General features: G+C 35.8%; 1 protein-coding gene across 1 annotated transcript; it reads right to left on the reverse strand.

The window, feature by feature from the left end:
• Positions 1-49,575: 49,575 nt before the first annotated feature.
• Positions 49,576-97,259, reverse strand: ANKRD50 (ankyrin repeat domain containing 50). Its single transcript, XM_024246267.3, has 5 exons — positions 96,940-97,259; positions 94,478-95,752; positions 63,714-63,943; positions 54,040-57,590; positions 49,576-52,567 (listed from the first exon to the last, which is right to left on the reverse strand). Exons 2-4 carry the CDS (start codon positions 94,987-94,989, stop codon positions 54,043-54,045), a joined length of 4,290 nt encoding a protein of 1,429 aa, XP_024102035.2. The 5' UTR covers positions 94,990-95,752; positions 96,940-97,259; the 3' UTR covers positions 49,576-52,567; positions 54,040-54,042.
• Between the last annotated feature and the right edge of the window lie 46,920 nt (positions 97,260-144,179).

Consider the following 144,179-nt stretch of genomic DNA (forward strand, 5'->3'; position numbering starts at 1 on the left):
AATTGTGATGTTAGGGTGTCAATTTTAGATCTTTCCTGCTTTCTCTTGTGGGCATTTAGTGCTATAAATTTCCCTCTACACTCTGCTCTGAATGTGTCCCAGAGATTCTGGTATGTTGTGTCTTTGTTCTCACTGGCTTCAAAGAACATCTTTATTTCTGCCTTCATTTTGTTATGTACCCAGTAGTCATTCAGGAGCACGTTGTTCAGTTTCCATGTAGTTGAGTGGTTTTGAGTAAGTTTCTTAATCCTAAGTTCTAGTTTGATTGCACTGTGGTCTGAGAGACAGTTTGTTATCATTTCTGTTCTTTTACATTTGCTGAGGAGTGCTTTACTTCCAACTATGTGGTCAATTTTGGAATAGGTGTGGTGTGGTGCTGGAAAGAATGTATATTCTGTTGATTTGGGGTGGAGAGTTCTGTAGATGTCAATTAGGTCCACTTGGTGCAGAGCTGAGTTCAATTCCTGGATATCCTTGTTAACTTTCTGTCTTGTTGATCTGTCTAATGTTGACAGTGGGGTGTTAAAGTGTCCCATTATTATTGTGTGGGAGTCTAAGTCTCTTTGTAGGTCACTAAGGACTTGCTTTATGAATCTGCATCCTCCTGTATTGGGTGCATATATATTTAGGATAGTTAGTTCTTCTTGTTGAATTGATCCCTTTACCATTATGTAATGGTCTTTTTGTCTCTTTCGATTTTTGTTGGTTTAAAGTCTGTTTTATCTGAGACTAGGATTGCAATCCCTGCCTTTTTTTTTTTCCATTTGCTTGGTAGATCTTCCTCCATCCTTTTATTTTGAGCCTATGTGTGTCTCTGCACATGAGATGGGTTTCCTGAATACAGCGCAATGATGGGTCCTGACTTTATCCAATTTACCAGTCTGTGCCTTTTAATTGGAGCATTTAGCCCATTTACATTTAAGGTTAGTATTGTTATGTGTGAATTTGATCCTGTCATTATGATGTTAGCTGGTTATTTTGCTCATTAGTTGATGCACTTTCTTCCTAGCCTTGATGGTCTTTACAATTTGGCATGTTTTTGCAGTGGCTGGTACCGGTTGTTCCTTTCCATGTTTAGTGCTTCCTTCAGGAGCTCTTTTAGGGCAGGCCTGGTGTTGACAAAATCTCTCAGCATTTGCTTGTCTGTAAAGTATTTTATTTCTCCTTTACTTATGAAGCTTAGTTTGGCTGGATATGAAATTCTGGGTTGAAAATTCTTTTCTTTAAGAATGTTGAATATTGGCCCCCACTCTCTTCTGGCTTGTAGAGTTTCTGCCGAGAGATCAGCTCTTAGTCTGATGGGCTTCCCTTTGTGGGTAACCCAACCTTTCTCTCTGGCTGCCCTTAACATTTTTTCCTTCATTTCAACTTTGGTGAATCTGACAATTATGTGTCTTGGAGTTGCTCTTCTCGAGGAGTATCTTTGTGGTGTTCTCTGTATTTCCTGAATTTGAATGTTGGCCTGCCTTGCTAGATTGGGGAAGTTCTCCTGGATAATATCCTGCAGAGTGTTTTCCAACTTCGTTCCATTCTCCCCATCACTTTCAGGTACACAAATTAGACATAGATTTGGTGTTTTCATATAGTCCCATATTTCTTAGAGGCTTTGTTCATTTCTTTCTATTCTTTTTTCTCTAAACTTCTCTTCACACTTCATTTCATTCATTTTGTCTTCCATCACTGATACCCTTTCTTCCAGTTGATCGCATCGATTACTGAGGCTTGTGCATTTGTCACGTAGTTCTCATGCCGTGGTTTTCAGCTCCATCAGGTCCTTTTAGGACTTCTCTGCATTGATTATTCTAGTTATCCATTCATCTAATTTTTTTTCAAAGTTTTTAACTTCTTTGCCATTGGTTCGAACTTCCTCCTTTAGCTTGGAGTAGTTTAATCTTCTGAAGCCTTCCTCTCTCAACTCGTCAAAGTCATTCTCCATCCAGCTTTGTTCCATTGCTGGTGAGGAGCTGTGTTCCTTTGGAGGAGGAGAGGCACTCTGATTTTTAGAGTTTTTGATTTTTCTGCTCTGCTTTTTCCCCATCTTTGTGGTTTTATCTACCTTTGGTCTTTTATGATGGTGACGTACAGATGGGTTTTTTGTGTGGATGTCCTTTCTGTTTGTTATTTTTCCTTCTAACAGTCAGGACCCTCAGCTGCAGGTCTGTTGGGGTTTACTGGAGGTCAATTCCAGATCCTGTTTGCCTGAGTGTCAGCAGCGGTGGCTGCAGAACAGCGGATATTGGTGAACCACAAATGCTGCTACGTGATTGTTCCTCTGGAAGTTTTGTCTCAGAGGAGTACCCGGCTGTGTGAGGTGTCAGTCCGCCCCTACTGGGGGATGCCTCCCAGTTAGGCTACTCAGGGGTCAGGGACCCACTTGAGAAGGCAGTCTGCCCGTTCTCAGATCTCAAGCTGCATGCTAGAACCACTGCTCTCTTCAAAGCTGTCAGAGAGGGACATTTAAGTCTGCTGAGGTTACTGCTGTCTTTTGTTTGCCTGTGACCTACCCCCAGAGGTGGAGCCTACAGAGGCAGGCAGGCCTCCTTGAGCTGTGGTGGGCTCCACCCAGTTCGAGCTTCCCGCTGCTTTGTTTACCTACTCAAGCCTGAGCAATGGTGGGGGCCCCTCCCCCAGCCTCACTGCCACCTTGCAGTTTGATCTCAGACTGCTGTGCTAGCAATAAGTGAGGCTCCGTGGGCGTAGGACCCTCCGAGCTAGGTGCGGGATACAGTCTCCTGGTGTGCCGTTTGTGAAGCCCGTTGGAAAAGCGCAGTATTAGGGTGGAAGTGACCTGATTTTCCAGGTGCCGTCTGTCATCCCTTTCTTTGACTAGGAAAGGGAATTCCCTGACCCCTTGCACTTCCTGGGTGAGGCAATGCCTTGCCCTGCTTCAGCTCACGCATGGTGCACTGCACCCACTGTCCTGCACCCACTGTCCAGCACTCCCCTGTGAGATGAAACTGGTACCTCACCTGGAAATGCAGAAATCACCCGTCTTCTGTGTCACTCTCGCTGGGAGCTGTAGACTAGAGCTATTCCTATTTGGCCATCTTGGCTCCATCCCTGAAAAAGAAATTTAAATGGTGTTTCACATCAGTCTGTTATACGGTTTGGCTGTGTCCCCACCCAAATATCAACTTGAATTGTAATTCTCATAATCCCCATGTGTCATGGGAGGGACCCAGTGGGAGGTAATTGAATCATGAGGGTGGTTACCCCCATGCCATTTTTATGATAGTGAGGGAGTTCTCATGAGTTTTATAAGGGACGTTTCCCCCTTCACTCAGCACTTCTCCTTCCTGCTGCCATGTGAAGAAGGACATATTTGCTTCCCCTTCTGCCATGATTGTAAGTTTCTGAGGCCTCCACAGCCCTGTGGAACTGTGAGTCAGTTAAACCTCTTTCCTTTAAAAATTACCCAGTCTCTGGCAGTTCTTAATAGCAGCGTGAGAACAGACTAATGCAGTCTAAAAGGTGATGCTACTTGACTCTTCTCAACAAATAATAAGGTAAAAAGAATTAAAAACCATAATGCTTCCTTCCAACCATACTCCACCCATTTCAGTTATATCACCCTTGATCCACACTGCTTCAGTTTGAGGCCCTTGAAGATTGATGGCTGATGAAGCACCTCTTGGCAAATTTACATTCTTTGTGTTCCCTGAAGAGATGGCAGAGAGGATCCCTAGCATGATCCCAGATTTCTCACTTTCTCTGGAGCCTTCACAAGTTACGCCTCGTGTTTCTCTTATTTTTACTGCACATAAGCCCTTCCTTGCAAGATGAGGCTCATATAAGCCCACCCCCAAAAAACACTTCTTAGGAATCTTAAGAAAAAATTAATATAAGGTGGGTTTGAAGTATTTTCATTCATCTTCTTCACTTTTCCCAGATTCCAAAGGTACATATTATTCCACCTTAGATATTGCCATCACTTCTAATTGCTCCACTCCCCAAATTCCTCACTCAAACAGCCCAATCCCAATTCACATCTTCCTTTTCTACTTGCTTGTCCAACCATGTCTACTATGAGCATGAATGTAAATTGAGTCCTCCCGCTTTTTGATCTCACAGTCAAATCTTCCATTTCTTGAATCCTACCTCCCTTACCAGGCTTAGCTTTCTTCAATCCCAGCCACAGCCATCCCCCAAACATTTTCTGTGTGTATTCTAATATATTCAACCTGGGCTTAATATATTCTCTCTTCCTAAAATGACATCCTGTACACCATTTGTATCTGTTGAAGTCTACTCTACCTTTTCAACTCTATAATGACTTTACACAATGCTTTTTATTAAAAAAAGTCTTTTCTTCTCATTAATCTTTCCCTTCCTCAAACTCTAACATCACTTAATTTGAATTTCTTGCTCACCATATTCTATCTTAAATATAATTGCTCTGTTTTGATGAAATGGTTTGTGAGCTCTTGCAGAACATGGGAAGAATCTTTCTTCTATGTCTTCAACATAGCTAGCTCAGGGTTTTGAAAGTAGCAGTTGCTCTATAAATTGCAATTAAATTATTTCAGGTTTTTTATTGATAACGCAGAAATCCTTGTCTTATGTATATAAATGACAAATGCAAGGTCATTTAGAATAAAGTTATTTTGTTTATACTTCTCTGTGACCTACCTAAAAGCTGTGTGAATCATCATTATTAGAAACAAAAAGGAGATAGCTGTATTATTTAACATTATTTTAGTAGCTCACAGTATAAGCTATGTTTACAATTCTGTTAGTTTCCCATCCTCTTTCAGTTAATATCACCATTGGTACATCACTGTGTAGTAGGCACCATGAAAACAACAGATTTATTTCCTAGTATGTTTATAACATAAATGAAGGTATATTAAATGATTCAATAAAATACCTGGTCTGAGAAGTCACTATATCATAAAGATAAATATTATAGACATCACTGAAATCACAACCTCTTACATGAAGTAGTAATTTTTGTAATACGTGTATGCACCCATCAGTAGAGAGATACCACTGAATGTGACCCAAGGCAATTCCTGGGTACATTCCTTCACTTTCTTATCTAATTTGTTCATTTTCTTTTAATCATTCTTCCTTCTATTTATTTTCTTATTCTTGCACCCCTTATTTCTTTTCCATCCTAAAGCTTGGATTGAGCAGGAATACATATGGGTGACTTCAATTTCCCCTCAGGGTGTTTGGAGAGACAGGTCACTGGCTCCAGTTTAGAAGGTGCCATTGTCAGAGTCATCATTCTTTCTTCTTCTTGGTAACTCCCTGTGAGTTTTCAATAAGTTGTCTCAGCTATTAAAGTTTAAACTTAATCAAAAAGTTCGATAAATGGACTATTCTAGATTACTTCAGCATTCTGATTAACTGCAAAGAAAAGGATTCTTGCCGTTCTCTATATGTTTCTATTTTTACAATTAAGAATGCATTGGCCTACTTTGTTGCCTTAGGAAGTAGAATATATTGAAAATAACAGATTCTTTTTAAAGAGGATTTAACATAGCCTAGGATCAACAATTAGAGGATAGACATAAACATCATATAATAAAGAGAATAGTGGAATGGAAACATTGTTTTTGAGGCTTGTTTAATTTTTTTCCTATTGAATAGGTACTGACACCAAACTGTGCTTCTAGAAATTTTGGTGGAATTTTGTAAAATAAAATCTTGACATAAGCCTATTTTTTTGTGTGCTACTTCATTTTTTCAGCTTTTTGAGGAAAAACATAGTTAATTCAATGTTCCAGTCATATGGATTAAATTTAATCAGAATTTCACCATGCTGAAACAAAAACTCTTGAAACGGTACACATAAACTCAGTCATCTTCTTTCTTTTGAGGCCACAGACTTTAAAGTCAGTGGTTAAATAACCAATCCATGAAAAAATGACAATTTTCTTTTGCCAACATTATTTTAATTGTAAGTTCCAGTTTCTTCAGCATTTTATTTGCTGATACATGGCTAGCTTACACAGCACCTTGGTTTGCTGTTCCAAGTAATGTATTGGTTTTTCTTCTTTCCTATAATTAAATTCAAGTAAATGTTTTCCCCAACGTACAACTCATAATTAGCAGTTAAGTGCATGAAATTTTTCATTAGCTTTGTTTCTATATTATTAAAATTTTAATATAAAAAGTTGGGTTAGCATACCCATTTTGTGAAAGTCTAATTTATCAGATGACACTTAATAAAAACTCAAATATTTTTATAAGTAGTTATGTATATCTTTCTCTTTGTCCCTATAAAATAATTTCAGCTTTAGGAACAGGAATTCCAATCCTAGTATTATTTTACATAAATACAACTTACATTTTCCATTTTTTTTGCCTCTATTTGCTAAATGTAGACACATTTCTATTTATTTATACAAACAGTGATTACAGCATTGAGTTTCTCTTTACTTGGTCCCACTGTGTATTTCTTTGGTGTAAATATCCTTTACTAAGGAGGAATACTTCCCCCACTTTGCAAGTAAAACAAATCACTCATCACAAAATGATGTAAAAATATAGTTTAAGTTTTTGTTAGCCTGTGTGATAAAGTGTCATAAGCCCACAATGGCTGAGGCTAATGAGAGAGAATGATGACTTTCTGAATAAAATATATTTTCTCATTTGCTGCTGATTCAGATTGATTATTCATTACCATCATTGAAAGATAGAAAACACACAAGCATAGGCTGATATATATAATCAATCATCTGATATGCTGAATAATTAATCATCTGATATGCTGGTTATCAAATCAAATTAATGCACCTCACCTATAGAGTTACTGGTTAAAAAGTTTGGAAAATGGTTGAAATTAGTGCCAATTTTGTAACCTTGTTATTCTCCTTATCCCCCACAATTACACCTGTCGTATGTAATTCTGAAGCACAGTTACTTGGACCACATCATGTGAAAAAGTGCATTAGAAACCACACTTCTGTATTGAAATCTTCGTCTGCTCTTCTAGTGAAAAATGGTCAACTATCAGCAATTTCCTATGACCCAACCAAGTATTTTCCCCTCTTGTCATATTAACATAAAGCTGGCTTTCCATTGGCTTGCAGAATTCAGTGTTGTGGTGAAATAACATTTTGAAGTTTAGCTAACTGGTCATTTTCTATATTTTATGTTATCCTGTGACCCTTTGACATTAGGGCAATGTCTGAGCATGTTTCTGCCACTGTAACAGAATACCACAGACTGGGTAATTTATAAAGAAAAGAAATTTATTTCTCACACTTCTGGAGGCTGGGAAGTCCAAGAGCGTGGGTCTGACATCTGGCAAGAGTCATTATCCCATGATAGAAGGGCAGATGGCAAAAGCCAGCACATGAGACAGGGAGAGGAAATCAGGTTGAACTTGCCCTTTTATCGAGAGTCCACTCCCATGATAATTAACCATTTCCCACAATAACAGCATTAATATATTCACAAAGGCAGATCCCTCATTATCTAATCACTTCTTAAAGGTCCCACCTCTAACAGTGTTACAATGGCAATTAAATTTCAATATGTACTTTGGAGGAGACATTTAAACCATAGCATTATGCCTCTGTCTCCCTCAAATTTATGCCTTCTCATTTACAAAATACTTTTTATCTATACCAATAGCCCCTAAAATCTTAACTAATTTAAGCATCAACTCTAAAGTCCATATTTTTATGTAATTCAAATATGGATGAGACTCAAGGCATAATTCATCTTGAGGCAAATTCCTCCAGCTGTGAGCCTGTGAAATTAAAACAAGTAATTTACTTCCAAAATACAATGGTGGAACAGCTATAGGAAAGACATTCTCATTCCAAAATGGAAAAACAGATAAGAATAAAGGGGTAACTGGTCCCAAGAAAGTCTAAAACCCAACAGGAAAAACAACATTAGGTATTAAAGCTGAAGAATCATCTTTTTTACTCCATCTCTCACATGCTGGGCACACTGGGGCTAGGGTTGGGTCCCCAAGGTCTCAGGCAGCCCTACCCCTATGGCTTTGCTGGGTTTAGTCCACCCAGCACCTCTCATTGGTTGGAGTCCCCTGCCTGCAGCTTCTCCAGGCTAGCATTGTATGCTGGTATCTTCTATGGTTCTGAGTTCCTACGGGTAGCCCAGCTTCCATTGCCCTACCAGGCACTGCCCTAGTAGTAGCTCTCTGCAGTGGCTCCATCCCTGTGGCAAGTTTCTGCTCAGAACCCCAGGCAATTCCTAACATCCTTTGAAATCTAGATGGAGATAACCATGCCCCCACAGCTCTTGCATTCTGTATGCCTGCAGAATTAGCACCACACAGATGCTGGCAAGGCTCGTCACTTATACCTTCCAGAGCAGTGGATCAAGCCACACCTGAGTCCACTTGAGCCATGGATGGCATAGCCAAAAGACACTGAGTGGAAATGTGGGGAACAGAGACTTAAGGCAGCACTGGGAAGTGAGTCTGTGTAGGGTACCCTGGCCCATCTCCCAAAATCATTGTGCCTTCCTAGTGCTCTGAGCTGTGATGGGAGGGGCAGTCTTGAAGACCTCTGAAATGCCTTTAAGGACATTTCTCTCATTGTTCTGATGAATAGGATCTGGCTGTCTTCTATCCATATTAATATCTTTAGCAATGAGGCACTTGGCTGCACCCTTGGTATTCTCTCCCTAATGTACCTTTTTACTGCTTATGTGGCCAGGCTGTGAATTTTCCAAATCTTTTTATTCTACTTCCCTTCTAATGATAAATTCTTCCTTTAAGTCATTTCTTTTATCTCCATCTCACTGAATACAATTGAAGGTATCCAGAAATCAGCCTGAATGCTTTGTTTCTTAGATATTACTTCTTCCATATATCCTAATTCATTGCTCTTGAGTTCTGTATTCCTTAAAGCCCTCAGGCATGGAAGCAGTTCCACTAAGGTCTTTGCCACTTTAAAACAAGAATGACCTTTAGTCTAGTTTCCAAAATCTTATTCCTCATTTCTGTCTAAGACTTCATCAGCATGACCTTTTCTGTGCATATTTCTATTAATATTCTGGTCACAATCATTTAAGCAATCTCTAAGAAGATTCAGATTTTTCATACAGCTCTCTTCTGAGCCCTCACCAGAATCACCCTTAATGTTCCATTCACAGCAATCTGGCTTTTTTTTTTTAGCCTGCTCCTCTAAATTCTTCCAGCTTCTAGTCATTACCCAATACCAAAGCCATTCCACATTTTTAGATATTTGTTACAGAAACAAATACCTCCCAATATCAATTTTCTATCTTAGTTTGTTTTCTGCTGCTGTATCAGAATACTACAGACTCGATAATTTACAAAGAAAGGAAATCATCTCTCACAGTTCTTGAGGCTGAGAAGTCCAAGAGCATTATACCAGCATCTGACAAGGACCATCACATGGGGGAATGGTGGAAAGCAGAAACAAGCATATGAGACAGAAAGAGGAAATCAGGCCATAATCATCTTTTTATTAGGAGCCCACTTCCATGATAACTAACCTACTTCTATAATAAGGACATTAATCTATACATGAAGGTGGAACTCTCATAATCTAATCACCTTGTAAAGGTCCCACCACTCAACACTATTACAATGGCAATTAAATTTCAATACAAATTTTGGAGGGAACATTCAAACCATAGCAGGCAGCTAAATCATGCAGCATCCATTGACTCCTAGAAAAAAAATGTACTCACAGAAACAGAAGTTTTTGAGGATCAAAAGCCCCTATTTCTTATTAGGAAAATGTAGCCCACAAAGAAACTCAAGGCACAGATATTTTATGACTCAAGTGAAATTTTTCTGCTTCTGTCCCCTCCTCCCTTCTCTTCTCTCATCCCAAGATAAAAAGCAACCCCAAAAGATGGGAGAAGAAGACAGTGGGAAGAAAATCTATGAGTAAATAGATATTGTAAGCTATTGGGATGGGGCATCCACACTCTGCTGAGAGAAGTCTTGAGGGAAGATGACAGAAGGACTCTTGATCTGTTGTGGAAAACAAGAGTAGAGAGAACACTTGCCTCATTTTTCCTAATAGAGATGAAGAAAGGGAAAGTTCCTCAAGGTAGCAATGGCTTCAAAATAGAACTTTCTTATACCAGGAATAGATAATTCCTCCTTTCCTGAGTAAATAGGAAGAGGTAAAGAGCTGAGCTATATGAAGCTTGCTGTGCTTTGGATGTTTGCCCCTATGAAATTTCATGCTAAAATTTATTCTCCAGTGTGGCATTGTTGGGATCAGAGGCCTAGTGGGAAGTGTATGGGTCATGAGGGTGAAACCTTCCTGAATAGATTAGTGTCTTCCTTTGGGGTCAAGCGAATTCTCACTCTATCAGTTCTCATAAAAGCTGGTTGTTAAAAAAAGAGCCTGACACCTCCCCACTTTCTCTCTTGCTTCCTCTCTTGCCTCCTCTCTTGCCATGTGATCTCTGCTTATGCTGACTCTCCTTTGCTTTCCACCATGAGAGGATGCAGTTGAGGCCCTCACCAGAAGCTGAGCAGATGCCACCTCCATGCCTCTTGTACAGCCTGTAGAACTATGAGTAGAATAAACCTCTGTTCTTTATAAATTACTCAGCATCAAGTATTCTTTTATAGCAACACAAAATAGACTAAGACAAGGCCCCACTGGGTTTCTGTAGTCTCAGGATGGACAAGAATAATAAAGTGATACTTGTGCATGGAAGAAAGGCCCAGGCATTAACTGGGTCATAACATGACCCATGGAGCCTTGCAGTCAAGATTTTAAAAGTCACAACAGCAATCAGCATGGGTCAACACACAAAGGCCAGAAAAGGCTGCAACACAGAAGGCTGCTGCAGGAGATGCAGAGTGGCCACCCAAGACAGAAGCCATTCTTAACTACTTGGCACTCTGTAAGCTCCTTGAAACACAGAGACAATCCCAGAGAAAGGGGAGTGAGTATTTTTGGGGTGAGTAGAGGGATGGTCACCAAGTGAAATTAGAGTTCATGTTAGAAGTGCCAGTTGGAGAGAAATAAAGAAAAATCTATTTGTTGGACCTTTGAGTTTTCAGGCTAAACTGGAAGAGTTATGACAAAAATAAAAACTGTATGCAGCAGAAATACATTTCGAACTGAGAGAGGATTAAATCATTTAACCATCCCTTTCCAAACCTTGCATTAAAAACAGTAAGCCATTCTAGGTCTCTCTTTGAGTAAAAAATTTTATTTTACAGCCCATCTTCCAGTTTTAGCCACATTAGAAGCTAGTGAAATAGGTTCCGTCTTTGGCTTTTGATAAGCACATTTCATTTCTCACTACTTTAGTAAGTACCATAAAGTACTGTCGCTCAAGATTCCTGATTTTTACCCTCCTTTCCTACTCTTATTTTCTGACTTTTCTCAGAGTATTTTGATTAGCCTGTAACTCATTCTTGACTCTCTTTGTCCTGATTTCCTCTTGTGTTATAACCAATAGATAAAATCCATTTCCCCTCACATTTTCACCAGAGCTCTTCTCAATCTTTCATCAACCCGTTTTCCCCCAAACAGCATGCTTATGTATGTTAGCATTGAATCTCATATTTACCTGTTAACATTTTTACTTTAAATTTGTGTCACATTATATTTCCTAAACCATAATTTCCATCCTACACATTTTTCTGTAATGCAACTTTTCCACATACTTATCAAGTGGTAGAGTGTATGTCTGTGTACTTCTTAAATCCTGAACTTATTTTAACTAATAGAATATCATAGAAGTGACACAATTCCAGTTCTGGGGGCAGTCCTTTACTGACATGGTAGCTTCTGATTCTTGCTCTTTAGAAGCTAGCTGCCACAAGAAGTGAGACTATCATTCTGTGATAGTCCTAGCTATATGGGGAAGCCATGGAGGACAAAACATCATGAAGACTGACCAAGAGGTCAAGGAGGACTGAGGCTCCAGACATGTGAGCAAAACATTCATCTTGAGTATCTTCCTATGAAATCATTAGATGGTATGAGAGGCCCTAAGAGAGAACTGCCCCATTGAGTACAGGCAAACTATAGAACCATAAGAGATGATATGTTATTGTTTTGTAGTCATGTATTTTTACTTAATTACAGAATACAGTATACGTGTGTGTATATCACATTAAATTATAAACCGTAAATCATATTTTCTTATATAGCAAATGGTACATATAACAATATGTGTAATGGTGTTATGGGTATGTTAGATGCTCAATAAATGTATGTCAGATGAATTATATTTATATCTTATAGATATCAATTAAATGAGATATGTTTTCCAAATATGAAGTATATTACTTGTCCTTCAAGGGCTAAATCTCTTTGCACTATAGCAAAGCTATTCAAAACTCTCCTCATTTATGAACTTTCTACTATGTTTCTAGTTAGCAGGGTGCCTAAATGAATTGACCCAGATATTCATTTGGCAGCTTTAATAAATTGTGGTGAATTAGTAAGTAAGCCTTTAAATCATCCTGGTTCTGCCACAATGTGAAGACTCACTGTTTGTAATTTCTCAGAATATTGTAACCAACTTTTATCGAACATATGTCTACTTTGATGACATTTTAAAAATAAAACTATTAATTGGGCATAGTGAACATCAGATCTTCCTCAGTTCTAGGGAGTCAGGTGGTGGGGGATGAAGAATGAAGCATTGGTTACAATAAGCCAGTTACCAGGAAGTGAAATAATTAACACAAAAGTATTTATCTTTCAGTTCTTCCTCTGTGACTAGACTCTTGTGTCCTTCACTACACCTTGCTCTTTATTTCTCATCCTGCTATCATAGATAATAACTTGTAGCAGAATTGGACCCATGATGACCAGTGAAGAGTTTGGGTTCCATTGTTCCTTTTATCTTCGCCATATACCTAGCAAGACACTTCAGAGGTAAAGAAAATAGAAGTGGGTTCATGAGAATCAATTTAAAGAGAGGAAAAATAAAAAAATAAATAAATAAAATAAAAGATTGTCCACACGGTTTTTAACAAGAAATCCATGAACATCCAAGTAAGTGACATTTCTGTCACCAACACACTTGGGTCTGAAAATTTACTTGCCATATACAAACCTACATAATTAAAAAAGAACTAGTTTTACAAATCATCGAATTGCTAGTATATGCTAACAAAAGATCATTCCAGCCTTCCCAGTATTAAGAGAGCAGAAATAATCAATGAATGTGAGTAAATCAATGAAATTGTAACTAAGCATTTTCAGTTTTATTAGAAGACTAAATGAGTGTTTTATCTAACATTTATAATATAATATATTGACATATTTTCAATATCTATATATTTTGATCAAATTGGTTATAATTCCAAAGAAATTTTAAAATACAGATTATTTTATTGATCTAATATTTGTTTTTTTTCTTTTTTTCTGAGATGGAGTCTCACTCTGTTGCCCAGGCTGGAGTGCAGTGGTGGGATCTCAACTCAGTGCAACCTCCACCTCCCACGTTCAAGCAATTCTCCTGCCTCAGCCTCCCAAGTAGCTGGGATTACAGACGCCCACCACCACACCCAGCTATTTTTAGCATTTTTAGTACAAACGGGGTTTCACCCTGTTGGCCAGGCTAGTCTTGAACTCCTGACCCCGAGTGATCTGCCCGCCTTGGCCTCCCAAACTGCTGGGATTACAGGAATGAGCCACCATGCCTGGCCATATTTGTATTTTTCTAAAGTATGACATTCAAGATTATCTACCTGTTTCAAATTAATAATTCCATAATAGAACATGCCAGAAGTAGAAGACATTTGAGCACCAAAAGTTATAATGCTTTGATATATGAAACATTTATTACAGAAATTCAATTATTGTTTGATTCTATGGTTTTATATTTAATAAAAAGACGACTCTGATCTTAACTTCATCTCTAATCTCTTTAGAGATTATATGCACACACATTTTGTTTTTATCATATTTCTTCATACTGCTTCACTTCATGTAAGCCCACTTTTATTAAAGATGTTTAAATACAATCATGAGAGGTTTTGATTTTCAGAAACCAAAGTACAAAAATTCAGTTTAACCAAGTGTGATAAAGTGTTATTTCTGTCTGGAACTTTTTAACAGCCTGGCTCTTACAGTAATATACCATAAAAGAAACAATTTCTTCCATTGCATTGAAAGTGCTGCTTCTGTATAGTAGATCACTACCTTAGTGCTAATGTTTTTTAAAAAAGAAATCCTAAATGAATTTCTTTTAAATGTTCTGAAATAATTTCTTTTTCTTCTAAGGAGAGACACAGAGGGTTTTGTTTCTTTTGTTATTGTATTGTTTTATTGTATTAACTAAGTGTCCTAGGAGGAGCATAAAAAGCAGGTGTTGGCTCTACTAAATAAATGCTTGAAAGAACTGGAATTCGAAAAAGTTAAAGGACTTCTCCGATATGTTGTCACAGAATAAAAATTAGAGACATGAAGCCAGCTCCTGGTTGTTCTGTACCACACCCAGTATTAAACTTCACCTCTCTAAGAAGGATTAGTAGTTGACCACCTCTTAAGATACTAATATTCTGCCATACTATGTTAAGAATTCTAACAGAATTCTTATCAACCTACAAAATGACACCTACTTAGGTGACATCTCTCATGCCTCGATATAGAGAAATTTGTGCCTCAGTATACATTAAAGGTTGACTGTAACCTCAGTTTTTGAAAATCTATGATCTTTTGCAGTCTATATTTGTGGCAAGGGCTATATTGCCTGGTTGTACTAGAAACACATAAAAATCAAGAAAATATTCAAAATGTTAAGCAGATAATAATTTTTCTCACATAAAACTATTTTTGCATGTCTTCATAGGTATATAATTGTTCATGCATATACTTATTTTTATCAGGTGTTGCCTAGCAGCAAATAAACCCCTGCATATCTAAATTAGAGCACAGAAATAACTGAGCAAGCCTGGGGGATAGTGAAATTTCATTTTCAACATAATTAGCTCTGTAATTGTAAGGCTCAGCTTAGTAGATGTATTTGGAAATGTAATTAATTATGATTGATTTAAACACTGTTTAAAATGCATATTTTTTATGTTCTAAAAGCTGAATTATGTAGGGAAAGATTCAATTTTGAAATTGAGAGTGTTTATAAACACTACAGTTTTTTAAAAGTTAATGTAGTAAAGTTAGCTGCAATTGCCTAAATGTAATTTTTAGATGAAAATATTATACAGCATAAATTAATATAAATTACAAGAAATTTAAAAATCTGTTTTATGTCAAATCAACTAATAATAGAAACATTACTACTTAAATAATCAAAATATTTGTAGAACAATACATTCTAATAATATTTATAGTCCAAGGAATATGAAAAAACTATAAATCTATCCCTAGAGCTATTTTTAAAAATTATTTTTATGGTAGTTAAAAATACACAACATAAAATTTACCATATTAACGATTTCTAAATATACAGTCCAGTAGTGTTAAGTATATGCACATTGTTGTGCAACTAATCTCAAGAACCTTTTCATCTTGTAGAACCTAAACTCTGTACCCGCTAAACAAAAACTCCCCATTCTCTTCTCCCAGTCCCTGTCAAACACCAATTTTACTTTCTATTTCTATGAATCTAACTATTCTAGATACCTCATATAAGTGAAATTGTAAAGTTTTTGTCTTTTTGTGACTAGCTTATTTCACTTAGCATATTGCGCTCAAGGTTCATCCATGTTGTAGCATGTATCAGAATTTTCTTCCTTTTTAAGTCTCAATAATATTATCTTGTATGTATTCACTACATTTTGTTTATCCATTCATCCTTCAATAGACACTTGGTTGATTCCACTTTTAGCTATTGTAAATAGTCCTGATATGAATTTGGGTGTGCAAATATCTCTTTGAGATCCTGCTTTCAATTCTTTTGGATATATATCCAGAAGTAAAATTGTTAATCATATGGTAATTCTAGTTTTAATCTTCCGAGAAACTGCCATACTGTTTTCCATAGCAGCTATACTGTCTTACATTCCTACCAAAAATGCACAAGGGTTCCAATTTCTGCATATCCTTGCCAACGTTTATTTTCTGGGTTTTTTTTTTTTTTTTTTGTCTTGTTTTGTTTTCTTTTGTTTGGTGGTAGCCATTCTAATGGGTATGAGGTGATACTTCATTGCGGTTTTGATCTGCATTTTCCTAATGATTAGCAATGTTTAGCATCTTTTTATGTATTTGTTGGCCAGTTGTATACAATCTTTGGAGAACTGTCGACTCAGATTGTTTGTCTAGAGACAGATATTTTGACAAAAGGAATGCTAAAAAGGAATCCTAAATGAATTTCTTTTAAAAATCCTGAGATAACTTATTTTTCTTCTAAGGAGATGCACAGAAGGGTTTTGTTTGTTTTTTTGTGGTATTGTTTTATTGTATTACCTGAGTGTCCTAAGAAGAGCATAAAGAGCAGGTGTTGGCTCTACTAAATGCTTGAAAGAACTGGAGTTCAAAAAAATTAAAAGAGTTCTTTGATATATTGTCACAGAATAAAAATTAGAGACATGAAGACAGAATGATAATTAGAGACAACATATCTGTCTCTAGACAAAGGACCTGAATAGACATTTAGGTCTAAATACATTCACTGAATTTTCTAAACAAAAGACAGAAGAAATTCTTAAAAAAAAAAAAAAGTCAAGGTTCATAAAGTTCCATATCAGAATAGAAGTAATTTGCAAGATAGTACTCAAAAAATTTTGTTTTGCCTTGACTTTTGTTTGTCTTAAGGCCTAATGGGTCAAAAAGAGAAAAGAAAAAGAATCGTGCATTTTTCTTTCAATTAAATTTGCTGAGAGTAAAGCCTGTCCTAGAGTTGAGGAAATGAGGGAATTCTGACTTCCTCAGCCAGGAATGACTTACGTAGGTGAGTAGGCAGAAAGTAGTGATACCATAGTCTGGAATACTTTTGAAACTTGGCAGAGGGCCCCACTAACCCTGAGGCTGTGGTTCTTTGAAGACCAGCAGAAGTTGCAGGAAGTCATGAGTCATCACAATCTCAAGGCTTGAATGGCTCATTGGCCTTAACTCTTTCTGCAGAGTAATCTCCATGTTGCTCTTTATCTCATCAGCCTGATAATTTCCTAGGCTTTTGTCACAGTCACTTGAACAAGATACTGCCTTATCCTTCTCCATTTACTAGAAAAATTAGTCCCAATCCTCCTCTGCCCTCAGTTTCCCTTGCCAAGGTTTCTCAATTCAAGCACAACTAATCATTTATCTCTCCCATTCTAAGGTGTATTGACTTCCTCCAGTTTTGTTTTACCCTTTTCCTGGGAACTGCACCCCTTTTGCATTAGGATGCTGTTCTCCTCTTCCCCTTCGACCTTGAAGTTCTAACGGGAACTGACAATAATACTTTACCTGCCTTGATAGAGTTGACTTATTCAAGGGTGGGCCAATCTAGATACTCCCCTTTGAAGACTGAAAAGACCGAAAATCCCTCTGTAGTGGTAATATTATGAGATTTGAAGACCTTAACCTATGAAAGAAGCTGATCTTCAATAAAACAATAACCTTACATCTAGAGAGAACAAAAGAGAGACAGTCAGGAGGATGTCCAGTTCCCGGCTTCAGTTGCCCCTCAGGCTAAGCTGCATTCTGTGGTTCCATGGTTAGGCAATCCAGCCTTTCCATAAAGTCCTCTCTCTTGGGAATAATTGAATGGATTTCTATCATCTGCAAACGGAAGACTCATGATTAATATATTTATTTCCTTCGCCATTGAATAACCCTCCTTTTATGCGATCTTAGATCTGGCCTGGTGAGGCGTTTGCTTCTCTTTGGCTGGTTAGCATGACTTTTTGATGAGGCTTTACTGAAACCATCTGAAGCAAATACATTACTGTTGTCCTACAGAAATGCTTTGTAGGAGGCAGGGTTTCAAAGTTATTTCAAGACTGAATAACATTTTTTTCCAGAGGTATTTTTAACTAAACTGGACCTGTATCATCCAGCTTAAAAGGTTTAATACCTATATGTACTCACATCTTCTGATGAAGGATCTATCATATCAACCTGCTCTCTCAGCCAAAAAGCAAGTCTATTTTAGATTCTGTATAAATGGGCCTGTCTCTCCTCTTCTTCCAGGACCTGCAGAGTTGATTTGAATTTAGACTCTCCATCAAAAAGAACTTATATTCAGATTAGCTTGGGACATTAAGGATAAAGATAAGAGAGCAGTCTTAATGTGGTGCTTTCAGCACTGTAGGATTGCAGTGGGTTTGGGCACAAGAACCATTTTGGCTTCATTATTAATTTTAGGGTGAACACATATCTATGAGTGGCAGAACAGAGTACAGCAGAATTCTGTAAATAAGTAATATACAAAAGTAAATTAGAATGTGGAGTTTGTAATAAATCTACAATCAGGTACTTTCAGGAGCTCATTTTACAGACCATAACCTGACTGCCTAGCCCATGACCTGATTCTGATTAAGGAGATACTCAAATATTCTGTGAGAAATACAGCTCTGCACATGTTAGAAAACCCTTTGTGTTCTTTGCTCCCATTAAGAATAATCCAAAACAGATCGAGAAAAAAACCAGGGAAACACCTCTAGTCATGAACTAATCATTACTTTACACCTCAGTGTGTTCATACCTGCTTTAGGCAAATCTCCATGAGAATTTTAAATGTTTTGATTGCTCAATAACCATTGGCAAAAGCAAGGGGGTCTCTTGAGCCGCCATAGCAGGCCCTCCCAAGTGTGAATTACCAAAACCTGCTTGTTTGCCAGCAGCTGCTATCTTCTGATCTCCAAAGCTACATTTGCTTGGAGCTCAGCCTTTGTTTAGATCAATTAAATTGCTCTAGGTGAAATGCATGTTTCTCCCTTTACTGTACTTTTCTCTCTTACTTCTCTGCAATGTATTTACTTTAAAGAGAAACATATGGACGTGAAAAAGCATGTTTGGGGGATTAGAAACAAAGCTTTATGGTTCTAAAACTTTCCTGTCACTCTTCTATTCATGAATGGGAAATGATACTGGAACCTTCTTTTGGGGGAATACATGTTCTCAAAACACATGTGTCAGTTACCAGTGGAAACATATACTGTCCAATAGTAAAGGAGATGCATGGCTGTTTTGGAAAAAAAGAGTAGGTTTAAAGATCTTGGCTGTTACTATTAAGACTTATTTTCTTCAGGGAACATTGGCCTTTTTCAGGCACGTTAAAATTAGGGTTTTGAAAATGTTTATGGTGCATTGTGTCGTATGAAGAGTGGGCTTGGACCTCAAGCTTAACCTGGAAGAAAAGATAGAGGTGACAGGTAAACTGTAGGAATCCAAATGATCAATTGTAGTTCTCCAAAAGGCCAATAAAATACTGAATTGTAGAACAAAAATAGGACTCTGGAAACACAAAGCCATATTGCCATAGCCCAGGGTCATAGGGAGGCAAATCTGAACAAAATACAGATTATCAAAAACTATCATTAATCAATTATATTCACTTTTAATATTTGAATATAATTTTTAAGTTTTCTCTCCTCATTGTAGCCGTCTTGTTTTCTTCTTTGTAAATGTTTGAGATTTCATGTCTCCTGGGTATTGAGAAGATGCTGGAATTTATGACTATTCAAATTTACTTTTGAACATTTTTATTTTATTAAAATCTAGAAATAATTTTCAATCAAGTCTCCAGTATTAACAATCACCAGTATTTAAAATCTAGATATAGCATCTCTCTTTTTATGCTTGGGAAGATATTTCATATAATCATATGAACGGCTGAAAGAATAGGAATCATTATTTCTCTTTTACAGATGAGTAGAACAGTAGCCCAGGAAGGAATGTGGAACAAAGAACAGCAAAGTGTAGATTACTTTCTAGGTCTCCTGGGTGCTAACTCAGTGATCTTTCTAATACATCACATGCTATTTTTAAAAAAAAGTCTCCAAAGTTTAATTACAAAGGAATGGCCCCTACAGAAACCTATGAAATTAAATTTTTCTTTGTTTTGCTCTTGTACATGTACTGCAAAAATTAACAATGATGCAAAGATAATTTGCCAGGAATAAACCACACATGTAGGTGTGAGAGATTTTCCAGCTTAGCATTTGAATCCTTAGTGAATGGAATTTATGTTTCATACTAATAGAAAGCACAGCACTATTAATCCTCAAGATTCACTGAAAGACAGCTAACTAAACCTTATTTATCTTTGCTAATTGATGGATCCCTGTGAAAAGGTATGAACACAGTTTATTGTTGTGGTTTTAATGAATGAAAACGCCTTCAGTTGTGGATTGGTTTGGCAGTCAGCGTTTTGTTTAGACTGTTTATTTTCTGTAAGGATATTGAATTTGTATCAAAGCCTTACTCCAAAATCTGTTTATACATAACAGCTTATCATATTTTCATCTTATATCTTTCCTGATATTCTGATATGGTTTGGATTTCTGTCCTTGCCCAAATCTCTTGTTGAATTGTAATCTGCAGTGTTGGAGAAGGGGCCTGGTGGGAGGTAATTAGATCATGCCAGCGGATTTCTCTCTTGCGGTTCTCCTGATAGTGAGTTCTCATGAGATCTGGTTGTCTAAAAGTGTGTAGTACCATGTGAAGACAGCCTGCTTCCCCTTCGCCTTCCGTCATATAATTGTAAGTTTCCTGAGGCCTCCCCAGCTATGCTTCCTGCACAGCCTGCCAAATGATGAGCCAATTAAACCCCTTTTCTTTATAAATTACTCAGACTCAGGTATTTCTTTATAGCAGTGTGAGAACAGACTAATACATTTTCAAAGATAACCAAACCCTGTGGCAACTCTTCCACTCCCCACACATTCAAAACCATATCAACAACGTGCCAGAATCTCATTTTCTGAAACTGTTGAAAAATCCTCCTGGAGGTTTATCTGACTATTTAAGCTCTCTGCCTAAAATGCTCAGAAAACAAGAAGAAACTCAGGTGACCCTGATCATCTTGTCCTTTTTCTTTTCTTTTTTACATCCACTGATGTATCTTCAGGTTTGATAACTTTTCCCTATCTCGTAATTAAAAGACGACAATTAAGATATAAGAATTTAGAGGTCATTTCATTCTAAATCCTCCCTATGGGTAGACCTTTTTCATCAAAATCACATATATTTTAATTTTTTTAATTTTCTGAGGATTGTCACCCTTAAATTTTTCCTACCACAAATCATTCATTATAACTAAATAATTATAAATTTAAGTTGTGCCTATTCTTTTTTATATGTAAGGTACAAAACAACCATGTAACAGTTTCCTTATTGATTGTATGAATTCACAGGCAATATTGTCACCCTTTATATTTTATTATTTTGTTCCCTACATTTTGCAATCTCAGTTTACTGGACTCATCCATAGATGCCTAAATTGTCACCTGATTCTTCAGCTTTTCCTTCAACTTAGCATTCAGTAATGACAAATAAAAAAATCTTGGCTCTGTCTTTTTACTTACTTTGTTGTCAATGACTAAGTCATTTAACCTCTCTAAAATTATTTTCTTAATTCATAAAATATAGGTAATAAAACTTATTTTATAAAATGTACATTTTAAATGCAAAATAATTGTATATAATGATCTTAGCACAATGTCTGGAATCTAAACTGCTGGTAAACTGTATCCTCTTCACAGATCCCTAGGCTGAAGAGGACGAGGGCAGAGAGGAGGATCTATAATTTACAAGATATTTCTCCTTAAAAAAGAAAAGAAAAAAATAAAATCTCTAAATTAGCCTTTACCAAAATTCATGGATTCCCCAGGAAAGGCATTTCTTGCACTCTGGTCAGTTCACAGTGCTGCCGGTCTTTTGACTATCCACTGTGGCTGTGTTTGCAGGGGCTGGCTCTGTTTCTGGCTTTGCCTATTGGCTTCATCCTAAATAGGCTATTTCTTTACAAACACATCCCTTGATTGCTTTACGCCCATGTGTTCTGCCTGCTGTTCTCATTTCCCCAACTCCTGAGCTGATGTTACTATTCTTCAAATTGAGGGCACCCTGAGGATGGAAACCTGCAGGGCAGCAGAATGAATTTAATCCCACTGTTAGATTCCATTCTAAACTACTCAGCATGCAAAGAGCAACTCCTCACAGAATGTGTTGCTCCTGAGAGTGAAAGGGTAATGAACTGTAAAACCAGATGGCTCAATCCCCCAAAGCTATTACAGGGTTAACTTTCCTCTTGCCTGGGATCAGCAAGGGTACCAACTCCTGCTGATTGTCTCTCCAAATCCCCAGGATAACTAACTCTGTGTCCTAAAAGACGTTTCCTTTTTGGGGAGAAAATATTAACATTTGTTAAGATGATCAAGAAAAAGTGAAATTCTCAATTTCTTGTTGTAAAAAACTGATAGACACTGTTTAATTTTCCTCCCAGTAATTCTAAGAGTTGATATTTTAAACTGGGAAGGTAGATGAAAGTTTTTGCCTGTGGCTTGAAGAGAATACACCCAGTTAAAATGGATTTTATTCAAGAGAGAGGCAAAAAAGAATGCTGGTAAGGATGTGGAGAAAAAAACTCTCATTCACTCTTGGTGGGAATGGAAATTAGTACAATCACTATGGAGAACAGTATGGAGATCCTCAAACTAAAACTAGAACTCTCATTGCTACGTATATACCCAAAAGAAAGGAAACCAGTATATCAGCACTCCCATGTTGTTGTAGCACTTTTACAATAGCCAACATTTGGAAGCAACCTAAGTGTCCACGTACAGATGAAAAGATACAGAACATGTGGTACATACACACAATGGAGTACTATTCAGCCATAAAAAAAAGCATGAGATCCTGTCATTTGCAACAACATGGATGGAACTGGAGATCATTATACTAAGTGAAATAAGCCAGGCACAGAAAGACAAACTTTGTGTGTTCTCGCTCATTTTGGGGAACTAAAAATTAAAACAATTGAACTCATGCAGATAGACAGCAGAAGAATGGTTATCAGAGGCTGGGAAGGATAGTGAGCGAGGAAGAGAATGAGGATGGTTAATGGGAACAAAAAGTACTGTTAGAATGAATAAGATCTGTTATTTGACAGCACAACAGTGACTGCTGTCAACAATAATTTATTGTACATTTTATAATAACTAAAAGAGTATTAAAAAGTAGACTGTTCATAACATAAACAAAGGATAAATGCTTGAGGTGATGGATTTGGTTACATTTTCAACAACATGCTCTGTAAGAAGCTTCATACCAATGTTTCTCTCTTTCTTATGACCGTTCCACCTATAACTTGATTGAAAGAATTCACCATCGGTGCAGGCATATGTCCCACATAAAGGCTAATAGAAACTGCATATGCATGCACATCAAGGAAAGGCTTTTCCCATTAAAACAAAACAAAACAAAACAAAAACACTAAAGCTGTGGTCCTTTTTTTTTTCTATGCATTCTATTTTTTTAAAAAATACTGTTGAGAGACAATTACAGGGGCCATTTGTGATGTTATTGGTCAACATGGTTCTAAGGACATATTTTTTTTTCTCAGAACTTGGTGAAAAGTGCTTTCATCCAATAAAGGCAAGAGATGATGATGAGAAAGCTGGCTTTGTTCATTTCGTCAATATGCAATTTTTGTTGTCCTTTGGCTCTTTTTCATATTGTAATGCTGTGATGAATCAAACACAGCTACAAATCTTGCAATATTATTTCCATTATAGATTGTCCTCAAGGATAACCATTTCACTTATAACATTAAATTTCAGGATAATTTTTCAGAAATGTATTTGGGGGCCAAATGCCAGCCCTTTGAAGAAGTGTGTAAATGTGTCTCATTTTTTAGTCTTGACTTTCAGCTATAAGTTTCTGACAAAGACTCTCTTTGGCCAAACTGTAGTCAGGCTCCTCTGAGCCCTCTTCTCAACTAGGCTTCAACCTCAGGTTTTCCTGTTATCCTGGGGTCCAGTTATAGCAAGAATCCTGCTAAGTTAGTTTAGAGAGAATCTCTCCACCCTTGATATTTGATCACTCTTGGTATCTATTAATAATCAGCTTCCTCATGCCCTACCCTCAATACCTGACCATTCTGGCCTGCCTTCAGCAAGAGTCCTGTTAGGTCAGTTTCACCAGAATCCCTGCTGCCCTTCATGTCTCCTTTTAGTAATTTTTTGTCTACCAACAACTCTCCAACCTGCTCTTTTGTTATAAATCTCCCACTAGTTTTTGCTGTATTCATAATTGAGCCTGATTTCTTTCCGATATTTTGATAGCTTTTATACCTATTGCAATGGTTCTGTAATAAAGTCTTCCTTACCATCTTGTCAGAACTGTCAGAACAAGATTTTTTTTTTTTGACAGTTCATTAGTTTTAATAAGTCTCAGTAATTGTATGCATGGGAATTCTCAAATCACAGATACCTACTGGATGAGCTAACTTGTAGCTTCATTTTTCTAAGGAGAATATTTCAGAATATTTACTAATCTTTGAAGATAAAGTTTATTGCAGATGCTAATCTGACTTTTAATGTGCTTTCATCTTTTTCTTATTTATCTCTGCCTCACCTCTATTACTAACATGATATTCTTCAGGAATAAATGTTCTACTTCTAGCCTCTAAATCAAAGCATACAGTTTCGTACAATAAAATCAATTCTGACTACTCAGGGAAAAAGATAAAGTTGTCTGCATCAAAAATCTATTTAGAGTTTTGATGAAATAAACTTTTTCCAAAAAATCCATAAGCCACCAATTAGCATTTTATGAAGGAATATGCTATGCATTAAAACTATTTAACTAGTTTGAACATTTAGATGGCCAATTATAGTCTTAGTCACAATATCAGAAAAAGCAGAATTTGTATGAGTAAAGAGTTAAATCAGAACTACTCTTAATCATAATAATCAACTCCTCAAATAACTATAAAAGTTATTAATGAATAAATAAGAGACATATTTGATTCAAGTCAGTTAATTTAAAATAGTTTGCCTGATTTAGCAAGCCATGTGGAAATCAAAGAGAAAAAGAAAAGGGCAACTAAAATTTATTTAGTGCTTCAACAGGTGTTTCATAATGTTAACTCCTTTAATCTTCACAACCTTGCAGTGAGTGTATTATCTTAATTTTAAATAAAGGAAACAAGATGTGAGCGGTTACGTAATTTGCCTAAGGTCAAAGTGCTAGGAAATGGTAAATACCAGATTTGAAATTAAGCCTGACTAAAAAAGGTCACACCTTCGCTAAGTCCTGCAGTTCAGGCAGGAAATAAGTTTTGCATCCTTACCTAGTCCATGGGATTGCAACCATGGCATGCTAAGGTGACACTGTAATGAGTCATCATGGCATGACTCCAGCCAATGTACAAATTGGCAGATGGGACCTACTTGCATTCAGAAAAAAATGACTAAAAGGGCCCCTAATGAATAAATAATATTTCAAAATTTGAGCTGGAAAAGAAGTTCAAAGAAACAAATTTGTCAGTTTCATTGACTTATTTTAAATTGAGAATACATTCACTTGGGAAATAAATAGAAGGTATCCAGTGAAAAGTCTACCTCCATCTTTGCCATGTGAGCTGAGAGTTTCTATTCCCCTCTTTCCATATATAAACCGTGTGATTAGCTTTTTATGTGCCCTTCCAGTGGTTGTTTCATGCAGACATTCTGTCACCTTTCTTATGCAAAAGGAAGCATAAGATACATACTGTTCTACACCAAGTTTTTTTTCTCACATAACACAATATCTTGGAGAGTTTTATTAATCTTTACTAAAGATTGGTACATAAATAGCTACCTCATTCTTTTTTTTTTTTTACAGTTGCAGAATGTTTCATTAAATAGGCAATAATTTATTTAATCAGTCTCTACTAATGGGCATGGTTTTCAAATTTCTTGCCATTATCATTTTCATTTTTCTGCTATACTTTCATTATTGTTGGTCAATTATCTTTTAATTATTCAAATAATGCTTCAATGAATAAAGTTGTATATACATAATTTCAAACAGGTATAGGCATATCTGTAGGTAAACTACCAAAATGGGATTGCTGGGTCAAAGAGTAAATGAATTTATAATTTTCCAATATCATAAGTAAATCACTTTTTATAGGGATTGTGGCAGTTTCTACTCCTATCTGCAATGTGTTAGCATGCCTATTTCTCATAGACTTTATTAAAAAGAGAGATTTTTTTAAAATCAAGTTTTGAGATTTTTGCCATTCTAATAGATTAAAAAATGCTATTTTAGTGTATTTATTACACTACATGTTGTACTCAGTTATTGTTTGTATATGTAAGAATGATTGAAAATATATATTTTTTACTTTACTGCATTATTGAAACCTCTCATTACTTATCAGGTAGTTTTTCAGGTGATTCACTTGGGCTCTTCTAAGTATACAATGACATTGTCTGCACTCAGTAATAACTTAACCTTCTTCATTGCAAACTCCACTGGTTTTTTTTGTTGTTGTTTCTAATTACATCGACTACTAATTCAGAATCTATGTAATAAGATTTCATATAACTGTAAAAAAAAGAGAAAGAGTACATATAAACACTTGTGAAACACTAGTCTATGATTTTGTTACAGTATTGCTCCAATGTCAGTTTCCAAGTTTTAGTAAATGTATTGAAGTAACGTAACATGTTATCATTGGAAGAATCCGGGTAAAGAATATACATAGGAACTCTGAACCATTTACGCAAGTAAAATAAAAGGTTTTCTTGCATTTGATAGACTTCTTGCTCTAATTCTGATGCTTATTTCTTTATAGAAATTTAGGCTTTTTAGATATTTAGATATGCTTATAGAGGGCAATAGTAGAAAACCCAATAATATTGTTTAGTCTACACACATTCAAATTTATAACATGTCTTATGTGTTGTGGTTGTATTTCATACAGCATGGTGATCTTTCTCCACTTGAAAAATTAGATAAAAAATTACTCACAACTGGAAAATATGCTGCTGTTTCCTGTGCTGATCCCTGATGGGAAAACAGAAGCGCCTCTGTTCTCTGTGTGACAGGTTGAAGAAGGAATATTGATCCAGTCTCCTCTGAAATAATGCATCTTCACTGTGGATTCCCTTATAGGGAAGAAAGAATGTTAGCAAAATCGATGTGAAAGTAGAAACATAAAATCTTAGGGGTTGAGGTGGGGATGGAAAATCATTCAACATGGATTAAGAAGATCTGCCATATGAATGAGACTAAGTTTTCTGAGTCATTCTCTTAAAGGAGGAAGTTGAACTAGATGACCCAATGCAGTACTTATAAGCATCACTGATTTTCAGAAATGCTGGGAAGCTGCTAAGGTGATTCAGATGACAAGCCATGTTTGAAAACCCACTGACTCAAGACAAATTTTATGTCTAAGTTATTATTTGAAATAGGATCAGAACATCATCCATTGCAGGGATAACTGTTATTCCCAACAAATAACCAATTGACTGAAAAAGTGAGAGTTCTTAAACCAACCCAGATATGCATTTCAGACCTTAGAAGAATAGTTATTCTTGTTTAAAAATTACTTTTCACCCATTGGAAATTTTGGATAACCTTCAAGTCTTCACTATTAAGCACTCCATTGAGAATATATTTGACTTAAATACATCCTAAATAACAACTTTAAGTGAAATGAGTCAAACTTTTCTTTCATATGTTATGAGCTACTCTACTTATTTAACATTTGAATAGGATCACCATAAAAAAGGGGAAATACTTCAGAAAAAGGCTGTATCTGACTTTATAAATGATCATACAATTCTTACATAGTTGAGGTTTTATTTTAATTCTCTCTAGCTCTTCATTGCTTAAATTTCAAAATTGACTTAGCAGGTTTTCTTTCTCTTAAAAAATATTTTTACAATTGCTTAGGTAGAATCTTTCACCTATATGGAGCTAACTGCTGTTAAGTCCCGACTCTCACTTCAACCACTATAACTTCGTGCTTTAGCTTCAGACTTTTTATCTTTAATACTAATGTTTACCCTTAACAGATTGATGTATTTTTAAAACAGAAACCAAGAACCGCTTCTTCAACTCTTCCTAAAAGGCACCTTTCATTAAAAATAGGTGTAGGCAGGGTGAATAAGGGACCTTGCCCATACTTGCCTATCTTCTCTCATTAAGGTTCTAGGGTGTCACTCTTGGTTCAGGTCCCACATTTGTACTCTCATCACTGCCCTGTGGGGAGGGCTGAGACAAACAATGACAGAATTTGGCTTCTGTTCTCCAAGGAAGTACCTGTGAGCATAGGCAGAGAAGTTATCTATATCATATATAGTAAGTCTTGATGGGGAAAATATTTTAAAGCTTGATGACCACAGTGTTCGTCCCTCTTAGAAGTCTATGAAAGGCCCTGCTGCTATGCTAGTAATTAACACCAAAGAAGAGCTCCTTGAAGGCAGCGTCATAGATAAATGCTCTCTCACTAAGGCAATGTCAGAGGTTAAGTCCTTAATAACGAGGCAATGGAGTAAAGTTGAACTCTTGGTTGAATCTTAAACTGAGCTCTGCGTGATCTCTACATGCTCCCACACCTTCTTCACAAATAAATGCATATAAGTTTTCAAGTTCCACCACATAGATGGAGGCAAAAAATGTACATGCTGTTCTTGATGTTATAAGCCAGCCCGATCCACACCAGCAACAAATAACAATCAGGGTTTTAGGATAACTCCATTGCTGGTACCAGCACTTTCACCTGGCTTTCTCTGAATCTGCAAAAGCCAAATTTCTTAGCTCTGTGACCCTAATATTATCTTTATCCTCCAGTTCTTTTGACCTTTAGTTCTAATGTTTTGGACATTGGCTTTCTCTTCTACTTTTGACTTAAATCAGACATTCATCTGTCAGTATTCCTTTACTCATCTTAACTCACACTCTTACTTTGTTGGGAGACAATTCTCCAGGGGTCTCATGTTTTTGACCATCCTGTGACACCTTCCATTCTCTACTACATTTTCAAAGATATTTGTGTAAGAAGGAAACAACAGACACTGGAGTCTACTTGAGGGTGGAGGGCGGGAGGAGGGAGAGGAGCAGAAAAGATAACTATTGGGTACTGGGCTTAATACCTGGGTGATGAAATAATCTGTACAACAAACCCCCATGACATGTGTTTACCTATGTAACAAACCTTCATATGGACCACCAAACCTGAAAGTAAAAAAAATAAGGAAATATAAAAATATAGGCAGGGTGCGGTGGCTCATGCCTGTAATCCCAGCACTTTGGGAGGTCAAGGTTGGCGGATCACAAGGTCAGCAGATTGAGACCATCCCAGCTAACATGGTGAAACCCTGTCTCTACTAAAAATACAAAAAAAAAAAAATTTAGCCAGGCGTGGTGGCAGGCGCTTGTAGTCCCAGCTACTCGGGAGGTTGAGGCAGGAGAATGGTGTGAATCTGGGAGGCAGAGCTTGCAGTAAGCTGAGATTGTGCCACTGCACTCCAGCCTGGGTGACAGAGCGAGACTCCAACTTAAAAAAATATATATATATTTTATATTATATATATATTTATATATAATATGTATTTATATATGTTTATATATATTATATATAATATGTATTTATATGTTTATATATATTAACATATTTATATGTTTATATATATTAACATATTTATATGTTTATATATAAAATAAATAAAAATTAATATAAAATATAAACATATAATACTTAAAACCCCAAAGATATTGTGTAGTAAATAGCCTTGCAGGTATAATACCTACTTCCAGCGCAGAGGACGATTTCTTTATTGTCTGAGTTAATAAAGACAATAGCTCTCCCCAGGGCAAAATTTGAGCAAGTCTGTTAGCAGCCCCTTTAGAAGACTGAGGGTTTCTTAGTCTCTGGGTTCCTCAGCACAGCCTCTGTGGATGCAGCATTCTCCTGTGCCTGCCTCTAAATCATCCGAGTGGGGCTTAGGGTGAAACAAAAACCAGTGCAAAGATGGAGCTCATGCTGCCTGCTGTGCTATGAGTAATAAAGTCCTTTGTCTCTGACTCAGAAGTCTTATGTCTTCTGCTGGCATCTATGAGATAGTAGCTGGCTAACTTGTGAGCTTCTAAGTAGAGCAAAATCCCACACCATTTGCAGCACTTGACATGCCTCAGTTCATATAACTAGTATAGCTGGCATTGTTTCTTTGGAGTTTTCCTAGAATTTATTTCCCTTTTCTAATGGTATTCTGGTTCCCTCTTGAGAATTACATGTTCCCCATTGGATACTATCTTCAGGAATTTAATTAGATGTTCTGTCCTCTCCTAGCTAAGACAAGGAGGCATGATGCAGGCTGAACTCATTGGAACTTAAACAAAGACAATGAAAACAATTGACATTGATTCATCCCCAGCAGCGACTCCCTAAACAAGTATTATCTGCTATTTCTGTACATCCTTTTCCTAGAATCTATAGATAACTTGAACTCTGTCTATGTTCAGGTCAGGTTCCTCACATTTCCCATGAATTGTGTGAGATTCAAATATCCCCAAAATACATTTCTTTTGGTTGAAGTTGGCTTTTGTTTCTTTCTGCCAAAGAACTCTAACATAATCAGCCAGCATTCTGGGCAGTCTGCATCTCACTCTCCACAAGGTCATATTTGTTTTTGTGTTGTGGCCGCCTGCCTTTTCATAAAGCATGGTTATGTCCCTCTACATATGGGGATTAGAAACAAGACACTACTGAACACATAAATAAAAACAGTAAAACACCCTACATTTCTAGATTTTGTCCATCTCTGGTTAGAAACCTATTTCAAAGGATTCATTCATTCATTAAAGACTTACTTCCTGAGCATCTCCTTTATGCCAAGAACTGCAAGATGTTAACAAAAGAGAAATGGCCTCTGCTGTCATTGAGCACACATTCTAATTCTATTCTGTATCACATTTCTACTCTCTCTTTAAAAAAAGAGACTGTTAAAATATAAATTCCTTGGGGGCAGAAATTGGGCTTTTTAAAGTCACTTTCTAACATGGAAATTAGTGGATATTAAGTACTCAATAAGCATTCAATAAGCATTTATTGACTAAATAAATGACATTTCCAATGGAAAGTTGAAGTGAATTATTGGTCACAAACAGAATTGTCCAAGACAAACATTAAAAGCATTAAACCTAAGATGATGAAACAATAAATAGGTTTCTTCTTGTATTTAAGTGAGGCCAGTCTAATAGTTTTCACAATTAGTATGCATTTGGCAAATAAATTCTCAATGTTCAAGGAACACTAAAAATCATTCTTGATTAATTAAGAATTTAACTGGAAAATAAGCATGATTACAATTAAATAGAAAAAAGTAAAAAGTGTGAGAAATATAAATAAAAAACATATAAGAAATGTGTGAATAAAGTTTATTTTACAGTTTAATGAATAATAATGATTTTTTTTGCACAAATCAAGAGATATTGTCCAGAACCTTAGAGTAAAATTATAGACTTTATTGATTGTTTATCTCGTTTTTTGTTTGTTTATTTGTATTTGCAGAAAGAGAGTCTCACTATGTTGCCCTTCTGGTCTCAAACTCCTGGCCTCCAGAGATCCCCCAGTCTTGGCCTCCCAAAGTGCTGGGGTTACAAGTGTAAGCCACCACACCTGGCTTCACTGATTATTTTTTGTCACCTATCTTGCTTTCCTTTGTAGGGCCTCTATTTTTGTTCTAAGATTATGCTTTCTTTTATTTTTCATCCTTGTATAGCTCTTCTTTTGTTTTCCCAATTTTATTTTATGTATTTATTTTTGAGACGGAGTCTCGCTCTGTCGCCCAGGCTAGAGTGCAGTGGCGCAATCTCGGCTCACTGCAATTGTAAGCTCCGCCTCCCAGGTTCACGCCATTCTCCCGCCTCAGCCTCCCGAGTAGCTGAGACCACAGGTGCCCACCAGTACACCCAGCTAATTTTTTGTATTTTTAGTAGAGACAGGGTTTCACCGTGTTAGCCAGGATGGTCTTGATCTCCTGACCTCGTGATCCGCCTGCTTTGGCCTCCCAAAGTGCTGGGATTACAGGTGTGAGCCACCACACCTGGCCTATTTTATTTTTAATGAGCTAGTTTTCCCACTCATCTGTTTTTAATTCAGCTTCTAGCATAATTTATATCAAAGGAGTCATTACCAGGTCTCAAATCAAATACCTATTATTATTATTATTGCACCAGTAGCATGTATGGTGAATGCTCAGAGGAAGGGTTGTGATTTGAAGCATGGCTGACAGCCCACACTTGTTCTTTTTGCATACCTGAAACCTTCTTTTTCTCCATGCTTGTTGGGTAATTAGAGGACAAAGGGATAGGTCTTTTTGACTTCAGTGACAGCGACTAAATTCTTCTTAAAAGAATCAACTGAATTCAACTTAATTATCTCCAATAAAAAGAGGTCAGGGCAGAGTATCGGCTAAAAGCAATTAAGCAGTCAACCCACAAATGTTCAAATAAATAAGTGATGAATAATTGGTTGGTTTCCTATTATATTCAATACAAACTGAGTGAGTAGAACAGATGGGAAAGCAGGAATAAGAAAATATAAACTATTTTGTACTAAGAGTTGGGATCCTGTTTGAGAACGATTAAGCCAAGAGTATGTTTTAACAAGTGGCCTAAAATAGCAGGATTTAAATGTTTCTCACTACCACACAGCTGTTTCTGAATGAAAAGAAAGTGGAATTCAAAGATTAGTAATTGAACACATACTATGTACAAGACAATCCAAAAGATATCAAGATAAGTAAGACTCATTTTCTATCTAAATGAAGATTACAGTGGGAGAAAAATGATACAATCTGTTTAGCATAAAACAGAAAAAAAATGAAATATAAAAATAAATTACAACAGTCATTAAAAATAAATAATCTCTGTCTGGGAGAGTAGAACAAAGGTCAATGTGGGCAGAGAAATATAGCTGTGAACGAGCATAGAGTGTTCCAGCAATAGTAAACACTTCGATGGGGATGTGAGCAGAGGGTTTGGTGCCTGTGCAGTGGTAGTGAAGCGGCAGAGAAAATGGAGGAAGAAGCAACTAACTGGAAAGGTAGGTGAAAGATAGCCTGTAGGAAGCTCTGTGTGCCATGCATGAACTGGCATTCTGTTAGAAATGAGAGATCCTAAAAGTTTAGAGGTAGGATTATGCTGTAATAGAGTGATGTTTTGAAAAGATAACTGGTGGCTACATGAAGGAAAAACTGCAGAGCAGATGCACTGGACTGAAGAGCACAGAAGAGGCTGTGACATGGTCAGAGCTCTGCTGGAATATAGTTTAGCTGCCATCAGCTTGAAGAGTTGGAGAAGGCAGAGCACTAGAGAGGAGTACGAGTTAAGGGGGAGTCCCAGGAGACCAGGAGAGGCTCTAAACAAGGATGGAGGAAATGGGCAGAAGTACAGAATGGGAAGGTGAGAAATGGGGTAGAGTTAGAGCCCATAGGCTCCTAGGCTACAAACGTGTACAGCATGTTACTGTAAAGAATACCATAGGCAATTGTGATACAATGGCAAGTATTTGTGTATCTAAACATAGAACATGTACAGTAAAAATACAGTATAAAAGATCAAAAAGCAGACCCCCAATCCCTATATAGGTCATGAATAGACTTTGCAGCAGTGGAAGTTGTTCTGGGTGAGTCAGTGAGTGAGTGGTGAGTGAATGGGAAGGTCTAGGACATTTCTGTATACGACTGTAGACTTTATAAACACTGTACACGGAGGCTACGCTAAATTTATTTTAAAAATTGGTATTTCTTCAATCATAAATTAATATTACCATACTGTAATTTTTTTAAAGTTTATTTTTAAATTTTTAAGGATTTTGACTCTTTTGTAATAACAGCTTAAAGCACAAATGTAGAGCTGTAAAAATATTTTCTTTATATCCTTATGCTATAAGCTTTTTTCTATTTTAAAATTTTTTTAACTTTTTAGATTTTTTCTGTTACAAACTAAGTCACAAACACACATAACTAACCAAGCCGTACACTGGGTCAGGATCACCAATATCACTACCTTCCACCCCAACATCTTGCCCCACTGTAAGGTCTGTCATCGCCTATGATAATGATGCCTTCTAGAACACCTCATTTAGGACCTGCTTGAGGCTGTTTTACAGCTAATTTAAAAAAATTAAGTGTAAGGTATACACTAGAAAAGAATGATAAAAAGTACAGTGTAGTACATAACCAGTAATATAGTCATTTACTATCAAATATTATCCACTGTACATAATTGTATGTATTAACTTTTGTATGACTGGCAGTGCAGTAGGTTTATTTACCACAAAGCATCACACAAACATGTGAGCAAATGCTTTGCTCTTAACGTTATGATGTCACTAGGTGACAGAAAATTTTCAGCTCCATTAAATGATTTGGGACCACAGTCGTATATGCAATCCGTAGTTGACTGAAGCGTCAAGATGCGGAGCGTGACTGTACCTAGATGTGAGAGGTGAGAGAAGCAAGGCAGTTCTGGAATGCATTCCTTACCTAGTTTTTAACAGCATAAATTTGCAAAAGAATGTGGAGGCAGGCATTTTATTGTCAAAAACTTTTTGAAAGAAACACTAGTTTTTGTAAAGTTAAATAGTTAATATTTTTCCTGAAGGACCTCTCAGAGTCTTTAATATGACAACATGCATTATAATTTTCTAAGAGAGTAGAATAACTTGTGGCAATTACTAAGCCTAGTGTAACATAAACATTTATTTTAGATTTATTGACACAATTTGGAAACAAAGTTCAGTAAATGTTACTTTGGAGTTTTAAGCCTAAGTGCCTGGGAGAGTAAGGTGTACAGTGGAAGCTCTTTTATTGATTCAACTAGGATGTATATTTGGTTTTCTAATCAAAATATTTGGTTGGTTAATTATTTAAAATTTTAGTCACAAAACAAAAACGTGCATCTCTTCACCAATTTCATAAGAACAAAGCTTTTCTACTAAGAAGAGTTCCCAGATGCAGTTCCTTGTCCTCTTTCATGCTTATGCCTCCCTCATACAGTATCATCTACAATATTAAATTTCAGTTTCTTTAAAGTAGAATGAAACACTGTTAATTCTCAGAGGAGTCCAGGAGATAACTCACGGTTGGATAGGGAAATTGATGGTTTTCAGTTTGGATATACTGAATTTTAGAATTTTTAGAATTGCACGTAGAGATTTTTAGCTGGTATTTGGAAATGCATAAATTGCCTTTCCCTGTGAGAATTAATGGCAATTACAATACTTGGTTTAACTCTATGTATGTATGTGTATAAGAGTGTCTGTTTTTTCTTTATCTCCCTACAGAAGTATGTTAATAAAGATAGTCACCAAATCTAATAAAATTACATGGTTTAATTTATTGTAACCGCTATCATCACAATAAACATTACTTTCTTCAGATATAAAGTTTACATTTAGATAAAAAATTACACAGATGCGTTGGTTCTTGTCTCCAAGAATGACAGGGAAACCCCAACAAGTACTGCGCTAATGACAACACATACTTCTTGTTGAAAACCACAGTTATGAGGAGTTAGATATGTAGATGTGTCCATAATATTCACAGATTTTAAAATTTTGGCAGTGAGCAGTGGCTGAAACCTAAAATCCCAGCACTTTGGGAGGCTGAAGCAGGAGAATCACTTGAGGTTAGGAGTTCAAGGACAGCCTGGGCAACATAGCAGACCCCATCTCTACTAAAAATAAAATAAAATTAGCCAGGCATTGAGAGGTGATAATGTGCTGGCCACCCTCGCTCGCTCTGGGGGCCTCCTTGGCCTCCGCATCTGCTCTGGCTGTGCTTGAGGAGCACTTCAGCCCGTCGCTGCGCTGTGGGGGCCCCTCTCTGGGGCTGGCCGAGGCTGGAGCCAGCTCCCTCTGCTCGTGGAGAGGTGCGGAGGGAGAGACACGGGCAGGAGCTGGGGCTGCACCTGGCGCTCGCAGGCCTGCATGGGTTCTGGGTGGGTGCAGGCTCTGTGGCCACGCATGGCCGGCTGGGGCCTGCTGGGCTTGATGGGGGGGGATGAGCTCCCTCTAGGCTGCCAGAGTGCCTGGGCTAGGTGCCACAAAGTCCCGCGGCAAGTGCTGGTGAGAGGTGAAGCCGGCTGGGCTTCAGGTGAGAGGTGAAGCCAGCTGGGCTTCTGGGAGGGGTGGGGACTTGGGGAACTTTTCTGTCTAGCTAAAGGATTGTAAATGTACCAATCAGCACTCTGTGTCTAGCTAAAGGTTTGTAAATGCACCAATCAGCGCTCTGTGTCTAGCTAATCTACTGGGGACTTGGAGAACTTTTCTGTCTAGCTAAAGGATTGTAAACGCATTAATCAGCACTCTGTGTCTAGCTAAAGGTTTGTAACGCACCAATCAGCACTCTGTCAAAACGGACCAATCAGCTATCTGTAAAATGGACCAATCAGCAGGATGTGGGTGGGACCAGACAAGGGAATAAAAGCAGGCCACTTGGCCAGCAGTGGCAACCCGCCGGGGTTCCCTTCCACGCTTTATTCTTTTGCTTTTCCCAATAAATCTTGCTGCTGCTCACTCTGTGCTGCTGTAACACTCACCGCGAAGGTTTGCAGCTTCACTCCTGAAGCCACCGAGACCACAAACCCACCGGGAGGGACGGGAGGAACGAACAACTCTGGCCGCACCACCTTTATGAACTGTAACACTCACTGCGAAGATCTGCAGCTTCACTCTTGAGGCCAGTGAGACCACGAGCCCACCGGAAGGAACGAACAATTCCAGATACGCCGCCTTTAAGAGCTGTAACACTCACCGCAAAGGTCTGCAGCTTCACTCCTGAAGTCAGTGAGACCAGGAACCCGCCAGAAGGAAGAAACTCTGGACACATCTGAACATCTGAAGGAACAAACTCTGGACACACCATCTTTAAGAACTGTAACACTCACCGTGAGGGCCCACGGCTTCCGTCTTGAAGTCAGCGAGACCAAGAACCCACCAAATCCGGACGCACTTACACCACTGCATTCCAGCCTGGGCAACAGAGAGACAACTTGTCTCTAAAAAAACAAAAAATAGGAAAAAAAAAGAACATTGTATTCATTAACACACTTCCCTTGGATTATTTTTTAAAATATTAAGGTAGGCCACAGCCAGACATCATAAGAATTACAACATGAAAGTAAGTGGCCTAGCATGAAATTCCTAATACCAGGGGAGACCCCCTAAGTGTGGTTTTGCCCCAGACTAATGTAAGGAAAGAGCTCTGAGCTCTTCTAATAATGCAACACCCTGCTCCCTGTGTACCCCACAAACCACCGTGTATATGCCTCTTATGAAGAGAAGGATATGCTGGGGTGCTGTGTCCCATTAATGACCTTGATCTTGGGTACATTCATGTTATACTTATTGACTGATTTAATAACAAAGCTAAGTGAAAGTAATTCTTGTCAGTCTTTTAGCCACACTTAGACTTTGTGACCTAGTCTAGCTCAGTGGCTTAGGACTTGGAGCAATTTATGTATTTGCACATTACTTTAAGTATTTTGGGTAAGCTCACAACTTCTCCTTGAAGTTTTTTTTTTTCCTAAAAAGATAGATGTTGCTGTTTTACACATGGTACATTGTTAAAGAGCACATTTAAATATGAGCATTTTTATAGTGGTTACAACAATTAAGTTTGTAGTGGTGAGTAAAGATAACTGAATGGGATCTTTAGGAAATTTTTAATTAGGTTGCAGCAAACAAGTTATTAAGGAATTAAGAATTTTAACCTAATACAACAAGAAAGCCTAACACAATATTCCATTTGCCAAAATGGCATATTCACCAAGCATAAAGCATTTTTGTATTTAGTAGAATCTTTGGTCTAGAGAATTCTTTGACCTAGCATTTGGGAATTTTATGATACATAAGGACAGAGCTACTTTTCTTTTATAGCAAGATAGTATAACATAGGGATTTGTGACATCGGTTCTAAAGCTAGACTGCTGGTTCAATCTTGGCTTTTGGGCTCACTCACTATGTGCACTTCGGCAAATCACTGAAACCTCAGTACAGACCTGGGGTGTCTCATTTGTAAAATGATGAGGATAATAATATTTGCCCTATGGGACTACTATGAAGCTTAAATGAGTAGATAAACTTTCAGACCAAGTTACAAGTAAAAATAATTATAACTTTAATATGTAAAACATACTAAATTCTCCCAGAAGCAGAAACACAGGCAATTAAATCCTTTTCTGCTCATTAGAAGTAGTTTATAAGCAGGAGAAAACAGAATCAGGAAAGCAGAAATTCAAGACAGTGTAATCCCACCTAGGGGTGAGGAGTATGGCCAGGCAGTGAAACCCTAGCTGTCAGTTAACAAGGCTTCATACTGACGGACAATGCTGTGAATCAATGAGACAGAAGCAATCAGGCAAGTTATCAAGGAAGATTAGACATTTAGATAAGTAATAGATTCAAAATCAGATGAAAATTACGATGCTTTTGGTGAAAAAATAATTGTAAGATTCATGGGACCCCAAGAGTCAGATCAGAGTAACCAGGAGAAAAAGTGAAAGAAAAAAGTTCATAAGGTAAATTACTGCCATTCAAGATGCAGTGTGAATCTTATTTCTCAGGGAGATTTTTTTTCCTAACCACCAATCTAAAGCAGTAAGATATCATGACAGGTCGGATTATCAAATTAGACACATAAATCAGAGATCTTACCCAGTATCAAGTTAAAAAAATTCCAAAGATGAAAATAATCAAGAAGGATCAGGAAGCAGCAAGCTAGGAGAGGATCTTAAAACAACACCCCAGGCCCTTTCTTTCTGCGTTGTACACACTCTGGTTCAGGATAACAGGTGAGTTTTTTAAGTGAGGGATGTGGTCATCTAAGTTGCAACTGCATTTTATTGTATACTAATACAAAGTTAGTACTTATATGACATTTTTCAGGGAGCTATGCACCTTAAATCCAGTAATATCAAGCTTGTTTATCTCAAGCACTCCTCGCTCAGGGACATCCTGCTGAAAGTATTCTATAGAAGACTCTCTAGCTAGAAAATACTACTTGTTTATTTACCTGGTGGTCTATCATTAGCATATGTCCAAGATTAGACTGATCCCGTGTGTCTTCTTTCTTTCCTGCGATGATTCTGCTGCCTAACTCCTTCCTTTCCAAGAAGTTACCATGTGATATAGTTTGGCTCTGTGTCCCCACCCAAATCTCATCTCAAATTGTAATCCCTGTGTGTCAAGGGAGGGACCTGGTGGGAAATGTTTGAATCATGCGCAAGGTTTCTCCCATGCTGTTCTCATAATAGTAAGTTCTCATGAGATCTGATGGTTTTATAAAGGGCTCTTTCCCCTTAGCTGTCTTCTGTTCTCTCCTGCTGCCATGTAAAGAAGGTCCTTGCTTCCCCTTTGCCTTCCGCCATGATTGTAAGTTTGCTAAGATTTCCCCAGCCATATGGAACTGTGAGTCAATTAAACCTCTTTCCTTTATAAATTACCCAGTCTCAGGTAGTTCTTTATAGCAACGTGAAAATGGACGAATACACCATGTTTTAGTTTTCTACTTGGCCCACTGCATTTGTGTATTTGTTCATTTTCTATCCCTACTCCCTGCCTACCATCATCACTAAAAGGTAAGTTCTATATAAGTATTGCTGTTTTCTCAGCCCAAAACAAAAAATAGGGGCTCAATAATTACTTATCATCTTCATAGAACAGTGGTTAGTTTTTTTTGGGGGGGGGGTGGGGGAGAGTCTCGCTCTGCAGCCCAGGCTGGGGTGCAGTGGTGCAATCTCGGCTCACTGCAAGCTCCGCCTCCCGGGTTCATGCCATTCTCTTGCCACAGCCTCCTGAGTAGCTGGGACTACAGGCGCCCACCACCATGCCCGGCTAATTTTTTGTATTTTTAGTAGAGACGGGGTTTCACCGTGTTAGCCAGGATGGTCTCGATCTCCTGACTTCGTGATCCACCTGCCTCAGCCTCCCAAAGTGCTGGGATTACAGGTGTGAGCCACCGCGCCTGGCAAACAGTGGTTAGTTTTTAAGGATGAATTGAATTTTGGCATGTTAAGAAGGTGAAGATGGCATTCTAAGTCACAACAAACTGTGTACAAAAGATGCAAATAATAAAAGCATTTGAGTGGACTCCATCTGCTGGAATAGCTACAATTTTACTTTCTCTTAATCATGGCCTTTTGAGATTTCAAGACCCATCCCAAATAGCTATGAGTACCAAGTTTGTTCTTCTGTACCACAATAACTATCCTTTAAAACGTTGATGTTAAACTGAACTTTTGACTATACAATCTTAAGTCCATTTAAGATATTTAACACATTCTTAATTACAACAGTTTTAAAAGTTTAATGGAGCTATATATTATGTATATAGAGACCTTCTACATAGATGATTATGTCATATGTTTATTTAACACACTATTATTTAACAGATGAAAGACCAAATGCCAATTACTGTATGGAAGGTGAAGTTGAATGGATATTGCCTCCCAGATACAATATTAAAGCTAGGGTAATTTTGAAATAAAAAATGTTTACTCCATCCAAATTATCTCTAAATTAAAATATACAACACCATCTTGAAAGGCAATAGAGTATAGAATTTAAGAGCATAGGTTCTGGTGCTCCTTTTGGTAGTAGATACACTACAAGAGAGCGCAGGTTCTAGAATCAGACTGATTTAATTCAATCTCCACTTCACCATTTGCCTTTTAAAGTTGAATTAGTTCGCTCAACTCTCTATGCCCATTCAACATTCATTCAGGATGAAAAATTCTTCACAAACTAGAAATAGAAATACACTCTACATAATTAAGGGTATCTATAAAAGATCTACAACTAATGGTGAAAGACTACTTTCCCCCTAAATTTGGAAATAAGACAAAAATATCCATTCCCAAAACATATTCACCGTTATACTCAGGGATCTAGACAATGTAGTAAGGCTATGAAAAGGAGTAAAAGGCATGTAGATTGGAAAAGAAAACACACAAGTGCTTTTATTCACAGATTACATAATCACCTATGTAGACAATCTCTAAGAAATTACTGCATATCTATACACATATACACAAATTGTATTTCTGTATAATAGCAACAAAAATTGGAAAATAAAATTAAAAATACCATTTGCAAAAGCATCAGATAAAAACTTGAAATACTTAAGAATAAACTTAAAAAATATGTTCAAGAACTATACACTGACAACTATAAAACATTGCTGAGAGAAATAGAGATATATTGTTTTCATGGATCAGAAGATACAACATTCTTAAGAAGTCAAGTCTCCGCAGTTTATCTGTAGATTCAGTGAAATCTCAATCAAGATCCAAGGAGGCTATTTTTTTGTGTGGATATTAACAAAATGCCTGACAATTTACATAGAAGTGTAATGAATAGGAAAACCAAAATTGCTTTGAAAAAAAAATGTTGAAGGCTCATCTACTTGATATAAAAACTTACTGGAAAAGTAATCAAGATAGTGTGGTATGGACATAAGGATAGACATATAGACCAATGAAACAGAATATTGTCCATAAACAGATTTACATGTATGTGTTCAACTGATTTCCAACAAAAATGCCAAAGTAATTCAATGGGAAAAGGATAGTCTTTTTATCAAATGATCATTATATCTAAAATATATAATGATATTGTCATATTTACTAATAAGAAAATAGAATTTTGACCTAATTGAAAAATGGACAAAATGTTCAAACAGACTCTTTATCAAGTGTATAGATGGCAAATAAGCATGTGAAAAGAGGCTCAGCATCATTACAAAGTAGGAAGAAAAACAATTAAAAATCACAATAAGATTCAATTACATATTCACTAGAATGGTTAAAATTAAAAAAAGACTGAGAAGGAACTTTTGAACCAAACAAAGTTGTGTAGACTCATTTCTCCAGCCTCCTCTCCACTAAGAATGACTGTAAACTATTTACATCAGGTAAGATGCAGCCAAAGCAGAACTTTGAGATATGGTAAGAGGAAGGCAAACTAGTTTAGCAGCCTATGACTACAGAAACAACACAGAAGCAGGATGTCTTATGACCCCGACCCAACTGACAGAGGTGACCCATGTCTTGCTTTTACCAACCCCAACCTAGTAAGAGACAGCAGGTGGGCACCACCAGCAAGGGAGATTCATCCCCAGCTCCACTAACAAGAAGCAATCTGAAGAAGAGCTCTCCAAAAACAAAGCAAAGCAAGCAGAAAGAAGAAAATAATGAAAATAATAAATAGTAAAGATAAAAACAGAAATCAATGAAGTTGAAAGTAACAAATGAGGAAGTCAATAAAATAATGCTGTATCAGATATTCTGAAGGTCCTATTATAATCATTAAAAATTTGAATTCATGATTAAAAATCTCCTAAAGAAAATATTGTCAAGCCCAGATGGTTTAGCTGAAGAATGCTACCAATCATTCAAAGAGGAATTAACATCAATTTTATATGATCTCCTGAAGAAAATATGAGAGGAGGGAACACAGCTCAACTCATTTCATAAGGACATTAGTACCTTGATACCAAAACCAAAGATAGTACAAACAAAGAAAACTACATAACAATGTATCTCATGAACTTAGATGAAATTCCTCAACAAAAGATTAGCAAACCAAGTCTAACAATGTATTAAAAAATGTACATCATGACAAAGTGGGATTCATTCTAGATATACAAAGCACTGGACAAAACCCAACACCCATTCATAAAAAAACTCTTCAGTAAATTAGAAGGAGAGGGATATTACCTCAACCTGATGAAGAACATCTATAGAAAACCTACAGTCAACATCATACTTAATGGTGAAAGACTAAATATTTTTCCCTGAAAATTGGGAATTTTTAGACAAGAATGTCCATCCCCATTGCTCTTATTTAATGTGGCACTGTAACAATTAGCCACTGCAGTGAGGTAAGAAAAAAAGATGAAAGACATACAGAGAGAAAAGGAATAAATAATGTGACTCCTATTTTCAGATGGAATGATTGTCTACACAGAAAATCCCCAAAAATCTAGCAAAAAATAAAATGGAAACATTTAATGTTTAAAATCAAAACAAAAAATACTAAAAATGACTGTGAAAATTTAATTAAAACAAATTTAAAATTGCTACAACAAAAGTTAAATATTTAGATATACATATAACATTACAGGATCCATATATAAAAAATTATAAAATGGTAATAAAAGGAATCAAAGACCTAAATAAATGGAGATACATATTGTATTCCTGGGTTGAGAACATCAACAAAATCTTTACTATGTTAGTTCTCTTTAAGTTGATCTACATGTTTATGCAATTTCTATCAAAATCTCAGAAAAGTTTTGAATAAACTTAGAAAAGCCTATTTTAAAGGCACATGACCTAGAACAGCTGAAACAATCTTGGAAACAAAATGGAAAGTTTCACCCCTGCTCCATATTAAAGCTTACTGCATAGCTACTCTATCAAGACAGGGTGGTACTGATAGAGGGATAGACACACAGATCAATGGAACAAAATAGAGAACTCAGAAATAGACCCACAAAAATACGCTCAACTGATTTTTGACAAAGGTGCAAAAACAAATTAGTGAAGGATTGACTTTTCACCAAATGGTGCTAGAGCAATTGAACACCCATCATATTTCATATTTTAGCAAAAATATGAACTCAGCCTAAACCTCATACCTTATACAAAAAGTAATTCAAAATGGATCATGGACTTAAATGTAAGGTGTAAAAACTGTAAAACATTTGGAAAAAAAGGGTAAAAATCTTTGGGGTCCTGGACTAGGCAAAGAGTTCTTATATATGACACAAAAAACATAAGCCATTATAGAAAAAATGATAAATTGAACCACATCTTTTTGCTCTGCGAAAGACTAGGTGAAGTAAATAAAAAGACGAGAGACAAAATAAAAAGACAAAACAGAAAATATTTGCAAACTATGCATTTGATGAACAACTAGTATCTATAATATATAAAGAACTTTCAAAACTTAACAGTATAAACAAACCAACAAAACAACCCAATTGCAAAGTGAAAAAGATACAAACATTTCACTGAGGAGCATACATAGATGGCAAATAGACTTATGAAGAAGTGTTCAATACCATTAATCATTAGGAAAATACAAATTAAAACTATAACAAGATATCACTATACACTTATGAGAATGGCAGAAATAGAATATTATGACAGCACTAAATGCTGGCAAGGATATGAAGAAACTGGAGCACTTACAGATTGCCAGTGAAAATATAAAGTGGTACAGCCACTCGTGAAAAGTTCATTTCTTATTTTCTTTTCTTTCTCCCTTCCCTTCCCTTCTCTTCCCTTCCATTCCCTTCCCTTCCCTTTCCTTCCCTTCCCTTCCCTTTCTCCCTCCCCTCCCCTCCCCTTCCTTTCCTTTCCTTCTCTTTCTTTCTCTATTTTTTTTTTTTTTCGAGATCGAGTCTTCTTCTGTCGCCCACGCTGGAGTGCAATGGTGCAATCTCGGCTTGCTGCAACCTCTGCCTCCCGGGTTCAAGTAATTGTCCTGCCTCAGCCTCCTGAGTAGCTGGGATTACAGGCATGTGCCACCAAGCCCGGCTAATTTTTGTATTTATATTTTCGCCATGTTGGCCAGGGCAGGAGGTGTCAAAATCTTGACCTCAAGTGATCCACCCTCCTTGGCCTCCCAAATTGCTGGGATTACAGGTGTGAGCCACTGTGCCCAGCCACATTTCTTGTTTTCTTAAATAGTCAGTATCCTGTTCCATTAAAGTAGCTCAATAGGCCAGGTGTAGTGGCTCATGTCTGTAATCCTAGCACTTTGGGAGGCGAGGAAGGAGGATCACTTGAGTGCAAGAGTTCAAGAGCAGCCCAGGCAACATAGCGAGCCCTATCTCTCTTAAAAAAAAAAAAAAAAAAAAAAAAAAGTCCGAAAAAAGAAAAACAGTAAAAGCAAAATTGAAAAGTTCATTTCTTATAAAACTAAACATGCAATTATCATGTGACCCAATATTTACACTCTTGAACGTTTGTCCCAGAAAAGTAACTTACGTTCACATAAAAACTTACATGCAAATGTTGATAGCAGCTTTATTTATAATAGCTCAAAACTGGAAACAGATCACATGTCCATCAATGGTGACAACCATTGATTTCATTTAATAGATTTATCTTTTAAGAGATGTCATATAAGTGAAATGATACAATAAATAGGCGATTGTGCCTGGCTTATTTTACTTAGCGTCATGCTTTTGGGATGCATCCATGTTGTAGCATGTATGAGTAGCATGGCTTTTCAATCCTGAGTAGTATTCTGCATTCCACTGTAAGCTTATACCACAATTTGTTCATCCATTCACAAGTTCATAGCTGTGATACATACATACTGTGGAATACTACTCAGCAACATAAAAATACACCACCATTGATACACAAAACTTGGGTAAATCTCAAGGGAGTTCAGGGTAAAAAAGTCAATCTCAAAAGGTTACATACTCTGTTATTCCACTTATGTAACTTTTTTAAATGATAAAATTATAAAAATAGAGACTAGATTAGTGGTTGCCAGGAGAAAGGAATGAAGGGGTTGGGTAGGAAGGTGGGTGAGGTTATAAAAAGGGCAACAAGAAGGCTCCTTGTAGTTAAGGAACTGTTTTTATTTCGACTATTGTGTAGAGACAGGAACCTACATATGTGATAACATTTAATAGAACTATGTATTAGTTATACAAACACACACACACTTCACAAATGAGTACAAGTAAAACTGGGGAAATCTAAATAAGATGAGTGGATATTCTCAATGTTAACATACTGGCTATGATGTTCTATAGTTTTGCAAGTTGTCACCATGGGAGAAAACTAGATAAAGGGTATATAGGATCTATGGGATCTCTTTGTATTATTTCTTATGATTGCATGTGAATCTATGATCATCTAAATTAAAATTTCAACTAAAAAGACTGACAATATCAAGTGTGTGTGAAAATGTGGAGAAACAAAAAATCTCGGGCATTCCTGGTGAGAATGCAAGATGGTACACCCATTTTTGAAAAGGTTTTGTTAGTTTCTTATGAATTTTAACTATACACCTAGCAACTCAGGAATCCCCCTCCTAGATATTACTCAAGACAAATGAAATCACATATTGATATAAATATCTAAACGCAAATGCTTACAGAAGCTTCTTTCATACTAGCCAACAACTGGAAACAACTCAAATGCTATGAACTTGTGAATGGATAAACAAATTGTGGTATAAGCTTACAGTGGAATACAGAATACTACTCAGGATTAAAAAGCTATGCTACTCATACATACTAAAAGATGGATGCATTCCAAAAGCATTATGCTAAGTAAAATAAGCCAGGCATAATCAACTACTTATTATATCATTTCACTTATATGACATCTCTAAAAAAATAAAACTATTAAGAAATGAAACCAATGGTTGTCAGAGGCTGGGGATAAGAGGAGAAAATTGATTAGGTTGGCACAAAAAGTAACTGCGGTTTTTTTTTTTACTTTTACTGGAAAGAACTGCAATTACTTTTGCACCAACCTAATGAGAACCATTACTTAAGGTAAAGAGGATCTAAATCAATGAAGGATTTAACAACTTCATTGATTGGAAGAGTAAAGATATTAATAGAAACAAATCAATTCACCCAACACCACATTTATCTGTAGATTCAGTGCAATCCTAATCAAAATTTCAGATTAAAAAAATAATTAAGAAGACTATTATAAAGTTTTATGGAAAGCAGAAGGCCAAAAGAAAAAAAAAAGCCAAGGCAACCTTGAGGGAAAAAGTGGGAGAATTTATACTATCAGATATTAAACTTATTATAAAGCTACAGTGATTAAGTGGATATAATATTGGCTCAAGGAAGGACAAAAAGACTGACCTATATAAGAGTACCTGATTTATAACAAAGTTACCACTAAAATACAGTGACAGATAACTGCTCAATAAATAATGCTGGATTAACTTGATAATTAAGAAAAGTATAACTATTTGAACAGAAAAGAATATCATCATGACCTTGGGATAGGCAATTTTTATACAATAGGACACAAAAAGCATAACTACTAAAAAATACCAGATTAAATAAGAATCTTTGTTTATAAAAATGCGTCATTATGAGAGTGAAATGGCAAAGCACAGAATCTAAGAAGACATTTGCATTGCATACGCTATAAAATGACTTAAATCCAAAATATAAAAGAATTTCCACAAGCCAAGAAACTCAAGGGGAAAAAAATGTGCAAACTTCTCGACAAGATAGGATATCCAAATGGACAAAAATCATATGTAACAGTGGCTGATTCATTAGTCATCTGGGAAATGCAAATTCAAACCTCAATGTAATGCTAGTATAGAACCAAACAGAATTAAGAGAAGAAAAAGAGGAAAATGAAATACCAAATGTTGGTAAAGATGTAGAGCAATAGAGAGTAAAAATTAATAAAACCACTTGAGAAAACTGCTGGGCACTAGCTATTAAAGCTCATCATACACATACCCTAAAATCCAGTAATTTTGTTCATATTATTAAAAAGAAATGTATGCACACGGATACCAAATATATGTACAAAACTATTAATTGCAGTATTCTTAAGACCCCCAAACCGGAAAGAATCCAAATGTCCATAGTAGTAAAATGTATTTTAAAAAGTATGGTATATCCACCCAGTGGAATACTGTGCAACAATTCAAAAAGGACAAACAAAACAGTATAAATGAATTTCACAAACATAATGTTAAGGGAAAGAAACAAGCACAGAAAGGACATATTGTTTGATTCAATTTATGTAAAGTTAAAAAGAAACAGTTAATACTAATGGTAATCAAAGTCAGAAGAGTGGTTTTATTTCTTGGGGGTAATGTCTGGAAATGGCAAGGTAGGTTTCTGAGATTATAGTTATAGCCAACATCTTGATCCAGGTGATAAATAGATTTGTTCAATTTGTAAAAATTTATAGCACAGCAACTTAGGATTTGTGTATTTTCCTAAATATCCATGTTAGAGTTCAACGTAAGTTTACAAATGAAATGGGAGTAACAGACATACCCGTTAAAATGTAACATCAATTCTACCAGGATATACCATTATCAGTGTTCACACATATAGAACAATAATGAGTAAAAAATATAGGCACAGAGGGGTCTTCTAAACATTACAAATATATTCTTCTAATACAGCCCTCAGAACTTAGCTAAATTTTGCCAGTGTGGCAATAATGGTGTGAATTTAAGAGTAGAAATGTAAACATGCAGTAAATTTCAAATAATTTTATTGTAAAATTGGCTAATTATAATTTTACTATAACAGCAAGACTGGTAAGCAGAGGCTATATCTTGAAAATAAGATTAGCACAAATATTTGCACAATAAATGAATTTTTCCCAGAAATTCTACAACATAATCCTCAGGGTGTATCTCATCACTACTACATTCAGCTCTTCCTATCTGTGGATTCCGCATCTACAGATTCTCCCAATCACGGATGGAAAATACAATATTGGAGAGATGCAGAATCTGTAAATACAAGAGGCCAACTGTGGGACTTGAGCATACAAAGATTTTAGTACCCACCTGGGTTCCTGGAACCAATCCACCCAGGATACAGTGGGACGACTGTAGTTGTAATCCTTCCAACTGCTAGGGCAAAGGAGTGAAAACATTAATTATCACCAAGTTCTCACAGTGTATTTCCTTGGACCATTAGCTAGAAAACTCCATGTAAGTTTATTTAGCTACCGGTCTGTTTTTAAATTCTTCTATGTATACCATACATTTGTGTTTAAACACATTGTTATATTATTAATTTTTTAGAATAAGATTTATATTAATTCAACAAATTTATAAAAAATATAACTGCAGAACACTACAATTTTCATGAAATTACAGAACAGAAGATATCTTGTTGGACTTTTTAGAAACCTCTCTTTGGAGTAATAGGATAGTCATTCATTAGTAAACATAGGGAGATTGTTTCCAGGACTCCTCTTGGATACCAAAATCCTCAGACACTCCTGTCCCTTACGAAATGGCACAGCACTTATATATAACCTACGCATATGCTCTGTATACTTTAAATCATCTCTAGATTACTTACAATACCTAATACAATGCCTACACGTCACTTCATTCAGGTGGACGCAGGTAGTACTTGGCACATAGCAAATTTGTTTTTCAGAACTTTAGAATTTTTTTTCTGAATATTTTATCTGAGATTGGTTGCATCCAGGGATGTGGAACCCACAGATTCAAAAAGCCATTTGTGTGTGTGTATACATACAGCATGTGTATGCTGTGTTCTGGTGGGCAAAGAGGTCATGAAGAAGTGACGCAAGTTTACTGAGTGAAGAAACACAAATTTTATTTAGAAAATGAATGACCATGTTTGCAATAAACTCCCAAAATATCCACCATAAGATGGCCATAATATTCTGATGATCAAGGAGCACACATATACAAAATTTATTGGATTACTGCAATTCTCAGAGGCACAAAACCTGACATGGTGTGATATAGTATATAATCAGTCACAGGGGGGAGAAAGAACATTAAGTCCTTAAAAAGGCTTAGGAAGACATAAACACTAAATCTTTCTGTTTTTCTACCTTCCTTTGGACAGTGTTATATTTCACTTTCTTCTTTGCAAAATGTTTCCAAATTCATTCGCTCAGGATTTATTTAAGATAACTTAAAACAACTAACAGTTGTTTATACTATATGCATATCATGCATGTTCTACTGGTTCAAGGACAAAATTAAAACAAGATCTTCTCTGTAAAGCAAATATATTTATTATGCACTTTCATATACATAGGGATTTTTTGAGTAATATCATACAAGGGATAAAATAAAACTTTTACAATGTGAAATTCAACGTACATTTTAGGCTATTTACATACCTCAAACCAAGGGAAAAATAAAAAGAAAGCATTTGCTTGCAACTACATTTGCTGAGAAGTGTAAATGGAGGACATTAAGCAAAACAAATATTTGCATAGCCAAAACAATATTGAGAAAAGTATTCCAGTGAGGGTGGGGGTGAAAACAAAGAACAAAAATTATTGGCTGTACTTTGCAGTATGCACTGATTTCAGGTCATTTTTCCTTCCAAAACCTTTCTTAGAAACATTCAGACTTTTATTTCATTACTGTATTTTTATCACTTTCCTTATTATAAACTCATGATATTTAGGGAATAGACACAGACGGAATGTTATAAAAATGTTATAAGCACATGCCATCATAGTTGTGTAGTGGCAACAGCTGATTTATAAAATTTAAAGATTTTAATTTCAAAAATATCTATTGAGTTTTATATTTGGAGGACAATTTTTACTTTTTAATGAAGCAGAAGCCATTTTCATTTATAGTATTAAATCCCCCACAGAAACAAATAAGCAAGGCAGGGCATCTCCAGCACCCATCCTATCATCCTTATCCTAACTCAAAGTCATTTATGTTCTATTCCAAAACATAATTTATATAAAAACATCCCGAGGAATACTTACTTTTGAAAATCGTATTTTTCCAATAGGTTCTCTTCCTACCAATTGCTTCAAGTGTATATAGTATGGATATGAAAACAGTTAGCTCTTTGAAAAACATAAATCCCTTATGCAATGTCATATCTTCGCCCTTAGGACACAAGGTGCAATTTTGTAAAAACAATAAAATTAAATAAATACAATTTCAATAATTCAAAGTTAATAGAAAAACTGGCAGCTTTCAGGGTTCTCTTTCTAAAGAAAAATACATGTAATAGAAATTAGAGCTTCATCCTCTACAGTAATGTAAATGTACTGTATTTGAGATATGAGTAAAGTTGGTTCTAATAATATTATGTGTTCATATTTATTAATAGACTCATTAACACTTTTAAGGCTACTTTGCAAGAGTCCTATTAAGTGTATTTAATAAATGTCCCATAGGGACAAGAATTCAATACTTGAAACATTCACATTTGAGTTATTAATATTGCCATGTCACCTTAATATCAATTGAACTTATCAACTTATCTCGTAGTCCTCACTATGACTTATAGATGACAGACAAAATGAGTTTTGCTGACTTTAAAAAATAAAAGCAAGAAAAGCCTTACAATAAGATTCAAGTGAAACATTTATCATAATTATACATTTACATTTCCACGAACAATGTATCACATGTGTCCTTCATATATGAAGATGACATTACTGACCTTTGTTATTAGGACATATTCTAAAGATTTTGTTCTAGAAGTAGCAATGGTTTTGTGCTGAATCTCCAAATTCTCTTTCCTCATTCCTCCTTATCAACAATACATGAAAAGAACAGAATTTCTGGGTTCTATAAGATTAACAGGCCCATTCTAAGATCAAATCCACAACCTTGGCTTCTAAACTGTTATGACAACTTTTCCAGACATATAAACGACCCATCTAAGCTACAGCTCCACTGATCTAAGAGTAAGGAAACTAAGACTGTGGGTCACATGCTCATTTCAACCAATTTTACCTTCCTTGTCATGAATTTCTCTCTTAACCCTGGCATCCAGCCCTCCTGCATGCAATTGTACAAAGAAGAAAACAGGAAAGAGTATGAGGATAGAAAAGTGCAAATCCATCACTATCAAGTAACAATAAAAAGTACACATGTGCTATGATTGACAGGTGAGTGGTGTCATCTGTGAAGGACAGCACATTTTATATTCATCCAGAATATTCATCCAACCAAACCATTAAAATTAATCCAATTGATTTTGAGTGGGGCTATTTTGGTCATGCAGCAATTTACAAAATAGAAACCACTAAGAGAGAAGCCAGCAAAATTAATTTATTTAGCCAGGAGGAAGAGGTCAGTTTAGTCAATGAATTATTCAGGGATCAAAAATCTACCCTTAGATAGACAGGTGCATTTCCCTCTGCACACACATGTGACTGAGGCATGGCTTTGTCCCTGAGAATTTTCATGCCTCAGGAATGATAGTCTGTCTTCTTAGAGGTGGAATGACAAAGTGAATGGAAGGTGAAATTGTATCCCAGTGGATGAAATAGGACTTTGTTCTGCCTACAGACCGGTTGGTTGATTGTTCTGACATGTTTAGCGAGAGATGAGAAGAATCCTACTGGGAAAATCCAGATTTAAACTACTTAAAGCAGCTCCCTAAACTACTATAGAATATTTTTTTTTTAACTGCCAAGAAATCATTTTTTCATTTCAATGTGATATTTATACAGAAACTGATTTTTATCCAATGCTGAAGGTGTAGTGAACATAGAACAGTTGCAAGATTTGTTTTATTGAGCAACATCTTTAAAGATACAAGAAACAGGCCATACACTACAATGCAATGTGACTGAAACAGTATGTTTAAGTTTCTTTTGCCACAAAAAGAAAAAAAAATAAATACAAGGAACACTGCCTTTTCATATATATTTGATTATGGCACATGCACTTTTTTTAATCAAATCTTAACTTAAAATACTCAAATTTTCTTTTCAGCTTTTATCAGGGAACTGCAGTATGTATCTGCATTTTTAAAAAGTGCTTATTCCTGTGTAGTGAATACAAAGCACACAAAATGAAATTTTTTAAGCACAGAGGGTTACATTGAGAAGGCAGCCTTACTATTTAGGCACATTACAGTAATTAAGGTAACTGTACTGCAGAGATCACATTCTTCATTTTTATTGTTTTTTCAGCAAATCAACAGGCATATGCTTCCATTCAGTAGCTGAAGAACCACTCCATCACAATGTCTTCTGTTTCACAGAATACGAAACTAATGCAAAAGTTAAAAAAAATAATTAATTTCTACATTGTATTATATAGCTACATATCATTTTAAAACTTTATATAATACATTTACCTCTATATATCTTTATCTATATATTTACCATGCAAAGCACAAAGCAGACTTAACTATTATTTAACTTATAAGCCACTTTTTAAATTCCACAAAATGTTTACCTTAATTCTGGTGTTTCATTTTTAATATGTATTTATACTTTGCCTTTTAAACAGATATCATGAGAGTTGAAAGGGTGCACCATCAGAACTAATTATTCTAAAAACAAATTGCATTTGAGGACTGAATTAACTACTTTATTCAAATTATTTTTGAATGACATTTGACTGGTCACCCCTAGATTCACATTGAAGGCTGTTTATTATTAGAAGATATGAGGAATTTATCTATAATAGTGTTTCACCTATTATATCCCTAAAATATATTTACAAAGACAGAAGCAGCAAAAAGGAAAGAGTATATATAATTTTGTTAGAGGAAGAAAAATCATTAAGCAAAGTGGGATAAATACAGCTGCAGTGTAAGCTAGGAAAGACCCCTAATAAAATCTTCAGATTTATCTCCAATATAGGAAATGTGCTTCTGAAAAACTATCTAAAATATAAAACTTACATACCTATTTTCCCACTAACATCCCCTATATCATTAATGAAGTATCCTTTGTCACAGGGAGGAGAAAAAAATATTTTTATTTAACAAATATGACTATTTTATCTAGGTATAAAGTGCCCTAAATACCAATATTGCAAAAACATCTATTTACCATTTTTCATGTCTATGCCTTATGTGTGAAAACATTACTTGGAAGAGTCTCAAGAGATCTGTCATCATAAAACTACCTTCTACTAAGTTTTTGACTTCTTTCTGAGTGAAAAGGAATGAAATTAATATTTACTATCTACTATGTGCTACAGACATTATTGCACTCAAACCAAAAAGATGAGTTTGAAACAGCCTCTCCCTCTGACACCACCAAAATTCTTTTAAAAGGAGGACACAACTGAATAGGAAAGAATTCTTAATCTGGAATCCATAAGTAGTATATTCATTCATTCATTAGTACATTCACTTATTCAACAAATTTTTACTGGGAAACTACCAAAGGTCCAAGCACTATTCCAAGTACATGAAATACAGTAGTGAACAGATAGAAAACCCTACCCTCATAAAGGTTGTATTTTTACTTCAGAGGAGAAAAATAATAAAGAAAACATCTGAAGTATTTTGAATAGTAAGTGCTTTGGATAACATACTGCAGGCAACGGGGAAAGGAGTGCTAGAGGCAGGAGAATTCTGATGTAAAGGGGTGATGAGGCAGGTCTGGCCCAGATGACATCTGAGTAGAGATTAACTGAGGGAATTGGCCTTGTGATCAGGGAAAAGAGCATTCCAAGTAGAGGGAACTATACTTTTGTTTTTTACTCTTTATGTTGACAAAATATTACCTTTTATAATGGTGTTTCCTTTTTATAGTTGAAGCTAGGGTCAGAACCTTCAATCTGAAGCTTCAGAGCTTGTTTAAGGCTTAATTCTGTCTCTGAGGAAGGGTATCCCTCCAACACTTCCTGATGCCCTCTATCTTGCATTGTTCGTGGGACTGAAACCCTACCAAGAAAAACCTGGTTGCTCTGAAGATGATAATTTGGATTTGTCATTATTCCATTTCTCTTCTTCTGTTCCCCACTTTGTTGGTGAATAAGAAACTGCTGTTGAGATCGACCAATTTCCTGCTGAGCTGAAGGTATCACAATTTTGCATTGAGATTCTGCTGGCATTTGTTTAGGTGGTGCAGCAGTCCCGGATTTGGCTATAGGTCCTCTTCTATCAAACTGAGTCATTTCATATTCTAAAACCTTTGGCTGTGAAGAATTACTTTGTTTCACTTTTTTCCCAGCTGATCCAGACTTGGCAGAATTTTCTGATTTCCCCCCTTTATTTGCTTTAGTTGACTTCAAACTGGGCTTTACTTGACTCCACTCAAATTCACTACTTGGTGAATTATGACTCTGTCCTAAGGACTGTGTTGTGGAAGATGGGGAAACAATTGACTGTCGACTTCTACTGCGTGGCAATGAATGCTGCTGAATTTGTTCTGTAAATGACAAGTTATGAAAGCTATCAATTGGCACTGTTTGAGCCGTTGCTGTAGATGAAGTAGTTCTCAAAGATGAATTTTTTGAGCTTTTCAGCGAATTATTTGACAGTGATGACTTCTGCCGGTCAACTGTAGAATCTGGAGATTCTGAAGGAGAACTAAAAGCATGAGCAGGCCCATTAGGTAAACCACGTAACGAAGGCTGCATATCCCCTCCACCAGTACTACCAGAGCTATTTGATTTAATTGTTAATGACTGCATTTTTGAAGACACTGACTGTAGAGGTTTTTGCTCCATTGTGTGAACAGGAGATGGGGAACAGCCATTCAAACTAGATGCACCATATTTTTCTAATAATTTAATTATCTGAGAATGTCCATTTTTGGCTGCAACACGCATAGCAGTGCGTCCAAATTGATCAGCATGGTTTGGATCAGCACCATGCTCTAATAAGACCTGCACAACATCAATGTGCCCTTCCTGGGCTGCAATACAGAGTGCAGTTGCACCTTGGTTACATGTATGGTCAACTACAGCACCATGCTCAATCAGAAGCTGAACCACTTTTACATGGCCCTGCCAGGCTGCAGACTGCAAAGCAGAGCGCTTTTCATTGTCTCCAGCATTGACGTCAGCATGATATGCTATCAGGACTTGCACCATTTCCATATGGCCTTGCCAACAAGACACATGAAGTGCTGTCCTTCCTTCAGCATCACTTGCTTCTACGTTTGCACCATTTTCTAAAAAATATTCGGCCATTGTAAGCTGATTTTCTAAGGCCAAGATATAAAGTGTGGGCCGACCATCAGCATCTTTGCAGTTAACATCAGCACCATGGCTAAAAAGCAATTCAACAATGTCCCTGTGCCCTTCTAATGCAGCAACCCGCAGTGCGTTTCTTCCATCATAACCTCTTTGATCAATGTTCGATTTGTTTTCCAGTAATATTTGAACACAATCATAATGACCCTCTTGTGAAGCTAATATGAAAGGGATTCGTCCATCATTGTCAATCTCATTTGTTCTAGCACCTTGTTCAATAAGTGCTTCACATATTAATCTGTGCCCTTCAAAAGCTGCCATGTGCAAAGGTGTCCATCCAGCATCATCTCTGTGATTTTCATCTAACCCTCTATCCAGTAGAGTACGTACCACCTCAACATTTCCTTGTGCTGAAGCTATACTGAGGACTGTCCTACCTTCACTATCAATACTATCCACAGCTGCACCCCAAAACAAAAGTGTATTTACAACTGATGCATGACCCATAGAAGCTGCTGCTAAGAGGGGTGTACGACCATTGTTATCTGTGTGATCTACATCTGCCCCCCCTTCTAGAAGCAAGTCAACCACATCAACATGTCCTTCATAGGCAGCTACCAGCAGTGGAGTCATGCCATCTTTATCACAATGATCTACTTCAGCACCTCGATCAATTAAAAGGCTAACAACTGATGCGTGCCCTTTACTTGCAGGCACACAAAGTGCAGCTACAGAGAGTGCAGTCCTGCCATCAACATCCTCATGATTTACTTCTGCTCCATGGTCCAGCAGGTGTTCCACAATCTCTCTATGTCCCATGTATGCTGCTGCTATCAAAGCAGTTCTACCTTCATTATCAGCTTTGTTCACCTCAGCGCCATGTTGTAGCAAATTCAGTACAATATCCTCGTGTCCTCCCCATGCTGCTGCTCTCAAAGCTGTTCGGCTATCAGCATCTGCACAATCCACTTTTACGCCAGCATAAAGTAGTGCAGAAACTACCTCAGTATGGCCACCCCAAGCAGCAGATCTTAATGCTGTCCAACCATCTTGATCAGTATGATTAATATTTGCTCCACACCCAATCAAACAATTAACCACCTTGGTATGTCCTTGTCTAGCCGCTAGGGTAAGTGGTGTATGTCCATGAGCATCTTCTATCTCTAAATCTGCTCCCCTAGAGACAAGTAAATTGACTACATCAAGACTGCCACTATATGCGGCATTAGCCAATAATGTTCTCCCATTTGAATCACACTGATTTACTGAGGCTCCATTATCTAATAATGTCCGAATGGAATCCTCTCTTTCTAAGGCCTGTCGAACTATGCATGATGTGCGATCGTCTTCACTGTTGACATGAGCCCCAGCTTTAACCAATAACTGTAGCACTTCTTGTTCCTTTGGTATTAAAGTAGAAAGGGAATCTCTGACAGGTGTACCATTCCATATCATCCACAGAGCTAACTCCGCTGTCTCTAACTGTAAGTTTGAGTTAATTAAGTGCAATGCAAATTCTTGTGCTTCCAATGGTGTTAAATTCTTGGCTTGACAGGTATAACTCATAGCCAACATTCTGTGTCCTTCTGCTGCATTACATAAATACTTCTGAGTACAGTGTTTCACATCCAGAAGCCACTCTGCAAAACTATAATGAAACAGTATTTTTGTATTTCCTAGTCCATCAACAAGAAGTTTGGAGAGGACATCTAACTTGCGTTGAAAATCTTCCAAAGTTAACGACATGTTTTTGGTCCATACTGCGTGGTATAATTCCGTTATGGTCAAAGGTCGGCAGGCTGCAAGAATCACATTCAAAATAGGCTGAACCTTTGCAAACTGTTTTCTTACAAAAAGTCTTTGGCACAGCCAGAGATATAAACCATTTAGAGTTCCTGGGATGTCACGAATTTCTCTTAACATAATAAAATTTTCTACAACTCCATCTAAAACTCGTTCTAGGTAAAGAAAGCATCCACTGCTTTTAATGTGCAGTTGATTTAACATCTCTGCAGTTTCTTTTGTGAGGTGTTGTCGCAAAGCTTCTTCTTGATCTAAACGATGAAGAATGTACTGCTGAACATCCTTGACAATATATGCCTTCCGAAGGTCATCTAAACTTATTTTTCGAAAACCTAAAGAAGAGATAAAAAAGTAGATGTCATCAGTTGAAAAGGATTATAGAAGTTACCATATCTTCAAAGAGAATGTCTTCAACATATAATAAACAAATCAATTAATAAATTAATACTAATAAGCAGATCAATTAATACCTATTAGTATGTAAATCAGTTTTCTTTTCTTTCTGCAAAAACACACTGATGGCAGAAAAATTTCATTTTCCTACCTACAAATTGAACTACTTATTCCTTTAGTAGCTTGGTGCCTCTCTCAACTCCACTGTAATAGATACTAATTAAGAAGCAGACAGTCTTACATAACCATAAAAGTACCCAGTTAACATCATCTGAACTCCCAAGTGATCAGGAAAAAAAAGTTGCAGGAGACATAACAAGTAAGGTTTCTTTTTACAAAATCTTTTCCATATAAATAATTTATATATTTTCACCTATACACTTGAATATACTCTAGCCTTAATTATGTGACTGAATATTTACATCCAATTAGAATATCCAGTAATTGTCTTTAAACTACATTACTGTACATTTTATCAAATTAAAATAACTAAATCTCAGACCATCAATAAATAGCTTGAACCAATTAAGATCCAACTTTTTGGCTAAATTATGGTCAAAAAACTTCAGCACTGTAAAATAAATAATAAGATTTAAACCAACCTAAAAACATACTAGCTATAGCTATTTTAAACACATTTTAAGTTCTTTAAAGGAAGGCATAATTTCACTATCTAAAGGCAGATGACATCATGATATACAGATACGAACTTATTAGACAATTGTGTATTCATCTTACAGAACAAAAAACTGCTAAGTGAATGAACTTACCAAGTCTCTAACATGACCAGATTTGCATTTTGAAGGAATATTCTAACATCTAAAGAAGAACTGGAGCAAGTCAAGACTAAAGGAAAAACGATTTTTAAAGACGCTGTGATACACTCTAGATGAAAATCACTATGAGCCTGAACAGCCATGGTGGTGGCAGCAGTTGCAGCAGCAGCAAAAATAACGTGATGGACTTGGGAATTTTTAATAAGAGCTAGATTATATAGTGTTTGGTGAATGTGGAGGAGTAAAGAGAGAAGGACGAGTCAAAGCTGACATTAACTTGTGGCTCTGCCAACAGGACTGAAAAAGAGACCACTGAAGGACAAATAATAGGTTTGGAGAAAAAGCTGATGAACTCAATTTTGTAATACTAAGCTTTAAGTATGTAGACAAAATGGACAGTTATTGAAAAATTAAAAACAACCTACCAAGAATAAAATATGAATAACAGTTGTCCTAATATAGCCCTTTGTATATAGATTTATATAGCCCTGAATCTATATAAAAATAGAATCTAATTTTACATATATATGTATACACACACAATTGATTATTAAATCCTCAACAGAAATAATTTCAAAAGATAAATTTCAATTGTGAAAAAGTCACTGCTCATCTAAGGAGGGTTTAAAACATACCTAGAAATTTACAGCAATCTATATTTACCAGTGATGTGAGATGATTTGCCTCCAAATCTTTTTCTGTGTGTCCATTTGCTTTTGGCTTTATCAATTCACTTTAAAATTTAAGTTAGATAAGGGAAATACCTAGTACACTGCTAATAAAATAAGTTACTTAAGAAATAATACTATTTTACATTATATAGGGTTTTAAAGTTTCTGAAGCAATGTAATACTTTACATTACTTTAATGTAATACTTTATATTACATTACTTGATTTACATGAAAGATCATATAATACATTATGAATAAATATCTAAAATTTAAACCTAATTAACTAAGATGTCATGATTGGAACTTGAGATTATTAAGACAGAAACTCCACAGTAACAGGTAGGGTTCTACAGAAAGGAATAAAGGAGAGCAACATTTATTGAGAGTCAACTAAGGCAGCAGTTTAAGTACGCATTATATATAAAACTTTCTTGTCTGTTAAGCCTGGGAGATAAATATTTCTATTTTAAAAAATGAGGAACCTAAAGCTCAGAAAGGTTAAATAAATTGCTCACAGTAACACAGCTAGAAAGTGATAAATTTTGATTGTTTTGTTTGACTTTGAAGTTTGCTCTTTTCATTAAGATAGGAACAGGAATAGAAAGCTGTGAAAGAAAACTCAAGTGTTTGACAGGGGAATAAAGAGGAGGGAGTAGGGACATAGGATTAATTCTATAAGAAAGTATAGAATTTCATAAAGAAAACTTACAGAGAATTTATAATTTAAAGAATAAATCTCCCCCCAATCTAAATATTTAATAATATGGATTTTAGATAGAAGAAATTATGTTTATTACCAATGATAGTTATAATAGTTATCTGTTCATTAAAACAGAACTAAGAATATCTATTAATCAACAACTTAAATATCTTGAGTTACGGTACTGAAAATAATTACTTTTAAAAATTATAACTTCTGACTAATACACATGTAATCCTCTTATTATGAACACACACAATATATAGCTATCAAAGCACTTTTAAACATAAGATAGGGCTGAAAAATAATCAAAACTTCTAGGGGAATAAAAACATGACTTACTGAAATGATGGACCACCTACCTCCCTATTTCTTTTCTATTCTTACTTGAATAGAAGTATTTTTCTATTCTTTTCTATTCTTACTTGAACTTTTCTATTCTTACTTGAAACATTTCTATTATTTTCTATTCTTGCTTCAATTATTTCTCAGGGTACCGCATTACGCAGTACTGGTGAAAACAGAGTGAAAGAGAAGACCTGTGCCAATATTTATAAATTGATGCTTACTGAAATTACTTATTATCATGAAGGACATATGAGGATAAGCAATACGAAAATAAAACCTAAAAATATAACAAGAAGTTTAAGCAAATGCCAGCATATTAATATACAAATAAAATATGTAGGCATTAAAATAGTCATTAAAAAGACAATATGGTGACACTGAAAGGTTTGTCAATGTTAAATTTAAAAAGCAGAAAATCAAATTGATATATAGCATGATCTCAACTAGGAAGGGAAACATATACAGAATTTAACACAACGTGTTAATAATAATTAAGCACTCTTATTATTATCTGGTATAATATTTGTGTATGTTGTCATTTAAAATATGTTCTAAATGGAGCCTGTATTACTTTCATAATCAGATAAAATAAACACATAAATAATCTTTTAAAAATCTGGGAGGGTTAATTTTTTGTGCACAAAATGTTTTGAAATAGGCTGCTATTTCTTTCAGTCCCATAACAAGGCCTAACAACGATCAGCCTATGAGAATACCCTAGTTGTAGTCAAAATTCTGCTTAGTGCCAAAGTCATTTTCATTAGATTAATCTGAAGCCATTAATGAAAATGCTACTGGTCAGTATAGTGAATACATCAGAAAAGTTATAAAAACTGTCTTTCCAAAGGCTTAATCCTCAGATATGAGTAGGTGAAGCCAATTTAGACATAGTAAAGATCTTAATGTTACTGGCTATGATGATACACTTCCAACTTTAATTTCAAATGCATACAACTCAAAACACATACATTTCAACTTAAAACATAAGCAAAGACCAGAAAGATATGTGTAGGACATATAGAAGGAAAACTGGAAAATCTAAGGAGAAACTTGAATAAATGCACAGATATGCTATGTTTATGAGTAGAAAGAAAACATATTTTAAACAGCAAATTCTTTCTTATTTAAATTGCAATTTTATCAAAATCTTAATAAGTTTTTGGTTTATATCACTGACAGTTATAATTTAAAATATGCTATTACAACCTAGAGGAACACAGGTAAAAATATATAATTTAAAATAATAATAATGATGGCAGAGAGCTGGGAAGTAATTGTGCAAGAAAATTACAAAAATTAAGCCGACATTTTATCTGCATAATAATGCTGACAGATAGTTTAGAAGAGCAGATGAATAGTTTAGAAATAGAGTAATAGTACACAGACATATCTATATGTACACACACCCAAACTTAATGTATGATGAAAAAAAATCACCAAGTAATTGTAAAGGAAGTCAATAAATTGCTGAGAAAATTTATAGTTTTACTTATTCAAGTTAGAGCTTTATTTCATACCTTTCAATAAAAAATAGTGTATATGGGCAAAATCATTAAAGGTAAAACTAAGAATACAGAATAGTAAAGGACAATATATTAGAGGTTACATATAATATACTTCAAAATAATTATTACAATTTTAAAAAGCTGAAGAAAATAGCTGCAAAGAATTAAAAAAATATCAAATAAAAGCCCTGAAAATCAGTAAGAAAATAACTTTGACTTCCCAATAAAAACATAAAGGTCAGATAGCAGAATTTCATGGAAAAAAGGCAAATTGATGAAATAGGCATAATTTCTTGTTTACAACAGTAAACAAGAAGTACAAATAAACATAATAGAGTATTTTTCACATACCACATTGACAAATTAAAGAAAGACATAATTCAATACTGGTACAAGTAAAAAGAAACCACCCAACACTTTCAGGTAGGAATATAATGATATATATCCTTTTGGAAAGCAATTTGACAATATGTATTAATAACTAGCAATATCCTTAAATTTTTACCTCAAAATTCCACATCCACCATGAACAGAGAGGTGGTCACATGTTTATATACAGCCCAACAATTTAAATAATTAATATCCCAAAAAAAGAAGTAAAATTAACTGGAGTTCAAAATGTACATACTCTATAATCCAGCAATTACAAGTCTAGATTTACAACGTAAACCTTCAGCACATGTGCACAAGAATACGTGAACAAATATGTTCATGAAGCATTTTTTGTAACAGCAAAAAACTGAAAATGATCTAAATGTCCATGAACAGGATAATGGAAAAATAAAAAGAGATTTATTGATGGGAAGGAGTACTATCTACCAATTAAAACCAATGAAATGGATTTATAATGAATATGGCTCAAAAATATTGTTGGCTAAAAAAAGAGAATCAAATAATAAGAATAATAGCAATTATATATTTCTGAAGCACTTACTATGTATTAGGCATTGTCCTAAGTGCTTCATATGTAATTTGTCATTTAACCTTACAAAAATCCTATAAGAAAAGTAATATTATAATCCCCATTTCATAGATAAGGAAACAGAGGCACAGAGAATATAAATTGTGTAAAGTCACATGGCTAGTGAGTGGTAAAAGCTCAGATGGCGTACGGAGTGTTTCATTTCTGTAAACTATAAACATACATAATATAAAATATGAGCTGAAAGCATATAAAATAAGTCAATAATACTGGTTTTCTCTAATGAGGAAAAGAAAGCAACGGTGACACAGACCAAAAGGGGCTTCTACTGTATCTATGCCTGACATACTAAATGCTATGTTAAGTGTTAGCTACTGTCATTTAAATTACTAAACTTTTACCAACTATATTTTTATCAATAACAACAAGAAAGAATGCCATATGTGGAAACCAAAAGTGCTGCCTTTAGTAACAAGGGAATTGAAGAGAGACAACCTGATAGAAGGAATAAAGCCGCTTACAGAAAATTATTTTAACAAACTAACAAGAGTTCAACATACTGTAAAATGTACAGAAGTACTCAAAAGTTATATGGCTAATTAACCATTAATTTAATTAATATCTCTCCAATTACACTATATATCCTGTGATAGGTAATTGTTTTACACTTCTTTTATTTCCCACAAGACAAAGAGGAGTGTGTTAATCTAATAGGAGTAACCACAACTTTATTATGGTAGTAAATAAAGAAAAGTAAAAAAAGTAAGAGAAAGAAAAAAAAAACTCTGACAGTGTGCTTTTATATATTATATAGACTGTAATCTCAAACATCAGAAAAAAGTTTAAATTGATCATGATACAACAACATAATAAATGCAGCTCCAAGATGTATAGCAGCAAATATGGCAGAGATACTCCTGTTACTAAAGCACTTAGGAAAAGAATCTTGAAAAAAAGGTAATGTTTAAATGATCTTAAAAACATGCTAAGGCTTTTTTATATAAATTTCAAAAGGCACAGTTGAGAATAGCTGATGGAGCAAATGCAACATGCAGATCTTCAACTGCATACTTTTTCCTCTAAGAAACTAGTTCATTAATGAAAAGCATTTGAGGATGGCAATAAGTAATTATGCTTACCAGTAAACATTTTAGTAACAGCCTTACTCTGCTTTCGGGCAGAACAGAGAAGCAATAGCCACGGTGGAAAGAACTCATGGTGACCAGCTAAAAGTGCTGCAACAGTCCCAGATAAGCTGGTAGACGTTTGTTCACCTTCAGTAATGTTACACCCTTCATCAACAGAATCAACAAGCAGGTATAGGCTTTGCTGGGGAGGCTTCATTCCCAGAAGAGGGAGTAGAACACACCTGTAAAACACATACACATGAGCATTTTGAATGTTAAGTGGCTATGATGTTAAGATTTATTATTCAAACATTAGAGTATTAATTATAAATTAATAATAAAATAAGGTATTAGAACAAAAAATATTATACAAGTTTCAATTCCTTACTTTAGGTACAACACTGGTCCCAAATAGTTTGTATTTCCAATTACAGCATGTTGAACAATCAAGAGTATGTGGGTGTGTGGGTGTGTATAATTCAGCATAATTAACAAAGGCATTCAGAACTGAAGAAAACTATATTTCAATATTCCCTTTCTGATTGTTTTGAGTCAGTGATAAAAAGTGTGATTTCCTTATGACAAAGCTAAAATGTGTTGCAGAGTGGAAAACAAAACAAACTCTGGGGATCACCTTAATAAAAAGCAAAATATCAAGAATTCTGTAGCAGAAGTATTTTATCACCATTTTTCCCACAAAATTACTGCAGTTTATACAAGCTCGTCTTCCACAAATTTTATTTTAAAAGACTGTACAAAGATGAACTATATTCTAGGTCCCATTTGACATATTTTCAAACTTCAAAGTAAAGAATGAAGTATTAGGCTTTACTCCATTAATTAATGTATTTCCTATGCATGTAACTTATATTGCAGTTGAATATAACTTTTTTATAAATACAACAATGCTCATTCATTTTCAACAAATATTTACTTGATGTGTGCTGTGGGGTCAATAAGGTGCTGAGCAGATACAACAGTGAAGAGGACATAATCCATCCAGTTATGCACACCAGAAACTTACAAATAATGTGTTCTAAAAGTGTGTTTTCTTAGTCTTTCAATATAATAGCTACCAAGATCTAATTTATCACCATGCAAGAATCAATATTTCTTTTTAAAAAATCTCAAATATCCTGTAACATCATCACTGTAGGCCAACCTACCTCAATTATTCATCTCTTTTACCTGGGCTACCCTAACAATCTACATGCCTCCAACAGCTTGCCTCCTGTGAGTTTCTACTGCAGCCAGGGTCACTTCAAATGTTATTCCAGCCAGACTAGCCTTCTTTCAATGACTTCATGAGACACAATTACACATGGGCCTTTTCATTTGCAGTTTCCTCTGCCTGGCATGCACTTCCCATCTCTCTTCATGTAGTTTATCTTCAATTTTAAGTTGAGAGTAACCTTCTTAAGGTCAAATCCCTATTACATGCTTCCATAACGTCAAATACAGTAGTTCTTTTCCACTCCACTAACAAATTTGCAATTTTATATTTAATTATGTAGTGTCTTTTTAAAATTTCTCTTTAGCTGTAAGCATCAAGAGAAGAGAGACTAAATTGGTTTTACTCATCAGTATACCCCTAGAACCTAGCATAGTGCCCACAGTAGAACCTGAAGACGACATTGTTGCAAGCTAGAATGGAAAATGAATTAACTTCAATGTACTGTTCTCAGTGCTGTAAGAAAAAGCAGTAAAATTACTAACAAGATAAGAAGAAATGACCAACTCAAGTGCAGTAGGTAGGGAAGGAAGAGAATGTCAGAATAATATTCATGTATTAGGTGCTCAAGATGAACTAAGTTTTGAGGAACCAATCATACTGCTACAGGAGGGTAGAGGGAAGGTGGAGTAATCCTGGCAAGGAACATGCTGAGTTTGGGAAAACCTACTCTATTGTATCTTACACATATATTTTGTCCATTATGAACACAAAGATGGCTGATGAAAAATCAGTAACGTAGTCATATAGTACAATATATAGAGAACACGATATACTAGAATAATGTACATAATAAGTACCACTTCAGATATAGCACACAGGAAGCCATCTTAAGTTACTTTTGACAGGGAAAGTGTGGGGGCGACGTCAGGGAAATCGGGAATTGAGGTTGGTAAGGTAATGAGCCAGGAGAAGGAGTTTAGTCAGGAGAAATAGCTGGGGATAGGGGAGGACATACAGGAAAGAAAATCTAGTTGAGGCAACAGCACATGCAAAAGCTTAAAGAAGAGAAAAACCAGTGAAGTATGGAAGAAAGAATTATGAGAAGCATGAAAATGAGTAAATGCTGGGTATTATAAATTGTGGGCTTTGCTCTAAGGGTATTAAGGAGCCACTGAAATATTTTAAGCAGGAAATTGATATGTTTATATTGGAGTTTAGAAAGGTAACTCTGGTATATGTGAAGGAAAATCTGATGTAGGGTAAGTCTAGAAGGAAAGAGTGAGATATGAGGCCAATGCTTAGAACTTAGAAAAAAAATATCCATCCAGAACTACCACTATGACCAAGGCCATCACTGCCAACTTTAATTCAGTACTCTATATGCTTTAAGTACTTCACACATACATTAACTCATCTGATTCTCACCTTAATTCTTTAAGGTGGGTACTATTATAATACTAATTTCCAGGAAAGGTAATCAAGGCACAAGAGGATCAGTCACTTGTTACTTTATAAGTGGTAAGAAAGGGATTCAAGTCCAAGGTCTGGTTCCAGAACCTACACAAGGGGGACCATCCATCCTGGTTTGCCTGGGACATTCCCAATTTCAAGTACTGTGTCTCAGGACCCAGCCCCGCCTCTTCCCAATCTCCTTCTCCCCTAGTCCTGGGCACATCATAGTGGGGGTCACCCTAGTCTCCACTCTTACCCACTATGGTCCACTGACTAGCCATAACCAATACGAGAAAGTAAATTATAAATTAGTAGCAGTGAGGATAGCAAAAAGTAGACAGATGTGAAAGAAATTTGGTGAGTAATATTAATAGGATTTAGTGATTATCTCCTTTCTTTTGCCTATTCCAGGATATTTGCTCTTCTTTACCTAGTTTCTTATAGTGGAAATTGAAGTCATTTTTCATACTTTCCTTCTCTTCTAATATAATCCTTTAATGCTGTTAATTTCCCTCTAAGCATTTTCAGTATCATCCACTTAAAAATAATTTCCTTTTGATTTCTTCTTTAAAACATCCGTTATTTAGAAGTGAGTTATATAGCTTTCAAATAATTGAGAATGTCCCAGTTATCTTTATCTGTATTATCACAGTTTAATACAACTGTATCAGATAACATGTTTTGTGTAACTTCCATAACTTCAAATTGATTGTGACTTATTTTATGGCCCAGAGTATATCTATCCTAGCAAATGCTGTGTATGCACTTAAAAAGAATGCATATACTGTTGTTGCTGGGCAGACTGTTCTGTAATTGACAATTAGGTTCATTCGGTAACAGTATTGTCCAAGGGTCCTATGTACTTACTGATTTTTGGTTTATTTACTCTATCAGTTGTTAAAAAGGGAGTGTTAAAATATTTGAATATAAGTGTCTACTTCTTAAAATAGTGTTAATTTTGCTTCCTATATTTTGAAGTTCTGTTTTAAAGGCTACAAATGTTATGACTATTATATCTTCTTAAGTAACTGGCCCCTGTATCATTAGGAAAGGACTCTATATCTAGTAATAGTCTTTTCTCCAAAATCTACTTTGTCTGATATTAACGTAGGCACACCACCTTTCTTTTAATTAGGGTTAGCATGGCATATACTTTTTTATTTTTTTATATTTAAGCTATTTGCCTCTTTATATGTGAAGTGAAATTTTTATAGGCAACATAAAATTAAATCTTGTATTTTTACCCAGTCAAATTCTATCCTTTAATTAAGATATTTATCACTTACACTTAATGTAGTTGTTACTAGGGTACAGTTTAAATCTATCATGTTTTTGTCCACATAATTTTGTAGCACACATGTATGTCAGTAGGATATATTACTAGGAATAGAATTGTTAGATTAAAGGACACCTTTATGTATATTTTGATAGATATTGCCAAAGTGATGCTGTCCTTATAAATTTTATATATATATACACACATATATACATATATACACACACACATAACGTACATATATACTCATATATGTAATGTGTGTGTACATATTTATCACACACATATATATGTATATATTTATACACACACAGGCAACAGTTGTGTAACAGTAGGTGTTTTCCTAGCCCCTCCATAATAGTGATTAATGTTATTTACTTTTTCTACAGCTAGGTGAAAAATGGCATCCTCATTATAGTTAAAAAAACTATATAATACATATATTAATATTAAATACTATACAATATATAATAGTTGTACATATTTTGGGGGTACAAAATATGTGATATTTTGATACCTACATGCAATGTGTAATGATCAAATCAGGGTAATCGTGGTACCTATCACCTCAAACATTTATATCTTCTGTGTATTAAGAATATTACCATTCTTCTTTTCTAGCTATTTTGAAATGTAATAAATTATTGTTAACTAGTATTATTGAATACTAGAACATATCCCTTCGATTTATGTACCCCATTCATGCTTTTAATTTATATTCCTTACCATAAGGGCAATTATATTCACATGTGCCTAGGAATCATATTTCTTTTTCTTTAAATTGTGTTTTCATACACTTTACCCATTTCCCTAAACACTGCTAATTTTTCTCTTATTGGCACTCTTTAAGTGTTAAGAAATTGAGATAGTGCCACTCCACTCCAGCCTGGGTGACAGGGTGAGACTCTGTCTCAAAAAAAGAAAAAAAAAAAAAAAGAAATTGTTGTATGTAATACAATTTTTTTCCACCATTTGTCATTTTTCTTTTGACTTTTTGAAAGGTTTTTTTTTGGACATGTACAATTTCTTTTTTTTTTTTTTACTTTTATATAGATAACACATCAGTCTTTTTTTTTTTTCCGTTTATAGCTTCTAAGTTTTTCTAAGTTTTATGTCACATTTCTGAGGGGATTCCCCAGTTCAGTGATAAGAAAAGGTTTTTGCTATGTTCCATCTCATTCTGTTGTTTCACCAACTGTTTTCCAAGCACTTATATCTCTGCTTCATGCAACTGTTTAACTCGGGCAATCACTCATTAATTGTTTTCATTTAAGGCAATATATTTGGTCAAAGATTCCTTTTGTTCCATGAAAACATTTTTTATGGTGTTTCTTATGCCCTGTTTTTCACATTCCTTCCCCATTTGTTCTTGAGATATATTTTATGTATCCTGTGATAGCTCTTTTTGAGTAAATTCTTTCTGGATCAGCAATTAAAAGTTAAGTGTATGCAGTGTCTAGGCTGGCAAGAAGTCTCCTTATGCATCAGAGTTATAGGTATAAACAATTTCTTTGACCTTTGACTTCTCCCCAGCAAATTAAGATCAAAAACTATGGGGATGTACACAACCCGTAGAGTTTACTACACCCAATACCTTTTACTACACCCAATACTACACTCAATACCTTCCTCCTGCACATACATGGCTCATCTCTGTGACTCATTTTGCCCTCCCCTCTTCATTCTTTCTATATGCTTATCTGGGTCCAGGAAACTTCTAGCATAAGTCTATAACTTATCTCCCTGGGATCAAATTAGAGCTTTTGTCCTCTTGATATTCATCAGAATATGCACTTATTTCAACGAATAATGGTCTGCCAGCTTTGCATCTCAATTTGATATTAACTTTCACATTAGATTGAGGTTTGGGATTATAGCTCTCTCATAGTTTCAAAATACATAGAGCTTTTCATTCACTTTCTTGCCTTGAAGTTATTTCCCAGTACAATGTAAAATGGTCTTAGTCATGTTAAAAGTAGATAGGATTCATTCCTAAGTCCTCCTTTTCGTTTTAGCACATTGTCTTCCTTTCTGTTTTAACACTAAGCTTTTTTTTTGTTTTGTTTTTTCCCATTCAGGACCTATTTCTAACACTGAGCTTTTTTCTCTGCCAAGAAAGCTCCCTTCCCCAGGCAGTACTTCTTATCCTTCAGGTTTCAACACAAGTTTTACTCCTGAAAGAAGCCTTCTCTGACCACCATATCTAAAGCAGCCCTCATCACCATTACTGTTCCTGCAATTGTTTTTTTGTAGCATTTATCACATTCTTAGATTAACTTGTTGTGTTACTTCGGTACTGCTTTTGTTACAAGGCTGAGAGTGAAGCTCCTGCACACCTCCACATCTCCTCGCCCACAGTGTAGGCTCCAGGAGGGCAGGAAATATGCCTATCTTGAGCACTGTTAAGTTTCCCAGCACTCAAAACCACTCTTAGCACATCATAAACACTCAATAAATTTGCTCCATGAATGAATGATACTTGATGGAAAAAGTTTTGTTACTTTAAAACAAAGGATTAAAAATTTACTAAACTCAGAATTCCCATATTAAGTTCCCTTTCAATTATTTCAAAAGCACCTATTTGGGGATATCTACATCAAGTGACACACAGATTCACATTTTTCTGTTAGGTTACATTTTATCATTTGTAAAATGAAAATCCCACCAAAGTATGTGTACACAACACATAAATAATTTAGACAATCTAAAACAGATTTTTCTGTATTTGTGAATATTTATATACATGTATATTATTATTATTCCAAATGAGATAATGTAATGAGTTATCACAATCATACAAAGATAACACCGTATTTAAAAGCAACGGTATTATACAGGGTTTGACTTTGTATGTGTATCTTAACTAAATGTCTTACATTTCTTACCTTCATTAATATTGAGCCAATATTTATTACATTCTTAATTTTTTATTAATTCAATTTAAAATCGAGTTAGTTTTTCCCCCATTTTCAATTGTCTTGAAAATGAGGAATGCCAAGATCATCCTTCTGTAGCTAGCCTTTTATTGATTAATTTTTTTTAAAAAAGTGACAGATAAAATTATATGTATTTACCATGTATAACATGATGTTTTGAAGTAGATATACATTGAGGAAGGCCTAATTCTAACTAATTAACATATGTATTACTTCACATAGTTATCATTTTTGTGGTGACACTCTTGATTTCCTGGCAGAAAGGCAGCTGAAACTCTGAAATGAAAGACATCCATTGTTCTTTTTCTTTGATACAATGAATTTACTTACTGCCTTTTTCTTAGGAGATTAATAAGCTTTTAAAGCTACTATAAATAAATTATAAGGAATATACTATTAGATAATAGATGGATAAACAAATTGAACATGTAAAAAGTGTCTTTAGAGTTAAAATTGTTTCTATGAAACATCAGGTTTCAGCTCGCTTTCTTCCTCACTTGTTCAGACACAGAGTATTAGGAAGAGTGTCCCTCCTAGCCTTTTAACAAAACACCTCAGACAAGCTGGAGGGAGAAAAATTGTGAATGACAGACAGAATGTGGAGCCCCTGGGGCCACTGATAAAGAGCGTTCACACTCTCTTGCTGCCTTTTCTCTACTGACCCCTTAGGGGTTTAAAAAATACAGCAACCACCCTGGCTGGGAAAGGTATGGAATGAAGCTCCGCCCCCAGACTAGGCTCTTCTCCCATATGACCCCTATGGAAAATCCTTAATAAGGAGTGGGTGGGGAGGAATAGAATAAGCATTACTTGTCCTTGAGGCACAAGTGGAACCCACTGCAGCCTACAGCAATGGGATGGGCAGGATCAGAAGACCTCACCCCAGACTGAGGGGTATAATATAATCTTAATCAGAAAAACAGAAAATGTCCCCATTCTCTGCCCTCACTGCTGAGAGAGTTGCAGAAGAGAAGAATTTGAGAGCTGAAGGTAGAGAAGATATTGAGAAAATCCACCTGGAAAATCAGCCCCTGCCCTAAATACAACATATTATTAGAAGATTTGAGGTCAGAGGTGCACTGAGGGTACCCACAGCAACAACAAATATCAAACTTTGTGACTCCTAACTAGTTTAACTCACCTCTCCTCCACATTAAAGCATCCTGCAGAAAACAAAAACTAGGCCCATTTCCAGGTAAAGACTATTTACAATTATTTTCCAGTTGTTTGACATACGGTATGTGGCTTCAAAAAATAATTATAAAATACTAAAATAACGGAAATAATTCTGAAAGAGAAAAATAAAGTTGAAGGACTCAAACTACCCAATTTTAAGATTTACTATTAAAGCTAGTGCAATCAAGACAGTATGCTATGTATTTGTTAAAGACAGATACATAAAAATTCTGGAAACAGAGCAGCATAAATGTAGGAACATGATTTTTCACAAAGTTGTAGAGGTAATTCAATTGAGAAAGGCAGGTTTTTTTTTGTTTTTGTTTTTGTTTTTTTCCAACAAATGATGCTGAACAAACAATGATAGCTGGATGCCCAAATGCAAAAAAGATGAACTTCAATACATATCTCTCACCCCGTCACACAAAAATTTACTCAACACAGATCATAAACTAAGTGTAAAACATAAAACTATAAAACTTTTAGGAGAAAATCTTTGTAATACTGAGTTAGGTAAAGAGTTTTTAGACACTTCACCAAAAGCGGGATCCATAGAAGGAAAAAAAAAAATTGAAAACTTGACTTTATCAAAATTAGCTATAGCTATTAGATACTGTTAAGATAATGAAAAGAAAAGCTGAAGACTGGGAGAAAATATTTGTAAAGCAAATTTCTGACTAAGGCTCATATTAAGAATACATATATTACTCTCGAAACACTAAGAAAACAAAAATTGTTTTTAAATGGGCAGAAGATTGAAATAGACACTCTAAAGAGGAAGAGAGAAGGGCGTCAAATAAACATAAAAACATGCTCAACATCATCAGTCATTAGAGAAGTTCAAATTAAAACCACAGTGTGATACCACTAGATACCTATTAGAATTGTGCAAATAAGTAAAAACCCTGACAACACCAAGTGCTGGTGCAGAGCAATGGCACAGCCATTTCCAATGGTACAACCACTTCGGAAAAGTCTGACAGGTTTCTAAAAAAGTTAGATACACCTACTGCATGTCCTAGCAATCCCACTTCTAAGTATTTACCAAAATGAACTGAAAATGTATGGCCACATGAAAATCTGTAAATAAATGACATAAATGTTTACAGCAGCTTTATTTATAATCCCCCAAATTAGAAACAGTGTACAGGATCTTCTACTGGTGAAGGGATAAACTAACTGTGGCATATCCATACAACAGAGTATCACTCAGTCATAAGAGAAAAAACAAAAAAGAAAAAAAAACTACTATTGATCCACACAACAGCATGGGTGAATCCTAAATGAATTTTCTAAGTTAAAGAGCCCAGTTCCAAAAGGCTGCACATACTACTGCATTTATGTGACACATGGAAAAAGTAAAACTATTGTAGGAATAAAATTTACATCAGTGGTTGCCATAGGTCGGAGTGGGGGAAGGAGTTTACTAAAAAGGACAGCAAGTAGGAATTGTTGGGGTGATGGAACTGCTCTATATCACAACTAGGTGGATCCATGACTCCATGCATCTATCAAAATTATAAAACTGTACTCTACAAACAGTAAATTTTACTGTATGAAAAATGAAAATAACGCAAAATTATTACTTGTTAACGTTTCTTTGAAATTCAAAAGACATAGCTTGGTACTACCAGGGAGTCAGAATATTCAGAACTCAGAAGACTAACTATGTCCTCCATATGTGTAATATTGAGCAAGTCATTGTTAATGAGTTGTCCTCTTTCCAGTTGGTACTCTGAGGTTCTTCTGAACAGACCAATGCTCTTAGATCAGATCATTAACACTGAAGTCAGCGAAGCCCATCTAGACCTACCAGAATGCTGAATCAAACCATAGGATTCTGTTTTCCAGGATCTGACCAACAATTGGTGCCTTATCAATTTCTCTAACCTCATAAGCCCTGCACTTGGTTCTTTAAACAGATCCTCCCTTTGGCCTTAGAACTTTCATATATGCTGGAATTTCCACCACTCCTCACTTCAAGGTTTTTATTATCCTTTAGAGATCAGCTCAAATATCACTAATTCAGAGAGGTCTTCCCTGACTACATTTCTCACCCGACAACCCAAAGTAGGTAAAGTTCTCCATGTATACACTCCTACAACATCCATGAAAGCCCTTATAACAAGTGTAATTCATCAAGTAACTAACGAATTGGCAGTTTAGCATCCACTTTCAAAAACTTTGGGAGAGAAGGAACCACCTACATATTATTCACCACTGCATTTCCAGCAGCTAGCACAGAACTTCACACAAAGTGGATGATTTATAAATATTTATGGAATGAATGAATGAATGGGTTTACTTCATTATTGATATACAGAACAGTGCTTATTCATTCCAGTGTCACGTCTTTAAGATGAAACAAAAACAACAGTTCACTGTTGGCTTGCACTCAGCTCCTAGGTGCTTGTGATGGTTCATTTTATGTGCCAACTTGACTGGGCCACAGGGTGCCCAGACATTTGGTCAAATATTAATGCAGGTATGTCTGTGAGGGTGTTTCTGGATGAAATTGACATCTGAATGGGTAGACCGAGTAAAGCAGATTGTCCTTCCCGATGTGGGTGGTGGCCTTCATCCAATCAAAGATTGAATACAACAAAAGGCTAACCCTTCCACCTGACTGCACGAGGTGCAGCAGTCCTTTTCTGCCTTTGGACCTGAAAAATCAGCTCTTCTTGGGTCTTCAGACTGCTGGCTTTCATACTGGAATTTACACCATTAGCTCTCCTGATTCTCAGGCCTCCAGGCTCCACTGAAATGAAACTAGTGGCTCTCCTGGCTTTGCAGCTTGTTGACTACAGGTCTTAGGATTTCTTAGCCCCAAAATTGTGTGAGCCAATTCCTTACAATAAATCTCTTTTAATACATATATGGCTCTGTTTGTCTGGAGAATCATAATACAGGGCTTACTACGAAAATTTCCCTTCATATAGGTTACTTTATTGAATTTATTCTTACATAATTTGTGTTTTTTAAAATGTGTATTCTATATCTTATACTTGTACCTACAAAACATTTATATCTTCCCATCCACTTTTGCAGTATTAGTCTATTCTTACCATACTCCAAAGTACTAGATTAAAGGCTGTATGATTTTTTTGGTTTGGGCTCTAGAAAGAAGCAAATTAAGCTGCTACCAAAGGAAATGATAAAGTTACACAAAAACAAACAAAAAATTCGTGTGTCATTAAGAAAGGAGTATCTCTCAAATGCAGGGACATTTGGAATATGCCAAAATGTGGCAAAAACTGTTACTGTCACTCAGGAGTAACAATGAGTACTCAACATCTTTGACTTCTGCAAGACTAGAGAAATATCCATATGTCATCTCTGAGATCCCAGCTTCCAGAAAAATGGCAACACACAATTACCTCATTTCCTATACTCTTGATAACTGATCTTTTCTTAAGATTAAGCTGCATTATATAAATTACCAGCTAACCTTTGAGGAGAGGGAGCAAATCTTCTGAGAAAAGTCTTTTTTAATATTTGTAACAGATTTATTTTCATGTAAAAGCATTTCCCCAAAAATGTACGTTTCCAGCTAATAAGCTAGAAAAAATAGATATTGGTAATTAAAAATAGGAAAATACAATAAACAGTACAATAAAATAATCAGTCATTTAAAATAAATAGCATTACCTTTACAAATTAAAGTGTTACCTTAAAAAATTTTAAGAAGACCATGCATGGTTTACTACAATTAACTGCTGTAGGCTTTAACATCTCCCCACTCTTGGGATGCTGTTAAATAATTCTTACAATTTTTGATAAAAATTATACTACTAGAACACTCTATTGTAAGTTTGGGGTGAACAGTACAGTTATATTTCTTTAAGTCCACTGACGTGTGTGAGAGATGGCAAGACCAAGTATAGAAAGAAGGAAGAAAGAATCAACTGGGGCTCATGTACCCCAAACAAATTTGTGAGTATTTTTCAGAGATACATTGTCTGACTCACTTATACTTTCTATTAAATAGTATAGGCATACATTAACTCAATAAATATAATGTATTCTCTTTGGTATGGCCTTAACAGTAAATGGTAGAGGAGTATCAGGAGGAACAATCAAATAGGACTGAGAGAGAAAGGAAGAAAGGACTAGGATAGAAAGAAATAGAGGAAGAGGCTCTATGGTTTGAATTGTAAATGGAGTGGCAATTCCCCACTTTCACTTATGATTCAAAATACTATGTTATTCTGCACTTCTTTTGTTATCCATTGGTTTTAAAAAGGAGAATAGTACTTACATTTTTAACTCTCTGAAGATACTAAAGTTCAATAAATTATTTTTTTGGGGTTATGATCAGTGTAACATTAGTAAAACAAAGTTTGTAGCAAGGATTTCCCTTTTCTGCTCTAAACAGTACACTTAAAACATTCTGATGTCTCATGTAATTCTCTCCCCCTGGCCCTTTTTGAGTCTCCTACAAACAGTACAATATGAATGAAAAATACACTTTTCTCTAGGAAAAACTGTGTGCCTCTAGTGAAAGGTCCTAAAATTAGGGCAGAAGAGATGCAACAGCATCTCTTGTTGGATCCAACAGCAATCCAAAATTACTGATCACTGATTTCTACTTGAAAGCAGTACACAAGTTGAGCATTCCTATTCCAAAAATCTGAAATACAAATCCAAAATGCTCCGAAGTCTGAAACTTTTTGAGCACTGACATGATAACACAAGTGGAAAATTCCACACCTGACGTCATGGGACAAGCCGAAGTCAAAATGCAGGCACACCACACACAGTTTATTTGTGTTCCCAAGGGAAAAATAAAAAATTACCTTCAGGCTATATGTATAAAGTACAGATGACACATAAATGAATTTCATGTTTAGACTTAGGTCGCATCCCCAAGATTTCTCATTACGTATATGAGAATATTTCAAAATCAAACAAAATATATGTCCAAAATCTGAAACATTCTGATCCCATATATTTTGGATAAGGTATACTCAACTTGTATTAATTCAGGCTGCTCTGCTTTCGGAAGTGGATAATGAACTAAAACTCTCAAGTACTAAACACTCAATATATAGACACTGAAATATATGGTTGGAAAGTGACTTAACTGGTAAATATATCAAAGCAATTTGGCTTTCTGGAGGGAGGTAACGGTTAGGGGGATATAATGCATTTGTCTTTTAAATTAAATACATATGTAATGTATGTTGATTAATTTTCTTCTTCAGGAAGTCAAGCTAAACATAAAAAAACCATCCTGCTAGGTTTAAATGTTTGAGTCCCTCCCAAAATTCACATTAAAATCCTAACCCCCTAACCCTCTTACACCTAACCCCCAGGTGTAAGAGGCAGGGCCTGTAAGGAGGCAATTAAGTCATGAGGGCAGAAACTTCATGAATGGTATTAATGTTCTATAAGAGACCCCAGAGAGCTAGTTCATCCCTTTTATACCATGTGATGACACAATACAGCAAGAAGGTGCCATCTATGAACAAAGAAACAGGACTTGACCAGACTTCAAATCTGCCCATATCTTGGGCTTGGACTTTCCAGCATCCAGAACCAAAGAACCAAAAGAAATAAATGCTGTTACTTATAAGCTACCTAGTCTATTGCATTTTGTTTTAGTAGCCTGCATGGACTAAGACACAAACCGACATTTATGCCTAGAGTACGTAGAAGCACGATCTCTATGGATTTACCCATTTATCCCTCACCCAAATCTTGTAAATTAGATACTATTATCACTTCCATTTCACAGATGAAGAAACAAAGGTTTTGAGGGTAAGTAGCTTGCTAAGTGAGACAAGTAGTAAACGGCAGAAGAAGAAATAGAATTCTCTTCATTTCAAAGTTCCTCTTCTTAATTATTGTGTTAAATTGCTCCTGAAAATATCAAAGAGTATAAGATAAGAGCGTGAGGTCCAATATTAAACAAGGAAGTTCTTAAAACCTGGCTAAACCAGGCAAGTGATGTTAACTTTTTAGCAATTAAATTAGCTGAAAATATTTTTGTGGAAGAAATAATATTGTAACTTTTAAGGTCTTCTAACTGGATATGCTACTTTTCAAATTTCACTTTCCTGAGGGTATTAAACATTCCTGTTTGTTTGCTACAAATTCTTTACTAAAAATCACTTATCTCAATACTGAAATTCCAGAAAAATCAATAGATGGCAGGTGTTTGAAATAATTTTTCTGAAATTATTATATAATTAATATCAAGGGTCTAATTACCTACAGCTCCTGAATTCACTAAATCTGGATCTGTAGTTAATTACCTATGATGTATCAGAATACTTTTTATGTATATCTGAAGCCTGCTCTCACAAGTTTCATTTTATTCAGTTACCCCTTATACTACGCGAAATGCAGAATTATGATTTTTAAACAAAAATATCATCCAATTTAATGGTTTTCAATTGTAAGTATCCGTATATTTTTTCTACATTTATTACCAGTTACCTTGATATTTATGGGATTTAAAAAATTAAATTATATATAACATTAGCAGTTTATCCATTCTGAATTCTGAAGCCTGAAATCTCATTACTACCTAGAAGGTAAACTCTAAATGTATGTTTTGATGATAAATTTCAATAAATAGTAATGAGATTTGTTTTGATGCTAAATTTCACCTAGAAACTAAACTTTCTAAAATAGTTGGGGAGTATATGCTGACACATCTGCCTATCACTTTATTAACCAAATGATTAAAGTCTTGCAAAAAGCCAGGTATTAAAAATATGTTTTTATATAGGATGAGAAGTAGAAAAAATAATGCACTAACAATTCTTACCCAATATATCTCGTCTTATTTTGGGAAAACAAACCTAGACCTTCTTTTCTTAGGAGCAAAATTACCCATCCAATAAAGTAAAGCAAGTGGAACAGGAAACAACAACAACAACAAAAAAACAGGCAATACAATTAATACTTCCAATCGGGGAACAAATATTATCTATGCATTTACTAGGATAAAAAACTAGTAAGTAAAATTGATAATTAAAATTAGTCCAGGAGTTTGGCCCAAATGTAGAATACAATTTGTCTCTGAATTTTGGACTAAGGTGTAGTGATTTCACGCTTTTATAAACTGTCTCCCCTTTGTTAAAACATAGCAGGGAAATATGGAATTGAAAATAAAAAGAAAAATATAGCCAGTCAAGAATAAGGTAAACATTTCAAAGTATCAGAAATGAAAAAGAAGCATAACAAGATAAAATCTCTAGCTTGCCAAGAAAGTATGCAAGGCCACCTAGAGATTTGCTGATGGAAGTAAAGGGAATACAAGTTCTCCCACTTCTAGCAACAGGACTCAGGCTCACTGTTTGGAACTAGGAGCTGGGGCTAGGGCATGCCTTATTAATAATGAAAGAAAGATGAAACAAAAAGCACTGCTGACTACCACCCAAGGCTATGGCTTTTAAGAAGCAGCAGGGAGCACATAAAGTTAGTCTCAATGGAGACAGGAACTGAATCTAAAAAGATCATGGGTCAGTGACTGAATTTACAAAATCGTTAGTATCAGCTTGGAGTAGGAACTTCATATCTCAATTTTTAGCCCTCATTCAAGATCATACTGGGGATGGGGAATGGTGGAGGCAATCAATAACAATTAGAGCAGGAAGAACAAAGAGGTAGAAATGGTAATAGAGAAGAAATCCAAAAAACAGAGTGAAAAAAATTACAAAACTTACAATGCCCAGAAAGAGAGCAACAAAATCAATGATCAGAATATGAATTCATACCCAAATTAATTTATAAAACTGTCAAAAAATTAAAAGAAAATGTATAGGTATAAAGTCAATTTTTTAAAAAAGAAATTATTTAACAAAGGTACATATCCAATAAAATTGGAAAGAGCCAGAGAAATCTTGTTTATAGAAACTTCTACTGCCAGATAAAATGTAGTAGGTGGCAGCAGCCCAAAACTTCCATTGCAAGAACTAGAAAAAAAAATGAATAAATTACAAAATTTATATTTTTCAAGATATGAGAGGGCTTGTTGAAGCAAGAAGATAAGAGGAATTAGAATTTCAGAGGATAGGAGCTCTTCTAAAGTGAGCAAAAGAATGACCTGCTAATTTCTTCTCAGGGGTTATTTGCTAATTTGGGAGGCCTATAATGATTTTAGTTACAGACTAAGAATCAGGTTCGGCTCACCCTCAGGGACTCTACCAGGAGAACCAAACCAGCAAAGCTTTCAAGGGGTCAGTTATATTCCTCTAAGCAAAGTGCAAACATGTGGTGTCCTGAACACGAGGCTGAATCTCCTCAATGCACGTTTACTTAAATTCCGGGCCATGCTTAAAAAGCTGGGCAACTTGGCCAACTGCAACTAAAAGCCAACATGAAATCTCTTGTCGTATCTTGGAAACAAAATTCTGCTAAAGGGAAGGTGCTTACTTTAAGCATGTAAATCAGGAGATTTGCAAGAATTTGAAGGTATAAGGGGCAGGAAGCTAAAGAGCTAAACATAATTTCTTATGTTGGGGGAAAGAACTGAATTACCAAGGGTCTTTCAGAGCTGAAAAGACTCTTCTGACTCTCCAACCAAAAGCTTAAGAGACCCACATAAAAATAATAGAAATAAACCAAGGGTCTTAGTAATATTATAAAAAAGTACCAGCCCCACTTAATGCCTGACTGCATCAGCCCCTCACCCTATCTGTCCAAGGTTTTCTTGTTGTTGTTATTTTGTTTTAATTAGCCTTTTCTGATAAAAGATATCACCTGGAAATCTATAATCATTTAACACACTATCAGACATAAAATAAAAAATTATTAAACAGAAAAAAGGATTATAGATTGATAATCTGGAGAAAAAAGAGATAATAGATGCAGACGAATAATGCAAATATTTTTGCTAGTATAAACTAAAATAACCATGACTAATATGTTAAAGAAAGTAGATGGATAAAAATAGATAAAGAATTATAATTTTAAAATGTAACCTATAAAAATAATGAAATAAAATTCCATTCTAGAACTAAAAAAAATATATTTGACATTAGGAACCCTGAATGTATTCAACACGACCCTCATTAGAACAGAAGACAGGATTAGAAATTCAAAACAAGTTGATAGAAAATACCCAAAATGAAGGACAGAGAAAAGAAAGAGAAAACAGAAAAAATGAAAAAGATGTGTGGAACACAGTTAAAAGGTACAACATACATACAATTGTGGTCCCCAAAGGGAAAGAATGAAGAGGCACTATACTATCTGAAGAAGTAATAGATTAAGGCTTTTCCAAACTTATGAAAAGCATCAATCCACAGATTTAAGAAACTCAATAAATATAAAATAGAAAAAATACCAAGAAACCACATTTTGGCATGTCATGCCAGAAATCCAAAGACAGAAACCCTTAAAAGGAGCCAGAGAAGAAAGGCATTATCTCCAAAGCAGCAAAAATAACGCTTCAAGAAGCTTTTCAACAAAAACTAAAAAGGTTTGAACAAAATGAAAAACAATGCCATTGTTTTAAGTTTTTTTGTCCTGGAGAATATAGTTATTGTTTTATCAAAATGTTATTTATATTAACACGTAGTGAATTATTAAACATATGAATATATATATTTAAAATGTATCAGTTTAAATTTCAAATATAGCAAACACATTTATAGATATAACTGACATAAAAATTATTTGAGGATCTCAATAATTTTTCACACCCCACATCCAATATGTCATATCAATCTTGAAACATAAATTAGGGTACACTTTTCACTTGCACTGATACTTCACCAAATCAAATTCAAGCACCACTGTCTCTCACTTCAATTACTGCACTGGTACTTACGGGTTTCCTTAGAAGGATAAAGCTGCTATTTATTAAAAAGGAGAAGACTAAGGGAGCAGCAAGATGTGGGATGGAAGTGAGAAGTCTAATTTTGAACATGTTCAACATTAGAATTCTAAGCAAAGAAGTTGAGTAAGCAGTTAGATTTATAGGTCTAGATTCAGAGAAGAGATCATGGCTGCATAAATAATATTGGGTCCACTGAGATACAGTTTATAATTAAGGCCATTAATGAGCTTTATGTAAGAAGCAGATACAAACAAAGAAAAGCCAAGATTTTAACCCTGATGTATTTCAAAATCAAAGGTTGGTGCTATGGTTGAGTGTTCCTGCCAAAACTCATGTTGGAAGCTTAATTCTCAGTACAGCAATGTTGGGAGGTGGTCAGTTTAAGAGGTGAATAGGTTATTAAGGTAGATTAATATGTTTCTCTTTAGATTAGATCTCCAGGGAATTGATTAGTTCCCAAGAAAGCAGGTAAGTTATAAAGTGAGGTTGCCTGTAGTGTGAGGTCTCTTTGCATGTGCCCGCTTCCCCTTCCACTTCTCTGCCATGCTGTCACATAGCACAAGGCCCTCATCAGAAGCCAAGCAGATACCAGCACCATGCTCTTGGATTTTCCAGCAACCAGAATTATGAGCCAAACAAACCTCTTTTCTTTAAAAATTATCCAGCCTCAGGTATTCTGTTATAGGAACAATAAATAGACTAATATGGGTGGTGAGATATGAAGAAAAAGTTGCTGGTATAAGAGGAGAGAAGCAAGTGAGAAAGTGAAGAAAGTGTTGCTAGAAGTGGGGTGGGGTGGAGGATGGGCAGCAGGAGATAAGTTATGTCAGGTATTTCTGCTGCGTTGAAGATTGAGAATTGGATTTAGCAACATGGAGGTCTTGGAATACTTGTAGAGTGGAAAATACAGCTTGATTACACTCTAATAGGATCATAAATGCATGAAAGAAACAATAGTAAATATAGATAGAATTTTTTGAAGCATTTGCTGTAAAAGGGAACAGTGAAGTTGAGTAGTAGTTGAAGAATGATATAGGCTGGGGGAGCGTTTTAAAAAGGGTACTAGTACAGGATATTTGAATAATGATGGGAAAGGGTAAAGTGCTTAAATATGTCATTGAGTAGGTGAGATGGGGTGGGATCTGGTAAATAAGTGAATGGAAAAGGAGCACAGATGGTTTAACCATAGTTAGAGTATAGATCCATACTCTACAACCATAGTTAATGTAAGGCAGACTATGTAGATATAAATGCAGGAGGGTTAGTACAGATCTTCTAGTAAATGTGTAGATGTTCTCTTCTAAATATATATACGTGTATGTGTATATATATGCTATTTATTTTTATTTACTTTATTACATATATATGCTATTTTATTTTATTTACTTTTTATTATACAGGAAGCCAAGTTAACAGCTAAGAGTAAGGGTTGGGAGGTGGGCAGGGAGATATTAGAGGTTGAGAAGAGAGAAGTGTGAAATGGTCAAGTAGGTGAGCAAGGGAATGGATAGTTAGTGTTTCTCAGAGTGTGGTATGGGGACCCTGGAAGACTCTGAGAACTTTCTAAGGGGTCTGTGAGGTCAAAATTATTTTGAAAGAAATATTAATACAATATTTGCTTATTTCACTCTCATTTTCTTCTGAAGATATGGTGGAGCTTCCAGGGGCTACACGATGTGAGGTATTGTAAGAGACTGAATGCACAAACAGTCCAATTGGGATTTTTGTTAGGATTGTATTGAATCTATAGGTTATTTTGTGGGAATGGCCTGTTTACAATATTGAATCCTCTAATCCATAAAAATGATATACTCCTCCATTTACTTAATTTTTTTCAGTTTTTCTTAATGTTTTGGTTTCCAGTGTACAGATTGAACACATCTGTGATTAGATTTATCACCAAGTATTCAGCTTGTTTTGTGTTATTGTAAAAGACAGTTGTCTGTAAATGAATTAAAAGAAGTTTGAAAACTGTTGCTATAGAATAAAAAATGTACAAAACTAGAGGTCGTAACAATTACGTGTGTATACCTATATATCTCCCCTTATGGTCAAACTACATAGGTTCTATAAAAAGTAAATTCACAAGAAGGGTCATCTATGGGGTGTGTGTGAGTAGAGTAGATCTGAATTAGAAAGGATACCCAGGGCTTTAAGTGTGGATTATTTGTTCGTTAAAACAAGACAGAAAAATCAGATTCAGAAGCAGATATGACCAAAAAAAAAAAAAAATGGGTAGGTAAATGTATGTTTGCTTTCCTGTTTACTTTCCCGTATCACTGAAATGCTTCCGGGGACGAAAACAATCTATTATTTCCCCAACAAATTGCTTTCTTATAAGGATTTCTTATCCTCTGGGGCCATTAATTTTTCCCTTTGAATTCCTGTGACTTTGTGACCTGTGTCACTTTAAGCAGCAATTTAACCAACATATCCATTGACATTGAATTCAAGTTTTTTCTCCTTTCCAAATAAATATTAATTTTAAGTCACAGTCTCAGAAAGAATGACAGCTATTCCACAGATCAAACTATGGATTTATGGAAAAGAGGAAAAAGGTGACCTCATATGACCCTCATCAAATAACATAAATCTAATGCTATTCAAAAGATTTTCTATTTGATAAAAATTAATTTCAACATAAATTTCAAAAGATACAAATACAATAACCAAAATAGGGTTTAAAAGAAATCTTTTTCATCTATAACTATATAATCTACATATATAAATTGTTCTACAAAAAAAAAACACCATGGACTACTTAAAAACTGAACATGGCTAAAGCAATAAAAATTACCAGTGTGAACAAAATTATAATGTTTTAAATTAAAATATAAATAGTTATTCATTAATTCAAGAAATAATTACTAAGTTCCTACTGTATTATAAGCCCTGGATACAAAGAGGACAAGAAAAGCAAATACTCTGTTATGCCAATAGATGGGCAGACAGTCAAAAGAAACAAATGCACAAAATAGTTCCAGATCATTACAGATACTGAAAATTAAGAATAAAGACAGCTAAATGGGGTGATGTGATTTAAGACAATGATTGGCTAGGGGACTTCTAAAGATTCAGTGAATAAGGAAAGCTCTCTGAGAAGGCAGTGTTAAAGATGGTACCTAAATGAAAATAGGGCAAATAGCCATACAAGAATCTGCTGGCTGGAACATGGCTTATTTCAGAAGATAATAAGGGCAATGTCGATGAAGAGCAATGTGCAAGAATAAAGTAGTACAGGATAAGGTCAAAGTCTAGGCAAGGGTAGACCATGTAGAGCTTAGGTTTTATTCTAAACATAGTAAGAAGCCACTGGAAGGTTTTAAGCAGGAAAGTAACATGATCTGATAATTTGGCTTTCTGAAAATATGAGAAACAACAATAACAACAAGAAGAGCAGTTAGGAGTCTAGTGCAGTAATAGTCCAGGCAACAGAAAATGGGAGTAGTAGTGATCGAGATAGAGAGAAGCGGAGGTATTTGTTTTATTTTGGAGACAGAACCAAAATATCTGGTGGATTGAATGTAGATGACAAATGAAACTGAGGAATCAATGGTGACTCCTATATTTCTGATAAAAATTAATGACTTCCCATTTTAAATATTTAACTTTTGTATCGTTAGCTATTTTCACAATAGTGGTATATCATAAATACTCCAAAACTCTGTGGCTTAAAGTAACAATCACTTTAGCTTTCTTCTGCATCTCTGCTCTTGGTGATTTACTCTAGGGTTGGAGACAAGTTGCAGGTTGGGTCCCATCTGCTCCACAGCCCTCTCATGTTCCTTGGATCAGCAGGCTAGCAAGATCTTGTCCTTCTCATTGTGGTGGCAGAAGCACAAGAAGACAAGCTCAACTTTAAGCTTCTGTCTGGGTCATGTGTGTTAATCCACTGGCCAAGGCAAACCTTAATGGCTGAGCCAGAATTAAAAGATAGAGAAATACACTTTTTTGTGTGGGTTTCGAGATGGAGTTTTGCTCTTGTTGCCCAGGCTGGAGTGCAATGGCGTGATCTCAGCTCACTGCAACCCACGCTTCCCGGTTCAAGCAATTCTCCTGCCTCAGCCTCCCAAGTAGGTGGGATTACAAGCATGCACCACCATGCTCGGCTAATTTTATATTGTTAGTAGAGACGGGGTTTCTCCATGTTGGTCAGGCTGGTCTTGAACTCCTGACCTCAGGTGATCTGCCCGCCTCGGCCTCCCAAATGCTGGGATTACAGGCGTGAGCCACCACGCCCCACCAAGAAGTGCACTTTTCCTCTAGTGAAAGGACCTGCAATCTTCTATGACAAAGACCACTAGTAGATGGAGGTACAAAGAATAGAGACAAAAATAGAGACAAATGAGAGAACCATAAAAGGCTACCAGTTTCTGGAAAGCTCCAAATCATTCTTCAAGATAACCACGAGGAATATGTAATTCTTAATACTTAGCTTTATTAAGCAATTACATAAACATTTTCAAATTATATTTTATCATTAAAGACTATACTTAGCTAAACATGTGTATAGTAGAAAGAAAATGGCATTAGAAATATTTCTGAGATTAGGTTAGCATAATAAATACAGGTTTGAAATTTAAAACAACGAAAATTATACGGTCAAAGACACTAGTAAAACAACTAGAGGGTAAAGACAGGCAACTAACTGGAACACACTTCAAAGTGATTTGTTCATTTGTTTGTTTGTTTATAGAGATGGGGTCTCACTGTGTTGCCAGGCTGGTCTCGAACTCCTAGGTTCAAGTGATCCTTCCACCTCAGCCTCCCACATGTGTGAGCAACCACACCCAGCCAAAGAGATTTTTAAAAACAAAAAAATAAGTATCTAATTACCTTATTTCATAAAAATCAAACCATTTTACTTCACAAAATTAAAATTAAAAAAGGCAAAATTGCTAAAAACAAGACCTAAAAGCAAACTGCAAAAAAATCAAATCCTCAACATATATCAAACAAAAGCTTCATATGTCTACTGTTCATATAAAGGTTTTACTAAATGCTAAGAAAAAGAATGTTCTCACTTGTCCATATTCCCTAGAAGCTTTAATATGTCTCACAGACTTAAAAATAATTCTTGAAAGAATGAATGAGCATAATGCGCTCTGTGAGGTTATAGAGATACATGTTAGATGAGGCATAACCAAATTATTAAAAGTTTCCAAAGCTAAGCAGAGAAATTTGAATTTGTTATGTGGGTTATCACAGGCTCAGAGGAATGTCCTAAAGAAAACACTGTTTTACTATGGTTAATTAGGCAACTGTGAGAAAAATGAATGAAGTAAGTAGATCAACTGGAATGGGTGAATAAAAATTGTAGATTAGGGTAAATGAATTCAAGGACTATCCCAAGAAAAAGGTTAAATATTTTAGACTAGAATATTATAACAGAAGACAGTCAAAGAAAACTCTAGAATCCAGCCTAGGACAGTGCTTCTCAAAGTACTCTAATGCACACAGGATTCACTTAGGGATCTCATTAAAAGGCAAATTCTGATTCCCTAGACCCAAGAGTCTGCATTTCTAACAAGCTCCCAGGTGATGCTAATATTGATGATCCTAAGATCACATTGTTTAGTAGAAAATGGCCTATGAACTAAGAATAATTATAGAACCTAGATAAGGAGTCAGTTTTCCCAGATTTGTAGATAATAATCAAGCTTCCTATTATATGCTTTATCATCCTGTTTCTTCCTTCTTAGCACTTATCAAAGGTGTGTTCTTAACATGTATTCTTGTGACTGTTTGTTCAATGTATGTTACCTCACTTAACTTAGTGTTCTGCTTGGCTCAACACTTTAGCCCTAATACTTAGTACATATCTAACACATAGTTGACACTGAATACTTGATTAAGAAATAAATGAATCATCAATGAATAGAAATGCTTCAAGAGAAGCTAGTTTAAACATAGGTTAGTGACGGACTACCAAGTGAAAGGATACATATTGATCAGAATGATAAGGCTGTTGACGCAGATTTGATTGCTAATAAGATAGCAATCAAATCTGCGTCAACAGCTTTATCTATGCATTGGTAGCCGTGTAAGTAAATAAAATAATTGAAGGCATATGTGTAAAGAGAGAAGATCTAAGCTTGTGGGGCAAACACCCAGAGAGGACCCAGAGGAAGGTCCACCAAAGAATGGAGTAAGTGCCAGATTCTGAAAGAAAAAAGTGCAAATACTGAAAAAAAATACCTAAAATACATAATTTAAAGGCTAAAGGCAAATTGAGCAGTAAGTTCACAGGCAATCATGCATAAATATCTTTCTGTAAATGTGTAGAAATGAACGTTAGATTTCAGCAAGCTAGGAAGAAACTGATAGGGAAGAGGAAGGGAAACTGATAGGGAAGAGGAAGCAGCGCTTGCACATACAAACTCTAGACAGTATGAGAGCAAATTCTGGGAGTGATAAAAAAATACAGCATTTTTTTCAGGGAATAGAAAACATATTTGTCCTTGAAAATGACTATAGGAGCCAGGCTGGCACATGTAAATACATGAACTGGTCCTGGTATAGAATAATAGAGCATGGTGAAGACTGAACCAAATTAAGAGCATGCAGGGCTCATATAAAGACAGCAGCTGACTCAAGTCTGTAAGATTACTGCCTCAAAGGAATGAGAACCAAGTACTGTCAACATTTCCAGGTTTTTTTTTTTTTTTTTCAAGAAAAAGCAAAAATCTGGATATGTATATGAAATTTGCTGCATTGGGGTAAAAAAAAACCATACTCAACTTGTAGAGCACCACTTCACTCTCTCTGGTCTAAAAGGAATCTGAGTTATCAAACAATAAATTAGATTGCAGAACAGAACTAAGAATGTGGCTGACTTCAAAGTTCTAAGTATGCAAACAGGAGCAATATGTTATGTCATTAGAGCAGAAGTGATTAGAGGTTGAGGACTGGTTCAGCAAATGATAAAGAGTACCAGGAACCAAAGGAAGCAGTACTTAGACAGAAATATAAAAGGAACAGACAAGCTAGGGTAAAAAGAAAAGATTTTCAGAAGGGAAAAGTGGGAATATTTGAATAAACAGAAGTTTGTATCTTAAAGTAGAAAGGACATAGTTAAAAGTTGGAAACAATAGATCATTCAGTGAAAGGTGATGATCTTTAGACTAAAAGACAAACATGTAAAGTTTTGATTATGAAATTATATTGATTCACTTATTTTATTTAAAATTTGAATAGTAATGGCACTTTAGAATAATCTTTTAATTTGACAATACTTAAGAATAGATAATGACAGTTATTTTAAATAGCACTAGTTATACAAGATTGATTATGAATGTAATATATTTTGCCTTGAAAACATACAAGTGAGGGTAAGAAGGAGGCACACATTCCAGCCCCCTTCTGTTCTTGGCCTCTTTGTTGAGTGCCAAGAATACTTGGAGCCAGTTGAGACAGGAGATAGATATCTGGCCACTTAAAACTATCTGGACTAATGCCATATTAATACATGCTAAAGAACAGACAGCAGGTTAATAAATTAATAATCACTATACCAGTCTGGTCTGCATTTAAAACTGACCTAAATCACGTAACATTTCAATTTCCTTTCTTATTCAAGACCTTCAGGCTTCTTTCAATTAGGTTCACGCATATTCTAGATAGGCAAGTAGCATTATGCACTCATTCAAAAGACAGTCATTTAACAATTATTATATGCAAAGGGCTATATACAAAGCGCTATATACAAAGCACCATGGCAAATATAAAAAATTCATCAGTCATGAATAACGTTATGAAGAAGCATATGCCTAACAGGGAAGATAACAAAAGACATATGCATAAATAACTACAACACGGCTGGGCACAGTGGCTCATGCCTGTAATCCCAGCACTCTGGGAGGCCGAGGTGGGCGGATCACGAGGTCAGGAGATCAAGACCATCTTGGCTAACAAGGTGAAACCCTGCCTCTACTAAAAATACAAAACACTGGCCGGGCGTGGTGGTGGGCGCTGATAGTTCCAGCTACTTGGGAGGCTGAGGAAGGAGAATGGCGTGAACCCGAGAGGCGGAGCTTGCAGTGAGCCAAGATCCCGCCACTGCACTCCAGCCTGGGTGACAGAGCGAGACTCCATCTCAAAAAAAACAAAAACAAAAACAAAAACAAAAAAAAACTGCAACGCAAGCTACAAACCTAAACATATATAAGTGAAGATCCATAAATGCTCCTGGAGGAGGTAAGATTAGAAGGATTATTCAGACATTCAAAGATTCCCATTTGACACACAAAACAAAGGTCAGTATTTGGTCTCCCAGTTTGCACTCTTTTTCTAACAAGGCATACTGCCTTTCACCATTAGCACAAATTTTCTATTAAACTCTCAAAACTTAGAGTTATTCATCTTTAATTCTTTATTGCAATTTTACTCCATTTACACTTAACCTGTGGTACCCCTGAAGATGTTTAATTTTTCCTGTTAACATTACACAGAACAAAATATTTTTACCCAACATAGGAAAACTGACATCACATATCTGGTCCTGCAGACTGTTAACAAGAAATAAAAGTGAGGTAATGACATACACTAACAACAAAAATTTGTATTTCCCAACACCATATCCTTTTAAATCTCCAAAACGATTACTGTTCAAAGTCCAGAAAGGTGTTTCTGGTTGAATGAAATAGCTATCTTCTAAACCAGCCACAAAACCTAATGCTACTACCCTCCACCCCTCACTAACTTAGATGCTTGAGTTTTTTGTCAAAAATAATTGGAATTTGTTTTACAATTATAGCTAGGGGTCCACCTCTAACACTAACTCTAGAAAAGACACAGTCAATGTAAAATATACAAAGTTTTGCACTAAAGGCCTAAAGTGGGAGGCAGAATTAAAGAAATCAGCCTTTGGCTCTCAAAGTAAGTAAAAATATAAACATCAACTTAGTTTCAGAAATGAGGAAATAAAATATTGTAAAGAAATTAATAATAGCATTGTACTTTAACCAGATACGAAAAATAAAAATGAAAAAGAGATAGCAATGTGTCTTCATATCATTCCCTTTAGCAGATCACAAAATTCTATTAATGTTTAAATGTTCATGTGTTTCATGAACACTATAACAAGTATTTACTCTGATGGTTATTTCTCTCTATATGAATAAGATAAATATTAATGTTAGGATTTAAGTTCCATGAAGGCAGAATTCTGTCTGTTCTATTCCCTGATTTATCTCCAGCTGAACTCTACCTAACACACAGAAGGTTCTTAATAAATAACGCAAATGAACTATGCTTAAAACACAGAACATTCTCATTATTTGTCGTACAAATGAATGAACGTCAGAAGAAATTTCGTGACAACTAAATCTAGAAACTATAGAATATACTATACCATGTCAGAAGGGAAGAAAGTGGCAATGTTTCACTAGATTAAGATGAAGTTCCTTTCACTCTTCCTTAATTATTATGAACTAGTAATTAACAAATTATGATTTAGCCATACAATTTCATGTATTACATATTCTATCTACTATCATTAGGCACAAAAAGAAATTAAAGAAAGCTAGGAAGTAAACTGAAGAAAAGATAAGTGGATTTAAAAAGCATCAAGTAAATCACTTCTCTGCAATTTCCCCAGCTCTGTGAATCTGTGAATAACTGAGATTTTTTCATTATCAACTTTCTATAACTATTAAAATTGTTTCACACATGAATACAGATGCTCCTTAACCTATGATAGGATTACACCCTGATAAATCCATTATATGTTGAAAATATCTTAAGTCAAAAATGCATCTAATAACTCTCAACCTACCAAACATCATTGCTTAGCCTACCCTAAGCATGCTCAGAATACTTAAATTAGTCTACACTTGAGCAAAATCATCTAACACAAAGTTTGTTTATTTTATTATGAAGTGTTGAATGTATCATGTAATTTATTGAATACTATATTGAAAGTAAAAAACAGAACAGTTGTATGGGTACTCAAAGTAAGGTTTCTACTAAATACATACTGCTTTCTCACCATCCTAAAGTCAAAGAATCTTAAGTTGAACTATCATAAATTGGAAAAAGTCTGTATATGAAACCATCAATATTAGGAGAAATTTAAAGGTTAAAAAGTAATAATGCAAAAACTGGTTTTGGATTTGGTTTTTGTCAAAAGCGAAAAATAAATATTTTCCTGCTGTTTGCTTGCTTACATTTACATTTAATCTCCTGTCATGTTATAATTAGCTACTTCCATTTCCATTTCCCTCAAAATATTGTAACTCTTTGGAAACAATGGTCTTCAGCCCCATTTTCTACCTGTTCAATTATATCTATCCATGCCTAAATAAAATACGTTCCTATTAAAATTCTCTAAAGGACTTATTTAAGAAATCTGTCAATCACTAATAGAACCTACAATAAAATCTTGAATTATTCGTCCAAAAGTAGAAGCTTAGATCATGTAATATCACATACCAAACAAAATATCTTTTTAACTTGAATTGTGCTCTCAGGCTTGCAAGTGAATATAGCTGTATTATAGCTTCACAGTTTTAATGGAAATGTGTCTCTATGAATGATCAAAAAGAGTGTTTCAATACCATAGTTCCCTAATTAATATCATGATCAATTACTTTAATGATGAAGAAAGAAAGTGACTCAGGTTTTTGAAAAGTCCGGTAAGAAATCAGTGAAGAGCACCAAAATGGTCCAAGTAGAAAGACTAAAGCCTTCTCTTTTATTAAAGTGTAAACTGGGAATGCAAAGTGATTGGCTCCTTCTGTCAATCAGAAAAGCAGGGCTGGTGTGGTTTTTACACACTGCTCTAATTGCTTCTTCTTCCTCTTCAATTAGTTAATAACAGAATCACACAGGAAAAAGAAAAAATAAAAGAAACAATTGAATAAAAGAATTGTTTTTCAGGAAAATCTATGATACCATAGAGAAAGCTATACTTAGGATCAGAATATATCAAAAATGTAGTAATCAGATGTGATTTTTAAACATTAAACATTCAGGTATTAGAAATTTACATGTGAATTTCAATAAATTATAAAATACATACCTTGGTTACATCAGATTAAGTTCACCTCAGACTAAGCTCTTTGAAAGTCATTGGTAGGTGTCAATAAATCTAAATAGCTTATGAAATTACTTATCACAAAGAAATGAAAATTCTGCTCTGCCACTAGTATCTTCAGAAAAAGCAGTAAGAGGAAAAGAGTTGCTTATGTACAGTTTTAATTCTATTAAAAGGTATAGTTTTATATTAAAGACTACATTATTTATTCCGTACAGTGATTCCATATTGAACACTCTCCATCAAACCTTGCATCTCACATGCCACAGGCATCAACTAACAGATTTCCTCATTAATTTAAGAATGATACAACAGTTTTAACGCTGACTTTGGTGGCTAACAACAAAAGATAACAGATTTGCCTTGAGTTTTATTGGACTAAATTTACACATTAAAGAGTCTACAACAATATCACACCTCTCAAAGATACATCCCTTTGGCTGACTTTAATAAATCCCTCCCATATTTGAATTCTGGACCATCCCTAACTCTCATTCTAGAATACCACTCCCTCTATCACTATATGGGCAATCTGAAAACCCACACTCAAACCACACTGTGACACAACTCCTGTTCTCCAGCTTTGCCACACATAACCTTCTAAACCCCTCCTCTTCCCATCATGTCCTCCGAAGAATTTCTAAGATTACTAACACATACACACACACACATTTAAAATCTCAGCCCTGCCATTTACTAGTCTGTAACCTTGAACAATTTATTTAGCCTCTCTGTACCTCAGTTTTCTCATCTATAAAATGGGAGTAGTAACTACCTCACAGGATTATTATGAGGATTAAATGATCTAATATTTGTAAAGCACTTAGAATAATGACTGACACATACTGTTTACTGTAATTACTATTAAATATTTTCAATATTACTTTCAAAATGTATAGATTTCATCCCAGTAGATTTGAGGATATCATAAAAACAAACATCACTCTTTTTAGAGTGATTCAAATCTCTCCTAGAAACACACTCAAGCAGAAGAGAGCCACACACACACACACACACAAACCTCCAGTGCACAGTATACCAGAATCTTTGGAGAACAAACTTTTGCCCGCTAAGAATGTTATTGTAGAGAAAAAGCTTATGGCAAAATGGGTAATTCAAGCAGAAGTGAGGCACAAATTGTTATTTGCCTGCTACTTTTACAATGAGCAGAGGCATGATATGCAAAAAAAAAATGTTTTCAAGGAATTATGTTTTCTTGAACAGATTTGAATCTGAAACCACTCTGGAAAGCAACTTGCTCACTTCCTGGACCAATCCATTTACCGTGGAAAAAAAGCTTTGTTGAAGTTAGGAAAAAACACTTTCTTTGTACCACTCACAAAAAGTAAAAGCAGTAAGATGATCCCAGATTTTCACTATTTTATAAATTCACATACTTCAAAATATCAGTTTTTCAATTAGTTAATAGGAGAATAAATCCCAAAACTCATCAGCAAATTTTCTTCAGATTCTAAGTGGCCAATAATCTCCTTTAAAGAAAACCTTTCTTATTTAAAGAAATATTACTACTGTAAGGAAAAAAAGAAAAAAAGATACTGGATGCTATACTGATAATTACTCTAAGTTCAGTTCACCCTCTGAAAATGTAACCTATTTCCAGACAGCTAAATGTGCTTCTCTACCATAAGAACAAATTTCTCTTACCATTTATAGGCAATGTAAGTAACATTCTGTTATTAAGTAAAATTAAGATACACTTTTAATCCATTTTAATCCATATGCTGTACAATACCAAAACCTAAATTTTACTTCCTTTGATATTCAAAGTAAACAGGTATATTCATAACTTCAGATTAAGGCCAAATGTACAGCACTAGTAAAAGTAACCCACAAAGTTAAAACAAAAAACTACAACTAAAAATTAATTTAATTTCAGCATAGAAATCTGAACACCATGACATTTTTATTGTTACCTTTTAAATGCTTCGGCTGGGTTTCTCTCGCACTCCCCAGGCTGTAAGAGGCTTTGGACTGCTGGATCCCTCAGCTTGTCCTCATATCCTTGGAGTAGTCCACTGCGGCAGATCTGGGCTACTAGACTTCTAATAAACCCTCCAACACACAAAGTATCAGAGTCCTGGGCTTTGCAGAAATGAAAGGCCAAAGCTTGGCGATGTAAACCTCTCTGCAAACTTGTAGGTGAACTTGGCCATAAGAGTTCAGTACATAGGGCTGTCTTGCCACTGCCAGGCCCTCCTACCAACAATACACCCCAGGCAGCTCCCTTTCCAGAGACACCACTAGCATTATTCCCAGAATTCATTACAAGTGATGGTGCATTGACAGCACTATTGCAGCAGTTACTTTTCTCCTGGAGGCAATGCTGAAGCTTGTGGAAAACCCACTCCCTACAGTAAAACTGCTTCCCTTGCAGTAAACTGGTTTGAGCCATTTTGCAGACTTTCTCTTCCCAAGGATTAGTCATAATAGGTTTTTTATCTTCATTTGCTAGAGTCTGGATACATCAACACAGGTCTTTCCATCCATTATGACATAACTTATATATTAAGTTGACTCTGAAGACAGAGTAACTAGTTACAGTAAAATTCAACAGCCACAGAGTTCATCTGTCAAAAGAACGTGCATGACTTTATTTGGTTCCTTAATCTTGATCAGCAGTCTATGCATTAGTTGTTGAACTGAGGGAGAAACGCCTGATTCCACAGCTCAGCAACACTTTTCCTATATTTTAATGAGTCACGTAACTCCATGGTTATAACTGGAGTTTATGTGATTGTGGATGTTTCAAGAACAGAGATGAGACAATACATCTGGAAAACTAAAGAAAAAACCCAATCTTTCAATTTGTACAAAATGCTTCCCCAGATTCCAAGTGTTAATTCTGCATCTGACAATTAGATTCAGAAAAGAGGTCCACTGCATTAAATGGCATCAGAGAGATGACATTTATACGGTATGAGGTACAGTATGTAAGTAGCTCTGTATTTCTCGTTGAAGGATGATCACTCAGAGTACTAGATCTTGCCAGTTTCAGGCATCTGGGCAACTGCCAGGGAACTGTTTCAGATTATAGTCTCTTATGTGGCAGAAATAACAACCACTGTTAACACCTTCTTAATTCACAGCATTCATAAAATGCATTTTTCAAGACAGCAGATTCTTAATGAACCTGTTCACAGGTTTCTTGGTTTTAAGACGTCCGGGTAATCAACAATTTCCACAAGTAACTAAAATAAAACAAACAAAAATACCTCAGTGCAAAATATCATATGTTAAAAACTTATTAAGGACAACAAAGGTTGCAGTGTACCAGTTAACGTAATCTCAAAAATCCACGTACTTCACCTTTGGCACTTTCAAAAAGCTGGACAAAAACCACTGAAATAATCACATTCTCCCTTCTGCATTTTTCTTCCTCGTTGTTATGCTTCCCAAACAGCCACATTTTAATCAAGTTACCCAAGATTTTTGCAACTTCACCATAGCAAGGGAGGGGGGAGATACTTTATGCACATACAGTAACACCCTTAACTCCAGGCAAAACGCTCATTCACAGTAGACTGGTAGAACAGCGCCAGCTAAGGAAGCTCTATTAACTTACACAGTCCAGTCAGTCAAGGACTGTCTACTCCTCCAGCCACACTTCTTTGTTGATAGTTTGCAAAAATCTAGGGGAAGATTACCAGGGTTGCAGCTGGATGGGAAACGGTTTAAAAAAAAAAACCGATGGGGGATGACTGTTCTTATACGAATGATAAAGCAAACACAAGTAAAATGTGAATCCTTCCTTCCTCTGAGCCAAGGATGGAGGTCAGGAATAAAATCTACCACTCTGGCCGGAGAAAAGGCTGCTAGGGAGAAATCCCTTCCAAGACAGGAAAGGGATAAAGAGTAGAGTGCTTCGGTGCTGGTGGGTGTCTGCCGACAGGTCCGGCCTCCAGTTTCAGCTGACAGACAAAAGGAACTCCGGGATTCCCAGCGCCGGGCACCACCCTGGGTTTGAACCGCCCAGAGGAGCCACAGGGGAGCCACCGGGGAGCCACCTCGGAGAGGCCACGAGCGAAGGTGCAGCCTCCACACCGAGGTCTGCCCTTCCAGAGGCTGGGAGCGCCTCTGCACCCCGCCCCGCACCGAGGTTGGGGTGTGTCTTTTGAAGGGGGAGGGGGTGACTGAGGTCCTTGCCAATCCCAGACGAGGGGTCGTCTCCCGGTCGGCTTCCGCCTCTGCACTCCCGCCCCATGCCCCGCTCCCGCTCCCACCCGGCCGACGGCGGTGCGAGGGAAGAGGGCAAATCTGGGGCTTGAGGCCGGAGAGGGTGGGTGGTTGGGTCAGGTCCAAGCCCCGGCCTCGGCCTCCCAGCTTCCAACCCGAGGGAGGGGCCTCGCTTCCACCGCCGCCGCCGCCCCCCGGTTACCTCGGCCCCAGCCGCCGCCGTGGCCGCCGTTGCCGCTGCTGCGGACTCTCAGTCTCAGACACTTGCTTCGCTGAGAAGTCGCTGCCAGCAGCGCTCCCGAGACTCCACTCCAACTGCAGCCGCCTCCTCCGCCGGGCCCGGGGCACGCTCCCAGCTCCGGATCCTCCTCTTGGCCCCCGGGGGCTGCCAGTTCCAGCTTTCCCAGCAGAATCGGTCGTGCTCGCCCCAGCCCCCACCGGCCAACCGCCGCTGCCGCCGCCGTCAGGGCAGTGACTGTCTCAGGCAGCCCCCGGCCAGCCGGCTCCGCCCCGCCCCGCTCCGCTCCGCGGCCCCGCCCGCCCAGCCCAGACCCCGCCCCCGCCCCCGCCCCGCCCCGCCGCTCGGCCTTTCTTTGCCCGCCGGCTCCGCCCCCGCGTCCTTCCCCTCCCCCACCGCGCCCTCCCGCAGCAGCCCGTGCCTGGGCGTGTGCGGCCGCCGGGGACCCGCTGCCGGCGCGGCGGGGAGATCTGTCTCGGGGCGGCGTGGGGGCCCCGCCTTTCTCAGGGGAGGCGGAGAACGGGGCGGGAGCTGCGTTCTCACGTCCCCGAGCTCACGCGAGTCGTTGCCCCCACCCTTCCCGTTACCACTGGGCCCTGATCCTTCCTTTGTCTTCCAGGCCGGAGGGAGTCGCACGCTGTTGGGGCCGTATCTGCTCCTGGGAGGGGCAGTTGTGTAGGGGGAGATTGCCTCTTGCCTCTCTCTGCACGACCGTTTTGCCTTTCCCTTAACCCCCTTGCTTCCAAAGCCACTTCAGGCCCCGTTCTACCCCTTAGTCGTCTGGTCTCCTTTCAGTCCATTAAATTCCAGGGATGCTTTTACTTTGGCTGGGACGAAAAGAAGGAAGGAAAGGACTGGGAAGAATGTTGCAAAAATAGAAATAGTGGGGGTATAGGGCGACATTCCTACCAGCCTCATGAAAAGGACGTGGCCTCCATCAGATGGAGGTTGACAGCAGGCTTGACTGAGTCTCAGGCCCCTGCTCCTCAGGGCCACCTGATCACCCGCAGCGTCCACTAAGGGGAGAAAGGTCCTTGGTCGTGTGGCGTCAGGAAATGTCCTAGAGGGCCTGCTCACAGGAGCCTGTTGAACTAAGCATGTCAGTTGTTTGCACTCACTGGACCTGAGTTGCTTAGATTCCAAATTTCTCCCAGGAAAATAAATATACCGTCAACTGATGGAATAGGAAATGTAGGATCTTTTTATTTTAATTGTTTATGCTAAAATTCAGAGTGCTCTATTTCCCATTCCTCATTAACTTGCATGTGTTTATTTGCCAAAATATTAAGCCAGTCTCCCATCTAGTTTTAGAAATTTCATAGTATAGCTATCACAATAAGAAAAATGGGTGAACAAATAGATCGTGTTTGTGCTTACTCTTTCATATTGTTTATTCGTGCCAATTGAGGTTTACTGATCTTAATATTTAATTTTAATTCATGTACCCTGAATTTTGGGCTTCTTTCCTAAAACACAAGCAAAAGAGGCAAAGTATAAATTCTCCAGAATTAGGGGGATGAAAATTGATTTTTAAAAAGCTACAATTTTGATTTATTTTTGCCTAAGCTGTTTTAATTACCACTTAGCTTGTTTGCCACGCAGCTTTATAGTCATTGAATAGGTTGACTCCTTCAGTTTCATGGTTGTAAAATTTTATGTTTAGAGGAAAACTTAAATGAGAAATATGTATATCACATTATCATTTCTATTAAGCCATTTGCTAACACGATAATTAAAATAATTTCTGCCCAGTAGAGAAGTTACGGAAACTTTTTGTTTAGTGGGCCTTATTTATGATAACTAAGCACTATCATGGAATGCTGTTTTAAATAACATCAGCTGTAACTAAGCTGTAATAATCTTCAGACCTATTTAGAATTTTATATTTTTTGCTTTAAAATTTATTTCACATTTTATTTTTGTTGCTTTTTGCTTTTTTTAATAGAAAACCCTTAACAGTGACGTATTATATATACACACATATATAATTTTATGAAACTTCTTTTTATCAATTACCTAAATGTTAAACGTGGCATAAGCAGAATACTTACTCTTGGTACATATTCACATACTTTAATCAGTTTCTTAGTTGTATTTTCTCCAATACCAGATACTCGCATTTTTCCAAAGAATGCAATTTTTTTCAATGTGGCCTTTCTTATTTTTAATTTGTTCATAAAATTTCCTGAAATCATCACAGTTTCACATAAATTTGAAATTACTGACAGCTTTAATGAATGCTTCTCTGAAGACTATAATGTTTTAAATGGAAAATTAAGAGGTGAGATACGTATTAAGCTCAAAACACACTCTGCTAAATAAAATATATTCTCCATTCTAATTTCTCTATACTGAAATGTATAAATTTTTCAGTTCAAATATTTTCCTAGCTGTTGTCTTTTTTTAAACCTCAGTTATATTGTGCAACAAGTATTTTTACAAAACAAAGCTCATTATATAAGTCTTGAAAATGTACGTTTATTTTGATGGTTTCAATCAAGTTTAAATACTACAAAATTATGTCATCTCAATTTTAATCCATTTAGATACAAAATATAGTTTCATCCAATTAAAAGCAACAGCTCCATCAAAAGATTCCACAAGTTGAGATATTCCAAAGCACAATTATAAATTTCAAAAATTAAGTCTTTTATAATGTCTGTGTTCTCATCATAGAGTACATTCAGTTCCTTGTTTGGTAGAGGTAAATTTCAATTTCTCTATATTTGCAAGTTCTGTAATAATTATAGCAATACCTAAAAGCTACAAAAGTTGAAATCTATGATTTTAGAGTTCCAATGATTTTACATGAAAGGCTGTGAAAATTTAGAGGACTCATTTTAGTCCTCTAAATTAACTTGTGTAAGTCACTCAGGTTTATTTACAAAGTGATGTTTTATGCTTGGCAGTCTTTCAGGTTATGCCACAAATTTAAAGAACTCTGCATTGTACAAAAAGAGTTCAGCCTACTTGCTATATACTCTACTACAGGATAAGTCGGTCTCTATTTCACATATTTCAGATATACCTCACATGTAATTTTCTTCATTTACTACTGATTCTCAGAAGTGGCTTCTTGCATGTGGAAGGCAGCTGCAGCAAGCCAGGGCACACTGAACTGCTATACCACATGTCTAGCAGGATCAGCAGCCTTGAGAGTTTCTCCGATTACTACCAAGCCCAGGATTTGGTATATATTATACGTATATGTATATGTATATGTATATGTATATGTGTATGTGTATGTATGTGTATATGTGTGTGTATATGTATATGTTTATGTGTCAACCACCCATATCAAGCTATATTTTATTTTTTCAACTAGTAGTCTGCACACTGTCCTTCAAAGGATAGTTACTTTGAATCTGGAAAAGAGTTATTACTGGCAGCCTTGCAGATTTTCCCACAAATTTAAAGAACTCTGTTTATTTCATCTCATATACTATTTATGGAGACCATGGCAGAAGCTGGAAATAACGAAGGTCTATCACACCATCCTAGATTATTGTAATGTTACTATTAATAACATTGTTATATTTACATAAATACACATTTTGTTAGTTATGTTCATTGGACTTGATGTACACCTAGACTATAGAAAAACTTTGATTGACATGGGAGGCATAATAATAGGAACATCCAGCTGTGGCTACCCTCTTAAATACCCTTTTAAAAGAATGCTTATTTAAGCCTTACATTTTAAAAGTAATTGTTGCCAGCTGTATTCATTGCTGTCCTTGAAAACAAGCCTAAAAATAGCTGTTGCTTATAAAATGTGTAAGATATAGGCCTTTCCTTCAAAGAATTAAACAAATCCCCAAATAAGATTTATTTTGCACAATTACCCGTGAAGGGAAATAAAGACTCATTGGCTGTGGTTATTAGGTGGCTAGTTACAACGCTTCATCTTTACCCTTCACTTTTTCCCATGCTCCTAGATAGAGCAAAAACTCTTAGTAGACCCCAAAATTACACCAACAGTACACATGACAGCATGGATCTGAAATTCATATTCTCTTTCACCCCAAATATGCAGCAAGAAATTTAAAGAAGCACATTAGGATTACCTAACATGCCCCTCTATTGGATTCCCAGAACTGCTTTTTCCTACCTTTTCTTCTATGAGTCTATATGTAGTTTAAATGACCTCCCTACACCAACCACAAAGTCACCTTTTCATCAAATCTCACCCTTTCATCAAATCTCAGATGCCAATAAATACCCTCCATGAAGTATTCTTTGAACTATATTTTAAGTATCCAAGAACTGCTGAAACTGGCTTAGTAATAACTTATATCCCCGAGTCCTGTGTCAGTCATATGATCACATGCAATAATAGCAATAATTACATGTAATTATATTAATTTGAAAATAACTCAATGTCATATGTGAAGGTAAACTTTCTCAGTTATGTCCCGTATGCATCCTTTGACTAGATTCTGGCGAATCATTGGATAAATTAATCACTTGCTTTGCTGCAAATAATTTATTCATTTTACAGATTCCCAAGTAAATGAGAGATACTATTTCACTTATTGTCCTCAGACTCTCTGTTTTGTAGAACCACATAGTATTTTTTCTTTGTCCAAGTCTCTGTTACTTGCTAAACTAGGATGCCTTGACATTGGTAACGTTGGGAAGGTAGATTGTATTAGTTTGGAAGTTTAATATTACCTACTAGAAAGCATAAAAATAAATTAAACAAAGAGTCTGTGGGAGTGACACATCTTACAACATCCTAAGGCCACAGAGGCTCTTGTAAATACCACACTTCCTGTCCTACATACATTTCCAGGGAACTGTACTGATGATGTGGGCAGGGACAGCTGTGTACCATAGCGGAGCCAAGAAGCCTATGGCTTGGTGGTTACCACTCAGAAAGTTTTTTGTTTTTTCTAAGTTAGGTGGTAAAAGGCCACTAAGAGGTAATTCAAAATATCCTGACTAGTCAGTCTATCTTACCTAGGTGCCTGTATTTCTTATTAGTGCTCTCCAGTCAGCTTAATATATGATCATTCCTTTGGAATGTTAATACATATTTCTATTTTCATTTAATACTGATTAAATCCCTTCTGTTTTTGAAAAGTATTTTGTCAGAAAGATGTAACTGGAATCACAAGTCTAAATTGGTTGAGGAACACTGTATGCCAAGTGGTTTTTGTTTTGTTTTGAGACAGGGTCTTGCTCTGTCACCCAGGCTGAAGTCTAGTGGCACAATCTCGGTTTACTGCTACCTCCCACCTCAGCCTCCAGAGTAGCTGGGACCACAGGCATGTGCCACTAAGCCTGGCTAATCTTCGTATTTTTAGTAGAGACTGGGTTTTGCCATGTTGCCCAGGCTGGTCTTGAACTCCTGGACTCAAGGGATCCACTGCCTCAGTCTCCCAAAGTGCTGAGATTACAGGCATAAGCCAGTGCACCAAGCCCCAAGTGTTTTAACTGTGAAGCACAACGCCCTGTCAGAGATTATTGCTGTTCTACAAACATACTGAAAATACCAACCTACAGTTATTTTCTATGTACATGTGCAGATTTCCACACTCTTGAAAAAGGATGCCATGATTTTATGCCTTTTTTCCAACTCGCTGTGTGTGGTAGCTAGACTCCAAAGATCCCCCCAGTGAGCCGTGCCTCCTGGAGTTCATGTCCTTAAGACGTCACTTGATATTGTATCTGGTCTTGCATTAACCATTGGAATGTGGCAGAAGTAACAGTGTGCCAGTTCCAGGTCTAATTTTGAAGAGGACTAGTAGCTTCTGCATCCTACTTTGGAATGCTCACTTGTAGGAATCACCATTAAAGAAATGTGGCTACCCTGCTGAAGAGGCCATGCAGAGGGACCACACAAGGAATCCACGGGGAGAGGCCCTGAGATCACATGGAGAGATGGAGAGGCCCAGCCCAGCATCCCAGTGGGCAGGGTGATGGGGGGGACTCTTCTAATGACTCTAGCCCCAGGCAACATCTAGCCAACTTCGGCAAACGATATAGCTCTGGAGAAATGAACCAATATGCCCTTGTTTATACCATCCTGGTTTTATTTGATACACAGATTATCCATTTGCAAAATAATTAGAGAAACAAGATAAAGGTTAAATAAATTTTTAAAGTCTTACAGACTGAATGAGAATGCATGCTTATTTCCAAATGTCTTTTCTCTCTATTACATACTCATCTCATTAGAAACCTTTCATCAACAAGGAAGCCTCCGATTCTAGCCTACTAGACAGCCATTTATTATTTCCAAACATACAAAAAGCATCTGGCTCCAGCATAATGCTTCGTAATACATGAGAGTCAGAAGCTTCCCTCTTAATTCACCTGCAAAGTTTTATATAAAAATGGAAAGATGGCCAGGCACAGTGGCTCACGTCTGTAATCCCAGCACTTTGGGAGGCCGAGGCGGGTGGATCACGAGGTCAGGATGTCGAGACCATCCTGGCTAACACGGTGAAACCCTGTCACTACTAAAAATACAAAAAAAATTAGCCGGGCGTGGTGGCAGGCGCCTGTAGTCCCAATTACAGGCGCTGGGCAGCTGAGGCAGGAGAATGGCATGAACCTGGGAGGTGGAGCTTGCAGTGAGCAGAGATTGCGCCACTGCACTCCAGCCTGGGCAACAGAGCAAGACTCTGTCTCAAAAAAAAAAAAAAAAAAAGGAATGGTATGCTGGGGAGGGGAGGGGAGGATAACGCAATCTAAATCAGAAGCACATTATCTCAGTAATGCTATGTAAGTTCTGAATGCCTAGAGTTTGTAACTGATTCAAAATTTAAAAAGGAGGAAAAACATTGTTTCTCTTGTTTCTCCAGCATTTACCTTAAGGAAAAGCTTTTGTTTAATTTCTTTTTTTTTCATGGAGAATTGTATATTTCCTCATTATTGTCTATATATTTATATTCTCTATTTGGATATTATTAAGAAAATTGTACCCAGCTAAAATGTAAATAATTCAGGTGAACAAATGCATTAATATTTTACTCAAGAGTCCATGTTTAGTGCTACAGTATTTAAACATGGAGATAAACTGGTTTAATAGAACTCAGGGATCATCATTTTATGTGAGAGTCCCACCAAATTTATTGTTACAATCTCAAAAAGCTAATAAGAAAAGTAAATTATTTGCAGCCAAATCAGGTGGATTAAGACCCCAAGGAGGTGGGAAGCAAAGAAATCAACCTCACACTTAGAGACATACACTTTAAAAGAGAGAGGAAATCTTTTTTTCTAAGAGACCTCATGGAAGAAAGAAAAGGGTATATGGTCTGGAGATGTTTGAGAGAGAGAATACATCCGAGAAACAGCTTGTCTGTAAGGTGGAACCATCATTTGAGCATTAAAGGTTTTATGGTTTAAGACAGTGTAGTCTTGGTCAGGGACACCACGTACAGCTAGCTGCACAGGCTGTGCGCTGCACAACTTCAGGTGACACCATTCAAATGGACTATGATGTGGTTCACATGGACTAGAGTACATCCAGGTTGTGAATGCAGTTAAAGAGCATGTTTGAGTATTTGTAACAAAAGCCAAATTTAATGAGTTGATACGTAAAAGTTTATTTCTCTTGTCTGATAAAAAGCCCATAATTTATATGGTAGCTCTAAGATGCCATCAGGAACTGCCCTTCTTTCTCTTCTGCCATCTTGAGTAACTTTCATCTTCATTTTCACTTCGGTCTTTGGTAAGATAACCAACTTCTTCCATGTTGCCTGGGGCTTTCTCTGTTTTAAAATGAAAAGTCACATGTCTAGGAAAACTCCACAGTCCCTGGTTTTACCAGGAGGGTTGGTCACCCCACAAGGTCTCAAAATGGCATTCTACCACCAGCTCCTCTTATCCATTAGAAACAGAAGATGAGGGAAGAAGTAGTGAATAAGTGGTAACTGGCATCTATATCAGGAAAATAAAACTTTTTCAGTAATTGTCAGCACATTTGTACTTACATCTAATTTACCAGAACTACACATGGTAGGTAGGGAAGTAGATTATATTAGCTAGACACATTGCTGCTCTAAAAAAAAAAAAATCAGAGTTCTATTAATATTGGAAAGAATTAGATAAATTATATTAGGAAGAAATTAGAAGTGTCTGCATAACTTTGAGGCTTTCTATAATATTTTCAGTATCTCTGGAACACAGTGCAAACAATAAAGGCAAACTGGGGCTGGGGACTGTCAAAAAAAGAATACCAGAAGGCCAAGGAAACATTATTTAGGGATATGCATATCATTATTGAAATGATTCATTATGCAATACATACTGGGGAGAAATCAGATAAAACTAGGAATAGTGTTACCTATTGAGAAAATGATAGAAGGGTTAAGAATTTAGAATAAAATATCAAGATTTCTTTTAGATCCTGGGGAAAATACCTATATGAGATTTCTTTCATTTCATTGGAAATAGATTGTTTGCCTTCAACTTAGTATTTATCAAGTAGTTCTCTTTTGTTCATCTTAACATCTGAAACTTTAAGGAGGAAACTTTATTTAAAACTTGTATTAAAATGATATTTCTGTTACACTGATAACAAATCAACAAAGAAATTAACAATGAAAAGGAAAGTCAAATAGAAAAAGAGGTAGTGATTTGATAACTGAAGGATTTTTTAAAATTTATTTCAATGAATATGTGTGTGGAAAGTTTAGCTAAGCATCTTAATGTCCCATGACAGTTTGAATAGATTATGAATCAAAAAGGAAAGCCCTTCATCTGCAAGTCGTAAGTGACAACCGAATTGAAAACATCACCTTATACTTAAATTAGACCACATTTGAATTAGTATTATATGCATTTATTCTGACTGGGAATAAATAGTGCAGTAAGAATCCCTATGAAAGACATAATGTTTATATGTGAATGTTCCAATTTCTCCTAGTTATAGTTAATGGGATTAAAATACAATGTAATCCAATCCAGTGATATTTAAATAAATATACTTTAGAGAATTAGTGAAATATAATAGGTCTGGAATTATTCAAATTTTTCTTTGTGTCTACAAATAAATGAGAATGAAGTGACAGACTTAATAGACTAAGATTGTGAACATGCTGATAGTAGGAATTTTCAAATGTCATGGTGAAACATAAAACAACCTTTTGGAAAGAAATAACATAAATTTGATTTTAAGGTGTGGACCTCATTTTGATTAAATACTATTAAATATTAATTATTATTGTTATTATTATTTGAGATGGAGTCTCGCTCTGTCACCCAGGCTGGAGTGCAGTAGTGTGATCTTGGCTCACTGCAGCTTCCACCTCCTGGGTTCAAGAAATTCTCCCGCCTCAGCCTCCTGAGTAGCTGGGATTACAGGCGCACACCATTATGCCTGGCTAATTTTTTCTGTATTTTTAGTAGAGATGGGGTTTCACTATGTTGGCCAGGCTGCCCTCAAACTCCTAACCTCAGGTGATCTGCCCACCTCAGCCTCCCAAAGTGCTGGGATTACAGGCGTGAGCCACCACACTCAGCCTAAATATTAATTATTTCTTTCAACACTATTATACTAAGGATCTGATACAGGGTGAAAAAAAAAAGATATAGAGTAGATGATATAGATATATCATAATTATTTTTGAGTCAGGACATGGTGGACATAAAATGATTAATTTCTCAGAGAAAGAATCCTCCCTTATAACATTTAAAAGTGCAGATTGGAGATTCTATATATTTATATAAAGATGGTTGATATGTTTTGGATATTTGTCCCACCCAAATCTCATGCAATACCCAGTATTGGAGGTGGGGCCTAGTGGGAGGTGTCTGGGTCATGGGGCTGAATTCCTCATGACTTATTTGTGCTCCATGGCTTGCTTGTGCTATTTTTGCTACAGTGAGTGAGTTCTGACGAGATCCGGTTGTTTAAAAGTATATGGCACCTCCCCCAACCCTCAGTCTTCCTCTCGCTCTCACCATGTGCACTTTCTACCCATGGCTTCTTCTCAATATGGTGCTTTCAGAGTTCCCTGAGAGTTTAGGAAGGATGCATTAATCCTCTTGAGAACTAGATTCTGGAACTCAGTGTTACTTCTGCCAGAGAAATTCACAAGCACAGCCTAGATTTAAGAGGTGGGGGAATAGATTTCACCTCTTTATGGGATAAGGTATAAAACATTATGATCATACTTGTAAAGTAACACAAATGGAAACCCTTAATAATCTGATAAACAATATAAAAGCTTCACCAGAAAAAGCAAAAAGCACACATATGTTAATTTTAAAGGAATGATGCTCTTCTATGTCATAGGACCCCGAATCTTAAAACTTTGATTTAACCAGCTGAAATAACTCAGAAACAGAAAATCGAGCATGGCATGTTCTTACTTATAAGAGGGAGCTAAACAATGGGTATGCATGAACATACAGAGGGAAATAACAGACTCTGGAGATTCCAAAACGGAAAAGCATCGGAGACGGATGAGGTCTGAAAAATGACCTACTAAGTATAATGTTCATTATTCCAGTGATGCGTACACTAGAAGCCCAGTGCCACCACTACACAATGTATGCATGTAACAAAAACTGCACGTGTAAACCCTTGAATCTATAAAAATTAAAAAAAAAATCCTGCTGGTCAGTGCTCAGAAGGAAGTGAGGAATATATTATTGGAAAGTGGAGGAAGGGAGATCCTTGCTATATAGTAGCAGAAAGCTTAGAAAAAATTGCTAAATGTAGAAAGCAGACCTTATAAATGATGAACTTGGATACTGGGTTGAGGAGATTTCTAAGCAAAGTGTTGAAGGTGAAGCCTGGTTTCTTCTTTCTGCTTATAGTAAAATGTGAGAAGGCAGATAAACTGAGGAAAGTACTGTTCAGTTAAAAGGAACCATACTTGATGATTTGGGAAATTCTCAGCCTATATGGATGGCAAAAGATGCAAAAATTAAGAGATTGCTTCTGAAAGTGTGCCACAGAGAGAAACTCAGGATGTGACTGTACAACTTTTTGCCGCAACCTCAGAAAAATCAAAAGAGCAGAGTGTTAAATACAAGAGACTAAAGGTATTTATCATAGCTCTTCTCAATCAAACCAGAGAGCCTCTAGGAAGCTTATTGGCATCGTCCCTCAGCCATGTCAGCAGAAGCCAAAAATAGAGAAGGAATTATCTCAGAAAAATCTGTGGATGACTTTTTGTCTAATGGAATGAACTGTGAAATCTACAAAAAGCCCACAAGGTAATTGGGAATATTTTATGAGAAGAACTCACAGCTGAGACTGAAACGGACAGAGACAATATGAAGAAGAAGGAGACTCTCTTAACTCTAAATTTATCCAGGCTGGAAGCAGGGACTATTAAAACTACTCATCAACAAACACATGCTAACTTTTATGAAAAAGAAAGGATGACTCAAAGCCAAGATCCAGAGGACACAGTGGAAAGCTATAGAAGATGTTCCCAGGCCTTGAAACCTAATGGAGTTTTCCCAGCTGGATTTAAAACTGCTTCCATTTTCCTCATTTTGGGACCAGAATGTTTTTAACTGTGTTTTCTATTGCCATGTAACACATGATCAAAAATGCAGTGGCTGAGCAGAGGTACCTGAGACAGGCTCCAGTGTTCTCTTGTATCCAGTGTGGTATGAGTGAAAATCAAGTGTTTGTGATATGCTTTGGAAGGTCTCACATATACATGAGATCTAGTCATCTAGATTATGGTTTAAGTAGGATTAAGGAAGGAAAAGCAGCAACTTACATGGACCAACAACCAGAGAACCAATGAGAATATGGACATTTTTAGCAGAAACCATTGTGACTATATTATAACAACCATTAATCAGACCATCCTCTTTCCATTTCCTGCTGTTTCTTACTCTACTATATTTGGGCACAGAGGAATCCCTTGGAACATAGATCTAATTTCAAGGATCAGTGGGAAGATAGACTCTGAATTGAGGAAACCCGGCACTGACTGAGGAAACCCAAAATTTTTTCTGAAGTTATCCTAAATTGACTGAGATTCTGAGATTAAGTTTCTAATATTCAGCAAAAGGGGAGCCAAAATAAAAAAAAGTTTGAATTACGGAAAAAGTAAAATCACATTTCATGCACATTGAGTTGAAGACTAAATTTTTTTTACGTGTTGAACTTCCAATGTGGGTCCTATAACACTTTATTTACTTTATTTGTTGGCAGTTCTGTCTTCTTCAAGTAGATTGTAAACATTTGAAAGGTGGTAAATTGGTCTTACTCGTTTTGGTATTACCAATGACTGCATGCTACTTGCTCACAAAGGTGCCTAAGTACATGTTGAATAATAAATACTTACCATCTTTGATACAACATCCTTGTGATTCTTTTATGAATAAAAAAGGTATTTCTGAGTGGTCACTATAATGGTTTAAAAATATAAACTTTTTCTCATTTAAAATTCATTTATTTCTTCTTTTTTGATTGTATTGGTAATACGAAGAAAAGGAAAGTAAAAGAATAAGTAGGAAAAAGTAATTACGTGTTTTACTGACACGGAAATTGGATTCTAATCTTCAGTATCCATATATACACATTTAAAGTAAACAGTGAGTCACGCTCTTTTTGTGAGTGCACTATTAGCCTTTGAGAGTTAATTAATAGAGATGTAAGCTAACATTAGCTAAATGAAAAAGAAAAAAGATAATGATAAACATATTTAGATCATTTCATGCAATAAGAATGAGTTAACAGAAAGGTCCAAGGGATCTTGTTCTAATTCCATTATGTATACCTTAATATTTCTATAGGGTATATTTAAAAATTCAAATGCCAAACAGTATAAGATAAGAAAGACCAATTATATATAGGTACTTGATTATGAAATTGCCCTAAAACAATTCCTTTATCATTTATGTAGATTTGGGGGCAAGAGATATTAGTTATAATTGAAAGGTATTTAATAATATGTGTGCTTGCATGTGTGTTCATGCTTGCACCCATATATATCCACATAAATATTAAATCTCTTAAACTTTAAATTGAGAAATTTGAATTTATAAAACCTGAAATCAACCAGCATCCAACAACATACCTGTAATTGTCTACCTCAATATTATTACACTTTGTGAGAGAATACAATATTAATTAAAAACACACTCCCAGACTTGAAGTATATATACCGGAATTGGAAAAAGAAAACAATACTGATAAAATAACTGAAGAATATTTATAGAATATGCCACAAAGTGAAGTCAGCCTCTACATTTTAGACCCTGTTCTGTGATTTGCAAGTTGACATCAAGCCAAATATGTTACCACCTGTTGCATTCAATTTAACTTTATAAGTTCAACATGATCATAGACGATATTATACTAACAAGAAACAGCTGACTATATATTTTTTAAATATTTAAAATGCAATAATCAGGAACTATTTTACTTTAACACTAGCTGGTATATTTTCTATTATAAGACCTCCTGCTTAGATGGCTTCTTTTGACTGGACAAAGGGTGGGCAGCTGACTCAAGTCAGAGGATTTATTGATTGATCAGGCAGCCTATAGGGTGAAGAGTTCTGCAAAACTGGGATGAATTGGAAAAATAACATTGTACACTATGGAGCAGATATTAGTATCCACAGAGAAAATTAGGCAGGTAACAGCAGGAGCTAGAAATGAAAGGTTGCAGATACCATAAATACCAGGATCATAATGGGTCATGCTAAAGCAGAAGTTATGAGAACACGGAAATTATCAATAAGCAGGATAGCTAAGGTAATAAAAAATAAGAAAATTATAAAATCAGTTTGTAAGAGAAACCAAAAAATAAAGACTCCAAAAAGGAGGCACAGGAATGAAACTAGTGGGACCGTGTTCATTGAAGAATCATGAATTTTTGCTTCTGATGTCCCTAGTGCTGCCTTAAATCTAGTTCCAACCCCACACGTCCTGATTCTACTCTGGATCTTACTCAGCTATTTCTGTATGTCTCATCTGTCTCACTGAGCCTTATGTTAAATCTCTGTTACTTGAGCTTGTTTAAATACCTTTGTTCCTTGCAGCCAAAAGAGCCTGATCAAACATTATGTTTTAGGTGCTTGGGATACAAAGAATCTCTGTACCTACAGAGTTTAGTCACCTGAAATAGGGAAAACATTATAAATAGATGATTCAGAATATATATCATAAAGACTGAATCATTATTCCCACAATGGATATCATATTTTTTTCTGATTTTCATAATCCCACAAACATATAAATTCAGGCCTAAACTCTTCTTTGACTTTTGTTTCTTGTTTGCAAAAGGTTGTTGGACAACACCATTTGAATGACCAGTGAAATTCATCCATGGCTTATCTCATTATTTTCAACAAAAAAACTTTCTGTCCTTCTAATTTTAGTTAATGTCACTAGGATACATCCAGTAATATTGGTTTGACACCGTCATGTCTTTTTTTATTTTATTTCTGTCAAATCTAACAATCTAACAAGACCCATAGATTGGTCTTCCTCTTTTCTGTTTTCTATACTAGCTAGAGTCCCTTAAGTGGTTTCTTTGTAAACCAGCTTCAAAATTAGTGTTAGTAAGAACAGCTCTGATAGGTCATTCATCCCCCTTCTCAGAAACTCTCAGTAGATTCTTATTGCTACTAAGTCAAATCCTGATTCTCTGACCTCTTTCAAGATCAAGTTTGGTTTCCAGTATTAATACTCATCATTACTCTAAATATAATTTCCACTTTGGTCAAACAGGGTAACCACGAGATGTTTCTATGTGGTTCGCCTTCCCTGCATGTGCCCATTCTCTTCCCTCTATTAGCATGTCCTTCCCACATTTTTTTTTTTAACCTATCAAAATTCTGTTTCTTCTTTCTATCTTTCAGGTATAATTTAAATCCCATTTTTAAAAAAGTGTATTTCCTTAAACTTGCCACCAAATAAATTCTTTCTTACCTGAATTCTCATAGCAATTGGTTTGGACATCTCTAATGATAAATAATGATTATTTGTGTAACTTATTTCCATTCTCATACTCAATAAACTTTTTAAAAGCAGGGACCATACATATTCATTATTGTATTATCCACCCCTATCCATTACTCTGCTTCGGCATTGCTATTACTCAGGGACTCTTGTTGAATAAATAAATGTGCTATGACTAACGCAGGGAACCACAGAACTACTTTTATAAAAAGCAACCTCATTTAATATAGCCACAACATGATATTTTCATTTTAATTCAAATGAACATATCTTTCCATCCCACACAAATCTGTTCCTCCTCCTGGTTCCCTCTTACTGTTTGGCTACATTATCTACTTGGTTGCCCAAGTCAAAAACCTAGGATTCACTATACACATTTTTTTTCTCTTCGTAATAAACTATGTTTTTTTCCTACTAAATATATTTTATATCTGTCCTTACTTCACTTTCTCATCATTACTGTTTCGTTAGGATTTTCATTATCTCTCTTTTCTGGTACTCCTGCTTCAGTTTCAACCATCTTCTACACTATTGCAGAGCAATCTATCTTCCATGCTACTGCCAAAATGATCTTTTGAATACAAAGAAGTATGAACATCATTCTTCTTTGTTAAATTTTTTTCTCATTGACTGCCCTTAATCTATGTTAGAGCTAATATCTTGCATATGGCCTTTTGAGATGTGTCACCTAACTAGCAGTCCCAGTTACCTCTTGATCTTTTTCCCATATACACTATGTGCATAATAAATTACTTGTGTTCATTATACTTCCATACTGTTAAAGCATTCTGTGTAGGGACAAGGTTATTTTCTTTAAACACTTATACCCTCAGAATTCAGTGGAGTGCATTTCACCATCGTTTAAAAGGCACATGGTAAATTCTTTTGAAACAATTAATAAATTAATAAATATAAATTATAGGAAAGGGAATTCTTATATTTCTTAAATCTTAAATCATTCTATATTTCATTGTCAGTAATTACCAATCTTTTACGGAGTAAAAGAGACATGAAGCATTATCTTTGTTCATTGCAAAGGAATGGCCATAAATAAAACTTATGACTTGAGGCAGCAATAACATAGCTGGAATTTTTATTTCCTTTAGTATTAAAAAGTAAAATGAGTAACCAACACTATAAATAGAATGCTAGATTATGCTCAAATTTACTATTTCACAAAATTTAAAAACACATACAACATTCTGTATTTTAGAAATGTGACAACATAAAGCATGTTTATGGAATTTTTCAATGATGAGGATCATTGAACTGGCTTTTTCAGAAATTATTATTATCACTACTTTGGTCATCCTACTGCCCTTAAAATCTATATTATGTTAAAGAAAAAGGATGAAGAATTGTCTCTCCTTGGGATGATACACAAATTCTTATGTCTTTGGCAAAAAATATATCACAATAATAAGAAATATTATACTTCAATAAAAAGTGAATATATTTTATGCCACAACAATTGGCATAAAATTGGGCAATATTCTCTCTGTGGGACTCACCTTATAGATGAGAAACAATAAAGTAATTTTAGAGGATTAACAAGCTCCATAAATCTTACTCTTCTCAAGTTAGCAGCTTTATTTCTCTATTATAGCTGAATTTAACTTCATTTTACATTCTATTTTATAGATGTAAGTCAGAGTTTTAAATATAATTAATATAAACTAACATTTAAAGATATATTAATGTATTAATTATCCAGAGTTAAGACAGGTTATTTGGTATCCCAGTATTTTTCCTACACCAAAACTTTATGTCAAGAACACTACAATAAAAAATGAACAATAGAATTTTTAATGAAAGAAAGTACCTTGGATCCTAATATGTGAAAAGAAAGGCTACAATATAGTACACTGTAAAATATTCACTTTATCCTGAAACGATCATAAAATAATATGCTCAATTGATTCAGATGTTTGTTTTATAGCTTTACAAATCAAATTTCATCATTTATTAATATGAAAATCTAATTATTGGGCTTTTACTGCTAAATATTATAGATCCTAAAAGTACATTGTTTTAGTCAATTCTCATAACTCTCTAAAGTATAAACTATTTTCAGTACTTTACCAAAGAGAAAACTGAGACATGGATTGGTTAAGAGACTTTCCCATAGCCATGCAAGGTGGTAGTAGATTTAAAACCAAACTTTCTGAATCCAATCTAGGTGTTTTATTGCTCAGTTATACTAGCCTATATATGATTTTTGTTTATATCAACACTGGAAGGTGCTCAAGAGGAGACGGATATAATAACCTGGTAGTGATTGTGTAGAGAGGAGTATACATTAGCTTGGATGTAGGATTAAATACAGTTTAAGAGTGATACTATCTTTATCAGTGCATGAAGCTATCTCTACCTTCATTGTCACCATCTTCTCAACTGAACAACTATTCTAACTGCTTACCTGCTCTCCCTTATTTCACCTTGTAGTCCCTCCACTCTATTCTCTGCACCTTAGTTAGAGAGATTTTCCCAAATCTGTGTAACTTTTCCATTTAAAAATCTGAAATGGACGATAATACTTAGAATGATTTACATTCCCAGCATAGGCTAGCTCCTGTCTGTCATTCCATCCTCCCCTCGCACTACTGTCGTTCTTTGAGCCATACTTTCAGGGCCATAGCCATAGGTCATATAAGGTAGCCAAAGAGTAACCCCAGAGGTTCCATTCATGCAGTCTACAAAGGAGTTGTTCATGGTGCACTACGATCCCTTCTGTCAAAGGACCTATTCAAAACTTATTTTCTTTGCATGGATGACTTTCTCCTGCACTCCTGCTCTTCCCTCATATCTCAGTTCTTTGGTCATCTTCCAAGGTCATACTTCTCTGAGGCAGAAGTTTAGAACATGTTCTTTTCCTCTAGAATGTAATTATAGAGTCAATAATTTAATTATATATGTATATACATATTTTTTTTTAGAGACGGAGTCTCTCTCTGTCGCTCTGTCGCCAGGCTGGCATGCAGTGGTGCGATCTCGGCTCACTGCAACCTCAGCCTCCTGGGTTGAAGTGATTCTCCTGCCACAGCCTCCCCAGTAGCTAGGATTACAGGCACGTGCCACCATGCCTGGCTAATTTTTTGTATTTCTAGTACAGACGGGGTTTCACCGTGTTAGCTAGGATGGTCTCGATCTCCTGACCTCAGGTAATACACCCACCTCAGCCTCCCAAAGTTCTGGGATTACAGGCGTGAGCCACTGCGCTCCATCTTAATTATATGATTAACATAATTCTATGTTGGACTCTTGAAAACGTGTTCCCATTTGCCATCATTTTATCCACTATACCTAGCAGTACAGCACATAGTAGGTGCTCAATAAATATCTTGACTAAATGAAAGTATTACATGAACTTCTGTTCCCTCCTCTCTAAGTTACAGAGAACATATCAAAGTATCCTTTGAAGAGGACTGTAACACAAAATGTAGTAAAAGAGATAAATTGGCTAGAATAACACATATCTTGAATATATAGTATTTTTAAAAATGAAACTAGATTTTCTAAAATGTCTCAAAATTATTTTCATCTAATACTATCATTTAAAATTTTTACTTAAAAAGTACAAAAACAATGTTTTCAGAAGATTTGGAAAGAGTGATAATAGCATTCAAAACCACTAAACATTACTATAGAAACCCTTGTCTAACAAATTTGATAATCCATGTTGATAAAAATAAGATATTTTTGATAAAAAAGTAATGTTTTTCCCTAAACTACCTTCTCATGTAAACCCTAACCCAGGGGAAAAATTCAAATGATTAAACTACCTATAAAATACAGACATTGACGAGTCACAATTGATGCTGGCATGTGCATAAAGGGAAACTGAAAATAATTGCTTCAAATATACCCACGTATGTTCATTGATTATCAGTCCTTCCTGTATTTCATATCTCCTTGGTCAAAATATGACATCTGGAAATAATTTTTTGACATCTGTGTTCTTTAATTAATATGCTCAGTGAATATTAATTAGGTGAGGTATTGTGCTAGTGTTACAATGGTAAACAAAACCAGGTATAATTTTTGTCTTTCTGGAGTTTGTAGTATTCAGGCACAGTGGGTACACTGGCACTTCTATGACTCCCTGAGTAGGCCTGGCATTCTAGAGGCCACCCCAACTATTCTTTCTACCTGCCCATCCGGGAAAGATTCTATTTAGAGATCAAGGTGCACTCTCTCTCTCTCTGTGTGTGTGTGTGTGTGTGTGTGTGCCTTGCTGGTTCTCACTTTCTCATGCTGTCTTACACTTACTACCACTTGTACCCTACTCACTTTCCCAATGGACTGCTAAACATGTACACCCTAAAACACACATTCAGAGTAAGGAGAGGGCGCCCCAGTTCAATCTCAGGTCAAGTTATGTTCTCCTCTTAAGGCTTTCCTAAACAATCACAAATTGGTTGTCATATTATGCTTGTATGGATTAATACAATTAGTTTTCATTTGAATATTCTTGTGAGTATACTGGATGTGTCAGAACTTGAAGAGGGAATGAGATGAGAGACATGCCAAATCTTTAAAGATTTTGGCATATATTCCCAGGAGTAGAATTTCTGGGTCAAAGAGTTTGCCTCTTCTGGAGCCACACTTTTGAATCCGTCTCTGTATTCCCATTTCTTCTACTCTATTATTCCCCCATTTATTTCAATTTGATTTTCTCCCTTACTGAAATGGCTCTCATTAAGATTATCAATGACTTTTTAATTGCAAATTTAACAGTTGATATTCAAGTGTAAAATGAGATAAAATGACTCGCTCTCAGTGATAGAAATTCAAAGTTTTTATACTGCTATTCATGACACTTCAAAATTATGCCCCAAACAATTTTTTGCTTAAAATATTTTTCACTCTTATTAATTTATTACTTCATGCTCCTTCCTTATAAATTAATGAGCTAGTTTTATACTTCACAGAAAAACTACAAGCCATTAGATAGACATCACTCAACTCTCTTTGTACTCTTCCCTGCACCACCACTTCCTCTACAAATTCATGTACCAATGTGCCAGGGTTTACCTTTATCCCACTATACAATGGAAGTGGTCTAGAGCCAGTTCTTCCACAATCTTTTCTAGAAATTTGCTACATTATTTATAAACTTTCAGCCATGTAACTTCAACATTTCTCTCTCCAGTACGTTCCAGCCTGTCAGAAATAAGAGGTGGCTAAGATACACTGAAGCTCTGTTAAAGTCCTCCTAGATAGTAGTAGGTATGGGGAAGGCATAGCGTGGGGAGACTTTTGGTTTACCAATATAGTGAGCACATGTAGGTTGAGCCTCTCCTATTATCTGACATTGTCCTTGGGTTCTACTTGAGATTAATTCAAACACCAATCAAATCAAGGTTGAGGATCCCTCTGATATGGTTTGGCTCTGTTTCCCCACCCAAATCTCATCTCAAATTGTAATCCCCACACTTCCAGGGAGGGACCTTGTGGGAGGTAATTGGATCATGGGGTCAGTTTCCCCCATGCTGTTCTCATGATGGTGAATGAGTTCTCATGATAGTGAATGAGTTCTCATGAGATCTGATGGTTTAAAAGCGTGGCAATTTCCCTTTTGCGCACGCTCTCTCTCGCTCTCTCTCTCTGTGGCTCTCTCTCTCTCCTGCCTTGCTTCTCCTTCACCTTCTGCCATAATTGTAAGTTTCCTGAGGCTTTCCCAGCCCTGGGGAACTGTGAGTCCACTAAACCTCTTTTATTTATAAATTACCCAGTCCTGGATATTTCTTTATAGCAGTGTAAAAATCGTCTAATACACTGCCATAGAAAAGATATGATAGTTTAGTTTTTCTGGTGAAATAATTTAGAATTCTAAACTTCCAAGGCAGAGACGTCAGAACAAGTCCTCTCTACTTATTTGTAAAAGCCTGTCAATTCTTACTTTACTTGTATGTGTGTCTCCTTCTCTCTGCTAAGGAAGAAGCCTTAAAAATCATCAAAGGTATCTTCAAAATCTGCAGAGTAAGAGATACTAGTAATGGAACTCATCTATAACTATAATTTTATATGGTGATTCTAACAAGTCCTTACCGTGGTTTTAAAAACATGTTCAAATAAACTGATTTTGAAAGAAATCACAATAAAATACCTATTTTTAAGGAACCTATCCACGTGAATGTATATTGTAAAAAGAAATTCATTTATTTCACAAAGACATGACTTACAGAAATTTGTTCTATCATTTTTCATAATTAATATTATTCAGGGAGTAATAGTTTTAGCAGGAACAATGAGCCAATGCCTTTGTCTGTCTTTGGTGATATTTAATACTGAATTTCTGATTACTAGTTTGTAAATTCCAGTGCATGAAGTTTCCATCCTGCTAGACTGTACAGGAGACAGTGATGCATAATATGTCAGCACTGGATTCCTCAGGGCAGAGACCTCTTGGACATATCACTGTTATTAATTGCTCTAAGCCTGTAATCCCAGCACTCTGGCAGGCCAAAGCAGGAGGATCACAAGGTCAGGAGATCGAGGCCTTCCTGGCTAACACAGTTAAACCCCATCTCTACTAAAAATACAAAAAATTAGCCAGGTGTGGTGGCGGACGCCTGTAGTCCCAGCTGCTCAGGAGGCTGAAGCAGGAGAATCGCTTGAACCTGGGAAGCCTAGGTTACAGGGAGCCAAGATCGCGCCACTGCACTCCAGCCTGAGCAATAGAGCAATACTCCATCTCAAAAAAAAAAAAAAAAAAAAAAAGATCTTTTAAAGAAGGACTACGAATCTTTATAAAAACTCCCATCTAGCTAATGGGATGGTGGGCTCAGTGAACTGTGTTGACTCAGAAAAAAATAAAATCTAGTAATTCTAATGGATTGAACAAAGCCAGGACACACAGCTTGTAACAACTCTTTCAGTGACCCATTTCTTACGGCGCTAAGCTTTGTTGTGACGGTTTTGCACAGAGCACATGCAAAAAAAAAAATGCCATTACATATTTTATTAAGAAATGTGTGTTGGTATTGTGTAAAAAGAAGAAAAGAACCTCTCAATACTTTATAAGAACATAAAGCAATAACCCAGATGTACTTTCTTTTTTAAGCTCACCATGTGGCAGAGATGGCAAAATATGCTTGGTGAGCAACTGGAGTTTTCAGTATTATAAGTGATTATCATTTTACAGTTCCCTTTAATGTGGCAGATGCATTTTGTTAAAATCAGTGGATTAGAAAATAAAACAATGACAATTACTCTTCAAGGGGAAGGCTCTGGATAAGAAAATTTTATAAAAGCCCAGTTTGCTTTCAGCTACAACCACGTTTTAGAAATAGAAAGTTGGTGGCTAAATCCATGTGACGTTTTATTGTCTTTGACTTCCGTGGAAGTTTTCTGCCTTGCCTTGCCTTTTTTTTTTTTTTTTTTTGTAGATGGAGTCTCTCTCTGTCACCCAGGCTGGAGTGCAGTGACAGGATCTTAGCTCACTGCAACCTCCACCTCCTGGGTTGAAGGAATTCTTGTGCCTCAGCCTCCTGAGTAGCTGGGATTACAGGCGTCCACCACCAAGCCTGACTAATTTTTGTACTTTTAGTAGAGACGGAGCTTCACCATGTTGGCCTGGCTGGTCCCAAACTGCTGACCTCAAGTGATCTGCCTGCAGTGGCTTCCCAAAGTGTTGGGATTACAGGCATGAGCCACTGCGTCTGACCCCGACTTTTCTTTTCCTTCAGGAAAATAAAGATTAAACATTTTTATTCTTTTTGTGTTTGAATTCCTTTTTTTCCATATAGTCAGTATTCTTGTTTCCTAAAGAAAGAAACGAGTTGAATGTGGTCCACACACTATACACACAACTGAAATTTAAAAGCACATTTAAAATGATATCATCCATCAACTCTTAGTAAAGCTACCCAGAGATAGACATGATGTGGTCTCCTTTGGTCCTCATGCCTGATATCGTTTGGCTCTGCATCCTCCCCACCCAAATCTCATCTCCAATTGTAATCCCCATGTGTCCAGGGAGGGACCTGGCGGGAGGTGATTAAATCATGGGGGTGGTTTCCCACATGCTGTTCTTGTGATAGTGAGTGAGTTCTCATGAGATCTGATGGTTTAAAAGTGTGCAGTGGTTCCCTGCTCATGCTCTCTCTCTCTCCTTTGCATCCCCTTCACCTTCTGCCATGATTTTAAGTTTCCTGAGGCCTCCCTAGCCATGGGAAACTGTGAGTCAGTTAAACCTTTTTTTAAAATTTAAAAATTTTTTTCCAGTTTATAAATTGCCCAGTCTTAGGTAGTTCTTTATAGGAATACAATGCCTGTCCTTCCTCTTGTCCCAGGCAACTTCCTAGTGCTCTCTGATGTCTACACTCTTATCTTCCTATTCGAGGCCAGACATAACTTTCAGCTAGTATTGTAACCTATTTGATTTATAATTAAGCTCTTCAAGGCCTGAATGTCAACAGGGAGAATAACATTTAAATAACTAAATATATTGGTGCTAATGTACTAAGAATCAAGGACCATATAACATCGCTAGGGTTACTACACTATAACTCTGTCTATCCAGTAAAATATGTTCATTTGAGTAGTGTCTTTTTGGACAAAAGGTGGAAAGTGAGATACATATTTATTGTGAGGTTTTGTGCCATCAATTTTGAAGTTCTCTGTTTAAAAACATCAATATTAGCAGTCCAGTATAAGGACTTTCCAGACATCTAGGTTGTTGGGTGAGCAAAGGAGGACCAGGAAAGACAGTGGTGAAATTCCTTTGGAGTAGATGGAAACTATCAAAGAACACAATGTGAATTACTATCTATTTTGCCAAGAGAATGGTTAGTTTACTCCTCTACTTTGAAGCTTACTAGTGATTGCTTCAAATGCTGATGTAGTCATTATTCTTTGTTGTAAATTGTCCACAGGTTATTCAATATAGGTTTGCATTTTATTTATTTTAAGATATCAGTTCACATCTTAAAATTATTATGAATACAGTTTCTGGTTTTAATATCTTATTTTATTTTTTATAGGAGATATGCCACTGAAGCCTCTTTTTATGCTTATATTTAGCTGTTTTAAACACATAGTAGACAAAAAGTAGAAGAGGCTGAAATTGTGGTTTGTGTTTTCTTACTTTTCCCCTAGTTCTTACTTCGCTGCATGCACTTTTTGTTTTCTGAGCAGTTTCTTAACATAGAGATACTTTATGCTGTAGAATATTGAATGTATTAATTGTACCTGATTTTAGAATTTTATCGGAAATATTTTGATTATGTCACTGTTGAAGACCTTTCATTCTCTAGATTAGAAAGAACGAACTCAAAGTTCTTTGTGCTTCACATCAAGAAAAAAGTTTAAATAGGGTTACTAAATTGGGTTACATGAATGATGCAATATGTTTGGAAAAGGCAAACAAAATCACAGTTTTTCATTGATTTCTTCTTTCAGTTTCTAGGGTACAACAATGCAAACGTGACTGAGCAAATATTTTTTCTCCCTTCCTTTACTCCATTTTCATTTGCAAATAACATGGAACTTAAAATTATTATTTGAAATTATTCTCATTTTACAATAAATGGGGCCATAAATGCATTGTAAATAAAACTCCGGATTAGGTGGATTCTATTAAATTTCACAGGATATAACTTTATGGGATTTTTATTTGAACTCACAAGAAGTGTAAGTACCAGATGGATTTAACATGAAGCTGATGAAATTTCTTGAGGCTCCACCCTCATGACCTAGTTACCTTACCAAGGCTCCATCTCCTAATACAATCATATTGGGGGTTAGAATATCAACATATTAATTTTGAGAGGACACAAACATTAGTCCATTGTATTGGAACATGCTCATTAACTCATTTTTCTTTTTGTACAAGACATTCTTTGTGACTCCCTCTCCACTCTCACCTGTTTTTTTTTTTTATTTTAAATTTCTATCATTTTGAACGATAGTGAACAAAAGATGCCATAATGTAGTTAATACAATGTGGGAAAGGCTATCTCCTTTGCACCTTAGATATATAGCTTAGTAAGTAAAACATTTTATTTAACAAAAACTATTAAGTGCTTTACATTCCATAAAAAATTTAATAACTTAGAACAATTATGAAAAGAGGGGACTACTGAACAACTTGAACTAGAATATGGAATAAAACATTTTTTATTTGAAAAAGTATGAATTTGTACAAGATAAAGAATATTTATTTTGCATTGTTGTCTAGTTATGTGAAGAGCTTCAGGAAATAAAAAATCTTGAATTGTTTCTCATAGGATAACATTAATAAGGTAATTGTGGGTAGTGCATCAAAAAATGGACACAAGCAATTCCAGCACATCAGCCTATCTGCTGTAGAAAGAGCAAAGATTTCTCTCGAAGCTCTTGGAACACTAGGTGACATCTTCAATACATATTTTGGCAAACTAATTTATGAAAACAACAACGTATGACTTGGCTTTTCCATGCATGAATCAGAGTTTCAGGATCTTGAGGCTAACCATTGTCAACATAATGAAAAGATCTTGTAAATTCTAATTGTAATACCAAACAATAATATGGTGCTAGGCACTACTCTAAATACTGCACATGTATTCACCCATTTAACTCTCATTTGACAGATGCAGAAAAAGGCACCAAAAGTTAATTTTCCAAGATCACACAAGTCCCAAGAGGCAGAGCCAGGAGAGAGATTGAGGCAGCCTCGATCCAGAGTTTATGCTCTCAACACTACGTTTCTCTCTTCAAAAAGGATTATCATAAGTGTGATAACCCATTGGGCTGGGCTTACTCACATACAATCTCTACATATGAGAGATAATTTTAATTAAATATATCAAATCAATTTTATACTAGCTGAACTCTTTTCCTTCTGCCCCCATAGTCAATTAACTAGTTTATGAGATTTGACTATGATATAATTTAGTAGTTATTAATAACTATGTCCATTTTTCATAAGTCTATGCAAACTTTAATGTCAGTGGAAAAGGTCTTCTTACTCTTTTGGCATTCAAAACTTTTGCACAGTGCTTAGAATTAGTAAATATTTAACAGAATGCTAGCTGAATAGGGAATGCATGATAAAATGCAAAGCATAATGTTAGTGTTTAGGGGACCCAATAACTGGAACCCCTCCTTCCCCACTCAAGATCTGAAGTAATAATAAAAACACAAAAGATGCAACATTTGGAAGGTAAAATTTCACCTTTGGTATTTCAAGCTAATATTGGAGAATGTAACTTATGTCTGCTAACAGATATAACATTCGGTAGCACTTAACCTCTTGAATTAATTATCTATCACTGTATATAAATGATCTCAAGATTTAGCTTCAAACAACAATAAACATTCGTTATATAATATCACACAATGTCTCCTGATGAGGAATTCAGGAGTTGATGGCTCTAGCTCAGGGTCCCCAATGAGGTTGTTGTCAAAATGTTGGCCTGGGCTGTAGTCTGAAGCTTAATTTAAGCCAGAAGATCTGCCTTGCAAATGGCTTAATTACATCACTTACAAGTTGATGAGGGCTATTGGCAGTATCCTCAGTCCCTTTCCATAGGACTGTGTGAGTGTCTTCATAACATCGGCAGCTGGCTTCTCCCAGAAGGAGCAAGGCAAAAGTCACAATTTCTCTTATGGTTTTGCCTCAGAAAGTCACACACTGTCATTTCTCCATTATTCTATTGGTTTTACAAGTTAGCCAGATTCAGAGTGGTTGGTGTCTACACAAACAAGAGATAGCCAGAGGAATGAATCATTGGTGGCCTGTTGAATGCTGGCTACCAAGTCTTTTGTCACTGTCAGTGACTGGGGTTGGCCTCCTCCATCAGAAGCTGAACCTGCCAGTGGAGGAGCATTGTAAAGGAAATGCACGGCTTCCCACTGAGTTCACTACCAGAAAAGAGAAGAACAAAGGGCTGAGCTATGTGGGCCAAGTTTCTTCCTCCAAACTCAACCATCAGAGTATCGGTCTCAATTCCCCTGGAGCAGAGAGAGTAAGAATGGCAAGAGATCAGGAGTGTTATAATGGAATTAAACGTTAAAAGTGGAATATAATAGTTACAGCACTAACACACAATACAAATTTATGACTGGAAATCCTCTGAACTGGGACCTTAATTCATTGAATTCTAGTGAAGATGATAATAATAATTACCCATATTTATAGAGTTATTTGCAGTTAAAAAGCTCCTTAATGTTCATTCCTTTATTTAATTCTAACAATGTATTATTATCCCCGTTTTGTAGATGAATAAAAAAGAGGCCCTGAATTTAAGTAATAGATTTAGTTTATATGTGGCAGCACCACAGATAAAATTCAGGTCAGCTTTTGCCATTTTATCTGGATGTCTCAGATTCCTTGAAACAGATGTTTTTGTCAGCATAGGTAAAGTAGGATGGTTGTAATACGTATGAAAAAAACACTATTGACTTGATTGGTGGAACTGAATAGAAGGGGATATAGAGGTTTAAAATATATTACTTTGAAATTTTAGAATAGAACAGTGGGATCTGTGGGAAAATGGCCACTATAATGTTTTGTTTAGTCAATACTGGTCTTACAAAATGCTGCAAATTTGTCTTCAGCTGCTTCCTAGATTGTTTCACTCTTCGGCGGCTAAACAGTTAAAGAAAATAAAAGAGGACTGGGCGCGATGTCTCATGCCTGTAATCCCAACACTTGGGAGGCCGAGGCTGGTGGATCACTAGGTCAGGAGTTCGAGACCAGCCTGGCCAACATAGTGAAACCCGTCTCTACTAAAAAATACACAAATTAGCTGAGCATGGTGGTGCGCACCTGTAATCCCAGCTACTGAGGAGACTGAGGCAGGAGAATCGCTTGAACCCGGGAGGTGGAGGTTGTGGTGAGCTGAGGTTGCGCCATTGCACTTCAGCCTTGGCAACAGGGTATGATTTTGCCTCAAAAAAAAAAAAGAAAAGAATATAGTTTTTTTTTCTTGAGATATTAATCAGTACAGTTAATTTTTTGTGTTCCTTACTTTGTAAGACTTATTTTTTTAAATGAATTTTTGTCCTTCAACTAAAGATGAATTTTGTCAGCTATTGTTTCCTTGTCCATACCTCTTACTGTCAGAACATCTCCCTCATGCAAAAGATTTAGGGTGGAAATTAATAAGAATGGCATTTTAAAATAATCTCCCAAAGGTACTGCTCTGAATTATCAATTAACACTGTCTGGTGCTTTAATATTTTAAAAGGTTTAAATAGGGAAGTTTAATGTATGTGTAAAGATGTGTGCAGAATAAAAGTCCTGAAGCTACCGAAAAGAATACTATCAATCACACATGGATTTCAGGAATTTCTGAGTGAGGATGCAGATCATGACCACATTACTTTGTTTATTCAGAGTCAATGTGGCACGCCAGGTGCTGGATATTTAGTGATGACCAAGGCAGACAGGTCTCTCATCCCTAGGCATATAATTGAGTTAGGAGGAAGCCATCAAATAAGTAAACAGGTTACTATGCGATGAAAAATTGCAGTAGGTGCCATAAAAGAATAGATTTGAGAGACTATAATGAGCCTGCTTTAGATTGGAAGGTCAGAGAAATCCTTATCTAAAGAGAAGAGTTTTAAGGCTAGATCCGAAGAATGAATAAGAACCAGCTGTGAGCACTTCAGACTGAAGTTACAGAGATAAAAAAGATTTTCCTTCCCTGGAATTGACTCTATATCTGTGAATGTATGGCTAGATAGAATAACATGTTTGTTATCTCTGTTCCAAAAGCCTTTCCAGGTCTTACCACGACATCACTACATTATTCCTGTTTTAGTGATATTGTTACATTGAGGAATTATGTAGGAGTTTAAGTAAGCACAAAATAAAAATATAAATCTATCAGAAAGATCTGAAAAAATGCATTCTTTCCAACATATTTTCTAGGTTGAAAATTGGATGACTTCCCACAGAATTTGTATTTGAATTAATAGTTCAAATGTATTAACCTTGCTCAGTGGAGTTATTTTCAAAATGTCTTTAGCTTGATCTTAGACAGCAATTTAAATCTTATAAGTCCTTTTATTTTCATTCATACAAGACCTAAAAGCAAGTCTTTATGTATATACATCCTTAATTAAGAGAAATTCTTATGGTTATTTTGTTATTTAAACAATATGCTAAGCTTCACATCTGATACTTTTAATTCAAATACCCTGGTAACAACAAAAATAAACCTTAGCTCACTTTGTTCACAGCATCTATATCAGGTTTTAATTTTTCTGACTTCTGTATAAGCTTTTTCAGAGATTAGCTATTGCCTTCTTTATCTCAGCATTCCCTAGCCCTAGCATGGTACTTGACAGCTGGTGAGTGTTTCATAAGTGTTTATTGATGCATCCTTGTTGACTTAAAAAGGTAAAGGGTGTGTGATTGTCTTTTTAAAATAAAATATAACATATTGGTGCTAGAAAGGTGACCTTTAAGTTGCTATGCCAAATAATTGAACAGTGCATAAGCATTGGTGCCATGGTTGTTAAAGTTTGGGTGAGTCTTCTCTTAGATGAAATTTGAAAAAAAGTTTTAAATTTATGATACTATGCTTTGTTGGTATGCCATGGTATTTTTGCTTCAAAGAGATTGGGTAATGGTTTCAGTAAAGAAGACAGGCAGGGAAGTGAGCGGCATGGGAGTTTGCCCACCTGGTCCTGTAGCACTATAATCCATGGAACACGTTTGGGAGATTGTTGGAATGGGAATTGTTTTAATGAGGAAAGTGAAGAGAGCCACATATGATCTGGACTTCATGGAGTAGAATCTGTCTTCCTTTTCAAAGAGTAAGCTTTACTTTTTACATACATAATGATAATAGGTCCGTATAATTTCACTGAAAACTTTAAAAATCATGTGTATTTTGGAATCATTACATAAAACAGATTGAGACCATTAACTGTTTAGTTAGACTGCTAAGGTTAGAATCTCAGCTTCGGCATGGACAAGCTATGTGGTCTTGGACCAGTTACCTACCCTCTCTGGGCCCAATTTCTTTATTTGCAAAGTGGACATAATACTAGTGCCTGCATAAAAGGGTTGTTTGTCCTGAGGATCCAAGTACTTTTTACATTTAAAATGCTAAGAGCTGTACCTTGCACATAGTTAGCTGTATAAAAAGTATTTGTTCAATAAATCATAGTGAATATTCGTATTAAAATTCAGGAATGTTACCATAAATTATGGATAAGGGAACCGAAGAATCTTCATCAAATGCTCCAGATCATTGAGCGGAGTTCATAGGAGAATAGCTCAAATTCAAAGCTTCTAATTCCAAGACTGTCGGCTCTATGTGCGCCTGCTTCTTTCCAATTAAGCCACACAGGATTAGAAATTCTCCATTACACAGGCCTGGAGTGTAAGAAGAATGATACATAGATCTATAAAGATAAAATCAAAGATCTCTGAGAAGGCCCAACATGTGTATAACAGAAGGGATAGCCCCAGACTGTGATGAGTTGCCTCACTGTGAACCACTGTGAGCCACATAGAAATGCATGTGACCTTTTTTTCTAATAAGGAACAAAAAGCATTAGGAAAAAGATTTCTTGCTTGTAGAAACAAACATAAAATGTTGTGTATCATTGAAATATAAGGGGTGAACAATTTGCCACTTAAAATTCTTTTTGTAATGAACAAGATATAAATCAACAACAAATGGATTAAATTACTTCTTAGAAAATACTTCAAAGAATATTTCTTGAATGTGTAAATTAATGAAGACTTTGAAAAGGTCAGAACAAAGCAAACAAAGAATTCCTTGGGCAATTCACTGGGCAATCCTGATAAATGTGAATTAACAGGCTGTGCTGACAAGTTCTGTGTCATGATTTTTAACCCCTGCATCATGAAGTTTGGAGAACTAGAGCAAGCATTTAGAACCCGCTGAGAAGATGGATTTGCTGAGGCTGAACATGCTGAGAAGCTCATCTGACTGACTGAAAGAATAGTTTACTAAAAGACCTCTGATTCTCATTAGTGATATTCTGAAAAGTCTAATGTCACATTACCTATTACAGAGGTATCTTAGAATTAGCAAGATACAAAAAGGACCTGGATATATTGACCCCTATTCCTACCAAAAGAATGAAGTATGTAACATTTTTATAATAATTTTTAACACTTGAGGCATAAAGACATTGCCTTCTGTTATGTGGAAATGACCATGGAGTCAGAATTGGAATTGGGTCATATCTATTTTACCTTAGCCAATTTCTTGTTTAATTAATTTAGGTAATATTATCTCTGTTTTTCACTTTCAGACTTGCTTTCTTGAAATCTTCATTCTTCAAATATGTCTTCAGCACCTTTGGATTTTAATGGCCTCTACCATCTTACAGGCTATTACATAATAGATGGACAAATAAGAGACATAATTCAGTTTCAGTGTTAAGGAGTTGTTTCTGTTTCAATAAAGATGTTTTACACATTATTAGACTGGAAAAATTAGAAAGCTGAATAATGCCAACTGATGGCAGAGATGTGAGGATATGGGAAGCTTTAGTCACTCTGGAGGACAGTCTGGCACTTTTTGGATAAATTAATTATAAAATGGATGATGACTCAGCAGTTCCATGCCTGGGTCCATATACCAAAGAGGTGCTTACAAATTCATGATGGGGCATCTAGGAGCATTGTCATTGCAGAACTGCATGTCTGTATATGTGTATGAGGTGAGTGTGTATGTGTGTATGTGTATATGTGTGGATGTGTGTGCAAGTGTGTATATGTGAGTGTGAGCATGTGGTAGCATGCACGTGTGTGTGTGTGATGGCAGTTTCTTCTAGGCAATCCAGACACGTAGTACTGAGAGAGTAAATGCACGCTGTGAATTATGTATAGCAATTAAGTGTAAGAGATTACATGGATTCACAGCAACCTGGATGTATATTATATACATAATATTTTGTTAAATTAAGGAATGAAAAAATCAAAACTAATACATTTGCATAAACTTAAAAATACTGACATTTGAGGTATATATTTTATAAAACTACACAAATAAAATTATACTCACTAAACAGAATGAGTGATTGCTTATAATGGAAGTGGAGATGGGAGTGCGTGAGGAGCTGAAAGGTAATAAATAAATACCTAAAATCAGAGAACGGTTTTGTTTGGACCAATGATGGTAATGGAGCATGAACTGAGAAGTGCAGTATAATTACTTCAACTGTCTGCCCCCGACATCCAAGAAAAAAGTATTATAACAAAGGGAAAGTTTTCAAGAAATGCTGTAGAAGCGCTTGGAGTAAGCACATGCACAGAGAAAGAAAGAAAGAAAGAAAGAGAGAGAGAGAAAGAGAAAGAAAGAAAGAAAGAAAGAAAGAAAGAAAGAAAGAAAGAAAGAAAGAAAGAGAAAGAAAGAAAGAAAGAAGCAAGGCGAGGGAGGGAGGAGACAGAGGGAGAAAGAAGAAAGAAAGAAAAAGAAAGAAAGAAAGAAAGAGAGAGAGACAAACAGAGAAAGAGAGAGAGAGAGAAAGAGAGAAAAGAGAAAAAGAATAAAATAACTGTCATGTAGGAGCATCCCAGAGGAAATGAGATTTGAAATGGGATTTGTGCTGTTGAGTAAGAGTTGGCCAGGCCAGGTGGTAGAGAGGGAAAGTTAACTAGAAAGAGAAATACTCAAGTATATTCTGAACAATAGGAGTTGCAAATTCAATGGCATGAACTCAAGAATGTGTGCCTTCTACTTGGAATCAAACATAGTTCAATATGACAAGAGCATATACTTCAAAATGAAGTTATGGTAAGATGAAGAGACAGAAAGCCAGACACAACTGAGATCATGCAGGGCCTTATATTCTGTGCTTCCACGTTTGAATGAGATTCTGAAGACTATAGGAAGGATTTCCAACTAGAGTGTGATTTTGTATTTTTACCATTCTGTCTCTAATTTTGGGCATGGTAATATTTAATGCCAGTTCAAGTTTTATTTTTTCTGAAAAGTCTTTCCTTAGTTCAATTCCTAAATGAATTGGATATAATCTCTTCTTATAAATCTCTGTAGCATTTAATACTACTTTTTTAATAGCAGTTAGTGTACTCACAATTATGTGTCCTCTTCTTATCTGCCTTTTGGCACTTAGAAAAATAGACCATACATTGATAGATTATAGAAAATACCAAATCATCCGTTTTTCAGTATGGCTCAGATGGGAAATGGTTTAAACTTGGAAGAGAACATTTTACTTAAGTATGATGGTTCAGATTTAGGCAACACATGACGCAGGACATATAGCGGGGTTTTCTTCAAATATGTTACCAAAGAAGGCAATCACAGTGCGGATCAGAGGGGCAGACAGTAAAACTGAAGGAGGATATTATCCTCAAAAAGTGACTTTTGATTCAGAGAGATACTTCCAGCCTTCTGAGAGTTATCTTAGGGCTAGTAACCATAGTCACCATTGCTTGAATTTTTATTTTATCATAATAGTTCAAATAATGTGGGTCATAAAAACATATCAACTACCAAATAAGGTTGTCAGCTACAACTTCAAAAAAAAAGTTTGGATTTAGTTCTAGATAGATGATACAAAAATGATACTTCAAAAATATGGAATGCACATTCCAGGTATATACCACATTGTTGAGTTATTTGAAATATAAGGTTAATACTTGTGATTAAAGTATTAAAGGAAAGCTTTCCTTCTTTGTTTGAATTTCATTGGTTAGTTACATATTATAAAAATCCCTAAATCTGTAACTATAAAGCATATTTCTACTGAAGTCTTTTATAAATAAAATTAATGTTTGGTAAGTCAATTTCTCAGTTGAATCTTTCCCTGCCAGCTCAACCACAGAATTCAGAAATAAACATGAATTTCATCTCGAAGTTTTCCAAAAGATTTTTGTTAGTGCAGTAGTGATTCCCAAATGATTTGGCAACAGGCCAGTGACAATGTTTATTAGTTATCTCCCCATGTCCCCAAATTCCCACTGCCTCTTCCTGCCCCACCTCTTTCTCCTCTAAACCTCCTTATCAGCTAGGAATTATCGTAGGTTTTCAGTGACTTTCTGTTTAAAATGTTTGTAAATAAGCTTTGGGGTAGTTATAATGATGCAAACTTTTTCAAAAATCTGTATTTGGTCATATATTCCTAGCAATGATATGTTTCTGTGCAAGTATTTGAGGGAGTCCAGCCCCTCTTCCCCATATTCTATTTCAGTACAAAGGTAGCGTGCCAGATTTAGTCCTAGCAAAGTGGAGGGCTGCCCAAGCGTTTGCTTCATTTGAAATATTCTGGTAGTCAAATGTTTACACAGAGTCCCCAAATCCTCTGTCTTGAATCCATCATATTATTTCCAACTTACTGTCTATTTATGAAAACTTCTAGTTTGGATGCTGGTTTCCAAGGGGGAAGCAGTGAAAGCGTCACTATTGGTCACTGTTAAAACAAGATTAGCCAACACATTGGAATTTGTACAAACAGAAGAAATCTTACCCATTCTAAAGCGTTCTTGTTTCTTCACAAATTTATCTCTGAAATATCCTGAAATGCACCGCTTTTTAAAATTAGTTCTTGGAATGTTATTGTGAAGGTTTCCTGAAGTTGCGGCTGATAAGCCTTATTTGGAACTATGTTAAATAATTTTAAAAGAAAGACAAATTCGCCGTTTAGAAATCTACAACAGAGATCTTAAAATAATTAAAAACTTACAGAATGTACAGAATCACACTTTAATTAATAACCTATTGATTCAAATGTAATTATCTATACTAGGAAGCCAATATTCAAAGGCATTCCATAGACAGGGATTTATTACATGGAAGAAAGTACCCTGTGTTTTATATATATAACATATTCTGTCATACTGTGGGTAAATAGAATAGACAATTTGTAAGCATGTTATGTACCAACTAAAGATATATAGATTAACTGGAAGTGTCTGTTGAGATTTTTGAGCTGATTTAAGCAGTGTTGCTGCATGAGAGATTTATAAGCTAAGGAAAATTCTACTCGGAGGACAGAAGATTATGCCTAACTGCATTATAGTTATTTTAGTTACACACACATTGTAAAACAGCAGCGAGAATACCAGCATATATGTGCACACATTAAATTACATGTTGTTCATATTATAGTTCATTGTGGTGTTGTTTCCCTTAGTTGCCAACAAGGTTTGCTAAGCAAGTAGTTTACTGATCGCTACTCGGTAAGAACAAAGTGTCACTAAGAGATACTGTCTCTCTAATGAAAAGCCATTTGTCTGCACACAGGAAATAATAACCAGGGCTTTATAATTGTATACTTTCTTTGAAAATGCTATTCAAACATGCTGATGGACTTAATGAGTTTGCAAGTTATTTTTTAAAATTGCACTTAGGTTTATAAGATAAACTCATCATCTCTTTATCTTGAGTGATCTTCTAAGTGCAATCATTTGATCCTCTTTCACCCATGCTTTTTAAATAATCCTACAGTACTTTGCATATGTTTTCACTGCAGTTTATTAGACTTCATAATTTTTTAAAAAATAAATCTGCTCCTAAATTGGATAACTGAGCTGTTACAGGAAACTATAAACTCTATAAACTCACCTCTTTATTTTCAATTTAGCCAAGGATCTGGTACTGTAGAATCTGATACACATTTCATAAATGTTTCATATAGATTCCCTTGCAGAGTACAACTACTTCCTTCTGCACATATAGTGAGAAAAACTTCATTAATTGCTTCACTCATTTAGATTTGATATTCTCTCAACCATTAATTTGTCTGAAAGAGGGTAAATACATAAGGAAAATACTGATACCAGTTTGACCTGCTTTTTCTTGAACTTTCTAATAAATTTCACTTTCAAAGTTTAGACAGAGCAGGTTCTTGAAGGAATAGTTTTGCGGTCATTGAGTATTAGACCAAAGAAATATTACATTTTCTGTAGAACTTGCTTCACTGATGACCTTAAGACAGCACATAATTATTCTTGGTTTCTTTAATAAGCATGAAGTTCACAATCCTTATAGCCTGCTGTTCTTTAGGCATTTTAACAGACATTTTCATAAATAAGTTTGGGCTTTTTTTTTTTTTTTTGCTTTGTAAAAAGAATAACTTGGCACTTTTAAAAATAACATATTCAGTGCCTTCCCTTAAAGATTTTTTTTGGGGCCCAGAAATGCGTATTTTTACAAGTCCCATAAGGGATTCTTATTTTAGTCAAGTTTAATAAATCCAAGACAAATTAGTTTAAAACTCCATCTCTCTCTCTCTCTCTCTCTCTAATTTTAAAACTCTCTCTCTCTCTCTCTCGTGTTTTAAAGTGTAACTACTTTGTGGGTAACTGGCATCTACTTATGGGGAAGAGAGGGAGGGAAGGAGCGTGGAGAGACCGAGAGAGAGATTTTCAGAATACCCAGTATTAATGGGGGCAAAAGAAAACACTTAAGCATGAGCACAGTGGGTGATCTGCTGTAGTGTGGTATAACATTTTTGTAGGATGTGTATATAAAATGTATATAAAAATTAGACCTCTTAAAGTGGTACATATATTTTGATCCTTTAATTTGTCTTGTATACATTTATTCTCAGGTAGTTGTTGTGAAATTACGTTAAGATTTATCTGTAAGGAGGCATCCTGGCATGCTTTTTTAAAAAAATTAGTGAAACATTGAAAACAAAGTAAATATCAAAGAATTTGATGGAAGGAAATGTAATTCCAGGTTTCTCTTTCCTGATCCAGGAATAGGGTACGTTCTATGCCCTCTTAGCACTGTGCTCTTCTTAGTACCCAGCACACTTGTTAATATTCCTTTGTTAATACTGAGAAATCATTATATATAAAGCCCATAATGACAGAGACTGGGTCATCATATCTGCAATACTTAGAATAGAATTTGGGAATTAGGCAACTCTAAAACAATATCTGCTGAATATATGAACAAATGAATGAAGAGGAACTAGGCTGCCAAAAAACGCTATAGAAAGATATTTATTATCTCAAAAGTTAATAATGTTTTCAGTTGCTTAAAAACAATTATAAAACATTATTTACATTATGTTCCTGCCTTAGAAAAAATATATGTACATAAAAATTCAGAAGTTTAATTACCAAAGGATAACACTGATTACATCATACGCTTGTACTTATTGTTAATTTTTGTGGCTTTTTCCCCAAATTTTGTTTATCTATAATTTTTAAAGTGTCTCTAAAAGAATGTATTGCCTTTGTAATAAAAAAAAACAAACATTATAACATTTTAATACTGCTGCCTGAAATGAATAATTTAAAGAAAGTCATGCCAGGCCCCAGGACTTGGAAGACTAGAGGCAAGTAACAGGGGTTTGAAATTCGATAAGAGTGAGCAGGGCAAGAGGGCGGGAAAGAAGAATGCCATATGGAAGAGATTTGTACAATAATCAAGCCAAGTAAGAAATGGACTTGACAATTGGCTACGAGAGGATACAATTTCAGCTTCCTACTCTGAGCTACGTAGTGTGTAAGAGAATATATTTTTGATTCATTTGATTAAAGTAATTTCTTTAAAGTTGTAATAACACAGAAACATACGCATTTACACTGACCTGTGAATGTTTGTATTGGAGTTTCCTATCAATTTTCCTTTAAGATGTTCCATCAAGGATATGTGATCATAAAAGATTTGAGTGTTAGGTTAAGTTCCTACAGAAGAAGAGCCTGAATCAAAGGTTTTTGTGTTGTGATTTATTAAGGATGTGATCCTGGGGAGTGGGAGTATGAGATAATGGAGGGAATCAAGAAAGGAAAGGCAGCCAATAAAGGGATATATAGAGTTGACATCACTATGGACAACTGGTGCCCAATGTCATAGGATGTACCGAAGAGACTTAGGAAATATAGCTCAAAAATAAATGTCCACCCGTTGGTTCCTTCTCCCACTGGCAAACAGTTGTTGACATGTGCATTAATTCTCTTATACTCTAGGCTTGTACATCCATGAGTGAGCACCCAGTTCATACCAAGGTGTCCAAGAAGCTCTAGTCAGAAAGCAAGAGGTGTGTGTTGTAGTCTTGGGGTTGCTGTTTGAAGCTTGTGGAAGTTTGTGTGGAACTGGTTGCTGCAGAAGGGCCTGTAATAAAAGTTGAGGCCATAAAGATTCGATGTGGCATACGAGATTCCTAGTTTGCACATAAACTGAAATTACTCAATAATTCTAGGCTTCTACTTCCATACCACCACCCATCACACATCCATATATGTAGCTGGGCTGCTTAGACACATAGTCACGCAAACAATTAGGGGCACAATTAGCACAAAAGGAGCTTTTGAGTGAATTATAAAAGGTGGTCCTGCCAAGTGGATGAATTATAGAAAGATGTCTTTTTACATGGAACCAACCCAAATGCCCATCAATGATTGATTGAATAAAGAAAATGTGATACATATACACCATGGAATACTAGGCAGCCAAAAAAAAGAATGAGATTATGTCCTTCGCAGGGACATGGATTAAGCTGGAAGCCATCATCCTCAGCAAACTAACACAGGAAATCACATGTTCTCACTCATAAGTGGGAATTGAACAATGAGAACACCTGGACACAGGGAGGGGAACAACACACACTGGGTCCAGTCGGGGGTTGAGGGGCAAGGGGAGGGAGAGCATTAAGACAAATAGCTAATGCATGCGGGGCTTAAATCCTAGATGATGGGTTGATATGTGCAGCAAACCACCATGGCACATGTGTACCTATGTAACGAACCTACATGTTCTGCCACTCGTATCCCGGAATTTAAAGTATATATAAAAAAAGAGAGGTGTCTTTTTTCTTAGGCACCTTAGTCGCATTCCAGGCAGTAAGTTTGTGTACTGCTCAACCAAATGCAGAAGCCCTCTAAAAACACAATTGATATATTTTAAAAAATAGAGTATTAAACTAATCAAATGATGTGAAAAGAAAAATATCTAGATTGAAATTTCTATTTCCTATTTATGAGTGCATAAATTGCATAGATTCAAATCCTATTAATGTGAATTATAGTTTTTGGAATTTTTTTTTGTAATGCTTTTATTTATTTATTTATTTAGAGAGGGAGTTTTGCTATTGTCGCCCAGGTTGGAGTGCAACGGCACGATCTCAGCTCACTGCAATCTCCACTTCCTGGTTCCAAGTGATTCTCCTGTCTCAGCCTCCCGAGTAGCTGGGACTGCAGGCGTGTGGCACTGTGCCTGGCTAATTTTTTTTTGTATTTTTAGTAGAGGTGGGAGTTTCAGTATTTTAGCCAGGCTAGCCTCGAACTTCTAACATCAGGTGATCCTCTGACCTCGGCTTCCCAGAATGCTGGGATTACAGGCATGAGCCACCCACCACACCTGGCCTCTTGTAGCTTTTAAATTATGTTGTTTTAAAATTTGTTTGTATCCATTAGTCTATTTCTTTCACCAGATTATAATGAACTAATCAAAGTCATCTTACTCTTTGAATTTAAGTTATGAAATGTGAGCTTCTCTCTTAAACTTAGTGTCACCCAGGTACTTCTGGTTCAATTTCAGAGAAAACCTTCTAGAAGAGGGTAGAGCCATGTTTTAATTAGTTGGGTACAAGCAGCCTCTACATTCTTAAAAGGCTTGATTTTGTGTGTGTGGGTGTGTGCATATCTGTATTCAGAAACATATGTTATCAATGGTTCCATCAAAATATATGCCTATATATTTTGAAAATTCATTATTTTGAATGTTGAACTCAGTGAGAAAGTATGTTAATAAATAATCCAGAATATTTGGGACTAAACTTAAAGATTCATATCATCATTTTAAAATATGATTATCTTCTCAGTACATATACACATACATATATTTACACACATATCAATATATAGTTATACATATATAAACATGCAATATACACACATATATAGATACAGATAAAATAGGTATATACACACTATATATAAATATATATCATATTCTTTCATAATTTTAGAATATGATTCTCTTTTCAGTAGCTGTCACTATAGGCAAAAATGCCCATTATTCTGCTAAATATCTAAGTGATGCTTGCTACTATTAACTCAATGTATATACTAGCATCAAAATTTTAAAATATCCCTTATCTCCTCTCTCTTTCTTTCTCTCTCTCTACAAATACACATACATATATGTACACACACATATTGATATATAGTTATACATATATAAACATGCAATATACATACATATAAATTGATGTAGATACAGTAATAGATATATACACTATACATATAAATATAGCTATACACATACGCCTATATGTATTTAAGTAGTTATCTACTAGCACACACTTTAGACAAGCATTAACTCCACTAATGACTTCATGGAAGATTTGACTTTATTGTTTGAGTGTTAACATTAGTGATCCCTCTAGATATTACCATCTCTATGCATTACCTATGGTCAGGGCCCAATTAAAACTCAGATATCAGCTGCCGATACAATACAGCTACATAAGTATATAGTGGGATTAACAGGAACAGTTCTCCAAGTTCATCATATGTGAGAAAAAATAAGTAATTTAATTCCAGGGGCTATTAAATCACTGTGTGTCTGTGTGCACATGCGTGTGCATTTGTGTTTGTTCATTCTAGGTATTATTACTAGATAGGATTATCTTAAGAGTATTGGAATGTAATCTTTCCAATCTTGAAATATTTAATATATAATATAGTTATAGTATATAAGTATTTAACATATAATATAAATATTATATGGGAAAATTTAATATATAATATAGTATTTATATTATATAAATATTTAATATACAATATAAATATTATATAATAGATTAAATACCATATTATATATTAAATATTAATATACAAAATATTAAATATATTGAGTATTAAATATTGAATACAAATATTATATAAAAATAAATATTTTATTATATGTTTATATATCTATATTATAATATATAAATAATATTATTTATAAATCATTAAAATATATAAAACTCACAAATATACTAAACCATACACACATGTATTTTATATATATATAAAAAAACAGTTTCTTAATTTTTAAAAATAGTTACTAGCAGTTTCCATTTACTTCTTGGCAATAGAAACTTAATTGGCCTGGTTCTTTTAAGTTAAAATTTTGTGAGATAATATTCCTGTGCATCCTTATCTATAAAAGGGTTGGACTGATACAGGTCAAGACATCTTTCAGCTCTACTCTTTTTCATATCTATTTGGTTCGAATACACACCTAAATTTGGGAGTAGTAAAGAATAAGGAAACATATTTCAATCACTATCTTCTGCTGCATTTCCCTCTGACATCATGCCCTTGCTCTGCTACTACTACTAGTAATAGCAATTACCAACTGAGTGCTCAATGTGTGCAAGCTTTGACTAAGCCCTTGCTTTCATCAACTCATTTGCTAGCCCAGTGACCCTCTGAGATCCTTTAGTGCTATTACAAACCTAAGTAAACTGAAGCACAGTTAGGCAACCCTCGAAGTTTGCACAACTTGTGTTGGAGCAGGGCTAGAGGTTGGCATTGCCTTCTGGAGCTCCTGCTCTTAACTATTCACTGGTGGGCCCTTTGCCAGTGGGCTGCAGAGGCAAGTGGGCTATGGCTTTGGGCAGCCAGATAAGGAGCTGCTGCCCCTCCTTCTATCTTAGACAATTTCAGTCTGAGGTCCCTAACTTTGCCACACTACCACACGTGGCTACCTGTTGACAAAAGCAAGTGTAACAAGAGGTTAAAAAGCCAAGGAGAGGCCTCCGAGACTGTTTCTGCTGTCATAGTTCTGAACCCAGTTGCTCTGGGGCTATGGATTGGCCTATAGGTAATCCTGTACCCAAGGAGGGAAAGATACAAATGGGCACAGGAGCTACATATTTACAATTTTTCTCCAGGTTTCTGTTCCACTGCTTTTGAGACTTATTAGTAGGTTTTAAAATGAAGTTAGAGGTTTGCAACTAGCATTAAAAAATATAATAGAATTAAAAATTCTAGAGTTCATCATGAACAGTGGAGATAATACTATTTCTTGAAATGAGTGTTTCAGTTGTATGTGTGTATTTACCAGGTCATCATTTTATAAAAAGATATTCTCACTGAATAATCAATAATTCTCATTGAATAGTTTGGAAAGTATCTATGTTAAAATGAAAGGGGGAAAATGTGTGAGTATCAAGCTTAGTATGTTTGTTTTGCAATGAGTGATCAGCAATGTTCTATTTACGTACCATGATACTTTAAATATGAATAATTATGCCCTCTCCAGATTTAAATTCTTGCCCAAGTGATGTCATTTCAACAATCTTGGTCAAGAGAAAACAAAACATCATTATTCTCCTACCAAGTGGACTTGGAAGATCTAAAAATCCCACTCTCCTTCTAAACCATTTTGTCTTAAAGAAAGATTCTTTATTGTTCAGGCATTTTTCTCTTTGGATTTTAGTTTTGTTGAGTTGTTTTTCTGTTAACCTGAGTAATTTTCTTAACATTTCCCAAGCTCAGCTTCCTAATCTACGAAAAGGAGTCAACAGCAATCACCCTCCCCCCTCCACCTCTGTCACCCAGCTCCCTGCCTCCGTCATCTTTGTCCTGTACTGCTGCACTGGCCTTCTAATGGCATCTTTGCTTCCACCCTTTGCTCCTTTCAGTCCAGCTTCACTCAGGGGACAGAGTAATATTTTAAAACATTAATCAGGCCAGGTGTGGTGGTTCACGCCTGTAATCCCAGAACTTTGGGAGGCCGAGGCGGGCGGATCACGAGGTCAAGAGATCGAAACCATCCTGGCCACCATGGTGAAACCTCGTCTCTACTAAAAATGCAAAATTAACTGGGCATGGTGGTGTGCACCTGTAGTCTCAGCTACTTGGGAGGCTGAGGCAGGAGAATCACTTGAACCCAGGAGGCGGAGGTTGCAGTGAGCCAAGATCACACCACTGCACTCCAGCCTGGGCGACAGAGCGAGAATCCTTCTGAAAATAAATAAATAAATAAATAAATAACATAAAATAAAATTAATCGGATCACAACAGTTTCCTTAAAACTTTCCAATGAATCTATTCACGTATGATTTACTTTCAGCTATGTCTGCCATCATTTCGTAACCCTCTGGCCTTGGCTCACTCGATCTTAATAATGACTGCTGGCATCTTCATGTTCTTTATATGTGCTGAGCTCATTCTCATTCAGAGCACATATTCTTCTCTCTACCTGTACCATTTTTTTTTTTCTCAGATACACATAGAGTTCACTCCCTCACATCATTTATTAAAATATTGCTACCTTTAAATACACCACCTCTTTCTTATATCTATAACCTGCTTTAGATTTCTTTACAGCACTAATCATTAGATAGCATTATGTCACATTTTTATGGGTTTATTGGCTTACTGTCTGACCCACCTCACTAGAATATACGTTTCATGAAGGCTGGGACTTTTTCTGGTTTACTGGTATGCGCATGGTCCCCAAACCATCTCTGGCACATTTTAGTGCCAAATAAATAATTGGTGAATAAATAAATAAAAGATTTTAAACTCCTTACAATCTTGACATGTGGATTAAATAAAATAATTTATGAAAAGTGTAATATCACTTGGCACAAAATTATCACTCAGTAAATGACAGCTGATTTTATTGTTGAAGCTAAATTTTCTTTTCCCATGAAGTATGTAGAGTTATCCTCAGGATAAAACATACAAGACATTTTTTTCCCTTTATCAGTGAGAATGCTGTGATAATTAATTTCATATGTCAACTTGTCTGAGTCATGATGCCCAGATATTTGATCAAATACTATTGTGAGTGGTTATCTGATGTTGTTTTGGATGAGATTTACATTTTCATTGGTGGGACTTTGAATAAAGAAGATTGACCTCCATAATGTGTATGGGCCTTATTCAGTTGAAAACCTGTAAGTAAAAGGCTGACCTCCTGCTATCAAGAGGGAATTCTTCTGCAAACGACCTTCAGAGTGTATCTGTAATATCAGTTCTTTCTGTTTCTACAGCAGATTGCTTTTCAACTCAAACTTCAACTCTTTCCTGAGTCTCCAGCCTGCCAGACTCCCACATCAGATTTGAGACTTGTCAAGTCCCTGTAATCATATGAATTAATTTCTTAAAATAAATGTCTTGTACACATACACACATACTCTATTTGTTCTGTTTCTCTGTAGAACATTGACAAATACAGTTTCTTTCAGCTGCAAGCATGTTCTACCAGCTAGACTCTATTATGTCTATTGTCACAAAAAGCTAAAACACTGGGGATTTATTTTTTCACATCAATGTGTTTGCTTATAAGCAGTTTGGTACTGGCAGAGCAGTGGCTTTGCATCTCTCCTCGTCTTTGGTCTTCCCTTTAAAGACACAATATGGTGGCTGCACTTTCAAACAATTGGATTATCATGTAGTCACATCAAAGAAAGGAAGGAACAAATGATGGATCTCCTCGAATGGTTTTCCCATTTATCAAGGAGGAAAATCTTTTCCTAAAGCCTCCCACATTACTTCTCATATGTCTTTCTGACTTGAATGTATTTACTTTTCCATACCTTATTGCAAGGGAAGCTGGGAAAATGTTATGATAGGAAAAAAAGAATGATGGGGAAATAGCTGTTGTTAGACAACTATGGCATAGGCCATACGTCATAAGAAAATATGGAAACGATATAATGGAAATATGATAGGATTCTAAATGAGTCACACCTGGTACATAAGATTTCTATTGCTGCATAGCAAATTGCCACAAATTCAGTGGCTTTAAATAACAGACAGTATCTCACAGTTACTGTGGGATAGAAATCTGAGCACAGCTTAGCTAGGTCCATGAATCAGGGTGTTAGGAAGCTAAAATCAAGCTGTGGACCAGGATGACAATCTCATTTTGAGCTCCAGGTCCTCTTCTAACTCCCTCGTTGCTGGCAGAATTCTGTTTTTTGCGGTTGTAGGATTGAAGTTCTCTGTCACATGGCCTTCTCTACACATGCATTTTGCTCTTTCAGACAAAAAAGAGAGCACTTGCTGCTGCTGCTGCTGCTCTTACTTCTAGACAGGTGTTTAAAGGCCTTTCATGATTAGGTCAGCTCTATCCAAGATCCCCTGTGATTAATTTAAAGTCAACTGATTTAGGGATCCTAATTATATCTGCCCAACTTCTTCATCTTTTCCATATGACATAATCACAGCAGTGATGGCCTACAACTGATACCACATTCTGGTGGTGAAATTCCAGTTACAGGTCCTTCTCACACGAAAGGGGAGGGAATTGTACAAGCATGTGGATCATTGGGGATCATCTTAGAATTTTCCCTACCATACCTGGATTCTTGTTTTTATCTGAATAGCCTTTATCTAGTTTCTTAACTTCTGTGAGGCTCACTTTTTCCATATAAAAATAATGGGGTCAATTAAATTTATAGGATTGCTTAAATGTTAACTGCTGTAAGTATTCAAATATTTGGAAATACCTAGCTCTGTAGTTGGCTCATAGAATGCAAATACTACACTCCTGTCTAATCATCTACAGAGCTGTTAAATAAGGTAAACTAAGTAAAATGCTTAGACAGTATCTGGCACATAGAAATAATAAAATAAATGTCAAATTCCTCTTCATTTTTACATGATGCTATTTTTTTTTTGACACAGAGTCTCATTCCATCACCCAGGCTGGAGTGCAGTGGTGCAATCTCAGCTGACTGCAACCTTCACCTCCTGGGTTCAAGCGATCCTCCCACCTCAGCCTCCCTAGTAGCTGGGATTACAAGCTCACGCTATCACACCTGGATAATTTTCATATTTTTAGTAGAGACAGGGTTTCACCATGTTGGCTGGGCTAGTCCGGAACTCCCGACCTCAAGTGATCCTCCTGCTTTGGACTCCCAAAGTGCTGGTATTACAGGCGTGAGGTACCATGTGCAGCCTACATAATGCTACTTTACAAGACAGTGCTTTTTTTAAAAAAAAATGTCAGACATCATAAAAAGATTCATAATGTTTCTGACAGTTATTTAATTTTTAATGTTTTTATAATTTCAGTTAAATCCTAAAAAAAAATCGAAAAATCTGATCTTCTGACACTATTTAAGTTGAAAATAATTTTATTTACATAAGATTTCTTTTAAAACTATAAAATTATATAAATTTTTATAAAATGCCCTTTATACTCTAGCATTGTTGAATGTTTTCAATGCCTAAAGATAATGTGATACACAATTTGGAAGGAAAATATTATTATAAGTACTATTTCAATTTTTAAAGTTTCATTTAAAATGTCACTTGCTTCTGAAAAAGAATTTGAAGCAGCTTACAAGAATAAATAGCAAAACAAAACATTTTCTTTAAAAAAATTTAAAAATGGAAAGTCAGAGACCATCTATTTAGATAAATGAAGACATAAATGCTCCCAGAAATGTGTTACTGGAGGAGAACACAAAATTTAGCTCTGTATTTCTTAGCAGTTAAAGCAAAAAGGAAATAGTAGTAAGTAAAGTCATTAATATTCTCATGAGAAGAAATACATATGTACCTTTAAACTGTTCAGGGCAGAAAACCAATTATTTTTCCACCTTAGCATCCCTTTGGCCTAGCCTAGTGTCTTTGACCTTAGGCTCTAAATACATGATTCTTGAACTGAATTGACCTGTCACCAAAACTAGCTTTCATCTGAATATTAATAGAGAACGTTATCACGTGGCTACTGACATAAGGGACACTGGTTAATATTATGAGCAAGATATTCCAATGTATGTTTGAGAAGATGCAAAAATATTCTTCATATAGTAGCTTCTCATGGCTGGTATATAGAATTTAATTTTGATAAAGTTATTTCCTTAAGGAGCTAAGCATAGTCTTTAGAAATTCTTAACTTTTAATAATTTATTTACTATTAGACTTTGCTAAAGCATTTAAATGTTTTAGATATGGCCTTTTCATTCCAAGAAATCATAGCACAACTAATGTGGGATTGACTTCTCTGACAGGCCCTGAAATGTTAGCACTCTGAAGAGGTTACACTAAAAGATCAAGTGACGTTTGAATCTGTTATTTTATTAACCAAGACTAACATATATTTTACTCAGAAAAAAACAGCCATCCACATTCTGCACCAGTGTGCCTCCAAATGGGTCCAAGATTGTCTGCAAAAAGAGGAAATTGCCTAAATTCTTGACTTCTTGATTTAGATCCCGAAGTCTGTTGCATAGAGAATAAAAGAAAAGCTGGCCTAGATAATTTAAGATCTTGTGTGGTGAATTGGCAATTTTAATAATTAAAGATCCCAGTGCTATGGTTGGATATGGTTTGTCCCTACCAAAATTCATCTTGAAATTTGATCCTTGATGTGGCAATGTTGAAAGGTAGGACCTAGTGGGAGGTGTTTGCATTATGAGAGTGAATCTCTCATGAATGGCTTGGTGCT

Source organism: Pongo abelii, chromosome 3 (genome assembly GCF_028885655.2).
Source record: "Pongo abelii isolate AG06213 chromosome 3, NHGRI_mPonAbe1-v2.0_pri, whole genome shotgun sequence".
NCBI lineage: Eukaryota > Metazoa > Chordata > Mammalia > Primates > Hominidae > Pongo > Pongo abelii.

Coding starts and splice junctions, on each gene's coding strand:
- ANKRD50 (XM_024246267.3), bottom strand. CDS start 94,989: ATGACTAATCCTTGGGAAGAGAAAGTCTGCAAAATGGCTCAAACCAGT. Junction 63,944..94,477: donor CCAGCCGAAGCATTTAAAAG/GTAACAATAAAA, acceptor TGTGTTTTACAG/GTGTGTTCTACTCCCTCTTC. Junction 57,591..63,713: donor TGTTACTAAAATGTTTACTG/GTAAGCATAATT, acceptor TCTCTTCTTTAG/GTTTTCGAAAAATAAGTTTA.